This window comes from Martes martes (genome assembly GCF_963455335.1).
Source record: "Martes martes genome assembly, chromosome: 13".
Lineage (NCBI taxonomy): Eukaryota > Metazoa > Chordata > Mammalia > Carnivora > Mustelidae > Martes > Martes martes.
In genome coordinates, this window is record NC_137901.1 from 91,392,096 (window position 1) to 91,534,366 (window position 142,271).

Here is a 142,271-nt window from a genome sequence, read left to right on the forward strand (position 1 = left end):
CGCCCCGAGCCACTGGCCCAGAGTTCTGCGGGAGACTTGCGGCTGGGGCAGAGCAGGGCCCCACGCGGGGTTCGCTGTGATGGTGGGGAGCTCCCAGGCCAGAGGGGAGAAGGCGGCGGGGGGGCCGGGGCCGGGGTGAGCGCTGCCCGCGCCCCTGCCCGCCGCCCCCGGCACCCTTCTGGCCCACGGGGTCTGCAACGCCCTTCCTCCGCGCGGAGCCTGCGGGCAGCCCCCAGCCCCGGCGGCACAGCGAACGCTGCCCTGGGGGGCCCCGCAAGAGGCCCCTTCCTCAGCCCCGCCTGAGGCCTGGGAGCCTCCGCGGAAGTGGGGCGCTCGCACCGCACCTGGAGGGCGCGTCCGCAGTTCGAGGCTTCCCCCGGCAGGAGCCGGTACCGCTGTCCAGACCTGGACGGCTGCTCTGGCACCTTCCCGCTGGGAGGGGTGGGGGTCGGGACCGGACAGCGCTGAGCTGAGGCCCCTTCGTGGAGCTGTGATTTGGGCCCTCCTGGGCGTAGCCGTAGCAGCCCCTGCCACACTTCCTGACCCGTCCGTCCACTTCGACCGCGGTCTCGTTTTCAGGAGCTGGTCCGCACGTGGGCTCTCCACGTAGGCCCACGGCACACGGTGGTCCGTAGAAAGGGGCACCAGGAAGGCAGAAGTGGGGACCCAGCCCAGTTTGATGGGCTCGCGGAGACCCATTCAAGGACGGGGGAGCTGGGGTCAGACACCCCGGCAGGTGTGTTAGCGACACTGGCTCTGCCCCACGCCGCTCTGAAATCCGCCTCACTGCTCGCAAGGGCGAGGCGAGGCCGGTGTTAACAGCGCCGCTTCCTAATGTAAGCGCAGCAAGACAGCGACTGTCCCTCGGGCTCTGCTGAATCCGTTTGCCGGAACCTCCGAAGGCTTCACCGCCCGTACGGCCTTCACAGGCTCCGAGCCCAGCCAGATACTTGCTGTCACACTCCCGTGGGTTCCTTCCTTTTCGGAGGTCCCCGCGCCTGCCTTCCTGACTCACCTGGTCAGGCCCCCCCCTGGGAGTTCTAGAAGCCAGGTACCAGGCTGGTTTTTCCAAGGGGCAACATGGGGTCCATAAAGTCGCCGATCATTCTTGAAGCCGTCTGGTCACCTCTGAGCCTCCGCGTGGCTCTCAAACGTGACCTCCCAAAGCCTCGCCGTGTAACCCGGGTTCCCAGAACAGACTCTTACCTGGGACGCGTTTCCCACCGTGTCCTTGCCGCCACCCCTCGACCCCGGACACGAGCCTCCCTCCACAGAGCTCCCCGCCTCGTCTGGCGCGAGCACCCCCCCGTCGGGAAGTCTCTGCCGGGTCAGCCCCCCAAGCCCGTCGGCTCCCCTGCTCGACCCAGGCCTGAAACGGCCTCCAGCCCGCAGATGCCGGTGACGCCGGGGGCGTGTTAAGGGTCGGGAAGGTGCGAGCCCAGGCAGCAGGAGCCCAGGCTCCCATGTTCCGCGTTCACCGTGCCCCAGGCCTGCGGCTGCTGGAGCTGGAGGACGGCCCCCGAGTCCCACAGCCCGAGTCCGCCTGCCCGGAGAGCCAGATGCTGGCGGCCATCCCGCCCCCGGGGCAGGCGGCAAGGGGGCCACGCAGGGCGCCGTCTGTGGGGAGGCACCGCTTCGTCCTACATCTGCCCCCCCCTCCTTTGGACAGGTTTCCGTGGGCGAGCGTGCGCTCAGCCCCGCGTCTGTCCGAGCCCGGCTGTCTGTCCCTGCGAGACCACGCTTCCTTCTGCACGGGCCCTCCAGTCACCCCCAGGCCACAGCTGGAGGGCCATGCTGTCCCCAGGGGCAGGCGTCCGTGCCTGCAGCCCCCCGTCCCCGGAGGCCCCTCAGCGAGGCATCTGGTCCACGGGAACCCGCCTTCCAGGGCATAAACCGCTGCTGCTGCGGCCCCCGCTCCCGCAGGCTCAGGGGGACCCGACTGGGTGGGGGACATTTTCTCTCGGGGTCCCAGACTTCAGGCGTAGCCGCAGCTGAGACCAGAGACCCGACGGGCCCCTTTCCGCCATTTTATGGTGGGCGGGAGCCTCTGCTCCTCCCTGTCGTTCAACCCGCCTGCTTCCCTCGGGACACGGGCCTGCGGACTGTTAGGCCTGGCTCCTGGGGGTGCATGGCCGCCTGGCGCGGTGGACAGCCGGGGCTCGTCCCAGGCTCCCCAGCACTCAGGGACTCACAGAGCCATTTCTGACACCTCAGACCCATTTACCATAACCTGGTCGCCCCCGGTACCCCACCTCCCCCCACCCCAGCTGCCACGCCCCCAGCCCTTTGCATAGGGTGGCTCCTAGCTCCCCGGTTCACAGACCGCGGGCGCCCCAACACTACGCCCCTCAGTTCCGGGGACAACGGGCTTCCCCACGGACAACCCCCCATGGACGACTGCGTCCCACAGAGGGCTCCCCCCATGGACAACGACCCCCCATGGATGACAGGCACCCCATGGACAGAGGGCTCCCTTGGACGACAACCCCCCACGGAGGAGAGGCACCCCATGGACAGAGGGCTCCCCACCATGGACAGAAGCCTCCCCCCACAGGCAGAGGACATCCCCCACGGACGCAGGGCTCCCCCCACAGACAGAAGCCTCCCTCCAACAAAGGGCTCCTTCCACCAACAGAGGGTTCCCACAAAGGACAGAGGGACGCCACCAGTTCCGTGGACAGCAGGCCTCCCCTCCAGAGACCAAAGTCTCTGCCCACAGACAAAAGGCTTCCCCCATAGACCGTGCGCTCCTGCACGGACAGTGGGCTTCCCCCCGCGGACCGAGGGCTCCCCTCAAGGTCCGAGGGCTCGACCAATTCCATAGACAGAAAGCTCCCCACCACGGACAGAAACTTCTCCCCACAAAGGACTGCCCCCATGACAGAGGGACTCCCCCAATTCTGTGGACAGCCAGCTTACCCTCAGAAGGCTCCCCTCACAGACTGAGGGCTCCCCCAATTCCAAAGACAGCAAGTTTCCCCCCAACTCAGAGGTCTGTCCCCACAAACAAAGCGCTCCCCCCCAGGGACAGAGGGCTCCCCCCGCGAACCGAGGGCTCTACCAGTGCCAAGACAGCAGATTTCTCCAACGGATGGGTCCCCCCGCGCAGACAGCAGGTCCCTCCACAGATAAGCTCCTCCGGCTCCCCCGCGGCCCCCCCACATGCAGTTGGCCCCAGCAATTCCAGGACAATGGGCTCCCCCCACGGACTAGGCTCCCCCCACCATGGACAAGAGCCTCCCCTCCCACAGACGGGGCCCCCCGCAGGGACAGCGGGCTCTGCCCCAGACGCCGCCTTCCTCCCCGGGCTCCTTTGGTTTGGCGTCCCGCACCCCCCCACCCCGCCGACTCTGCCAGCTGGGACGAGGCGGAGGAGGGTCAGTCACGGACCCCCGGGCAAGAGGACATTCTAGTCGTGAAACCAAGCCGCCGGCCTCCCGCCCGGTTCCATTCGGGGCAACTTACCGGCGCGGGGCGAGCCAGGACCCTCCGCCTCTCCGCGCTGCGCGGCTGGGCCGGGAGGTCACCTGGAATCGCGAGCGGCGGCACCTGCGCCCGGCACGGGCCACGCCCAGGCCGCAGGTGGAGTCAGTTGTTGGGCTCAGAGCAGGACACCTGTGCCTCCCCGAGGGCCTCCCCGCCCGTTCCCTCCGGCCCCGAGCTCCCAGGGCCTCCCGATCAGTTCCGGCCGCCGGTGCCAGCTGCGCACCCAGCGCGTCCCATCTCTCGCCCGGACGCTCGGCCGCTGTCCGTTGCCCCCTCCACCCCACCTGCCTTCTCCGTGCCTCCGGGTTCCACGCTGGAGCGCCTGATTTTTGCTCGAATCCCCTTGGTGATTCCGTGCAGTCCCACGGCTCTTTTCTGTGGAAACGTTTCCTGGACTGACCTGCTTTCAACCCCTCTTTCTCCCGAGTGTGGCCCCGGGAGGGCGGTGACTGTGTCGTTCATGGCTGTCTTCCCGGCCTCTAGATCCGTGCCCGGGGCACAGCAGGTTCTCACAACCGTACTGAGCCGGTAAATCATTAATCAGCCCTTAGTCACCCGGCACCCGTGTTCCTTATGCACGTTCCAGTCCACAAACCCTCTGGACCCTGCAACCTGCTGTCTGCACGCTTGCTGGGGCTCTAAGAACTAGGGCCCGCGCCGCACCCATTCCCCCACAGTGAGCATCTCGGCTTGGGACCTGGACATGGGTGCACACCCGTCTTCCCAGGGCGGCGACCCTGGAATGAGGGACCCCGGGCCGAGAGCTGGACTTCTCCCATGCGGCCAACAGCCGATCAGGCCCCCGAGAAGTCAAGACAGGGGCTCTGCTGCCACTGGATTGTTTTCTTCCTGGGGACCCGGGAAGGCAGGCCCAGCCCCACGCATCCTTGCCCATGCTCCCCCATTGCCTGTGCAGTGCCAGGGTGTGATCAGGGGTGGCCGGGCCTGGGGCAGGAAGGAGCCCCTTGGACGGGGACTTGGTGGTCCCGGCTGTGCATGGCCACCGACGCCTTTGGCACAGGCAGCCTCTGGGCTCCTGGAGCCTGCACCCGGCCAGGGAGCAGCCAGGCCTCCAAGCTTCGTTCCGGAGCCTGGAACTCCTGCCTGAGCTCGGGGCTGGGGGAGAGAGAGTGTGTGTGTGCGCACGTGCGTGTGTGTCTTTCGGGAGAGCACTTTCCTTGCATTCTCTCTCACCCAACTTTGTTGTTCTGTGTTTTTACGATTTTATTTACTGGAGAGAGAGGACCTGTGAGCAGGGGGAGGAGCCGAGGGTCAGGGAGAAGCAGACTCGGCGCTGAGCCGGGAGCCCGATGCAGGCCTGGGATCACGACCTGAGCCGAAATCTGGAATCGGATGCCTCACCGACGGAGCCACCCGGGCGCCCCAACTTTTATTTTTCTACATCATTTTATTGAGCTGTAACTTACATCATCAGCAAGTCCAGCCGCAAGAGTTTTGGCCACGCGTCCGCTCCCGTCTCTGCCTCCTTCTGGCTTAGAAAAATACCGATCTGCTCCCTCCCACAAGTTGCAAAGTCCTCCTTCCCACCTCGTCCCCAAGCAACCACGGATGTGCCTTCCGCCCACCCTGCACCCCTGTGAGAGTGAAGATCGTCTAGCGTGTGCTCCTCTGTGTCTAGTGTCTTTGCTCCGGACGGACCGTGTTTCGAAGACCCACCCGCGTGTCCGTCCGGGCAGGCGGCGGATCGGCGAGGCTGGCCCCTCCGGGTGCCTTTCGTGTTCAGTCCTCAACAGAACGGATACTTTGGTGTTTCGCTTTGAGCCTATTGTCATGGACTATAAAAAATTCTGTTGGAGCCTGGATGGGGACACGTATTTTTGTTTCTCTTGGGTGCGAGCGTAGACGTTAGATCTGTACGCGGAGCGTCTCTGACCGCGTGAGAAGCTGACAGCGGTTTCGGCGGGGCGCGCCCTCCGGCTCTGCCCTGTAAGGCGTCTGAGTTCAGCACCTCCACGGCTACGCCTACGTGGGATGGTGTCGCTCTCTCTCACTTTAATAGAATTTTATTTTATATTTTAAAAGATTTATTTATTTGACAGATCACAAGTAGGCAGAGGAGGAGGCAGAGACAGAGGGAGAAGCAGGCTCCCCGCCGAGCAGAGAGCCCGATGCGGGGCTCGATCCCAGGACCCTGAGACCATGACCTGAGCCGAGGGCAGAGGCTTAACCCGAGCCACCCAGGCGCCCCAAGACGTTTTTAAATTTGATGAAATACAATTATCAGGGATTTTTTTGGTTGTTTTTTGGGTTTTTTTTTTTCTTTTTTTTGGCTTACAGTTTGTGCTTTTCATGTCCTATATAAGACATCTCTCTGGCCAAATTTTTCTGTTTTCTTCTAGAAGCTTTAGTGTTTCCACTTTTTCATTTAGAACTGTGATCTGTGTGTGGAATTTTTGTGTGCCGCGTGAGATAAGGGCCGGTTTCCCCCCATCAATAATTAGCTCTTTCTGCCACATTTCCAGAAAACACCGTATTTCTTTCCCCGACTGACCTACCTTGGCACCTTTGCTACAGATGAACGTGCCGCATGTCTCTGTGTGCACTTCTGAACCCTCTGGTTTGTTCCAGTGACTTCAATGTCCACATTTTACACAACAACACTGCCTTGATAGCCGTGGCCTTCAAGTCTCAAAATCAGGCCATGGGAGCCATGGGTGTCTCAGGTCATTTGCATTTCTGCACCATTTTTAAAATCAGCTCATCAATTTCTAGCAAAAGCCCGTTGGGATTTTGACTGGCATCTCACTGAATCGACAGATCGACTTGGGGGGAAAATCAGGAATTTAAGAATATTACATCTTCTAAACCACGAACGTGTTCTGTGTATCTCTGCGTAGGAGCCCTTGCATTTCTAGGCGGCGCGCTCTGGTTTCCAGCACACGGGTCTTGCTCATGTTTTGTTAAACTTACCCCCAAGTACACTGTGGTTTTGATGCTAATGTAACGAACTACCTGTATTTTTTGTTATTCTACCACTTCCATTTGTGTTTTAATTCCTGTTCTAATTGTTCCCTGCTAGCTCAGAAATAGCAGCGAGCTGCATATGTTGACCTCGTGGGCTGTCACCTTGCCAAATCCACTTCTGGGTCCCAGCAGCATTTCGTAGCCGTCTCGGCACTTTCCAAATACACGACCACATCCTCTGCGAAGACCGTTTCGCTTCTTCCTTTCCAAAGTGTAGCCTCTCTCTCTCCTTACCGCGCTGATGCTCTCAGGTGCGGCGCGTGCCACGTTGCGCGCAAGCGGCCAAGCGGACGGCCTCGTGCTGGTCCGGATGGGAAGCGGGATGCGGCCGGACGTCGCCCGTTAAGCACGGTCTTGGCTGCCAACTCCATCAAGTTGAGACGAATTCCTTTGCCTTGTTTCCTGAACAGAGATCGAACTTTGTCCGGTGTTTTCCCCTGCGTCAAAGGACAGACTGTGTCCTCTGTTCCACTGGTACAGTAAGGGGTGTTGGCTTTTTACTCAGAAAGTTAAGGCGCCTTCATTCCTGGGATGAGCCACAGCCGGGTCTAGTGCACCACTCAGCCTTTTTCTACGCTGCTGGATTTCGTCTGCTACTATTTAATTAAGGGTTTTTAAAAAATTTCTGGTGCTCCTGGTCTGTGGATTGCTTGTCACGTCTTCGTCTGGTTTCGCCTCAGACACGGCTGGCCTCAGGAGCGGTGGCAGTCGTCGTCTCTCTAGACGTTGTATACAGTTGGCATCCTGGAATGTGCAAGTGTTCAGTAGTAGTCACCGAAGCGAAGTGCCCTCCTTATTGCTTTGGGTCTGCCTACATTTGGGTCTGCCTCCATGTTTTGGAAAACTTCTAAATATTTTCAAAAGATTTAGAGAAACATGAGTCCGGGCCACCTTTGCTCTTTTTTTATTTGGGGGAAATTGTCTTTTTTTTTTTTTCTTTTTACTGTGGTAAAGTTTATGTAAGGAAATTTACTATTCCGACCATCTTTGAACGTATTAGCGGCATAAAGTGCATTCACGCTGTCGTGTGGACCTTCATTTCTTATGTCGGTATTTCTTAAACTGGAATTTTTTTTTAAGACCTTCCATTTGATCTAGCATTTTTTTTTTACCTTAGTTCTTCAAAGTTGATTCATCTTGCGTGATGGACACTCTGTGCCCTCTGACCTTCCCGCCCCGGCCGCGTGGGATTGGCCGTGGCAGATCTCATAGGGGGGTGAGACCGCGCAGTCTGCTCTGTTCGTGCCGCCTGAACGGTAAAGGTGTCAGAGGAAAACAGGACAAACACGGCTCGACCTCGCCCTTGAGGCCTCGTTGCAGCTCCGTTCGCCCAAGCAGCTGTCACCAGCCATGTGAGGGGGACGCGGTTTTTGAGTGACTCCCTGAGCGCTGGTCACAACCATTTTTAGGGAAAAAAGGAGGGCCAGAAAAGACACGGATATCGAGTTTGTCTTTAGTGCACAGGAGAAAGGAGAAGGGAACCCCGTAAGGCCGCACCGATAAAAACGGTTTCAAAGATACAGAATACACGGCATTGTACAAAATAACAAATTTTATTTCTAGAAAATATCTTACACTAAGTGCACACATGCACGCACGCACACGGTACTGGGCCACACACGGACTAATTTTCTTTTAATAAATGGACCACAGACTGAAAGCTTACAGTTTACAACAGAGTTTTGAAGACACAATGGGAAAAGCTTGGTCATTCATTTATAAACCTTCCATAAATTACAAAAGAAAGGCAGTCTGAAAAGTATGTATAAAGAGTAAAAACACTTTACAAGTGGACAAGAATTACAAAATAGTAACCAATCCCATACGCCTGCCGGGGACCTTGTCAGTCTCTCGGTCAAGTGCCCGCGGTGTAGCCTGCCTGGTGTAGAGCCGTGGGGGACGGACTGAACTTGAGGGGCTGTGGGCATGGCGTGTGCCTCGTGGGGGCCGCTCCCCGTGCTCTGCTCGCGGCGGGGTGTGTGCGTGTGGCATGTGGCATGGGACACGGGCCACGGGGTGTGACACTGGGAGCCAGGAGCGCTTCCCCGCTTGCCGGCAGGGCTGGAGGAGCGGGAACTTCTCCAAACGGAGCGACCCTCTCGCTCCCTTTCTAATCTTGAATGATCTGAGTTAAGGAAACGTGTTCTGGGTGTTGCCCGGCTCGCTCTGGGAGAGGCGGAACGCCGGGGTGTGCAAGTGCACGGCCTGCGCCCCTGACCTCAGAGCCCTGTGTCTGTGGGGGGAGGAGCACTGAAAGCACGACACGTACAAAGCAGACACGGTAGTTTTTATTAGACAGTACAGAACACAGTGCATTTCTAAGGCCAAACGTCAAGGCGGTTAAACTAGAAGTTCAAGACCAGAGTCAAAGTGAGTTAATGCGTCGCGAGGCAAGCGATTGGAAAGGGGGTCAAGATGGAAACCACTCCTCTGAGGGCAGATGACAAGGGCACAGAGGCCGGCAGCACGGGGCGGGGAGCGAGCCACAAAGAGCTACTGGCCCCCGTGCGCTCTGAGACGCCGCCGCCCGGCAGGCCGCCGGCAAGGGTGCGGGCGCTGGGCACGCGGGTGGGGAGGGGCCCCAGCAGCTCTTTGTCCTCGCGGGCGGCTTACAGTGGATGGTAGTGCAAAGAGCGTTTCTCTACTGGTGTCAGGGGAGAAGAGTGTGTTTTTGGGAAGTACTTGAGTCACTGAAAGCCCTAGTTTGGGATTAAAGAGAGCGACACGGGCCGGGCTCGTCCGGAGGCGCACGGTCACTTCGCCGCGCCCAGCTTTCTCAGTAGTTTCTTGCCCTTGGAAAGCAGCCCCTTTTTCTTTTTCGAGGACATTTCCCTGCCTCTCCCAGGACTACCAGTACCCATGGATGACGGAGGTGACCCCGAATGGAGATGGGCTGTGGGGGGTGGCGCTCTCCTTGCTGTACCTGAACCCTCGGGAGGCACCTAGTAGGCACAGTGGGACAGTTGAGTGCGCGAGCACCGACCACGCCGCTTACACCACACGGCCCCGTCCCCCGCCAGCGAAGGGAAGGGGGGCTCGTGGCTTCCTTCAGGGGTCAAGGATGCCACGAGCACGCGCACCCTCCCCGCAGCCTCCCTACGAGGGGCGGGGCGCTGCGGCTGCTTTGTCTTGGGGGGAGGGAGAAGGCCGCAGCTTTGGCAAAACAAAGCCAGGTAGTAATTTACTCCGTAAATTAAGACCCAAAGCAGAGGGGTAGGGGCCGGGTAGGGGGGTGGGGAGCAGAAGTTCCCTTAAATTAGGTTACAGTGAAACTGGCCGAGGACCCATCAGTAATCTTAACAGCCAAGGTTCCGAAAGGGGGATTGTGGGTCTGAGAGCGACCGGGGTACAGGGAGGGTGGTCTGGTCGGGGGCATTCCTGGGGACGTGAGTCACGCCATAGCAGACGGCACACATTGGTTGAAAGGAAAAAAAAAACGAAAATGAACCTCTATCACAATCGAAGGAAGCTTAAAGGCCCTTAGTGCGTGCTCACGAGACTCCCCGGTGGCCGGAGATGGACTTGTGTCCAGAGAGCGCACCGGGCGCCTCCCGACGGCGGGGCGGGCTCGCTGGCCCCGGGGCTCGGCCCGCACCCCCTCGCCCCTCCACGCCTCTCCACGCCAAGCCCTGCCTCGGGCACACGAGGGGAGCCAAGGGCTTCAAGCTTGCTTGGATTTAGAATCAAGGTCTAGTTCCGATGGAAAACACCTAGGAAAGCATCCCACGCACACCTGAAGATACCGTCCGCCCCGTCTAAGGCCCCGCGGCCGCTGCGGCTGTCGGCCGAGCGAGCACAGCATTGCATTGCTGCCCCCGAGGAGCCGCCCGGCACACGCACGGACTCGGACTCGCCGGAGCCCGGCCGCGGGGGGTCACGCCCGCGGCAGGGGGGAGGGGGGCGGGTGCGTCCGAGGCAACTCCGCACGCCCAGCGCTCCCCCTCCTCGGCTCGGGCTCCGTGTTTTCACAGGAGCGTGTCCCGGAGTAAACATGGTGTCTAGTTGTGCTTTTGTTTCCCCACGAGCGGCTAACAATGCAATGCACAGCGTTCGTCACGAGGAGACGCTGGAACATTCTCTACGTGAACAGACAATGAGCCTCGCAAGAAATATGTTCCCAAGGTTGGCCTTCGACACCGTCTGAAATGACGCGGGCAGTATGAAATGAGAAATAGAGAGGACTGGGCTACAAATTCGGTGGCTTTACAGCCGAGGCCGAGGAACAGCCTACTGCCCGAGGCCCAGGGGCTCTGGTCTGTTTTGTCGTGTTTTGAGACATATTTCTTTTGTGTGCGCGCCCACAGGGAAGCCTCCGCGCGAGTCCGCCGGGGCCGCGGGCGGGGCGCTACCTGTGGTATCTTCAGTTGCTCACTTACGTGAAGGCTACGGGGCCTGATTAAGGTGTGAAATGAACACTCTTCTTCTGTTTCCAAGCAGATGAGCAAAGAAATAAAAATATATATATATATAAAAATAGAATATAGAAAAACTGGCAGTGATGAGATTAAAAAAAAAAAATGCGAGACTACACGTGGGTGTCGTCCACTAGTTAACTACGCCGGAGAAACCTCTGGTCTCTGCTACGAGCACGGGAACCCTAGCGGGGCCGAGGGGCGGAGGGACCAGCCGTCCCCTCCACTCTCACCCCAGCCGGGATGTGCGTCTACGGGGTGGGACGGGGAGTCCCTTCGTGAGGAAAGGCAGATGGGTTAGAGTCGAGAGGGGCAGGTTTTGTGAAACAGATAAGCCAAAGTGAGATGTTGAGGCACAACCCCGGGGGGAGGGCGTGGGCTTCCGGGCCCAGCGGCCGACGTGTGCGCACGCGAGGGGGTGCGGGAGCGAGCGTGGCTGGGGGCAGGCGTCAGAGGCGCGGGGGGCATCCACTTACCCGTTTTGCCTTGGAGCGCACCGGCGTGTCCCGGGAGTAGTGGCACGGAGCATCAGACAGATAGACCTCCACGTCGTCAGGCACTTCTTCCAGAAAGTTTGAAGGTACAAGGCCTTTCTGCCCGTTAAGTTCCCCCTAAAAACACAGCAGAACGAATTACTCGATTTTCCCAACACCTCCTTCTTGCTTTCACCGTGGGAGCGGAGCGCCGGGGCCGGTCGCCTGCGGGGGTCTGACCTGGTTCAAACGTGGAAGAACTCAGAGGGGTGGCAGTGTCCCCAAACTACCCTGACCAGAACAGCGAGCTCGGGACACGCTCAGGGGAACAGGGTCCCCCCCGAGCTCTGCATCTGGCCTGGCTGGATGACAACATGGATTTTCACCCCGGGGCTCACGCGGCTCCCGGGAACCAGGCCTCAGGACCAGCCCGTGGGGTGGCCGTCGGCCATGGGCTGACCTAAGCATCCCCAGGGAGCTTTTAAGGACCTCACTCGAGCAGATGCATTGACCACGGACCGACTCCCTCCCGAGGCCAGCAGGTGGTCTGGCGTGTGCGCTGGGGGACGGCTACGGGTCCGTCTCGTGCACGCTCACAGTCTCATTATAAAGAGCCAAACAATATGGGGACACGAAAGTGTTCACACCTCCTCAGAGGTGATACTGCTTCAGGTTCGTCTCCTCCCCTTCCAGAACCTTCTCTCACGTCTCTACACAGGTACACAGTTAAGATCACCATCCACCAGACACCTGGACCCAGCAGGTCACAGCCGCCATGTCACTTCTTCCCCACCGCCCCCTGATGCCTGCCTGCACCACCCCCACCAGTGTCCAAAACCAAGTCCCAGACTGGCTGGCCCCGGACTTCCCGGGAGTCCGTCGCTCTGCTTACAAGTCTAGGGAATTCCAGCATGAGACACGCAGCCTTCTCCGTCATGACGAGGACAGAGCCACCAGGGTAGGGAGGGAACCCGTGGGATGGATGGGACAACGTTCGCCAGCTGCTGATCTACGAAGGGGCTCGTGTCCAGAACACATCAGGAGCTCAGCACAAGAACCCGAGGAAACGACGGGCAAACGACCCGCACTGCTATTTCCCCCGAAAAAGACTCAAACGGCTGAAAGCACGTGGAAAGATGCTCCACGTGAACTAACACGAGCATCCTAGGGAAACGGAGATCAGAAGCACAAGATACCTCCTCACACCCCTTAGGGCAGCTACTCCAAACTCAAACCAACAACAATTTAAAAACAAAACCACAGACAAGAGAGCTGCTGAGAACCGGGGGGAACCGGAGCCCTGCTGGGCGGTGAGAAGCGGGGCCGCTGCTGGGGGCGGATCCTCAGAAAGTCAAACAGAATTACCAGCTGCCCCCGCAACTCCACTCCTGGGCCGAGACCTGAAAGCCTCGGCAGAAGGACCGAGGGACGTGTCTGCTAACCACGTTCATCGCTGTTATTCACAGGGGCCAAGCGTGCGAGCATCCACTGACGGGTGCACAGGGGATGCCCCCCACCTCGCGCGCACCCAGGGGGGAGTCGTCTTGGGCCTTGCGAGGGAAGGAGAGGCGGACCCGCGCTCCGACGTTCTGCTCCGTGAGGTCGGGCAGGCGTGAGAAAAGTCCTCGTGTGTGAGGCCCCGAGAGCAGGTACGGAGCAGGTTCGCGGGGACGGGGAGGAGACGGGGGCCTGGGGGACGCGAGGGGTAGAGAGTGTCTGGTGTTCACTGTGGATGGCGCTTCCGGCTGGCAGGAGGGAAGGTGCCCTGGAGGCAGACGGTGGCGGCCACACGACACACTGTGACTGGGTCACCACCGCACGTGTCCCCGGGGACTTCTCCCACATCCAAGGTCAAGAATCACATCCACGAGCAGACACACCAACGTCCGTGGGTCGAGAGAGCAGGCAGACCCTCCTCCGGCACCTTCGGGGGGTGCCACATGGCGTCGTGTCTTTGGGGCTGGGGACCGTGTGGTGGGAAAACGCCCAGCCTCAGCCTCACAGCCCCAGTGGCGCCACGTTCAGCTCACGGGGCCCGTGGGCACGCGGCCCGGGACCGTCCCGCGCACGCATCCATGCAGACCAACCCCCGCTCCGGGCTCCCCCACGGCACCGGGGGCAGACCCGCCTGCATGTTTACTCTCCCCCTCTGGTTCTTCGGGGCTTCCCATGCCATCTTGCTAACGCCACGTCAGAAGTGCACTAACTGCCTCATGGCCGTCCCCTCCACCGCATGCTGCTGTGTCCAACGTGGCCATCAGAATCTTCCAGAATCAATGGCACGGATCCCTCCCCATCGTGGAGAAGCTCAGAGGTCCTCTTCCCAGCCTCAAGCTCAGTATTTTCCAAAGCGCATCCTTCTCTCACTCGTGCCCGTGTTTCCAAGGGCACCCATCACCTGGGGCAGAATCTGGGCATCTTCTTGGATGACGCCCTCATCCCAAATGACGACCCGCACTCTGGGAGCTACTGAGGCAGCTTCCATCCACCTCCCTCTGTCACCTGGACCAGCCCGAGCCTATGTCTCAGCCTCGGGGTCTCCTACCTCCCTCACCCGCCCCCTCGAGCCCTCGACAGGACAGAAAGCCTGACGTCTGATCACTCATAGACCCCGTACTCTCAACTGGAAAGAAACGGACAGGGATGCCTGGGTGGCTCAGTGGGTTAAAGCCTCTGCCTTCAGCTCAGGTCATGATCTCGGGGTCCTGGGATCGAGCCCCGCATCGGGCTCTCTGCTCTGCAGGGAACCTGCTTCCCCTTCTCTCTCTGCCTGCCTCTCTACCTACTTGTGATCTTTGTCTGTCAAATAAATAAATAAAATCTTTAAGAAAAAAAAAAAGAAAAAGAAATGGGGAACAGTGCAGCCCCTCTGAACACGCATCTGCCATAATCCCAAACTTGGATTCCCCGCCTGCCCGAGGCTGTGAACTCGTGACTCGAAGGAAAACCTGCCTTAGCAGGACTGGATGGGTTCCCAGCTGGTCTGACTAAAGAAGATGGGGGTAATGGGGAAGGTGGGGCCCCTGGTGCAAGGTGGGGGCCCTGTCGCCAAGCCCCCCTGCAGCGGGCACCCCCAGGCCGGCCAGCCAGCTCCTCGGCGGCCCCGTGCGCTTGGGCCTGGGGGGTGACATGAAGCACAAGGATGAGCCCGTCAGCATTCTTTCTCTCTTTTCCTCAGGATACGTCCGCAGCGTAAAGGAAGGAGGCTGCCCCCCGCCCCCCGGGCCTTGAGCCAGGAGCCCTTGCCCAGAGCCCGGTCCCGGCTGCCGACGGCCGTCAGCTGGGAGGAAGGTCAGGGCGGACTTGCACGCTCTGCTGGGGAGGTTTAAGTAACGACGTGGCCTGTTTGTATTCCTTCCTTCTCCTGCCCCCAAACGTACACCTTATAAATAACCAGAGAGTTCAGCTGGGACACGTTTGGACGGAAGACAGTTTTGGACAGAAGAACGTGAGTACGTGTCCTCCGTCTGCAGCCTGCGGACACGGCACGTGCCCCCCCTCGGAGAAGGAGTCCGGAGACGCTCACAGCCCCCCTTCCCGCACAGATGAGCCCTGGGGACAGGGACCTTCCCGAAAGCGGTCGGAAGCTCGTACCTCATTTCAGGGGCAAGGACACACACGCAGAAGTAGACACACAAAATGAGCAAGATGCAGCGTCCTGAGGTTTCAGACACTTACGTAATAAAATCCGTCTTCATCGATCTCCCCGAAAACGGTAATGATGTCTCCGGTGCAAAACGTGAGCTCTGCCTGCGGGGACAGAACGTCAGGCTAGCGACACCTTCGGTATGGAGCAGCTGGCTTTCTTTAAAAAGGTCCTCACGATTGCTCTAAGGATTTCTTTTTTCTCATCATTTTGGGGTTGACCTGCTCCTCCGCTCACCCAGGGAGGAAGGGTAGGAAGCCGGTACGTGCTTCTGCGCACGGTGCCCCGGGGACGCGGGGGAAGAACAGCTCAGGCTGCGGCCGCCTCCCGGCCACGCGCCACGCGCACCATTCCCCGCCAGAGCTCGCGACAGCGGCTACGTCTCTCCGCCACCATGTTCTTGTTAAAACTGGTCAAAGTGGGGACGCCCGGGGACTCAGGCGGTTGAGCGGCTGCCTTCAGCTCAGGTCATGATCCCGGGGTCATGAGATCGAGCCCCGCATCAGGCTCCCTGCTCTGTGGGGAGCCTGTTTCTCCCTTTGCCCCTTACCCGGCCTGTGCTCTCTCTTTCAAATAAAATCTTTAAAAAAATAAAACGACTCAAAAAGTTAACGTGAAAAAGCCAGACGTTCCGGGAAGGGGCTCCGCAGCGCAAGGACCGTCCCATAAATGTCCCTGCACTGAGCGCGGAAAGCCTTTACTCAATTATTCTCCGTCTACAAAGTGTCCACGACGTGCCAGGCGCCCGCCTAGACACGGGCACACGGACAAAATCACGTGCCGGCTTATCTCTGAATGTGAAGACGAGGGAAGGGAGATGACCGCTCAGGCCACCAGGCGTCCCTTATGAACCGGGTCCGCGGAGCAATGTTTGCACAGCCTGCTCTGAATCCGAACCATGAGCTGAGAGCACGTGGGGCACAAGAGAAACTGGGGGTGACAGATGCGGGCACTGCTTGTCGTCTGAGAAAGCAGGTGCATAGGCTGAGCACCTAGCCTGTCAGCTCTGGAGGGGGTCCCTTCCGCTTCCCAGGGCGCCGAGGGCCACGCCGGCCCAGGCCACATGTGTGGAGGACACGGAGCCTATCCCCTGGCTTCTGCCTGGAGGGCGGGGGCACTTACAGCTCTACTCTCACTCCGGGCCCCCACACCACAGATGTTAATTCTCTTCCAGAAGACGCTCCCGGCCGTCACCCGGGGCCGAGGACGGCAGACGGCTCCTCCCACGGCCTCCCGCACGGGACCCTGGGCCGCGGCAGCGATGAGGCTGGTCAGCCGCGGTGTCCCTTCCCTGTCTCCTCCGGCCCAGCTCCCTCACCCCATTTACTGCACGCACAGACCCTTCCAGAGACGCGGGGAGGCCGGGTCCCACGGCCCCCGGGCTGCTATGTGGGGAGAGGCCTGGGGACCGGCCGTGAGCCGCAGGGAAGTGACGCCGGGCACGTACCTCCACGTCGATGTTGGGCGAGCTCTCTCTCGGGTCGTAGTCGTACAGCGCCACCACCCTCCGCGTCGCCCCTGGGTGCCTGCTGCTGCTTCTGCTTCTCTCTGTTGACATCCCAAGGAGGAGAAAGCCGTCAGGGTTACTCCACAAGGAGTGCCGCGCCCGCTCCCTTGTCCCCAGGGCGGCAGGGCCCACGGGGCCAGCAGGACAGGACCGCCACCCTCTCCAGGCCCCGTGAAGCCCCGGCTGTGCGGCCGCTCGCCCTGAGCTGCATGTTCTCGTGGGTTTGCTCTGCCCGCCCCCGCCCCCCCCCCCCACATAGCATCGAGGACGCGTCCCTCCCCTGATGTGTCCATCCGACGGGGAGGCCAAGACGAAGCAGGGATCCTCTGAAATCACAGATCACAGCCCCTCGTGGGACGTGTGTCCGCGGTGCTGCCTTCACCGCTGAGGGGCATCCCCCCGTGTGGATGAGGCAGCGACTGGACCCGCTCGCCGGGGGCAAGACGCCTGAGTTTCCCCGTCCCAGCGGCGTGCGGTGAGGGCGCCGTGAGCGCGCGGAAGCTCCATTCTTCCGGGCGAGGACGCAGGAGGGGGCGGCCGGCCCGCACCGTGCGTCCAGCTGTCCATGGACCCGTCGGACAGAGCAGTCCCACCCCGCGGGGCCGCCTCCAGCAGGACGTGGCTCCGGTTCCGCACCCCGACCCACGCTTGCTGCGGCCATCCCGGCGGGGGCGTCGGGGCTCCTCATGGCGCTTTTCCACATACCACGGGTCCCGTTAGGCGTCTCTCCGTCTGCTCGTCCACCACCCACGAGTCCTCCGTGGTGAAGGAGCTCTTGGGTCTCTGGCCCGCGCTGGCGCTGGTCGTTGGCTTTCCTGTCGTGGAGTAGCTGAGCGCGGGGTGCCCCTGGTCCGGGTCCCCCTCGGCCGGGTCACCTGCGGACACTCGCGGTCAGCCCGGAGCCTCACCCTTCCTTCTCTTCATGCTGCTTCTCCGGTTTAGAAACTACTCGATGCTCAAGAGCCTGACGTCCGTCTCTTGCTTTACTGTGTCCTGGTTTCAGTGTCACGTCAAAGACATCACGGCTTCATCACCATGAAGCTCCTCTCCTAGAAGTTTCACGGTCTTAGTTTTTATACTTAAGACTGTTCAATTTTGAGTTCATTTTGTGAGTCTGGCAGGGGTGCGGCCCAAGCTTCATTTTTCTCTGCCCGATTCCAACACCCATGATAGAAAAGACCGTCTTTTCCCCGTTGAGCCCCCCTACCTGGGTTGAAACTCTGTGGACACTGCAGGCGTCGGTCTGTTTCCGGATTTGCCCTGTTGCATGGATGGGGGTGCCCTGGGCCGCCCACACCAGCGGGTCTCCATCAGCTCCCCTGTGTGTCCGGTCGTAAAACCTGCTTACACCATGGTGCCCTCCACTGTGCTTTCAGAAAATCACTCGGGCACCTGCAGTTCCTCTGCCGTTTGACTTAGTGCACGGATTCTACACGGGTCCCTGCACAGACATGGACCCAGGGGGCAGGTCCCGTCTGCACAGACATGGACTGGGGCAGGGGGGAGGGGGTGCGCGTCCTGTCCATACGGATGAGCCCGTGGGTGCGTCCGTCAGTTTGGGGATGTTGGACGTCTTCACTGCCTAAAGTCCAGAACATGACGTCTGTTTCCTCGGGGAATCCTCGGATTCCGCCCTCAGCCTTGGTGGCCTCCCCACACAGAGCCCGCCTGCATTCAACCCCTCCCTTCTCATGTCTTTGTTACATCAGCGTAAATAACATTATGTCGTAAACGTCAAGTCCAAAATTTTCACGCTAACATTTGGAAAAACAATTGCTTTTGTATCCGTTGACCTTGCTAAGCTCCCTCCTTGGTTCTAGGAACTTGTGTTCTAGATCCTCTGAGATTTTCCAAGTAGATTTTCATGTCACACGTGACTTGGAAAAAAGTTTGTCTTCTTTTCCGGTGCGTACCCCGTTTCTTCCTGCCTCACCACGTGTGGTGTCGGAAGACGGCTACGAGGCGGACACTGGGTCCTGCCCCAGCCACGGGGGGCACGGGCTCAGCCTGCAGTGACAGTGACACTTCCTAGTGCTAGAAGGGCCCGTGGTGTCTCAGTCCGGTTCCCTCAAAAGTCACAATTAGAAAAAGACAATAAAACAGACATTTAACCTACTTGGTAACTTGAATCAAGCTACTACTTTCTAGCGGAGCCCTGCGGGCTCAGTGGGTCTGCAGGGAGCAGAGCCGGACCCGGTGGCGTCAGAAGGGGAGTCGGGGGTATCGGACTCAGAGAGCTTCAGGCTTGTGGACTTGATCCGGGCGGAATATTCCCAGAAGCCTCTGCTCTCAGACGTGGGCTCTGACCTCAGACTGTGAGTTCATTCATACCAAAGAGTCAAAACATCCTGCTTGAGTTTGTGATAATCCTTAAAATTATGCATATTCTTTGAGCCACTGCATTTTGTCTCTGAAATCTGATTTGCAACTACGTTAACGTAATGTTTTGAAGTATTAAAACCTAAAACATGAATGACATAAAGCAGATCTTCCTGTCTCCAGGTTTGTAGAGAAAGCAAAGGCCTTTGGAATATGTAGATTTTCCCCACATGTGCGCAAAATTAGAGATCGTAACTGTAACGCTGCTAAAATTCACTGAAAACAGTTCCGCTGTGTACTCACTGCTGCTTGCAAACTGGGTCAAGGTAAACGGAGGAGGGTGTCCTCCATCCACACGACGGGGGACAGTATTTTCTGCCTTTTGGATGAGGAACGTCCACCCGAATGGAAAGCATGGGGTGACCTCCTCACCCTGTGACCCGCACTGGGGACAGGCGGACGCTCACGGCCTATCCCCCATGGAGAGGATGGGGTCCAGGTGTGAGCCCAGGGCGCGTCCCCCAGTGAGCCCCCTGACCCCAATGTCCTGGGCCGTGCCTGCCGCCCAAACACGGCGCACAGCCGCTCCTCACGGCCCCAGGGGCTGGAAGTCCGAGACTGGGACATCGCAGAGTCAGGTCTGGAGAGGATCCGAGTCCTGGTTCATGGGTGGTGTCTCCCCACCTGTCCTTGCAGGGTAGAGTGGGTGAGGGACGCCCGTGAGGCCTCTTTTGCGAGGGCCCTGATGCCCCTCTGAGAGCTCCGCGGTCACGACGTCAGCTTCTCCCAGAGGCTTCGCTTCCTGACACCAGCACCGTGGGGGTCATGTTATAAATGCATCCGTTTTAGGGGACACAACATGCAGAAACAGCCAGAAAGCAAGCAGTCTGTTTTCTGGTGGGACAGACCTTTAGTAAGCAGCGCTGCACTTCCTCTTTCATTAGAAAGTCATCGGAGTTTTCGTAAATATTTGGGCGTGTAAATGTCCCCAAAGCAGGCAAGACTATTATAACCCGGTTTGCAGTGCGGGCTTGTTTTCGGATTCCCTTGCAATGGCGCAGACTGGACCCTGTCCACACCGCCTCCTGTTCCCGGCTGGTGGCGTGGCTGGGGAGGCAGGGGAGGCAGGGGAGGCCGCGGGAGGCCGGAGCGGCCCCGCCAGCAGGCGCAGGAGTGACCCGGGGCTGGTCTCTTACCTATTTTCTCCACGGGCGTGTTCAGAGGCAGGAAGCCTTGTCTCAGAAGCTGGTCCATCATCTCCTCGTCGTCGGCTTGGATTTCTGAGACCATGTTACAGGGGATAAGGCCGAGCCGGGCACAGGTCTCCCCGCGGTAGAAACCGTCCGCGTCTTTGTCACCATAGACCTGGAGCCGGGGCGAGAGGCCGAGGCGGCGTGATTGCCGGGTCTCCCGCGCATTGTCAGAATGTGCGGGAAGAGCCCGTCGTCACCGACACGTGCCCTGCAGACCCGCGGCCACACCGGAGAACCGGCTTCCGCCCCAGGGTCTGGACGACCCGCTGGTCCCATCACCCGGCGGGGGGCACAGGTAGGGGTTCGGCCCCACTTCGCGTGCGTGAGGAAACCCCACCCCACGGAGAGGACTCTGAGTCTCCCCCTAGCGGTGCTCCTGTCCGTAGCCGCGGGCTTCCTCCGGGAGGCCGAGCACCAGGCTCTCCCCCGGGTCCCTGCTTCTGACTCACAAGCCTTCCCTCTGCTGGTCCGACGGCTGACTGACGCGACAGAACAAGCCCGCCCTGGGGGTGAGCTCAGGGGCTACAGCCCGGCGACCGCACCGTCCTTCCCCGCCCTGCACCCCGCAAGGCGCCCACCTTGATGATCTGTCCTTCCTTAAAGGGAAGCTCTTCTTCGGCAGCATCTGGATTCGGGGACATGGTGAGGGGGTCATAGTCAAAAAGCGCCACAAAGATCCGGGCCGGGAGCTCTTCGGCACCTGGGTCCGTCTCCGACTCTTCGTAGAAGTCTGGAGAGAGGCGGTCCCGCTCGCTGTACTCGTCTGGGAGCAGAGGGGGACAAAGGCAGAGGGCTAGGTGACTCCCGGACTTAGAGACCTGTGCTGTTGTAGGAAACGCGGTTTAGAAGATGGCCCGGTGGCAGCACTGGGGCTTCTGTCTGTACATCCCCGGGTGCGAGGCCGATCGACACGGATGAGTAGGAAAAGCAGCAGCGGTCAGGAAACCCAGCGCGGGACAGGCCATCCGCTGCGGAGCGGAGCCGGCGGGACAGCCCCCCACCCCGGTCACCGAAAGGCATTCGCACGTGAGTGGAAGTTTGGGGTGCTCACTTAGCCTCAATACTTCAGTGGCAACAAATGCATTCTTCACAAAACTCCTCCTACCAACCGGCTTCTAAAAAAAATTTTTTTTTTTTAAAGATTTTGTTTATTCGTCAGAAAGAGCACAAGCAGGGGGAGCGCCAGAGGGAGAAGCAGGCTCCCCGCTGAGCAGGGAGCGGGATGCGGGGCTCGATCCCAGGACTCCGGGATCATGACCTGAGCCGAAGGGACCTCTGGGGAGGTCACAACCCCCTGGTCAGAATGGGATCCTCCCGAGTGGAGCAAAGACCAGCCACGATCCAGCGAGAAACCGTACCCAGCTCCTTCCTCCTGCGAGTCACGGATCAGCGCTGGGAAGCCGTCCTCTTGCTAACTGTAGGGTCCCAAATTCACTGCATCTGGACCCACATACTTTTTCTCTTTTTAAGTCTTTTTAAATCACTGTTTCCTTAATTAGGACACCCAGAGAATATGAAAAGGTACAGTATTTTTATTCAATTGTGACGCACTGCTTCTTAAAAATATATTCGGGGGGCGCCTGAGTGGTTCCGTTGGTTAAGTATCTGACTCTCGATTTTAGCGCCAGTCGTGACCTCAGGGTCGTGAGCTCAAGACCCACGCTGGGCTCTGTGCCAGGCGTGGAGCCTGCTTGAGATTCTCTCTGCCTCTCCCTCTGCCCCTCCCACTCATGTGCTGCCTCTCTCTCTCTCTCTCAAATAATGATAAATAAAAATATATTTAGGAAGTGTACGGCCTACAGAATTAGGTTCCTCTGGGGGGAAAAAAAAAGGAATGCTTCTGGAATGAAGCAGGTTCTTAAAACAATCATTGATATTTGCACAAGAAAAATGGAACTAAATCGGAACGAGGGGCACAAAGTCTGCTGGCACACCCCTGACCATTCCCAGGGGTCACTGGGCTCCACTGGGCACGCTTCACTTCTGTCCTTTGAAACTCAGGTGCTTCTGTGTATGAATCAAAGCCTTTGATATTAATCGTGTTTGTATGTGCTTTCCTGCATCACTGCATGATAAGAAATTGGGTCCAATGAAATCAAATCCATCACGGATTTATTTGGTACTTTTTTTGAATTATATTAAGAGCCTTTTTTTGGGGGGGGGTTAAAATGTTAGCATTATTCTCTTTCTGCTAATTTAGCTACTGTTTTACTAAGATGAAAACATGCGTGCAAACTTTCAATTTCTTTACGGTAAGACATCCCCGGTCAAAGGGCCGTCAGAGGCTCCAGAGGCTGGGGTCAGCAGGGAGGACCAGAAGGCGCCCGTGTCTCCCCTTTGCCTCCACACCCACCCGGCCATTTGCGGTCCCTCCTGTAGCCACTCCCAGGAGCCCGGGGATGGAGCCTCTGCAGAGCCCCAGCCCCTTGTCCCCAGCGCTCCCCGGGGAGCACAGCCGCATTTCCCGCCACGCGCCAAGCTGTGGTCTCGCCGCATGACAGCGACAGTCCCGTGAAGCCCCAGAAACCCGCTTCTGCAGCAGAGATGACTGAGTCCTGGCCCGCACACCAGCCCCGCTCCACCTCACTTCTGAAGACGGCCAGTCCCTCGTGAGCCGTGCACCTGCTACACCAGGATCACCCCGTCAGATTCAGTCGCTGTCATGGGGGGTGACACACAGATCACGTGAATGTGGGGGCACCGTGGCGCCGGGTTCAGAGCCCCCGAGACTACCCAGGCTGTGTGACGTAAGCCCGCCTGCTAATGTCAAACAGGCGGGACCGGCGTTCAGCAGTGGGACTGTGCTGCGTTCTTTCTCATTTTTCAGTGAACTGAAAAAACTTTTTTTTTTAAGGGTCTTGAGTATTCTGTGACACTTTTACTAATCCGTAAAAACATTCTAAAACCATAGAGGTGGAAGAGAAAACGTTTCCCCTGTTGTCTGGACTCAAAAGGGAAGAAAAGTCTGGAAGAAGGAAAGTATTTTAGAGGATCTGTTTTGCGTCATCACATCCGTCTGTCCTGTTAGTTGACGTGAAAGGAGGCGACTGTCCCCTGAACGTCAGCTGTGTGCCGGTGTCCAAAGGCCCCTGAGCTCTCTCCCTGGGCCCTGGGTCAGGCTCCGCTGTGCCCACTCCCTTCACCGGCTCCCTTCACAGCTCTCCCTGCCTGCGTTCACATGCACATGCACTTCCATAAAACGCCAGTTTCTCTGGGCTGATTTCTCAAGTTCCATTATCTTGTGCAAATACTTTTTGGAACCGTTTTTGCCACGATTCATTCCAGTGGAACGATCAGTTGAAGCCGCCCCTTCTGACCTCCAACCACAGCCCCCTTCCCTGTGGGATCAGTTATGGGGACTAAAATGACAGCTTTCAGCATGAGTGGCTCAATCCCAAAAAGGTATGAAGGGAATGGGCTCAGGGGGCCGGAGGAGGGCTCCCGAGCGAGGAGGGGAGCACGTGGACGAGGGCGGCCTGCGCTCTGGAGGCCACATCAGGTCTCGTGGGGTTCCCCGTCACTTTGAGCCCTGGCCGCCGGGACGCTTTACGCACACAGAGAACTCTCCGTTACGTGGGTTTATTTGGAGCTGAGCTGTGGCTTCTGCTTCTTTGGCCGCGAACCTCTCACGAGAGCACAAGCTGGGACGTGAGAGGCCTCACACTGCAATCTCTCCAGGCCTCATGTGGTTTGGCCTCTCCAGGAAAGAAAACAAATTGGTAGGGAGAAGACTGACGTTAAAAGCCAATATGATATTTGAGAACACTTATAAATAGGTTTCATTTCTCTTATGCCTCTTTCTGCCTTCTTTTTGCCATAAGTAACAGAGAGTTTTCTGTACGTGGTTAGAAATGCTACTCCTACTGAGTTTGTAAACGTGTCCCGATCACGGACGGAGTGGCCCTGTGCTCTGGGGTCCGAAGAGAGAGCAAGGTGTCAGGCCCACTAACCGATGGACGGGACCATCATCGGCCGGGACCGCTGAGGACCAGCACTGCCACGGGAGAACCTTCGGCCCACGTGATCCACCCTGTCCGCCCGTCCTGCAGACATCGGGTTTCCTAAAATCTGAAGACACGACAACAGCACAGTCATAAGTCCCGCCAGCCTTGGGGAACAAAAGAATTAAGTCAGCCAAATCAAATCAACTCAGAAGCAGAAGCTCTAAAGGCAACTAAACTTAGCTTTTAACTGAAAGGTTAGCTGAATAACCTGGAGGAGAGAAAAGGCTGCTCTCCCCAGCCAGCCCGTCTTCCGCACCAGAGCCGCTTCTCGACACACGGAGGGGAGCGGGGGCGAGAAGGGACTCCTCGGGAGCCACTCTTCTCTGCGGCCCCCGCTGCCGAAGCCAAGGTCTTGGAACCAGAGTGAGTGGCTCCAGCCCAGCTCGTCCCAGCTCCGGTCCCTCGGACCGCATCCGGCCCTCAGCTAGTCTCGGCACAGTCTGCCCCTGCAGTGCTCACGGACGTCGGGGGTGGGGGGGGGTCAGCTGCGCTTCTGAACACCCCGCCTGGACACGGCTGTGTGTGAGGTTACCGGAAACTCGGACAGAAGTTTCTGTGCGTTCCCAGCTCTGAAACTCACGGCAACATCTTGGCCCTAATCCGAAGACGCCAATGACTTTTCAGGGCTGCCTTGGATGGTTCTCCTTTTTGGACGGGTTTGCTTCTAATTTGCACTAGAGGTCAGAATCATACGAGAGAAACATAGCGAAACCTCCGGCTCACTGGGAAGCAGTTGGGAGTCAGGAAGCTCTTGGGGGCACAGGGAACACACAGTGGCCAGGGAGGCCCAGTCGTTAGACGGCTTGTCACAGGTAGAGGACAGGATGTGGGCCACGGATGGTGGGCGACTCAGTGGGCTCCAGATCGGCGCCCTTGTGTGCACAGAACACGACTGGGCAGGCTCAGACCCCAGGCCTGGCGTGCCCGGCAGCGGCTCACCTGTGTTTTCATGGAAACGTTCAGCATGACAGGAGCAAATGTTTTGGAAAGGGCACACGATATAGAGATGAATGATGCCTGGATGGACCCCCTACTCTTAACCTGCCAACAAGCCTGGAACGCAAGGCGGGGGCGTGCGGCCAGAGCTGATGGTGGGAAACTCGTTCTGAAACTTCCCCCGGAAAGAAAGGGGAAGGAAAAACAAAACAAAACAAAAGCCACTTAGGAAACAACATATAAAAATGGACCTTTGATAATTGTTCCTCATTCTTTTTTTTTTTTTTTTTCCAATTATGGATGAAGATCCAAACCCATGGCCACAATCAGAAAACACCCTCGACAGTGCGGGTGGTGGTCGTGAAAGTCCCTGAGGGTTCATTTGGAAAAAAACACATGTTGCCAAACTTTTGGATCATCGTAGTTCAGCTAACCCTTAATTAAAATTTAGATTCAGTTGTCCTTTAATTAAAGCAGCCATAATCGTCGCTGATTCTGTGGGGTGGGGGTCAGTATTCTAAAGCAAAGGAAAGGGGTCGTCAGCATGGTCAAAGATTGGGAAGCAATGGCACTGAAATCAAAATGCATGGAAATGAAAGACAGCCAGCAGAGACGCTCCCCAGGGATGGACACCAACAGAAAAAAAATCGGGGAAAAGAATGAAAATGGATTGGTTTGGCAAGCAGATGTGAGAAGGAAGTTGACTTCACACACCACAGGGCCTGCTGTCACCCGGGGAGGTGACTCTGGGGCAGTGGCCCTACTGTCAGGCATGTTTATGCTTTTCTTCCAGACATCCCGCAGGCCCTGGTGCCCCAGGGGCTCCTCCCGGCCATGCTTCCTGGGGGCGGATCTCTCTGGGCTCGGGTGGGCATCATGGCTCCTGAGGACGGCGCTGGGGTCCACTTGCTCCCCAAAGTCCTCCTCGATGCTGCTCTGCCGGGCCAGCGTCCGCCGCCGGGCCAGCAGCGGCCTCAGGCTTCTCCTATGGGGGCAGTGCCCAGGGCCCGGGCTGCACTTGGCTGAGCTCCTGAAGCTAAGACGTAGCTCCTCCTCCTCACTCCCACAGTCCAGGCCACTGTCCGGGCTCCTGCTGGCCGCGCGGCTGGACCAGCAGCCTCTGTCTTCCAGAGCGAAGTCCTCCGCATGGGGGCCGCCCCCTGGGCCCCTGGGCTTGGCTGGGAGCCGGGAGGCCGGTGGGGCCCGGGCCCTGGCCGAGTACCCTAAGCCCTGCTTGTGCAAGACCTCCAGGTGCTCTCCCTCCTCGGCTACTTCGGGGATACTGAACAGCCTGGAGCTATGCTGGGTCGGGTGGGGGTGCTCGGGCCGCTCCAGGAAGGCCCCCTCAGAGCCGCTACTCTGAGAGCACTCCTGAAGGGGGTGGTGTGTTCAAACGGGGGGGTACCCAGGTGACATGGCGGGAGGAAAGAAAACAGACAGAATTAGTCTCAGAGGCCATGAGGGGCAGCAAGCATGCGTGTACTCGTGGGGGCGAAAGGCATGCTCTGGCCGGGTTCTGAAATGAGAACACAAGGTTAGCAGATGGTGCCTGGCGCTGGGCAGGGGGAGGCGCCCGCCGTGGTCTCGCCTGGAGTGGGTGGCGCGCCGAGTGGAGGGCAGACGGGCCGCGGGGTGCCGCTGGGGACAGCGGGCAGCCGCTGGGGACGGCGGGCAGCACGGGGCTCTCGGCCCTGGGAGGCCTGCACCCCAGGAGCTCAGAAGACGGCCGCTGGGGAGGGGCTGGGGCGGGGCGGTGGAGGCGGGCACCGCGGAGGCCCCGCCCGCGACGGTCTCCTCTGTCCTCCGGGACTCCAGCTGCGCTTTGCTCAGGGCTGCGACCGTCTGACAGCCAGGGCCTTGGCCCTTGGCCCTTGGGCGCGTTCTGGCTCCCGGCCGTGCGCTGTGCACAGCCGAGCTCTGCCCGCGTCTGCAGAGGACCTAGTCGGACTGCCTCTCCGGATCCTGACCCAGGGTGCGCGGGGAGCCGCGTCCCACCATCCTGGGCCCGCCCGGCACAGCGCCCTCCCCGGAGCTGCCCCAGGCTGGAGGCGCCTAGCCACCGTGCACCCCCTGGCTGTGGCCTCGCAGGTTCTCTCCGCTGGGGCATCCCTGAGCCTATCCTTCATGCCCACTGGGCAGGGAGCGCACCCCTATTGCCTCACCAGACAAGGCCCTTCCTCCCCGGGCTGTGTGGCTGTGTGGGGCTCCTGCCAGCTGGGGACCCTGGTGCGTTTAGGGAGCTGGGGGCGCAGGGGCAGGAGCTCAGTGCCAGCCTCTGACTCAACCCCTCCGCTTTGCTAACCTGACACCCCACCTGCTCGTGAGCTTGAAGATGGGGTCCAATCTGGGGGCTCCCAGGGAAGGGCTGGTGTGGGGGAAGCTGGCTCAGCCCTACGGAATTGTCATGGGCAAGAAGCCGAGCCCAGTGATCCCAGATTCCCAAACTGTCGGACTTTCTAAAGAACTCAGACATCCAGACCGGCCCATAAGTTTCTGATTTAAAAAAAAAAAAAAAAAAGAACAGCACTGTGGGCAAAGCCACGTGCATTACTCTGCCGGCTGTCAGCTCCCAGGCAGCCTCCCCCCGGCGGCCCCCCAGCCCTGGCTTTTCTACCAAGCTTGCTGCTCTCCGAGCCTCCAGCCTGGGAGAGAAGGCAGCCTCTGCTTCTTTGCTAACCTATTTGCAGGAAGTGCCTTCCCAGGAGCTTTCTGCATCAGAAGGAGAAGCATCATGGAAACCAGATCCAGGCTCGGCCCAGCCCATCTGTGAGCACCTGCAGGCAAAGCGGGGAGTCCGGGCAGGGGGCGGGCGTCGGACCGGACCAGGGGGAGGCCTTGGCTCTGCGTCCCTCAAGTAAGGTTACTGTGAGCCCAGCTGGCCAGTAGCGCCTTGGGAGCTGGCAGGAGGTGGGGAGGAGCCCCCAGGAGTGGCAGGAGCTGCCAAAGGGCAGAATTTGCACAGGACTCCAGCAGGTGCTTTGCTGACAGAGCATCTCCAAGACCCTGTCGGGGGCTCTTTGCCAGGACAGCATCTGAGTCCTGCCTGTGCCAGTCCTGACTGCCTGCCAGGGAGTCGGCACCCAGAGCTGGATGCTGCCTTCTCTCCACCATCCAAATGCATGCCTGTGTGTCCTAGAGAAATTCCATGGTGGGGTGCTGTAACCTCAGAGGAATTTTCCTCTACGTGGCCTTTTTCATGTGCAAAGCCCATGAGGGTCCTAGCAGCCGTCCAGCCCTTGGCCTGTCTCCCCCTGGGGTGGGAAAGGCTGGTGGATGGCGAGCTGGTGAGCACCTGCAGGCAAAGCGGGGAGTCCGGGCGGGGGGCGGGCGTCAGACCGGACCAGGGGGAGGCCTGGGCCCTGCGTCCCTCAAGTAAGGTTACTGTGAGTCCAGCTAGCCAGTAGTGCCACTACTAGCCACACGGCTCAGCCAGCCGGGGCAGGGCCCGGTGCAGAGGCGGGAGCTCCTGCTGCGGGAGCAAAGGCCTGGGCACGCGGACAGCACGTGGACGCACACGTGCAGGTAAGCCTTCTTCTGCTTGGGTCTTTGGAGGCCTCAAGCTCCGGTTCCATGAAGGTGACCCCCATCAAGACCATCAGAGGATGTGGGGTTCTGGGGGAGGTGTCTGCAAAGGGGCTGCATGTGGACCCCGTGTTGCCCGCGACACCCCACCCCCTCTAGCTTCCATGCCCCCTGGCGCACGGATCACCCCAGCTTCTTCCCCACATTGAATCTGCCCAAACCCCTGCCGGCCACGCCCATCCCGGGCCCCTAGTGCGGTTCCAGATCAGAGCTTGGGGCCCGTGGGGGAGGGTGGTCTTCTCTGTTCTGTTCTTCCCCACCCAGTTCCTGGCACCGAGCTGGGCACCCCAAGGGTCCCAAACAGACTCCCCCGAGCCCTTCCTCCTGGGCTTGTGTGGCAAGGGCAGGACGGGAGGTTGGAGGCGTTTCCCAACACAAACTCCACAATAAGGAGGAAGCAGACCCAAACCCACAGGCTCTGCCAAAGCCGGGCGAGGCCTCCCGGAGCCGCTCGCAGCCCCAGCAGAGGGACAGGGAAGGGCAGCACCAGGCCGCAGGGTGGGAGCCGGGGACCGGGGGCCACTGACCTTGAGGGCGTTGTGGGAGGTACCGCTGGGCCTCCTCCTGCCCCCATCCTCCAGCTGCATCTCGGAGTAGAGCTCCTCCTCGTCCTCTTCCATGATGTCCGAGAGGTCAGAGCCCCGGCTGCTCTCCGTGTGGTACTCGTCTCCGTGGCAGCAATGCGGCTGGGGGCCGAGAGGGGACGCTGTGGGGGCCGCAGCATGGGGGCCACCCAGGCCCTCCTCGCCCCCCTCCCCCTGCTCCACTGGCTTGCAAGCCCCCCGCTCACGATGTGCATGTGTGTGTGTGTGTGTGTGCATATGTGCATGCGTGTGCGTGTGCTGAGGAAGGCCCGAACATCCCCATCCTGTCAAGCTCTGGGAGCCAGGAGGGCGGGGACAGCCAGCCCAGGTCGGCCAGCTCTGAGCCGGTGGTGACAGGTGGAGACCCTGGCAGGCTCCAGGGCAGCAGGGCTCAGGCACCCTGCATGTGTGCAATGGAGAGCCATGGGGTGGGAAAGTGCGTGCACGTGCACCACGTACAGGTATTTACGCTTTTTGCAAATACCATGTCGCCCAACATGCTCACGCATCCTGCGTTGTCTACAGAAGAGACGGGCCGGGCAGGAGACGGGCCCCCTGCTGAGGCTGGGCTCACGCTGACCCCTGATGGAGACGGTGACATGCGTGGGCACACAGACACGGCCAGCCCTGGCCACGCACGGTGACACCAGGGGGCTGCTGCTCCCACATTCACCAGCTCAAGTGTTTGCAGCGAGATATGTGATGCAGCAAGAAGCCCTCTGCAAGCCGGACAGGTCAGACGGACCACCGCGTTCTGTCCTTGCTGGATGATGCTGCTTAAGAACGGTGTCTTTACTTTCCAGGTAGGCGACGAGGCAAATGCATTTAGTAGCAGTTCAGGGCACGTTTATTAAAAATACTCCAGGGGCACCTGGGGTGATCAGTCGTGAAGCGTCTGCCTTCGACTCAGGTCATGTTCCCCGGGTCCTGGGACTGAGCCTCTTATCAGGCTCCCTACTCAGGAGGAAGCCTGCTTCTCTCTTTCTGTCGTTCCTTCTGCTACTCCCCCTGCTTGTGCTCTCTCACTCTCAAATAAATAAAATCTTAAAAAACAACAACAACAACAAAAAACTCCACTTTTCAATTACTAGCCCAGATAAAGACATGCAAGCGTTTCTGGCCATGTGAAGTCGGTGGCCTGCTGGAGGCAGGAGGCTCGGCGTGCCTCGAGGGGAGAAGGGGCCGGGGATTCTCAGTCTCAGCTTCTGCGGCCTTGGGGAGGGCACAGTTCCAGCGGCAATTCTTTTACTCGGGGGCCAAGTAGAAGACATTCCAAGAAGGGCTTCAAATACACAAAGAGCAGTCTGGTTTCAGGTGGTCTTCCCCAGGTGTCCAGGGCGCATGGCCCCAGTCTGCCCAGTGAAAGGGAGGAGCCAGTCTGATGGAGCTTCTGGAAAGGACTTTTTCTCCCCAAAAAGTCCCAAGACTTTTTTTCATGTCCCTTTCTTCCTTCTTGGGGCGCTATCACGTAAGGATGTGATTACTGGAGCTATGGCAGCCACTTTGTAGCCACGAGAGGAAGGCCAAAAGTATGGATGATCCAGAAGCCAGAGCCCAGGCACACTGCACAGCTGAATCAGCCTAGCGACATCCGTCCTCCTGAGGCTTCCCGCTATCACGGGTGGGGAAATGCCGTCATCACCTTCGTCATTATTAGGGGGGCATTCTGTGTCTTATGTTCAAATGAGTGCAAGTAGAACGATTTTAATCTTGCAGACAAAGAGCCAGCTGGCTGGATGAGCTGGGCAGTCTGCATGCCGAGCTACAGCTGGGCGGCAGCGGGGCCAGAACATGACCCCACGTGTGGAGTCCGAGGCCCCCGAGGCCACAGTGCTGCCCTGCCTCGTGGGTGCCACTATCCGCTGTGTCTTCGTGCCCTGATGTGCCCACACTACCCGATTCTCCAGGCCTTCCCGTCTCTTGCCCAGACAATCAGGGTGCTTCCATTAGGGTGCATGTGATCTGAGCCTGGAGCCACAAGGTAGGTGGGACACAGCTGCTGCATAGGGCCCTGGGCAGGGAGGGGGGCACTGGCAGCTCATGGTGTAGGCATAGGATGTGGGTCCTCACGTTTCTGGCCCCCCGTGATGCCTGGCACAAACCAGATGCCCCACAACACTGGTCTGATTAAGGAAAGCGGGTGAACCAACTGTGGGTTTCTCCTCAATTGACCAGGTGGTCACCTGTAGGTTTACCTGACCCACCTGACTGTCCTCGTGACCAGACGCCAGCACAGGGTGGTTGGGGAGGGTGGGGGCCTCCCCTATGGGCTTCTGGAACTGCCCCTGGAGGAGGTCAGTCTCGGGAGCTCTGGCTGAGGCCAGGGCAGGCCCGCGGGGACAGCACTCTCACACTCACCTGCTTGCCGAGCTCCGAGCCTTTCAGAAAGTCATCCACCGACGCGCCTCTCCTCTTGATTTCCGGAGACTCGTAGCTGTCCTCCTCATCGGAGTTCGTGTACTGCCCACCACCCCTCTCCAGGAAGATGCTCCTTTTCTCTAACTTGGAAGGAGAAGGAAAGGAGCGGTCAGGAAGGGCTAGCGAGCGGCAGGGGGCGTCGTCCCTGTGTCTTCCAGGCTCAGCCTCTCCTTCACCCAGCCCCCGGGCCCTCTGGGAGCCACCACAGGCAGGGACCTGTGTCCAGTGGCCGAGCACTGGCCTCAGTGCACTGTCCCCTGTCCCTTACCAGAACCACTTCCCGTCTTTGCTGGAGGAAACCTGGGGATACCAGTGGAAAGTTCTCTCTCCATCCGGATATTGGTCTGATCAATCAATGCTTTCTTGAGAACGGCATTCAGAGGTTTGCTTTCCCTCCTTGCCTCCCAAAAGGTGAGCTGGCGTGGGGGCGAGCGTTCCCCGGCCTGGCTCCAGCTGGCTCTCGGGACCCCGCCTGGGGGTATTAGAGCTGCAGGAGGTGCGGCTGCATCCCAAGGAGCAGAGGGACACCTGCCCCCCACTGCCAGGCCCTTCCTGCCCACAGAGCTTCACCAAAAGCATTAAGCACCACCATCCGGGGCCGGGCTTCTGTCTCATGAGAGCACAGCAGGGGTGGGCCCACGATAAAGGTGTGTATTGGAAATACTTCTTCCCGTCCAGGGTCACAACGAGTGTTGAATTGTTTTTTTAAGTATTTGCGGCCCACACTGAACCACCTGGGGGAGCTCACACACAGCCTGGGTTTCCGGTGTTTCAGGAGGACTGACAGCTGTCACTACCTCTCACATCCCCCCTGCCCCCCATGTGGCCTGTGTATGTGGCCTGGGTCACCCAGCTCTGACCTTTAGGCTCTGTAGCCTTCCTGAGGCCCCTGACCTGGTCCCCAGCCCAGGGCCAGGCTGACCAAGACCATGGGACCCCCAGGCATCAGCATGGATGTCTACATCTCAGAGCAGACGCCCCAGGGCTCCCTGTCCTGGAGGGAACTGTGGCTGGATGGGCGGAGCCAAGCGGGATGCTGACCACCACTGTTGCCTCGGCCGCAGCCCTGACTGCAGGCCGCAGCAGACATGCCGGGCACCCTGGTAAGCCAACACACCCGAAGACCAGACAGGGCTTTGTCCTGGGGCGGGGGCAGGGGTACGCGATCCAGCCCAGTTCCAGACCCCACTCTCCTGTGCCTGGACAGGGCACCACTTCCCAGGTGTTTTCTACGACACCAGGTCTCACCCCAAGTCTTGTTGGGAAAACAGCCCCACCACAACCCAAATGCTCCGGCCCCATGGCCCAAACAGATCGGGTAACAGGCACGCGAGTGTATTTTTATAGGTGCACTTCTGCACGTAGGATATGTGCATATGCACACAGCCGTCTATATGTGCGCATGTGTGTGCAAGCATGTCCACCTGCACGTGTGTAGGAGAGCACAGATGGAGAGATGCATGCACACACGTGCGCACACGCACACATATGCGTACACATGTGCACAAAATGTACAGACGCGCGCGCACACAGCTGCGGCTCTGAAGCACACAGAACCAGGACGTGAGCCTCATTCAGGAAGAAGGTCCCCGAGCCGACTGCAGAAGGCCCCTTTCAGACCCTCAACACAGACCAGAGCCTGGGTCGTGGGCTCTCACGGCCTGGCGTCCGAGCCAAGCCAGGCTGGTAGAAAATCACTGGATTTCACGTACTGAAAACACATTTTGATTCTATCTGGATCTGGCTGAGAAAGTAGTCCATGGGGATGCGGAGGCCGTGTGACATCCCCCCGCCAGGCCAGCCAGCCCCCGAGAGCCAGCGCTGTTCCTCCACAGACCGGAGGGTGGGGACGGGTGAGGGGTGGTGGAACCAGCAAGGACAAGCCCGGCCTTACCCTGCTGCTCTCGGCCACTCTCTGCGCGGCTTCCCGGGCCATGGCCTTGGCGACAGACGTGGAAACCGGGGTGCCCTGTGGCTGCGGGAGGATCCGGCTGGGCGAGGGGGACCGCCTCCCCGGGCCTGAACCCTGCAGGCTGGGCGGCTCCAGCATGTGCCCGTGGGCCGGGGCCGGGGCCCCACCCTGCTCCCAGGCCCCGTCCATGGCGACGTGGGGACCCAGGTGTTCATCTTTGGTATCGGGGGCTCCGGCACTTGCTAAGGGCTTCGGTGTGGGAGCAGTTCTCGGGTGGGGGGTTGGAGGCACCAGGAGGTCGGGGGGAATGGCAGCAGGGGCAGAGTCCACGGACTCGCCCTGGGCAGAGAGGGTCCGCACGGTCACGCCCTTGGCTTCCAGGCTCCGCAACCGCATGGTCTCCACAGCTATGCTGTCCGCCACGGGGGAGATGACCTCAGCCACCTGTGCACAAAGAATGCCCATCACAGGCGGCCCGCCTGCCCGCAGGCTCTCTCCCTGCACCCTGCCAGACAGGGCCAGCCCCCAGACGGCCACCCGTGCCCAGGTGCTGGGGCCCGCTCCATGCCCAGCTCAACTGCATGCCAGAGAGGGTGCCAGCGGGGCGTGGGCTGGAGACTGCCACAGACCCCACCCCCTCACAGCTGGTGGAGGTTCTTGGGTCCCAACGGGGGCCAAGCCTTTCATTCCATGTCCAGGTCCAATCCAGATATAGGTGCGGGGGCCTCAGAGGCATCAGAAACCAGGTATAAACTGCCAGTTGGACGAGGGGAGGGGGGCCAGGCAGAGGCCAAAATGGGCTTCCTGCTGTCAGAGAGAAGGACACACTTCTGCAAGAGCATAGCCTGCCTGCGGGCTTCCCCATAGAGGGGGAGCACAGGGGAGTCCTGGGGGAAGAGAGGAGCACAGGGGAGTCCTGGGGGAGGAGAGGAGCACAGGGGAGTCCTGGGGGAGGAGGGGAGCACAGGGGAGTCCTGGGGAAGGAGGGCGAGCACAGGGGAGTCCTGGGGGAGGAGAGGAGCACAGGGGAATCCTGGGGAAGGAGGGGGCGCACAGGGGAGTCCTGGGGGAGGAGAGGAGCACAGGGGAGTCCTCGGGGAGGAGGGGAGCATAGAGGAGTCGGGGGAGCACAAGGGAGTCCTGCGGGAGGAGGAGGAGGGCACGAGGGAATCCTGGGGGGGAGAGGGGAGCAGAGGGGAATCCTGGGGAAGGAGGGGGAGCACAGGGGAGTCCTGGGGAGGTGGGGGCACAAGGGAATCCTGGGGGGAGAGGGGAGCACAGGGGAATCCTGGGAAAGAGGGAGGCACAGGGGAGTCCTGGGGAAGACGGGGAGCGAAGGGACAATGCCCCTGAGGTGCCAGTTCTGGAGGACCAGGCAGTAGGAGCTGAGAGAGGCACCTGCATCTGATGCATCAGCCCTGGGTCCTCTGGGGGAACAGGATGGGGGTGGGAGATGGACAGAAGCTTCCTCAAGCCCGTGTGTGTACCATGTGCCGGGACAAGGCTGGGGCCCATACGGGGTCCCTACGGCGGGCGTTAAGGACACAAGCATTCTGGGAGCCAGGCCAGCTGTGCGTGGATGTGCAGATGTCCCCCTGCCCCTCTGGCTGGTAGCATCAACTTTTCAACAACAGCTGGTGGAGCCTGTGAGCCCGTCATCACTGAGGGAGGCCTGATTTTGCGGGGCTGAGGGGCGAGTCATCAGCGCTGAGGGGAGAACAGGCACTGCCCGCCGAAGGTCAGGCAGTGGCCGTGGGAGTTGGGCAGAGAGAACTCTGGGAAGGAGGAGCCGCAGGAGAGAAGGGGCCATCCGTGGGGGCCCCGGGGGGCCGCCGCAGGTGCTGTTCAGGACGTACTTGTGGATCTTGCTGGGGGAGAGAGGGACGCGCGCCCCCCTTGTGCTCAAGGGGGCAGGAGCAGGTGCGGGTCAGTCCCTAGCAGTCCCCACGCGACCCCCCAACCAGAACTCACCCTCTGCCCTTTTGCATACACGCCGTAGCCAGACACGTTGGCCCCGTTGGACAGCCCAGAGGTCGTCAGGGCGGGTGGCTTCCAGGAGACCTGGATGGTAGCGGGGGTGGCCCCAGCATGGACGGTGACATCTTGGGGGGGCGCCGGAGGGCCTGGGGGCACAGAAGACAGCACCGTCAGGGCACAGCCCTCTGGCAGGTGAGTGGCCGAGAAGCTCACTGCTCTCACCTGGAAAGCGCCCTGGGTCAAGTCTCCGGGACGGGAGGCGAGAGGGTGCGCCACACCACCACACGGGAGGGGAGGGCAGGGCAGCAGGAGGGCAGCAGCTCCCAGCCTGCGCCCCAGCCCCGAGACTCGCCTGGGCGTCCGTCCGCCCTCTGGGACCACCTGTGCCCTGTCCCCAGTCTGCCAGCGTAGACGTAATCACCCAGGGCCATGGGACTGGCTCAGGACGCATCAGGGAGAGCCCAGCCTTGGGCAGAGGAGAGAGCTCCCTCCCTCCCTCCTTTCTCCCCTCCTTGCTGCTTCCCCCTCCCTCCCTCCCTCTGCTCATGGACTTGAGAGAAGATAGGTGTGGACCACATGTCCCACCCCATGGGAGGGCACAGAGCTGAGCGACTGTTGTGCCATGGCCAGTCTGAATGTGCTGTGTGTCGTGAGCAGCCAGTCCAAGCCATGCTGAGGCCATGGCCATGGCCCCGGTCACGCTGGAGGCTCCCAGGGACAGCAGGATGGCCCGTGCTGCCCACCACCCTTTCCTCCACGTCTGTACACACTTCTCCACATCCTCCTTTTGAACATAGCATTTCACAGGGAAAGGAACGTATTTCTAACTGCCAGGAGGACGTCCCCAAGGCCCACAGACTGCACGACCTCGCAGTAGCTCCCCCAAAGTTTGCAATTCCGGGGGGGGCCTGTCCCCTGAGGATTCTCTGCATGCCATGCACGTCTCCTCACTGTGTCCTTTCCATCATGGGATCTTCATGCGGGCCTGGGGTTCCAGCGTGCCCCCACTCTGCACGTGAGGAAGTTAAGGTTCAAGGTGCTGAAAGCAGGCTCACGCCCACACTTCCCTGCAGACCATGTGCAAAGTCAGAGACGAGTCCGCTCTTAGTAACACACTGTGATGAATGGCTTCAACGTCTGCACAGCCTGGCTCAGAAGTGAAATTCTACCAGGATGGTTCATTTAAAGGTGACATATTGCCGAAGAAAGGTGTGTTCAGAGTCTGACTCAAAGAGCCGGTGTCCCATCCTTCCCCATTCCCCCGCCACTCTCCCACTCAGCCCTGATTTGGCTACGGCAGGATACCAGGTCTTGGCCTTACAACCAAGACGGCCGGTTGTATCATGCTAACATGCAAACGAGGCAGAGGCAGAATAGGATGGAGATAAGAAAGTGGACACTAGAGCCTCCCTGCCCAGGCTCAAGTACCAGATCCGCCAGTACTGACATGGGACCTTGGACAATGGTCTTTTATTTAGTTAGTTTATCTTAAAACAGACAAAATACAGTGCCTGTTGGCAGCAATGGCTAGGAACTAAAACATCATCACGATTATTATTTTACTCCTGCTCAGACAGCTGTGCTTGGTTTCCAGACTTCTGTTTCAGTAAGACGTGGCCCTGTGGCCGACTCCTAGTGGAGCATGGGCAGAAGCGACGGGTGCCATGCCCAGGCGAGCCCACTGAAGGCTCCCCAGGTGAACCTGTATGGTCCTTCTCCCTCTGGTTGTCTGGGAAGGAGGTGATCCCTGGGGGCAACCTTAGGAGCCACAGAGTAGAAATGGTGAAACCAGGAGATGGACATACCTGGGTCCCCAAATCACCACCGGAAGAGAGCGGTCCATCAGGGAAATCTGCATCAGAGCCAGTCACAAGCCAGCTCCAGAGACACCACGGCTTCCAACATACAGTAAATCAATACGGCCAAATCCATCAAGCCACAAGATGAAATGAAACTGATGCGTGGGTACAGTGCTCGTACCAGTGCACGGGCTCAGAGTATGTGCCACCTACATGCTCGCTGCTATTGCTTCAACTTGACTCCAAAGGCACTGGGCTCCTCACCCTCCCATAAAAGGTCTTGAAATCTCCACCCTCTACGTCAGCGGATTATGCCCCTTGTGTGGAGGGCACAATCCTTTTGGTCAGGGTCACTTGTTCTGATAGCTGTTGGTAGTTGGGTGGGTCTGATCAGACTCAGGGGATTTTGTGATGATGAGTCTGGTCTCTGTCTCTGAGGGGGACTGTTCTTTCCTAAGCACTATCTGCATCAACTTGAGTGCTGTCCATCTCCCTTCCCTGTGATCGGTCACCATGGCGGACTCGCCCTGCAGAGCGTGGGAAAGATCATGGAGGCCCTCAGCCACTCAGCTATATCACTGCCAGGGCTCTCGGAGACACTGTAGGGCACCACTTCCCCATAACTCCCCAACACTGCCCTCCTGACCTGGTAGCATCATAACATGAAAGCAATCAGTGGTTCTTGTCAGAGCCAGGCTGCTCTCCTTTGCTGACGAAAAACACCCAGCAATGGGAAAAGGAGCCATGCCTCATGGTGGAAATCAGCACCTCGAACCACTTCATAAAGCCTCCCGTGAGTATGCCCTGCGTGATTCAACCTACGCTACAGGGTAGAGAGAAAGTGGACAGCATGTGATCTGTACCTTGAAAGGTGGGAAACACAATAGCAAACCCTACACTTAACCAAATTCCTCTTCATTCTCCCTTAGAAGTCTGCCCAGCTCACTTGTACGAGAGATGGAGTCCAAGCAGGAAGTGGTGGTCTTGCTGGATTGTGGAGTTAGAAGTCGGTGTTCAGTGATGGCGGACATGGTAGAAATTGAGGAGAGTGGTCTCAGTGAGTGACGATTCAAGGCAAGAGGATCCGTAACCTCTGCGAGCCCATCCCCCTCAAACTATTCAGTGACCCCTAAATCATGCCTGTGCAGGGCCGGCAGGAAGACAAACAACATAAAGGAAAGTAAACAGCCAGAAATCTGTAGCGTTCAGTACTGATTCTGGAAGCTGCCTAGTGCGACGAGGAAGAATTTGGAGTTCAAGTCCTTCTAGGTTAGAGAAGCTTGAGCTTGCTGTTGGAGACACAGAAGGTCCATATCACAGAAATTGGGATTATACCTCAGAGCTAAGGGCCACATTCTAAAGGCAAAAATGAAATATACTCACTGAAAGAAAGCTGAAAGAAGCATCTACAGGATTTAGATATGTCACAAGTAATATAAGTGTTAGAATAAACTTCAACACTCTGTAGAGGTGTTGTTACTGCTGTTACTGAGGAAGAGAACAGAATCCAGAGCCTCTCCTGGGCACAATCTACAATGTCCAGTACACAACGGAAGTCACCGGATGTGGAAAGAAATGAGAAAATATGATACATAATCAAGAGCAAAAACAGTCAGTAGAAGCAGGCCCACAGATGACCCAGGTGTTTGAATTAGCAAAGATTTTAAAATACTTATTAAAAGTAAGTAAAAGAATGTATAAGCAAAGATAAATGTGGTAAATGAAGAGATGGGAATCCCAAGAGTGATAAGTAAATCTTTTTTTTTTTAAAGATTTTATTATTTATTTGATAGACAGAGATCGCAAGCGGGCAGAGAGGCAGGCAGAGAGAGAGAGGGGGAAGCAGGCTCCCTGCTGAGCAGAGAGCCCGATGCGGGGCTCTATCCCAGGACCCTGAGATCATGACCTGAGCCGAAGGCAGAGGCTTTAACCCACTGAACCACCCAGGCGCCCTGAGTGATAAGTAAATCTTAAAAAGAACCAAGTGAACATCCTAGAATTGAAAACTACAATGACCAAAAAAAAAATTTCAATGTTCTTTTTTTTTCATTTAATGTTCTTTATAGCAGATTGAACACTGCAAAAGAAAGAAGAGATAAACTTGAAGACAGAATAATATAAATTATCCTGACTGAAACATAATGAGGAAAATGATTTTAAAAAATAAGTAGGAGTTCATAAATCTGTATGACAACAGCAAGCAATCTGACTTAGCTATAAACAGATCCTCAGAAGGGAAAGATAAAGTAGAAAAAAATCTGTGGAGATATAAAGTCTGAAATTTGAAGATAAACTACCACCCTTAGATCCAGGAATATCAATAAATTTCAGAAAAGATAAGTAGAAGTAAAAGTAAGCCTAGGCACATTAGAGTCAAATTACTAACCATCAAAGACAAAGAGAAAAATCTTGAAGGGACCAGAGAATGAAGGGGACAACAGGAAAGAGAGCTGACTCCTTACACAAATAGGAAAAGCCAAGAGAAAAGGAATGATATTTGCACAGTCCTGCAATTTAAAAAAGTCTAGAATTCTATATCCAGAGAAAAAAAATATTTTATTAAGTTTTATTTATTTAAGTAATCTCTACAGTCAACATGGGGCTCAAACTCATGACCCCAAGATCAAGAGTTGCACACTCTTCAACTGAGCCAGCCAGGTGACCCCAGAGAAAAGATATTTTTAAATAAAAGTGAAATGATGAGATTTTGTTTTTTAAGATGACCAAAAGAATACTGAAAGAGAAGCTAAAGGAGGTTCTTCAGAGCTGAAAGGAAATCATACCAGCTGGAAATATAGACCTACAAAAAGGGATACAAACTGGTGGAAATTGTAGATATACTGGGAAATACAAAAGGCGTTTTTGTCAAATTCTTCAAAGGCGATTAAAGCAAAATAATAACAACGTATTGAGGAGTTTACAACATACGTAGAAGTAAAATATATAAAAACAATAGTAAAAATGAAGAAACATAAATGGAATTATACCTGGTACTATTCTTTCCTTGTAAATATGTTATTAATGTAAGCTAGTTTTTAAAAAATTTTAGTTATTTGAGAGACAAAGATAGTGACAGAGATAGTGAGAGTGAGCACAAGTGGGAAGCAGAGGGAGAAGCAATGTCCCTGCTGAGCAGGGAGCCCTACACAGGGCTCAATCCCAAGAGCCTGGGTCATGACCTGAGCCAAAGGGCCACTGGGCCACCCAGACACGCCTGTAAGCTAAGTTTTAATAAGTTAAATATGCATGTGTTACTCCCTATAGCAATCTCTAAAACAAGAATACAAAGAGTTATAGCCAAAAAAAGTCAATAGAGGAGGAAATGGAATAGAAAAATACACTTAGTGCACCCCCCCCAAAAAAGGCAGGGAAAGATAAAGAGAAAAACAAGACAAATGAAAAACAAAGAGCATATGGCAGACTTAAACCAAGTCATACCAGTAGTTGTACTAAAAGTAAAGAAACTAAAGATTCCAATTAAAAGGCACAGATTGTCATATTGTTATAACACCACAACCCAACTGTAGACTATTCAGAGGAGGCATACTAAAAATAAAGATACAAAGAACTTGAAAGTTTAGAAAAAGATATAACATGTAAACACTCAGCATGAAAAAGCTGGTGGTCATATGAATATCAGACAAAGCAGACTTCAAGACGAGAAGTAATACCAGAGACAAAGAGGGGCATTTCGTGATGAGAAAGGGGTCAATTCATCAAGAACTAACAATTTAAATGTGTATGTACCTAATAACAGAGCTTCACAATATATAAAGCAAAATGAGAAAACTAAAGAGAAAAAATAGACCTATAGACAATTCTCAATAGCTGGAAAGACTGAGCAGACAAAACCCAGTACGGGTATGAAGATTTGAAGAATTCTATTAATAGGTCTCTCGTGCCCCGTCTGGGAAGTGGCTTGCCATTCCTGCAGCCACCGGGCACTCTACACACAGGCTTCTGGTCGTGATCTGCCTTGAATCTTGGAAGCCACAAATATCAAGCCAGCCCCAGCAGGCAGGGGGACAGTATAGCTCGGGAGAAATTCCAGCCCGTCTCTCCTCACTCAAGCACCTGGTACACCTGGCACTGGGAGGGTGGGGGATGTACAGGGCAATGCTTAGCCCAGGCTTAAGGGAAGAAGTCTGGCCACCTCCACTGGGCAGGGCTGGCCTCTGCAGGGACCACAGGATACTGAGGCTGCCAGTTGGAAATGACATGCCTTATTTGTCTAAGCCCTTTTGAGAGTCTTTTTCAGAAGATGGTGTTTGCAGTGTTGCAAACCCTAAAGATCATCTTCAATTCTGATATGAAAACTACCTCTGAATCCAGCTTTCAACAACCCCACACCTAGAACTGAGGTGCCACAGTGGCTCCCACTGAAAACACTACGTTCCCTGCCCCCTACAATTCACACGGCCAGTGTCACCCTAGAGCACACACACTACCCATCCCTCTGCTGACAGCTGTCCCTGGGACGAGCTCTGTGACCTTGTGACCCCACCTGTGATCTCCTGTTTCTAGTATCGGCTTGCTGAGGACCCAAAGATCTGTCTCCCTGGGGGGGGGGGTGGCTCCTCATAAAAGGGGGACTCTGGAATGCGTGGTGCCAGCCTTCTGGCCGAGTGCCTCACTCTATCCAGACTGTTTTCTGAGGGCTAGCTTTGTATCCTGGAGCTGATGTAAGAGTTCAGGAGCCCCATGAACTCTTTCAGGGTCCCCCTGATCACCTGGCTCTGGCACTGTGATCAGCCCCAACAAGGGACGCTGATTATGCTAGCAGGCCTCATTAGTCTTAAGGACAATGGTCCAGAGCCGAAACCACTCTGGGATTTTCCTCAGCACTCGCTTCTACATAAAGTGAAGTCACAGCTGAGGGACGGGGTTCTACGGGTGAAGGAAGACTTAGAACCGCTGTACCGCCAGCCCCAGCCCAGTCCCCGCGTGGGCCCAGAGATGCTGGCAGCAAGGGGATGGCTCTTCCGCCCGTCATGTGGGGCAGAAGTCATATCTGACATGAGTTCAGGAATGGGCTGGTCTAGGAGCACCCCTTTTGTCCCACACAGGGAGAAAAGAGGCAAGAGGCCTGCCTGGAAAAGACGAGGCGGCGATCTCCCCGAACCTCCATTCACTGCACTCACCGCGGTCAGAACATAGTCCACTGCGTCCCCCCACACCGGAATTCATGCTGAAACCCTAACCCCCTGGTGATGGTGTCAAGAAGCAAAGCCTCCGGGAGGAGCTGACGTCATGACCACGGAGCTCTCAGAGGGCCATCACGGCCCTTACAAAGGAAGCCCCACAGGTGTCCCTTGTCTCCTCTCCCCTGTGAAGACATGGGAGAAGATGCCGCCCATGAACCAAGACGCGGGTCCTCTCCAGACCTGACTCTGACTTCAGCCCCCGGGGCCGTGAACACCGGCTATGTGCCGTGTGTTTGGGGGTCAGGCAAGGGCCAGGATGTCAGGGACGGGGAGCTCACCTGTGGGACGCGCCCTGGGCTCACACCTGGACCCCATCCTCTCCATTTCACTGTGAGCTTCTCTAGAAGCCCCTCCTGGTGGCCCCGGTGCCTGTGTTCCTCACCTCCCCTGAGCCCCGCCCCCAGCCCGGTGCCTGGTGTTTCTTGTTTCTTGACCCCCGCACCCCCAGCACTGACCACGTGACTGCACAGTAAGCATCAAGGCAAAGAGGTGTTTTCATTTTCCCGGTATTCCCGGTGGACACCGTGGCCAGTCAGGAGATCAAAGCGTCACGGAAAACAAGTGCGCTGACCCTTTACAAATCCCTTCCTACTCAGACATCCCTCCCTCCTTAAGGTAGCCCCTTAGTCAAGCCCCACCTGCCCATGACTTTGATGCTTTGTAGGTCAGACTCTAGTTGATGGTGGGTTTTGCAAATGCTGGAGAACACAATGAAACAGAAGCGACCCCAACACGAACCAAGAAGCCCATCCCGTGTTCAATGGGAGACTTGAGGCAGCAGGTGCAAGTGCTCCCGGAGAAGAAATGAATTGTTTGTAAAACCCACTGACCAGTGAGGTTGGGCGGGGCCGGATTACTTAATCACAGGGCTAAGTCCAACAAAGAGGATGCTGAGACAGGCGTTTCCAGGGGATCTCGTGAGTAACCCAGGACGGAGAGAGGCTCTAGAGGAAACAAATTATGCCCCCAAATATTCTTACAAAAATTACCTTCTTTGCTCTGAGAAGGCTGCTCTTCCCCCAGGTGTCTGAGTCCCCACCTGGCACATCGAGCCTGCTCGGAAGGGGCGCCACAGCTAAGACCAGCGCCACGGAAATTTCTGGAGGGCGGACTGCCCCGTGGCAGCACCGGGAACCCGGAAACGAGCAGACCTGGCAGGCTTGTGCACCCGATCCGCTCTTCACGATTTCCTACGGTTTCCCGTAGCAGATACGCCCAGAACCCAGAGGAGCGTCGACAACAGCATTTCACACCTTCTCCACAAATTCAGCCACGTGTGTGATCCCAGATGAGAGACAAAGAACGGTTTTGCAGGAGGGGAGGCACTTGGCCTGCCGTCCCGCTCCACGAGCACACATGTGGGAGGGACCCCACGGGGCAGAAGTCCTCTCGCGCCCCCGAGGGTGGCCTCTCCGCCTCTGTCTTTTCCAGGCAGGCCTCTTGCCGACGCCAGTGTGAGAAGCAGCATCTTCAAAAACATGGTCCCTAAACGAAATTCCCATAACCTCCCCCCGTCTCTCTCTCTCTCCCTCGCACACACACATTGCTGCGTCTCCTTCCAGAACTGTGCTGGCTGGGTGCCGTCTTCCCTGCCTGCTCCCGCACCCCAGCCCTCCCCTCTCCCTTGGGGTCCCCATGGGAGGACGGGCCTCACCTGCAGGCAACGTGGAGAACTCCACAAAGGCCTCCTTCTTCTCCCGCTGCTCCAGGGGTAGCTGCCACGGCATCTGGTGGGGCTTGGCCAAGACCTTCACCTTGTACGCCATGTTGGGCCTGAGGTTGAGGAACTGGTACTTGTACCTGGCGGCCTTGACGACGTCGAGCTCCTCCTCGTTGAGGAAGATGACGTGGCTGTAGTTGCTGTTGGTGGGCAGCCAGGAGAGCTGGGCGGAGATCTGGGTGATGTTGTCCACCCTGAGGTGGGACGGGGCCACCACCACGTCCTTGCCCACCAGCAGCGTGCACTGGAGCTCGTCCGAGCTGCCCCTGCTGGTGATGCATTGCACAGAGATGCGGTAGGTACAGGCCGCCGTGTTGAGCTTCTCGATGAGGGCCTTGGTTCTGCTCCCCAGCATGAGGCTCACGCGGGTCTCCTGGTCCACCAGCACGTTGTAGCTGCTCACGGTCCCCCAGCCCGGCGGCACGGCCGGGGGCTCCCAGGCCACAATGACACTTCGGGCGAGTTGCTTGATGAGGGTGATTTTTCTAGGGTAAGGCACGATGTCTTCTCCGATCTCGTCGATGTTCACGCCCAGCGTCCCTGCACCGTTGTCCGTGACGCCAGTGTCTATGTGAGTGGGGGCGTGGAGGTCCAGAATGTTCTCCCCCTCCATGCCGATGCTGGCGTGGTTGATGAGATTCTGGTCCTGTTCAGTCCCCAGCGTGCTGGCCAGGCGCGACTCATTGTCCTGGACAAAATCCACAAAGTTGGAGGGCACCAGACCCCTCTGCCCGTCCAGGAGCTCACCTGTTGGCACAAGGGCAGTGAGATCACCTGACCGTCCCATCAGGGCCCCCGAGGTCCCGCCCCATCATCTGTGCGGCTCCTCAGTGGGGCCATCCGGTCGAGCAAGAGGACCACAGTGGATTCCATAGGTCTTTACAGAAGTCTGCCCCAATGTCCCCTCCTCAGGACCCTGCTCCTTGCCACCTGCTACCCCCGAGTCCATCAGGCAGGACAGCCTCCTCCTTCCTGTTTATCCTGAGCTGACACCACGGTGTTGACGTTGACGCAGTAAATGTCTCAGACAGACCAACAAACATGCATGGAATGAGGGCTTCGGAGGTAAAAAACCCAAAAACCAAAAACCAAAAACCATCATCCTATTATCTTTGCCAGGGTGATTCTATGAACAGGAACTAAAAGGTGACCTTCCCCCTTGCAAAGCACCGTGTACGTTCTAATGAGGTCCCCAGCGTGCCACCTGCGGTGACGGAGAGACTATCCGCGTGATGCCAGACCACATGTAGGTCGAGTGTCAGGAAATGTTATCAGATTAGCTCTTGTGGCGACGGGCAGCCGCAGGGAGAACCTGTTCTTGTTTTGTGAAATGTTCTCTTTATAGCTGGGCTCAAAGCCTACTAACAGCAGGGGCCTGAAAAACCGAGATGGGTTTGGAAGAACCTCCAAGACGACGCGGCCCGGACAATCTTCTGGCACCAGCAGGACAGGGATTCCCCCCAGTACCTGGCGGGAGGCTGGGGGTGCTGATGCTGGGGGCCCCCGCCTCGGGGGACGTGTGATGGACCCCAAGGAGGGCATGTGACCATTTAATGGGCCCTGGATTCTCCCGGAATGAACAGGGACGCCGACTCTGCTCCTGGCGCTCTGTCCTCTGGAGGGCATGGGTCTGGAGACAGCCCACCCCGGCTCGCCTCCAGCACGCTCGCACACGGGGAGGGGGTGAGGACGACACTGATGGGGATAAGCAAGCCCGCCGCGCAGCAGGCCCTCTTCCAGCCACCCTGCACCACAAGTTCCTCAGGCCGGCCCAGGGCTGGGCACGCACACTCTCTATTCTACTTGGAGGGAAGCTTCCCCCTGCCGCACAGGCAGCGGACCCCTGAGCTCTGCGGCCCTGTGTGATCAGGCCTCCAGAAAGCCAATGTGGGCACAAGGCCCGGTGTGAATATTCCAGAGATTCCGAGCCAGGGTTTTCTGGTGGCTGCCATGGGCACATGTTTCTACACCGGTCTGAAAACCAGTGAGCGTGCTGTGAGCTCAGGCTCTGTTGTTGCCTGTCGTGGAGTTTCTGGGGTGGCCCACAGTGTAGCTGCTGTCCACCAGATCGGGAGAAGCCACCAGGCCTCGGGTCCAGCAAACACTGGCGTGAGAGCATCTCTCAGCCCTGAGAAAGCTCCAAGGGGCCACAACAGAGAAACGTGCTGGCTTCGCAAGAACTTGTCCTGCTCAAGGGTGACCACGGGAAGAGAACAAGACCCTTCCATTCTCGTACAGACCAGCCGAGCCTGTACTCAGGCTAACAGGTGGGCGGGGGGGACAACAGCGAGGCATCCCAGAGGGAGGCGGTCACATTTCCCGACCGCAAGCTGGGGGAGGGATCCAGCAGGACGTGGGCCAGACAGCAGCAGGAGCCGGAGGTCGGTGGGGTTGCCCTGAGCCCGTCGAGGCCACAGCCCATCCCGCTGGGGAAGGGGTCAGCTGGGGGAGCCCAGGGCGCTGGGGCTGTGAGATGGGAGAGGCAGGAGATCCCCTTTGGGACATGGTGTGGGCAGCAGCCACGGGGCGAGGAGACCGTCCCGTAGAGGTTCCGTAGGAGCTGGGCCCAGCTGTCAGGGCCCCTGGCAGACTAGCAAGGTGGGTGGCCTGGCCCCAGCACGCCCACCGGCCCACACCCCGACTGACCTTCATAGAAGCCATCCTCGTCCATGTCCCCGTAAACGTAGAGGTACTTCCCCGCCGTGAGGGGCAGCTCGGCCTCGGGGTTCTCATTGGGCCCATCAAAGGGGTTGTAGCTGGGGAAAGGAAGGACAGTCTGGAGCAGGTGGTCTGCGTGGAGGCCGAGGCGGCACCCCCCGCCTCTCCCCCCCCGCACCGACCAAGAAGGAGAGGGTGTGCGTGGGGGTCTGCGTGCCCGAGGACACCTGCCGCATCTCCTGCAGCGACACGTGCTCAGATCCATAAGCGGAAACAACGGCTCACCCTGCAACCCTCCTGTACGTGTTATTTAGCAGAGAGAGAGCCATATTTCCTCAGCTTTTGAGTAATCTGCTTGTTTTTCACACTCTCCAGAAGGGCGTGACCCTCCCTCATGTCCTTGTTAATGGGTGAGGACTATTTCACTGAACAGACCAACCCATTCCATTAACCAGTGTCCCAACGCTGGGGATTGATGTCGCTTCTAACCTTTGGTTAACGGGATCACTGTTGCGGCGATATCTTTCTAAACACTGCTTGGCACACTGCCACACGTTCTTCCCAAAGGTAAGTCCCAAGGAAGCATATCGGTTTGCTCAAAGGCTCAAATATTTTTAACGTCCGGGTGACTACAGCCAGAAAGTCCTGCACAAACATGGAGGCACCATGTGCCCTCTCCTCCCCCTCAGGGTATGAAGACACCCTCGCTCTCAAGTCCCCAGAATACTGGGACGAATATATTTTATGGTCATGCCCAATTTGCCAAGAACATCCATGGTAGGTGAATTTCGGATTTTCCGACTTTGGATCTTTAAAATTTTAAATAACAGAAAAGGCCCCGATAAGAAAAGTAAAACGTCATTCCCAGTAGTCGAAGATGACAGCCACGTCCTGTAAACGTTTAACACGACACCGTGATGGTTCACGTGCCAGCACCCTGGGAGGCTCACCGACACTGTCAGGGACGCGTTTTAGGTGTTCAGCCAGGAAAGCAGAGTTAATCACAGGGCGAGGCCCGGCGCCCGCCCAAAGTCACCAGCTCCCTAAGTGGGGGGGGGGGGAGGGTGTGGAACCAGAATCCGGGCCCCCAGTCCCCGTCCTATGTGGATTTCATGGCACTGAGTCGGTCTGCGGTTCCCTATCTATGTCCCAGGACCCAGGAATGCTGTGCAACCACCTGAGAGGTTCCAGAAGTCGAGGAAGTGGGGAAACAGTTTGGCAAGGGGACCAAAGGCCCTAGGGCAGGGAGCTGAGAGCCAGCCTGGTGGGAGGTGAGTGCAGGAGTGTCGAGGGACGAGGATTGGCAGGGTCCCCATCGTTCGCTGTGGATTTGATCTCCAGAGCAGGGAGGTTTCAGCAGTGTGAAGGTAGGGTGTGACTTGAGCATGTCTGCATTTTGCAGAGACCCTCAGGGTGCCCTGTGCATTGGGGCTGGCGGAGGAGGGGGATGGTGGAGGAGGCTGGATCAGCGAGCGGCTCAGGACAGGAGGAAACTGGGCTTTGCCTGGACACACAGAGTGAGGGGCCGGGGTGCTGAAGGGTTTGCAGGTCAGGATGAGTGGAGAGGGACACGCACACTGAGCCGGGTCCACAGGCAGGGGCTGGCATGGGGACAAGGGAGGGCCAGGGTCAGTTTGGGGTGTCTTGTTGAAGTCATGAGGGTAAAGCACCCTGTGCACCCTAATCTGCAGACAGAAAGCGGGAAGGCCCAGTGCTGCCGTGGCACCCACGTGCAAGGGACCCTCTACAGCACGAGACCTTGGATGCAGAGAGCCCAGGGGCTTCCAAGGCAGGCAGCGGGGGGGGGGCCCAGCCACGGGGCGAGGCGCTGGCGACGGTGGCCGAGCATCCGGGACACGGTACACTTTACAGTGACTTGGGTCCCACGGGAGCGACTTCCATCTGAACAGAGGGCTGGGGGCTCTGGGCGGGGGCCGAGGAGCAGGCGGGAGCTGTGGGGACGCGCGGGCGGCAGCCGCCATGGGAAGTGGCATCGAGATCGGGGCTTCTCCTGTTTTCAGTTTGGGGAAACCTCTTCCCAGGGGCCTGCCTGAATAATGTTGGTGTTCGGGCCCCAGGAAACCCCCCAAACTTCTGCCTTTCCCTTCAGTAGAGGGAACGTGAGCCCAGGGCACACGGCTGGGGAGGCAGGGGTACGTGGTTTGGGAAACTGCAAGCCAATTCGGTTCAGCTCAGCATCCCGGCTGGGGGTGCCCCCCACCTTCTCTGTGATGCGGGGGGGGCCCTGCCTTCCTGAGGCCCTGTGGCTCCTCCCAGTGCTGGGGTTAGGGTCCCTGCAGACAGGGTGCGGGATGTGTGGGGTGCAGCCAGCATTCGGAGCGGGGTGCCAAATAATTCCATGGCTAGGTATGGACCAACAGGCTTCCTAACGGAGAAGCTGTGGCCCCGGGGAGCTACACCAAACGTTTCTGTTATCTGAGCAGCAGAAGTGTGTTTTCATTGGCAAAATGAACGGGTCACTAATCAGAAAATAATCTGCTCATCAGCATAATCAGAAATGGCTCACTGGAAAACAAAAGAGTGTGGAAGGTGCTCGGCATGGCTAAAACCCAGGTGGGTCCCGCCTGCCGGAAGCTGGAGACTCTGCTGGGGTGGTGTCTGCGGGCCGCAGGCAGACTCGGGGCGTCGAGGACGAGAGCCCGGGTCTTGGCCGAGCGTGAAGAACAGCAGAGACGAACATTTCGTGCTGCTTGTTAGCATCTAACTCATAAGTGTCGGCGCCAACGGCAGAATCCGGAGTCGGGCGCGCTTTCGGTCGAAGCAGGTCGAGAGCTGGTGGGGACCCGGCGGCTCTGCGCCCATCCTTGAGTCGTGCGGACCCCGTGGTGCGTGCATTCTCGCTGCCCGTGGACACTGCAGGCCCCCCATGAGAGACGAGCTAGGGAACCACGGCCCGCACGGAAGCGAGAGCCCCAGGAGGCCAGGGACCCGCAGCTCTGCACAAGAGCATCCCCCGAGTTTCAGCCTGCCACCTGCCGGGGCTAAACTGTGCCCCCAAAACCTGTGCTCACGTCCCAGCCGCCAGGTCCGGGATCTTGGCAGATGTGATCAAGTGAAGACGGGGTCACACTGGAGTCAGGTGGGCCCCAACCTGGGGACCAGCGTCCTTACTGAGACGGAGAGGAAGCAGGGACACACAGGGCGCCAGCCACGCAAAGACAGGCAGAGCCTGCATGACGCACACGTCACCAAGGGACACCCAGGGCCACCGGAAGCCACGAGAGCGCCCAGCAAGCACGGCCTCGCGAGCACCCTGATCTCACACCTCCCGTCTCCAGGCCCCAAAGAGAATGCACCCCCTCTGGGTAGCTGCCAGAGGTCCGGGAAACGGGCTGTCACACTCTTCGCATCAGAATGGACAACAGACCTTCCTCATCCGCCCACACCGGGCTGGTGGAGCAGGTGCCTGTGGGCGAGGGCCCTGGGGGAGCGCTCCCAGACCCACGGCCTCCTCGACCCCCCACCCCCGCACCCACGGATGCTCAGGGGCAGAGCGGAGTTTTGCACTCACCTATAGCGGGCGACGCACAAATGGACCTTCCCCGAGTATCTCTGCTTGGAGGTGCTGGAATTCCGTGCATTATCCATCTGTCAGAGATGCAGACGGTGTTCTGGTTAACGCTTCGTGCCGGGAGCACACGGGGACCCCCTCCGGCCCCGCCAGGCTTCCTGCCCCAGACGGCAGCCCTCCTGTGAGACGCCAGCCCCGAGACGAGGCGGGTCCCTCAGCGTGGGCCCCCCAGTCACATGGGGGGATGTTTATAAAAACCCATCTCCCTACCCCACGAGTGAACCTGAGGTGGGCCCTTCCCTGACCCACAGTGTGGAACTGGCCAGGCAGACCGGGCAAGTGTGCTGGGCCCTGGCGCATGTCTGTGAAGACACAGAGGTGGGCAGTGACCGTGTCGTCTGCTCACGGGGGCTCAGCCCCAGGACAGAGGCGGACACTGCCCATAGCGCTCAACTGTCAGAGGGTGCCTGGGGCTCCAAGGCCGAGACATGCAGGAAGACTGCCTGGAGGTGGTGACATGAGGGTCGGTAAAGACTGGATATGGGAAGTTGTGGGAGGGAAGAGGAGGAGGAGGAGGGAGAAGGAAGAAAGGCGGGAGGACCTTCATGTTCCCACCAGCTGCACGCACGCCGGCCAGAACTCACGTCTGATTCAAATCTGCATCTTGGGCTGGCGGATCTCGACAGAAAGGCAGGCTGGACAGACAGAGGCTCTGGCTTGTCACCAGGGAGCGGGAGGGGCCGGATGTAGTCCCCGATCACCGTGCGGCTTCCGATGGCGCTCTCCTGACCTGCCCACGACATGAGGCAGTGTGAACAAGCACACGGTCCTTGCGTTCCCCGGGATGCCTGTCCCCTTGTTGCCGTCAGCCTTGGGGTTTCGTGTTGGGATCTGCCCCCTCCCGCCCTCGGTGCCCATGACCAGCCTGACCCCTGCCGCACTGGGCCATCCCCGGAGGAGGCCACTCCTGCCCCTGAGGATGGTTTGGTGGCAATGGTGTTGCATGCGATGAGAAGATCCCATCACAGGGAACTAAAGGGAGGCATGGAGGAGGCGGCTCTCCCTTTCCCTGGCTACCATGTGGGAGGCTGTGATGCTCGGTGATGCTGCAGCCACAATGCCACCAGGAGAGTTGGTCCCATCGGAGCGCTCATGGAGGGGGAGCCACCAGACGGGGGGACCGCCTCCTGGGGACGCGGTTGGAGCCCCGGAGTCCAGCTGCTCTGGGAGCTGGGCCTACCAGCTCCTCATCCTGTCGATAAGTAGGTTCCTTTTGGCTTGCACTGGTTTAGGTCAGCTTTGTGGTTATTTACAACAAAAAGAGTCCTAACACACAAGCTGGCCAAAGGGCCAGGCATTTTTAGGGTTCCGTGAAACACAGGAGCACAATCCCCACCCTGACCTCTCTGTCCACCCTCTGTCTGTGGCAGTCACACCGCAGGATCGCCTCCCTGAAGATGTGACCTGCTGCATCCCGGCTGGGAAACACCCTGTGATTCAGTGTAAGGCGGGAAGTGTCCTATGTCCCACCTGCCAGGGGCCCCACGGCTTGGCCTAAGGGAACAGTGAGAGAGCGCTCCTGAAAAGGACTCAGTGCCACAACAGACACGGGGCTCTGCTGGGGCATCGGATCCCGGAGAGCAGGGGCGTTGCCTGGTGGCTGCTCACTGCGCTCTCCGTCCAGGGCAGGTGCTAGGCCCACAGCGGCACGAAGCACTGTGCTTCTCATCGCCCGGGGCCGTGGGGGACTGCGATCCCTGACCCACGGCCGGTCCGGCCGGCGCCCTGTGAGTGCAGCTGACAGGCCCACTTTTGGGCAGAAGCTTCTGGAGCAGGTGTGTGAACCACAGCTTCCTTTTCCCTTCGATGGAATATTCCAGACAGAGAGGCTGTGACTTTCAGCATTCCTGAGTGAGGACAGGGCAGCCAGTCCCCGAAGCTGGCATGTGACGCCCAGGCACCGCGGGGCTGTTCCGGTGCTTACGGTCTGCTCTCACCCGTCCTGACCGATGACCGCCAGGGGAGCGTGGCCCATATGAGATCAACACTGTGGAGTCTGCTCGTGTTCACACTTGGGTCACACAGCCCGGTCCTCGGGAGGCGGGTGTCCCCTGCCATCCAACTCAGAGCCAGCGTGAGACGAGAGGCAAACCGTCAGTGCCCTTGGCCACGCTCCTCCTCCGTGGTGGGTGCTGCCGTCTCTGAGACTCCACCTGGACGCAACGGCAAGGGCCTGTGCTCACGTCCAACGCGGCCCACAGTGCAGCCCATGGTCCCTTCGTGGCTCCCAATCAACCCACGATGGTCTCCTCAAACTCCAGGCCAGGCTGGCCTTAGGCAGGAGGATGCAGAGGGTGGTGGGCCGCACATCTGCCCACAAGCCTTCTTCACCTCATGCAGACCCGGGGTCCCCCGGGGCGCTCACCCATCAGAAAATGCCCAGGGGAGGATGGTCCCCGTGGGAGGGTCTCCTTCCGTCTGCAATGTCAGCCCGGCGAGGGGGAAGCCAAGTGCGTGTGGGCCCTGCCGATGGGGGCCCCCCGGGGCAAGGTCGCACATCGTTCCGTGAGCTCGGTCCATCCGGACGGCGGCTCTGCCCGATGGCTGCACAGAAGCCTGGGACAAACCTACTCACCTACCACGGTCCCAGCAACCAGCGTGGCGCCGTGGGCCCCCGCCGGCTGTGCCCCCGCCGGCTTTGCTTCCGCTGAGCACCCACGTCCACCGTCGTGAATCACACCCGGGTTCCCAGAGCCATCTCGGCACCAAGCCACGCCCACCACACTCACATTCACACACTTGCTGGGAGGAGCTCACGCAGCAGCACCAAGACGCCGCGGTGAGAAGGGCCTGCCTGCCACGTGCGGCCTGGCCGGGGACGGGCGTGCAGGGGCACAGGCCGGGCCTGTGACCAGGCCGAGCACCTGCCTTCCCTGGTGGCCTAGGGCTCTGGTGTGAGCCGAGCAGAGGCACCACGGGACCAGACCCTCTTTACCCTACACCCCCCGGCGGGAGCTCGGCATACACAGGGCCGTGGTCTTCACCACAGGTGGCGCTCTGCGGGGCCTGCGTGGATCCTGTTTCTGCCCTTAGGATCTGACTGTGTCCCCATCCCAAGTTGCCATCACGGCTCTGAGCGCAGCTCTGGGAGTCACCAAACGTGCTGGGGCCGTGAAAAGCACGTCCTGGCCAGACTTACACGGCCACCCACCCTGAGAACGTTCGTTTCATCCGGTAAGAGCTGAAACCCTCCTGCCTCTTCCTACCCTTCAGACGACACGGCCCCAGCATCGCTTCCTGGAGGTGAGCATCTGCGGCTGCCTGATCTAACACATCACCCTTCCTACCCTGGGTGACTTTCCACCTTGTCACCCGGTCCTCATACATCTGTGCAAGTCATTCCTCTGTCCCCTTGCTTCTTGCCTATCTCCACCCACTAAGTGGAGGCTCTCTGTGGGGCCCAGCCGGCCATTCAACCTCACAGATGCAGCCCCCCGACCCGGCCTGGGTGCCCGTGCTCTGGGGACACTGTGGAGGGACTTGCCACACGGCACACCAGCTAATAGCTGAGCAGGACAGGAGGGACAGCGCTGACGGGATTTACCAAGGAACAGGCAGCCTCGGGTTGTTGTAATGTTATGGAGCCCTAAGAAACCCCATGCTATGTTTTGATAACAACTGGGATAAGTCTGGAAATGCTCTCCTTTAAGGAATTCCAGCGGGGAGTTGCGACACTCATTTCCCCTTAATTAAAACGACAACTTTTAAACAAGTGGGTGTTCCTGCAACCAGGATGACCTGTGCGGGTGGCCCTGGGGTGAGGAGAGCTCTCCCTGACAGCCCAGGGCAGCCCTCTGCATCCAGGCAGGAGCCCAGCCATAAGGCCGCCATGCAGACTCAGTGGTCTTTCTGCCAGATACAAAGACAAAGTCCCTCCCCCAGCTCCCAAGGTCAGACCATGCCGCTCCCGCCCTGCTCCCTGAGCATGAGTGGGACATTCACCACTGTGACCCTCATGGCCTTCGTGGGAACAGGAATCTGTCCCCACGTGGAGGCCACTGGGCATGAAGGCTGGGAGGCAGCCACGGCCCAGGGGTGCACCTCACGGACCCCAGGGCCGGAGCTCCCCACTTACCCCCGGGAGCTGTGTGACCCATGTGAGGGCCTCCGTCTTTCCCTCTGCAGAGTGGGACCAGGACAGCCCCTGCCACAAGCAGCCGTGCCAGGAGCACATGTGCTGACACCCACAAGTGCTTACAGCAGGGGCTGCAGGGCGCCTGCCGTCACCCGGAGCCCCGGGATGCCAGTGTCCGGTGCGAGGGTCGGACACATGCTGTGCACGCCCCACTGCGGGGCCGCTGGCCGCACCCTCCCCTACCCCACGACACGGGGGAGGGGCAGGCACTTACCTTTGCTGATGGAGGGGGCGAGTCCGTTCATGAACTGTGGGAAAGGCTTGCCGGACCTGGGGACGTCCAAGGAGGCCCCAGCACTGCCCCCCAGCAGGTCGATCTTCCCGGCGTGCTGCCGGAGCCGCTCCAGGTCCTGCGACAGCAGGCTGAACTGCTCACTCTGCGTCCGGCATTTCTCCTCCAGCTCCCGCACCTTGCTCTGCACGGCAGAGGCACGGCAGGTGGTCAGGGGTGTGCAGGGGGGGGGGGTCGTGCATGCAGGGGCGTGCCCACAGGGGTGTGACGGGGAGCTGCCTCCTACCTCCACGGGAGAACAGCGTCTGATAAAATCAGGCGTCCCCTCCCCGGCCAGACGTGGGAAACCATGCACACCACGCAGCCCACGAGCACTCAGATCCCAGCCAGCCAGCCGCGAATGGTTCTGGGCTGTGTGTGCCGCCCGGGCACTTGTGGCTGGCACGCCTCGCCACAGCCGTTTGAGATTCGGAGTGTGAGGTGGTGACACAGCCCAGACTTGCGGGGCAGCTCAGCGGCCAACCCGCTGATGCGTTTTTCTCATGGGGACTTCCACCCCTAGCCTGCAGCGCCCCAAGGAACACTGCTCTGGCGATGAAAGGAAGTTCTTTCTGCTGGATTCGATCAGCAACACGGCTGCCACGTGCGGACAGGCAGAGAGGTCTCCGGAGCCCTGGGGAGGGGGGCTCCCTCGGACACATGTCAGGGAAGGGGCAGCTCCCTCCTGCCTCTGCTCCTGTCCCGTTCCTGCCCCGCTGGCTCTCAGGGTGGGTGACCTCACACGCACGCTCACGGACCACACTTCCAATCCTGGTGCAGACGCAGGGCTCTGTCTCACCAGGGCGCTGTCTGCAGCGGGGCACCCAGGCCACGGAGGGTCGCGTGGAGGGTCAGCTCTATCCCCACCCCCGCGGCACCCTCTGCTGCTGCTTCCCACCCCACGCGCCCTGGTCCACGGGCCCCTGGTTACTTCTCATCTGTCTCCAGACGGGATGCGAAGCTCCAAGCCTTCACTCTTTCTGCTTCCCGGAGACAACCTCAGTGCTTTTCACAGAATCGGGCACATAGTAGGTGCTCAGTAAGCATTTGCCCAATCAGTGAAAAGAGGGCACTGCTGATTGGCAGTGTGGTGCCCTATTTCGTCTGTGTGGAGTCCTGCCTCGTCTCTGTTCCTTACTCTGTGATAAATGGAGAATCCCATCTACTGCATCATTAATTCCGTGTGCTGCCTGGGTACCCCCTGCTCACAGGTCGGCTCCACGAGGGGAGGACTGTCTGCGTCTTCCCTCTACGTCCCCAGCACTTAGAACAGGGTTGGGTACCGAGTCAGCGCTCAACAGATCTTTGCTTTAACATGGGTGTATGTGCGGGAATGCAGGGACAGCTGGAACAGCCCTTGGCCTGCAGAGGGCCAGCAGCAGACGCGCTTCTCCTCCTCCCCTCCTCCTTCTCCTCCCCTCCTCCTCTTCATTCTCTTCCTTCTTCCCGCTCTCGACCCCTCCTCTCCCTCCTGTCTTTCCCCCTCCTCTCCCCCACTTCCTCCCCATCTTTATCCTCCTCTTCCTCACCTCCTCTCCCTCTCCTCCCGCTCCTTCTTCCTGCCCCTCTCCTTCCCCTCTTCCTCTTCTATTCATCCTCCTCCCCCTCCTCCTCTCCCCCTTCTCTGGCATTAAGCTTTCCAGCTCCTTAGTATAGAATGAAATGCTATTTATGTCTGTGATCAGGGGTTTCTAAAAATAAACCTAACAAATCCCAAGCCTATAATTAATTTCTTCGATTCATTAAAAAAAAATCAGCAGGATTCTTCTTTCAAAAAGCTGAATGAGCTTATCTGTGATCACTGCCTCCCAAGGCAGAGACGGGAGCTCAGCACTCCAGGCCCCGGGCCCCGGGTGGGGGACCACGCAGGACCCCGCTCCAGTGGGGCCGACCCCAGAAAAGGGGAACTTGTCAGATGCCCTGAGGTCTGGGGCCCTGACTCTCCCAAAGCATTTGCTCCGGGGCAGAGCCGTGAACCCCGAGGGACGGGCAGAGTCCTCAGATGGGGAGAGCTGGCCCTGCACGCCCCGGGACCATCCAGGTTCAGTGGCTGGTGGGAGAACACGAGCGCTGTTTACGTGGCCGTGAACTCATTTCCACGTTCGTTAGGAGAAAGGCTGGCAGATGAAATCCTCGGTACCTCGTGTTTGTGAAAATGACCCAATGAAAACAGCCCGTAGAATCTTCACTTCCGTGCCACGCTAGAAATGACACAGCCAGAGTGACAGAGAACAGATCGGCGGTGGTCCGAGCTGGGGCCCCAGGACGCTGTGACGTGCAAGGAGCAATGGGACGGGGGACGGGAATCTCCACGTGCACCGAGCCCCGCGGAGCTATATGCTGAAGGAACATAAAAACAGGAGAAATCCAAGTGCAAACAGATTTAACCCGCGACGGTGCCACGGGCAGCCGGCCCACGCAGTGGAAGTCTCGGTGGTGCACGCGGAGCGCGGCCGAGGTCCTCACGGGCCTCCTCTGGGACCTGGCGTTCGAGATGCACCCGTCACCGGCGGCCGGCTGCGGGGGCTGACTCGGCGCTCTGGGAGAGCAGGGGCCCGGAGGCGGAGGGGGCAACAGGCGATCCCGGACACCCTGCAGGGCTCAGACACGCCCTAGGAACGGCATCACACACAGGCACGTGACGGCAGCTGTCACGGGCCACTATGAACGGGTGTCCTTGGCATTCACTGCTGGCAGGTGCAGCCCCTGAGCTCTCTGGGAACTGCCCTCGGTGACCCCCTCCTTCCACGAGTGCTGTCTTGTTCAGGGGTCCCCTTCACTGACAGCGAGCGACTGGGACACGCCATCTCCCCCGGCGGCTTGCCCAGGACATGACGCTCCAAGGATTGGTTGGTGACGTGCGGATGAGGGAGTCCCGGGAAGCAGGAGGCACATGGCGGACTTCAGAGCCTTGGTGTACCCAGATGTCCAGGGAGGCTGCTGGGGCACGCGGGGCGGGGGGAGCTCGGGTGAGCCGGAGGACGCTGGGGGAACAGGGCACACGGGAGCATGCGTGTTCTGTCTGGAGGAGACTTCTGCTCACACTCCTGGTCCAGAACCATGGAGGCAAAACTTCTCGTCTCCCAAAAGGAGCAGGGGGTCTTTATTTTAATGCAAAAATCTCTCGACGTTTAAACGTTGGCGAGTGAGTCAGAGGCCCATCCACGTTCGGACTGACATGGCCGGTCCGGAGACGGCACAGCTGCTCGGTGACCCCAGGCGTGAAAACCCACAGCAGTTTCCTCAGACACCTGAGGGGAGCCAGGCAGGCGTGGCACAGGGGGTGCGGTTCGGTGTGGCAGGCAAAGCTCCCCGTGTCGCTCCGGTAGTCGCCGGCGGTGGGAGAGGCCTGGCCGCCCCTGCTGCTTTGCTCCAGGTTGTGATGAAAGCCAGGCTCGAGCGCGTACGGACGCGGAGCAAGCAGGCACCTCGGCGTTTGTCCGCAGCTCCGCGACGTCCTGCCTGCGGCGCCCTGGGGACCTCCCGCCACCCGTGCCCACGGAAAGTGCCCCCGAGGGAAGCAGGTCCAGCTTGACGAGCCTGGTCTGGGAGGCCTCCAGGAACCAGAAACCTTCCGAATCCACGTCTGGACATGGGACCATTCAGAGGCTTGGGGCTTCCGTTCCAGTCTTCTGTCTGCTGTCCCGTTCTGTCCCGTCTGCTCAGGAGCGGGATGACACCTGATGCTTGAGCCCGTTCACATATCTTGAATACCTTTAACGTCACCAACACACAGCTGTTTCTCGCAGTCATCGTGCTCAGGAAAAACCTGACACTTCACCATGGTGTCTTCCGCCTGATACTGGCCCCACAAGTGAGCACGGCTGGGACAGCGGTAGAGACACAGGTGGCAGCTGCGCTCTAAGGTCTGCACTGCCCACTCCTGGGATGGCTTCTCCACGGCGACAGCAACCTCCCGGGACACGAGCTCTCCATCCAGCAAGACTGTCAACTGTCCATCCAGGACCCCGGAGCCCCAGACCCCGTGGGGGACCCTCCTGTGTCTCCAGGGCTCACATGGGCACGTTAGAGGCCATCCCCAGAGACACGAGGCCATCCAGCCTCTGACCTGGTGCCGGCTGGGAACGCCCCCCGCCCCTCGTTTTCACGCCCGGGATCACTGAGCAGTCATGCCATCTCCAGATGGGCCGCGTCAGCCCGGACGTGGATGGGCCTCGGACGCACTTCGCACCAGTAGGAGGAACGGCTTCCCGGAGAGCAGGAAGGCAGCAGCGACCCCACCCATCTGCCCGGCGGGCTTGTCCCCACATCAGTGTTTATTTCAGGAGCCAGAGCCTGGTCGCCTCCTGGATGGGCGGCCCCCCGGGTAGCTGGCCACCCGCAGGTGGCAGGAGGACGGGCCACGCAGACCGCGGCGGGAACACATGGCACAGTCATCAGGCAAGCACACCATCCCTGGAAGAAACGCGGAGACTGGCCAGCGTGGCCGTGGGTATTTATGAAGATGGAGGAAAACACATCCCGAGCATGATGGCTAGCCGTCAGGGCCCGCCACTCCGCATTCCACATCTGCCTTCCGGGCCCCGTAGAGGACGGCCACGTGGAGGGCCGGGCCCTGTGTCCCGCCAGGGCAGGCGGAGGGTACGCGGCTGCCCGCTGTGAATCATCAGAGCAGCAGGGAGAACCCAGGGGCGTCCCGGGCAGGCTGGGACCCCACGCATGGGAGCGTCTGGGAGGAACATTCCGTGTCACGTCCTGACCTTGGGGCTGCTCGTGTGGGGCTGTTTGCCTGCTCTGTGCTGGGCGATGTCGGGGACTCATAACGCGTTATCGCTGATGGCCGGGGAGACCACGGGGTCAGGTGGTATGAGCCCACAGCACGGGGAGGAAAACAAGGCCAACATGCATGAAAGCCGGGGGTCACACGCCAAGCAGGGGCCAGACTAACCCAGGCCTCTCTGACTCCGAGTTCCAAGCTGGCTATACACCCTGGGTCCCCCACTCACTCATGTGGACCTGGACACATGTCCCACAGCCTCCGTGGGCCCCACTGCCTCCGCCTAGAGCGTGGGGTGAACCATGTCTTCCAGAACGCAATAAGGAATTGCAAAATCAGACTGTGGGGTGCATGGGAGGGCTCCATTAGCAGGAGCAACTGTCTTCTGGCCTCTGAGGGCAACACCACAGGCCTGACGCCGCAGGGAGGGGTGCGACTACCCTAGTAAGACCCACCCAAGCTCCCTCACACGCCTCCCACCCTTGCCTGGACGTCTATTTTCAGCAAAGTATGAGAGCTCCTTTGGGCCCATGGGAGTCTACCAGAATTCCCTACGTTTTGTGACCAATGGAGACCCTTGGCGGGACAATGTGGGCTTGAACCCGAAGCGGAACAACATTGTTGCAAAGAGGGGACTCTGGTCAGTGCGGACGTCTCCTCCGCGAATGTTCTGCACTCCACGCGGCACACGGAGCCCACACCACGAAAGCCCAGCGTCTTCAACGTTTGCTTTGGTTCAAAGCTCGTCCAGTTCTCCAACGTAAGCGGCAGTGAGTTCTAAGCTGGTGGGTTGGATCGTTGGGGCCTCCCTGCTTCTGGACAGACGTGCGCGCGTCACTCGGTATTAGGTGTGCACTAAGCACCCGTCATCGGTGGGGCCTCAGAATATCCGTATCGCCTTTGGGGTGCCAACAGCGGTGAGGGGGCAGACGGCAGCGTCCGGGACACAGAGCTGGAGTGGGGGTCGGTCCTGGGACAGCCAAGCTCCCAAACACCGGGGCGCGCACAGCCTCCCTGTCCCTAACCACCTCAGCTCGCAGCGAAGCCTTACGGGGCTGCGAAGGCTATTCCCTGAGCGGGAGGAGGAGAGGGAGGGGAGAGGCTTCCTAAGACGAGTCGCATGTGAAACATTAATTCTAAGTCATAAGTTATGGGTCCGCTTCCCGGATTCTCTAATTGACTACTGTTCTGCCACACTTTGTATCCAAGTTGCGCGGTCCTGTGAGGATTCTAGGGGGCGGGGACAATGCCACGGGCCAACCACCTTTTGGCTTCACTCCCCTGGCCCCGGGAGACGCACTTTCTGCTTTTCCTGCCAGGAGGTGGCCCTGGCTCGTGTCAGCGGAGTGACCCAGCGGAGCAGGCAGGAGCTGACCCTGCTGCGGTCATCAGGAAGCCACACGCGCCAGTCGGCACGGTCACAAGGTGCAGGGGGCCTGCATCCCACAACGTCCCTGTGCCGTCCCCGGGTCACCTCCCCACATTGCCCCGTCCTCCCCATGTTGTCCCCACATCCTCCCCGAGTCATCACTCGGAGGGGAGTTCTCTGGGGCCGCCCCTGAGCAGCAGCAGATGTCGCCGACCAGAAGCGACCTTCATATGCCCGGTGTGAGGCTGTGACCTGACCCTCAGCTTACGAATGCACCTGACAACGGGTTCGTCTCTGCTGGGAGCAGGTAAGTGCGCCTTCACGCACACGCACACTCACCTGCCGCGTGGTCGTGCAGTGTCCTAACACCAGCCCCGCAGGGCGACCCCCCACCCTTAGTCCCAGCAACACAGGGACCATTTTCGGGACCATGCCAACGTTTTCATTTCAGTTTTCTCTAAAATTGGAAACAAACATATAATATGGACTCAGCGTGGGCTACGTTCCTCTTTACTCCCAGGCAGGTGGAGGTAAAATATAATTTTTAATGCTTTTATGGAGGAAGGGATGGGACTCGTGAAGCAAATGGGCCCAGGGCCCAGGAAGGCCACGACGCTGCCCAGACGCTGGGCCCCCTCCAGAGGACCCCGTGTCTTCCTGGGTCAGGGGGCACGCTGTCTGCTCTTCCCAGTTTCCCCAAAGGAGACCCAGGATGGAAGGAGCCTCCACAGGTCCCTTCCCGGCTGTGATGAGCATCTGGCATCGCGGGCAGTTTGAAGCCTCATCTGGAGCTGACGGCCAGTAAGCTGGGGGCCACAGGGGGAGGTGCTGGGAAGGCGCCCCAAAGAAGGCACAAAGCAGCCAGAACGTACACGCAAAGCACACAGCACGGACAGTGGCAGGAATGATCTGATCCCAGGTTTTCCCCTGTGACGGGCCCTGGAGCCCGTGCCCCCGAGCCCCACACACAGGCCCTGCTCCCCTGCACACCTTCGTTTCTGCGCCTCGGACAGTGCTGCCCACGGGCCCTCCTGCCCTCGGGACCTGGCTCTGCTCTGGCAAGCTGTGCGTCCCGGGGCGGGTGACTCAGGATCTGTGCCTGATTTCCAGTCTGGGAAGAGGGTGATGACGGTAGCGACCTCGCTGGAGGCGGGGGGGGGGGTCTACGGATTAACCCTGACACACGTGTCCACTGCCCAGTGGATAGTGATCACATGGTCCGCATCCCTGCTGGGGAGGGCAGTGCTTCTGAGTCTCGCCACCGTGTGAAGTCACGCACAGCTCAACACCTGCTGCGGGTCTGCGGGTGGGAGAGCTGACCCCACGTCCCGGGGAGGCCGGGGTCCAGGGAAGTCGGCTGCGGTGCAGCGCTGAGCTCCTGGCGTCAGAGCCAGACCTTGCTTCTCACCAGCTTGCCTCGGGCAAGTCACTGAACTGTGCCTCGGTTTCCCCTGGGTATCGTGAAGATTAAGTGACATGCTATGCTTGCTGTGCCCTAGATGTCCCTACATGTGCCCTAACGCCTGGTACATAGGGAGGGTTCAGGGAGCCCTAGGTCACTGTCATTGGAGTGTCATTACTATTATTAATTTTAAGATGTTCTCTTGCTTCTTTGTCTTCAAATTACCCCTCCATAAAGCGCCGGGGACACTCGTTCCCTAACGGTTCCTCCTTTGCAGTTTACAGAGGGCTCGGTCATGATTCTGGAAAAGCTGTTTTCAGCTAACGCCTGACGCCCACCTTGGTGAGGCCCCACAGCGAGCCCAGATGATTCTGCGGGCGCTGGGACTCTCGGCACGCGTCCTGATGGGGGATGGAGACCGCCCCCTCCTCCCATCCCCAGACATCCTGGCCACGCACTCATCCGAAAATGGGGCTCGGGAGCACCCACAGCACTGGCTGGGCAAGGTCAATGTTGGGAGGGGTTCTGCCGCCCCGTGCTTGCGGAGACGACCCCCACTAGTCCTGTGTGTGTGCGTCTCGCCAGGCAAGGTGGCGGCTGTTCCGAGCAGAGCCCCTGACTGAGGGGAGCCCCCACCCTGCCATGGGGGACGCACACCCCCTCCAGGAACAGGAACACGTTCCAGCAAAGCCTGTGGCGTGCTGCAGGTGTTTCTCATCAACACGTCCGGTGAAGGTGAGGTGCGGGAGGGGTGGAGGTTCAGGTCACTAAGACGCTGAGCCACGGCTCGGCCAAGACTCAGGGCACTGGCTCGGCCCTCACGCCCTCGTCTCCACATTAGCCTCATGGACACGAAGCAATGCTTCCCTGACAATGGCTTTCTCAGAACTGCCCAGGGAGGGGCGGCTGGGTCCCCCCAGGTTTCTGGGTCCCCCCCGACTTTGTGACTCCACGGGGTGGGCAGGACCCAAGAACCGGCATCTCCAGCAAGCTCCCAGCGATGCCGATGCTGCTGGTCTGGGAACATCAGTTTTAGAACCATCCCTTCAGTGACTACACGATCAAACTCAGTTTTAGAAAACACTCACAACCCCATTCAGAGGGACAGCACCGTTCCTCCTGTTCCATGGGCGTAGTGAGAAGGGCAGTGTCCTGTCCGGGGGAAGGAAGGCTGCCGCCCTCACCTGCGGGAGGGGCCCCAGCCATGCACACGGCAGACACAAACACAGCGGGGGAACATTCCGGGGCCAGGGTTGAATCCCGATGACTGAGAGACAAATGGGCTGCATGCTGGGCATGTGGCTGGCCCTAGGGCAGAATGAGTTCCCCCACCTGCCATCCCACCGCACCCCTCGCAGTCATCGGGGTTCTGGGCTGTCCTCCCAGCCTGACCCTTATGGCCGCGGCGGAAACAGGAGACCAGGATCGCTGGGCCTGCTCAAGCCTTGCCGGGACAGAGCTTGTGTTCCGGTGCCCAATGGCAGTGCCCCCCACCCCCAGGAGTCCCCACCCGCCCCACAGCCGGAGGAAGCTCGGGCTGCCGGCTTCCCGGGGGGCTGAGCAGGCCCAGGGAGCCGTGGCGGCCCCAAGCACAAGGGAGAGCACCGCCAAGCACAGCGGCACAGGGGAGGCCCGAGCCCTCCGGTACCTGCATGCCATCCAGCGTGTTCTGCGGGAAGCGCAAAGCAAGGCACAACCACGGAAGACATTGTAAAGAAGAAAAGACACGCACCCTCGGCGCCTCTGCGCTGCACCTGCCCCCCAGAGCACATTCCGATGCCACCCATGCCGGAACATGCACGGCCCCAGCCCCGGGCCAGGAGACCCCCGTGGGCGGCCCAGAGGGCGGCTGAACGCAGGACACACCCTGTCCGGGGGCCCCGGGCAGTGGAGACAAGGACGCATGCAGCCAGGAGGCGGTCTGAGCAGACAAGGGGGCGGCTCAGGCAGGGGGCGGGGGATGGATTCTCCAGGGACAAGCATGGCCTCCGGGGGTCTGCTGCCATTCCCTCGGGTGCTAGAGCTCCCCCTGCCATTCGTCACACTCACCCCTCCAGATACTCATTAGCTAACGGACGCGCTCAAAAAATCAACTTTAATATATGGGATGGCAATGGCGGGACCTTTCCCTGCGGGAGGAATAGATGTTATGAGGCAACATAAGGGAACTAGGAGAGGCACACTCTGCTCTCCGTGGCCGCCATGCCCCTGGGGACAAAGGACAGGGCCACCTTCCCCCTGTATCCAGGGACAGCGGCCCACACAGAGGCCACCCAGGGCCACCCCCACCCGTGTGTCTCTAATGAAGAGGTAGGAGCTGCCTGGCCTCTGTCCGGGGGGTTCACAGCAGGAAAGGCCATGGCCCTGCTCACTGGTGTCCCCCGCTCAGACTCCAGGTGTCGTCCCCTTTCTCATTTTGCAAATGCCTCCCCAGGTACCACCAGCCAAGCTCTTCCCCACCGTCAGTGCCGTCCCTGAAAATGTCCCTGAAAGTGTGCCATCCACGCTTCATCCGCTGGCAGGGTGCCCACGGGAGCGGTCCACCCATACCCACACTTTATCCTCCTCCCCGTCTTCCTCCTTGCGTGGTCCCAGAGCAGCCCGCAGGGGACAGCGGCTCACGAGCGAGGCACCCAGCTCCGTGGCAGGCTGTGTGACTGTGGGGACATGACTTCGCCTCTCTGTGCGGTCGCTGTGCTGCCCGTGTAGGGGGTGGGCGAGCAGTGCTAGTGGCTGGTGCCCGCGGGCACTCAGGAGTGGCCCCCACATTCACAGCTCCGCCCTCGCCCGCCCCCCAACGCCGGCGGGTCAGGGTCCTGACACTTACCTCTAGCAGCCGTACGGCGCCTTCATGTTCCTTCTTAGCTTCAACCTGAGCCTTGTTTATAATAGAAAGAGAAAATAGTCAATGTTTAAAGCAGAGGAAAGAGAAGAGAATCAGACAAAGGTCTGAATTATCAGGGCGTGGGTTCCTGCCATTTATCTCCCCAAGAAGCACCCTGTTCCGAGGGTCTAGACCAGTTCTCATTGCCCCCTGCCCTTTGGGCAAACACAGAACAAATGCCGGCCGGCTGGGATGCTCTTTGTCAAAATGGGAAAGGACACCCTGATCTGGCAGTGAGGGGACAGGTCCGTGGGAGGTCCCACTCCTCTAGAGAGAGGCGGTCACACACAAAAGGGGGCTGGGCCCAGAAGGTCAGGACAATCCTTCTGGAAGCCTCAGGGTGGGGTGGGAGGGCATCATATCCCCAGGTGCCCGTAGCTGCTTGGGAAACAAGACGCCGCCATGCAGACATGACTTCCAAGCAGCTGCCGGTCAGCGGCGGTCTCCGCGGGCCCCAAGGCGAGCCCGAGATGGGGGTCCCTGAGCATCCGGTGGGCTCTCAGCCAATCAGCCTGCAGTGGGGGGCGGCCCTCCTCCAATTCCTTGAAGCAAAGCCATCTGCTCCACAGAGTAAGAAATGTCACCCATTTCACCCAACCGGTCTCTCAGAAGGGCTGCTGCCTGAGCCACGTGGTGGGTTCACACAAAACCACAAAGCAACAGTGTCATCCCTCATCGCAACGCCAGTGAGTGCCACAGCCCGCCCGCCCGGCTGGCATTTGTGGCCGCCTCTTCCGGAAGAGCCCCAGTTGTGCTGGGGACCCAGCCCCCGTCCTGAGGGCATGAGAACAGCTCCAGACGCTCAGTGGTTGGCTTCCGGGCAGGTGTGCAGGCTGGCTACAGCTCTGCCCATGGATGCTGGGGGAGGTGGGACAGATTCTCTTTGCCTACTTGACCCGAGCCCGAGTGGAGGACAGTACGGAGCACTGCAGCCTTTCTGCCACCATGAGGGATGAGGCTGGAGGAGCCAGAGGCCTCCCCTGGAAACCAAAAACGAAGCCGAGGCAGAGGAGTGCCAAGGCAGGAGAGCACTGGATCCAGCCGCATCTGAAGCCCCCTCAGTTGGGCGCACAACTCAAACTCCCTTTCACTGTTCTCTGTCCCTTGAAACCGAGCGTCCTAATGAACGCAATCGTCAGCTGCTGGAGAACATGCCACTTCCCGTGTTCAAGTTGGAGGCGCTAAAGTTTCCGTGAGAGCCTGAGCCTGAATCCTAAGCCGGGAAGGAAAGCTGGCCCCCCCGCGTGGCCACTCGGACGTCCCCTCGCACTGGTTTCAGTGGCCTCACAGACATTCCCAGAGACACCGAGTAGCGGGTTTAGGGGGAGGTTTATCTCCAACACTGCAGGCCACCTGCGTCTGACAATTTCGAGCACTCGGGAAGGATCCCCATATTCGACTGAGATTTACATGTAGAATTCTCGGTTCTAGAAGAACACGGTCTCTGGGCGCCGGACGGTGAGCAGGGAGGGGCAAAGAAGCCAGCGATCGTTATTCTTGCAGCCTCCCCGGAGGAGGAGGGGCCCGGCGTCCCCAGCACGGCCAACGCTGGGGGGCGGCCTGAGATCCCGGCTCGCCTCACCCCTACACGTCCCGCGGGGACGGCTCTCCATAAAAGGCTTCGAGACCCAGGAAAGCGACAGAACACCAGATTCATCACGCTGTTCCTGAATTCAGCGCAACCTTCAAGTGCTTAAAATCGTTCCTTTCAAAGCTGAAACGAGAGCGATGATAAATAACAAAATGGGGAGGGGGGACGGACAGCCATCCGCAGGACGCACAGGGATTATATAAATAACCTCAGCACTGAGCCACTTGAGTCAAAGATAGTTTCCAACTGGCAGGATAAAAAACAACAAAAAAAAAACCCCAAAGTGAGCTGTGAAAACCCCGCCAAGTTCGCAGTAATGACTTGGCTTCCGGCTTCCAGAGAGGATCGGAAGCTGGTTTTCACAGGCTACTTGCATCCGGGCCATTTGGGCAGTTAGAATAGATTGTTAAAACTAACGGTTGGAATCGGCAGCTCCAAATTCTCGCAACATCAAAGCAACAGCTTACACGAGGCTCATCTGAGGTCCACAGCCAACCTGTGGGGAAGCTCTGACCTTCACACAGGACACCGGGACACGTGAAGGGCCCGTAGCTGTCAGGGGCACAGGGGCCAGCTGTCAGGGGAAGGGGGCTGTCGTCTGGGGAACTGAGGGTCCAAGACGGTGTGCTGACACAGGTGGTGGTTTCTGGGGAGGCACAGAGGTCCAGACATGCTGGGCTCAGCCTCAAAGTCTGGACACTTGGCTGGGATGGCCTGCGCGCCTAATGCGCGGTCTCCTTGGTCTCCTCCCATCAGCACTAAGAGGAAGTGCTGCCTGGACACGAGTCCCGCAGGTGTGCCCGACAGGAGCACGGGGGTCAGTCCGTGACCCCCTGCCACCCACCCACGACAGCGAGATCCCAAACAGCCATCCTTGAAGTGCAGGCAAAGCACCGATCGCGACTCACGGGGCGGGCTTGGCTCCTCTTACTGCCCACGTCCGTGACAGCCCCAACCCCGAAAGCCACCCCCTCGCACGTGGGAGGAGTTCTGAGCCACAGCAAAATCGGTCAGGTCTGCAGATGAATTTTAAATTTGGAAAAACGCTTAGATGATCACCACGGCGACTGTAACTAGGAGAGGACGGAGCTTGCTCGGGAAACAAAGTCTGAAGCTGGGGAGCTGCCGGGCTCTGGCCGCCGGTCACCCAGAGAGGAGGGGCCCAGGGGTCTGGGCGCCCACAGGCCATGGGGAGGACGGAGCCATGGCTCAGTGACTCGTTCAACGGGCATTTACAATAGCACCTAGAATTCATCACCGGGGACTGCGACCAGCCGTGCATCCATCGGTGGCCGCTCCCCGCAGCTCTCCTTCCTTGTCTGGGGATCTTGGACCCTCATCGTCAGCATTTACTGAGCACCTGCTACGTGCTGGACCGTAATCTTGGAGCGCAGACCCTACTCTCTGGAGAAAGACCGCAAGCAAACAGATGAGCCAACGGCACCCCCTGCGGGCTGGTGTTCCAGAGGCCACATGAGCAGGGAGAGGATCCCATTCAAGGCCGGGAGGCAGGGCAGGGAGCTCAGCGCCGAACGCCAGCTCTGCCCTTTTCGGGGAACCAGGCATCCAGGCAAAGATCCAAGAGGGGACAGATCTGGTGAGAGGCCGCGTGGCAGGGGAGGGGGAGGCAGCGGGATGAAGCCCCGAGTCGGCGAGTCAGCCTCCCGGACGCCGGCCCCAGGGCTCTCCATGCTCGGAATAAATGTTCACGGTGTCCGGAGCCTCCCCCATCTGCCTCACTCATGCTGCCCAAAGAGCCCCTGGAAATCACCGACACAGAGGCTCCGTCAGTGCTGACCAGAGGGCTGAATGAAGGAAAGCACGGACTCTGGACTGAGCCCTCGGCTGCCTGGTTTGCGTGGAACAGGTGTCCCATGAGACCGCCGGGGGCTGGTGGCCCGTCCATGGGACAGAGCCCGGCTTGGTTGCTTTTTGTATTTTTAGACTCTGCCTCTACCGGCTACTGGAACTACTGGTTGGCTGGATGGCCTCATTTTCCCTTGATCTCCATTAGAACACCACTTGCTTCTCCAAGCACCATCCTGGCCAGAGGGACGAGCCCCAGAGAAGGTCTGGGTCCCGGGTCCTGACGGCGGACGCACGAGGCCCGCGCCCCCTCAGGGCGCCAGAGGTGAGGCTGAAGCCCGCAAGACCCATCAGGCACTGCCTGTATTTTGAGGGAAAGTAAACCCCTGCCTTACTTCACACCTGCGATGCGTCAAGAGAAAGGGACACGGCGGGCCCCGGAAGGCAGAGATCCAACAAAGCACAAACAGGCGTAAAGGGACTCCCCAAGACGCAAGTGAAGGGGGCCCCAGGCCCAGCTCTGTACCGTCAGGGGCAACCAGCATGGGCGGAGAGGGCCGGGGGTCTGGGCGGAGTCTCAGGGAAAGCGGAGGTCAAGCCTCCCCACGTGGGGCCATCCAGAGAGGGTTTTGCTGCTCTCCCAGAGTCTGGGAATAGGAAGTGATGAGGACACAGAAAAAAAGGAGACAAGCAGAAAGAGGCAGTAACTCCAGGGAACAGGTGTGGAGCAGGTGTGGCCGAGGACGGGGTTCAACTTGCACCTCATGCCGAGGCGTCGTGTGGAAGGCTGGATGAAAGAAGAGGGTTCACAATCCAGTCTGGAGAGCCCAGGGTGGCGAGGCCATACCCAGACGGTGTTTAGACCCACAGGACCTGACAAGGTCACCACGGGAGCCAGCGGAGACACGGAGATGGTGCTTGTGGACCGAGTCTTAGGGAACACCCATGAGGTTTATGGGGGACGATCTGCGTGGAAGGAAATTAGTGGAGAGCGAGGTGTCTTGGAGGCCTCAGGCAGAGAGAGGCAGACCACCGGAAATTGGGCTCTGGGTCAGAGAGGACGAGGACAGAGGACCAGCCCTTGGCACGATGTCCATGCACAGGTGACAGCAAGAACCACCTCACTGGCAAGATGAGGGCAGGGGTCCCTACTGGAGGGGGGCCGAGAAAGCCTGGGAGCTGAAGCCAGAGAGAACGGGCCACTCTCACACACAACCACGCTGCCGTCTCATGGGGCCCAGCTCTGGACCTTGGAGAGCTCTGGTACTTTTACTGTGGTAGGGGGACAAGGGCAAGACACTGGTCAACCCGGAGCCTTAGAGGGCAGCATCCTGGCCCAAGGGCTTCATGCAAACCCAGGTCATTCTGCTCACCAGCTGACTGGCATCTGGCAAGTTATTTAATAGCTCGGGAGTCATCTTCCTCGATTTGGATACAGGAGGACAGTAGGACCCACTTCGTAGGGTTGTAATGGGCTTGAAGTGAGAGTTCACGTCAAAAATAGTTCCCGGCGCCCAGCAAGCTCCTGGCTTCTTTTTAAGTTTAGTAAATATGGCATTTGTTCCTCCTTCGCCCTTCCTGACTCCTGCGGCCTGTAACCTCGCCACCTCTGGGCCCTAATGCCCTCTCCCCCACACTGCCCCAGCCTGTCCATGGGTCTGCGCAGCCCTGATATGTTTATGTGCGAAGAAAATGCCCCCATCCACTGTCTTTTTGCAGAAAATGGAAACACAGGACGATGGGTCTCCTGAGAGCATCGCCGTTTCCACTAGTGTCCCTCCATCTAGGACCAGAGACTTTCCTCCCATCCCGTGCACCTGCCGCTGGGCGTCCACACATCCAGGACCACACCAGCTCGGCGATGTTTCCATTCAGCCCAGATCCACAGCCACGATGTGGGTCAGCCTGGATGTGCCCCTTCCCACATGCCTCCACCCCTGTGCCTCTCACCACAGCCCCTGAGCACACAGCTCCCTCTCCTAATCCATCCTGGGTTGTGTCCACGTCTCCCCTCTGCAGCCGCCGCCCCAGGCTGAGACCCCAGGCTTTCTGGCAGCGGGTAAGGGGCCTTCCTGCCCCTCCGCAGATCAGTCCCCAGCGCGAGGGTCAAAGGATGTTCACCAGACCCCGTTACACCCGCTTCAGCCCCCAGTGGCTTCCCGTTCCCTTGGAACAAGATGAAGCTCTTTCCCACAGCCTGCGGAGTGCCCGGGGCTCAGCGCCACCCTCCTTGGGATGCACCCCCTGCCCATTGGGCATGACCTGTGTCCCTCCAAAGGCCTCCTTCCCCAAGTACTGGGGACCTGAGCCCTTACATGACCTGCCACTCACCTAAGTTTGCCCTGTCTGGGGTCCTGCAGTCATGAAACCATCACTTCATCCTGCCCCTTCTTCCCTGCACACGGCATCTGCATGACCTCTGGAGGGGCCTCGCTCTCCCTCGGTGCCAGCATAAGCCATCTCCCCCGCCACTGGGCTCCCCTTCCAGAACAACCCAAAGACACTGACACACAGTGGACACCCAACATTTGTTGAATGACTGAATGATCTCATCAGCAAGGGCAGCATGCTGGCCCTCCATGGTGGAAATCAAACGGAAAACAAGAATCCTGAAGAAATCGCCAATCTCGTTCTGCTCAAGGGTCCGCCTTGCTCTTGGAAGGCTTTGTTCAAAAATCAGAGCTCTAAGAAATTACCACCTTGGCACCCTGGTTTTGTACTGGTTTCTCCTCTTCAGCTCCCGCCCCTGGTGAAGCATCAGGGTGTCCAAGATACAGACCACAATGAACACCGGGAAGGGACAAAGGAAACCGGATGAGGCACAGAGAAGGCTGAATGACAGCATCGGCTCCGGTGCACCTTCCTGCCATCGGATGCTTCGTAAATGAAACTCCAGGCTCCCAGAGAACACGCTGCTGGCAGTCACCGATCTGTCGCCCCCTTGGCATGGAATCTGTGTTTTCCACGGGCTTCCTATCCGGGTGGTGCCCAGCCAGGGCTTCCGGGGCCACGGGGAGCGGGGGCAGGTGCCGGGCGGCCATGTCTGGGCATGGCACAGCAGGCAGAGAAGAGCTGTATCTCTGCCTGGGCCCCAGCAAGCAATATCCTTTCTGGATAACATCTAATGAAAGGCTGCTTCTCGCTGTTCCGGCAGGTCGTCAGGCTGGATGATCCCCATCAGCTCGGGCTTAGTGACAGCTCCCCTCGACACGTGGTCTCAATAAACAATCAGGGAAGCAGCCTGGGAGATTCTCCACCTGCTGCAAAACTGGCTCCCAAACTCCGAGGACAGGGACATCCCAGGAGACTCCCAACACCAGTCAGGTGGGCACACGGCCCTGGGTCCTTTATTCCGAGATCAGAGGCCTGGAGAGGCTGGGGAGGAGCTGCCCGCTGCCCATCCACTGGCCGGTCTCAGGAGCACCCACCGTGGCCAGCCATGCACCTGTAGCCCAGTCTAGAAAGTCTCTGGCTGGTGGGGCCCGCTGCCCTCCGGGGAGGAGTGGCTCCAGGTAGGATCAGGGCTTTCGGAAGGAAAGGAGAACCACACCCGGGACCCCAAGTCCCCCCATGGAGAGACACAGGAGAGGACCACAACTGATGACCAAGATGGGTCCGGGGGCCATGTTCTTAGCCCCCCAGCACCACCACGGGTGCCAGAAGGATGGGCCCCCTAAGCTTCTCAATCCTTCCCTCTGTTTTCCCTCCTTCTTCTTTGTCTCTTAGTCTCCGCGTCTCTTTCTTGTGTTCTTTCCCTCTCCCTCATGCTGAAAATATTGCCCTGAGACTTGATCTGTTCGCTTAACAGCACATCATGGAAATCTCCCCAGTTCAGCAGGTACAAACCAAAGTTATTCCTTTGAATGACCACAGTTTATACCCCTAGCCTCGGGTGGGCGTCCAATTCAACCCCGTTCCTCTCCCCCATTCCACCAGTACTGAAGACAAACAAACAAACAAAAAACCCCAAAGAACAAAGAAAACAAAACCCAAGTCGTGTCGAACCAGTTCCTGTGGTTCTTCTGGGCATCTTTTCTGGAATGGAAGGTTGCAGGATAAGACACACACGTATACTTAATTGTAAACGATGCTGGTAGGGCTGAAGCCACTCACGGCGGGCAGCGGCCCCGGGAGCGTGCTTTCCACGCGAGCCCGCCGGCACCGCGCGGGGGAGCGTTTAGTGTTTGCAGTGGATCTTGGGACACGGTGGCTCAGGGGAGCCGGGTGGCACTGGGTGGCACAGACTCGGGGAAGGTGGGGAGACGCAGGTGCACAGCTCCCGCCCCCCTCCCTCCACACCCCTGCTCCAGGCCACGCCCACGGCTCACCTTCTGCAGAAGGTCAATCTCCCGCTGTTTGGCGTGGAGGACAGCCAGCGCCTGCTCATGCTCCAGCTCCAGCTGCTGCCGCCGTTCTGCAGTCTCTCGCATGTGCTGCGGGGGACAGGGCAGGGTCAGTGTGGGAGCCAGAAGACCTGTGCGGGGTGGGGGGGGGAGCCCATGGGCTACTCTGGCTTTCCCTGGGGTCAGGACCCACCCCTTGGGGAACAGGTGCCAACACACCTTCCACCTCGAACTGCCTCATCGTTTCCATACCCTTAGCATCCAGAGGTCAGCATGCAAAGGCCAGCTCTCACTCCTGCCCATTCCCTCAGCCTCATGCAGCTAAGGCCACAGGTTACGGATCCTGGGCTACCTAGTGGGGAGTGCTCCAAGCCCTTTAGGACAATTTACGGCCTGTCACCCTCCCATTCATCTAGGAGGCAGGCACACTAATGGGGGAAACTGAGGCACAGGGAGGTTCTTCTGGCTCATCACACAGCTGGCGAAGGGCTGCCCCAGATTCGAGTCAGGCTAGAGGGAGCCTCTGAACTTCAGGCTTTGGTGCCGTCTGCTGGCGCCCCGGCGCGGACCATTGCAACCATTCCCTGCAGGTGCTGGCGGGGACCGCACAGATACCGCACGGATGGATAGTGGAGGCGCGCCTTTGGCGTTTCGGGACAATACAGGGCCGAGCGCGACATTTAAGAGCCACACCGCACAGGTTCAAATCCCAGCGCTGAACCTGGGCCCGTGACTTAACCTCTCTCTGGGCTTCACCTTCTCCCCCAGATCAATTATGCATTAGCATCACTAGCCATTTATAAATGGTTAATTAACAACACACTAAGTAACCGTTGGTGATTGCTAATTATGAATCGGCGCCTGCTCCGTGCAGGTGTGATGCGGGGTGGTATCTCGCATCTCGGAAGACTGGTGTCCCCTTTCACTCTGAGCCTAGGGAGCCCCATGCCTGTCAAGTCACGGTGCCCTCAGGCCGCTTCAGCGCACGCGCGGAGGAGGAGGAGCCTGCGGGAGAAGAGCCTCCTTGGGGGAGGAGCCTGCAGGTGGAGGAGCCAATGGTGGGAGGAGCCTGCACAGGGGAGGAGCCTGCACGGGAGGAGGAGCCTGCACCGGGGAGGAGGCGCCTGTGCAGGGGAGGAGTCTGTGGGGGAGGAGGAGCTTGCACAGGGGAGGAGCGTTGGGGGGTAGGAGGAGCCTGTGGAGGAGTAGTCTGTGCAGAAGGAGGAGCTTGCACTGGGGAGGAGGAGCCTGTGCAGGGGTGGAGCCTTGTGGGAGGAGGATCCTGCGGGGGAGGAGGCGTTTGCACGGGGGAGGAGCCTGTGGGGGAGGAGGAATCTGTGCAGGGGAGGAGTCTGTGCGGAACGAGGAGCTTGCACTGGGGAGGAGGAGCCTGCGTAGGGGAGGAGCCTTGTGGGAGGAGGAGGAGCTTGCACGGGGGAGGAGGAGCCTGCGTCGGGGAGGAGCCTTGCGGGAGGAGGAGGAGCTTGCACGGGGGAGGAGGAGCCTGCGTCGGGGAGGAGCCTTGCGGGAGGAGGAGGAGCTTGCACGGGGGAGGAGGAGCCTTGCGGGAGGAGGAGGAGCTTGCACGGGGAGGAGCTTGCGTGGGGGAGGAGGAGCCCGCGCAGGAGGAGGAGCCCGCACAGCAGGAGCCGCTTCCTTCAGGACCACCAGCGGCCGACGCCGCGGCACTGGTAAGACCGCCGCGGAGAAGAGGCCGCACTCCCTGCAGGGCCCCCACCAGTGCGCGCCACCTCGTCTGATGCAGGCGACTGGCTGCTGCGGTCACCGCTGGCCGTGGGCAAGGGACCAGGAGCTGCCGAACCACGTGCTCGAGGCCACACAGCACAGAAACGTCTCCCCGGGCGGCCCTGGGCCAAGCCAGGGTCCGCCCGCCCGCGGACCCTTCCTGGCCTGGGCCCTCTACCGAGCGCCTTCTCCACCGCGAAACTCCGCGGCGGGCGGATCCGCGGTGTCGGCCTCCGGGCGCCAGCCTGGTTCGCACGAACAATTGTGCAGCTGCCTAATGACACTATTGTTCCGGCTAATTTCTGGGCTTCTGTTTATTTTGGAAGCGGGCACTGCCGAATGCAGCCCGGGTACTCTTTATTTAGCTTCGGGAAGGAAGTTATTAGTGGAAGGAGGAAACCATTTTCCTTACGAGGATTCATTAGCAACACGGACCGAACTCGGAGACGGTCCAAGCGCGCCGCCGCAGGCTTGGCGGCCGCGGGGACATCGCGGGCCGGCAGGCTCTCCGTGGATTCCTGACGGGTCAGACGGACGGGAAGCACCGGCTTCGAAATTTCAGGGTCACTGTGGAGTGGTTGCCAGAATGCCCACGTGTGTACAAATGCATGCCCCTCGTGTGGAGAGATGGTCGCGGCTGTGGTGCCCCAGCAGGGAGGACAGAGGCACAGGCGCTCTGACCACTGGGGTCCCATCAACACCCCCTCCGTCCCAGCGGCTTCCCCGGCATCTGCTGCCCTGCTCAGTGGCCCCGCTCCAGAGGCGTCTCCACTGGCCACATCCACACCCTCGCTTCCCACTCTGCAGTCCCGCTTCCCCCATCAGTCAGCTGACACCCCCTGCCTGACACCCCCAGGAGGACGGGGAAGCAAGGGGCCATCCAGCCCATGGCCACCCCTTGCTCCGGGGACCCATCCCTTGACAGGTACACTGCTCCTGCCCAGGAGCCTGACACCAGGCCGGCTCCCCTCCTTCCCCCCACTGCTCCCTGCTCCTGCGGGGCCTCTAGACTGGGGATGGCTGCTGCTCTGCTTGTACTCTTTCCCGGGCGGATATCCCACATCGCGACTGTAGCTGCCATTTATAAACTCGCGCTCGGGAATGAAATCCTCGTCTCCTCACTTGTAGCCAACTGCCCACTCACCCTCTCCACATGAAGGGACAGGAGGAATCTTAAATTTAGCCTGTCCAAAATGGAGTTCTGGACTTTCTCTCCCAAACCACTTCCTCCCCAGTCTGCCCATCTCAGCAATGACACCATCATTCACGTAGTTCCACCTCAGTACCGCTGTCCCTTCCTGCTCAACGTCCAGAGTTTGCGAAGTGCTTCCATGTACCCACCATCTTCCATATCGGCCACCGCCAGGCCAGCTACCGTCCCCTCTGCCCTGGGCCATAACCACACACATAGGTGGTCTTCCTGGCCCCACCAGATTCGCCCCAGCAGAGCCGCGAGGCACTCTCCAGGGCAGAAGTCACCCCCGTGGCTTTACGTGTCTGCCCAACTGGGTAGGGATGTCCAGGGAGCTGGGGAAGCGTTATTTCTGGGTACATCTGGGAGGCATTTCCAAAAGACAATGGCACCAGAGTGGGTGGAAGAGGAAAGGAGACACCCTCCCCTACGTGGGTAGGTTTCATCCACTCCACTGAGGACCCAAAGGACAAAACGGTGGCTAAAGGGGCTATTCACTCTGTCTGCCTAGACTGAGACACATCCATCCTCTCCTGCCCTCAGAAGCCTGTGTTCCTGGTTCTCAGGCTTTCAGACTCAGGTCAGGATTTACAATCAGCTCCCAAATCTCAGTCCTCCCGACTCGGACAGAATTGTGGATGGCAGATCAAGACCTTAGCTGAGATTAAGAGTCAGACATTTAACCGACCAAGCCACCCAGGTGGTCTGAAGAGAGACTGCTCCTGATGGCATCATCTGAGCACCTTGATTCAGCCATACCTGAAGTCCAACCTATCTCTCATACACCCCAATTTATCAACCATGACTTCCTTCTTTTTTTTCTTCAAACTATCTGATATAGGTTTCTATGAACTTTATCCCAAATTGTCCAAACTAAAATATTTTTCAACAGCATTTATGGCTGCCACAAAATGTAATTCCATAATGTCTCATATTATGCACTAAAATTTCATGGCTTTTTATTCTTGCTTCTCAAAATAAAGAGACAGCTGGTGGATCGTGACAGCTTTGGGGCTGTTTCAATTCCTTGTTTGGGGTAAGAAACAGCCAGAAAGCCAAAGGAGCTGTCCAAAAGTAACTGACACCTTCTCAGCAGCAGAAAGAGTATAAACTGGAGGTCAGGGAGGCAGGGTGGGGTGGGGACAGGGTACTCGGTTTACCACGAGAGTCATCACATCAGTGGGCCTCAGCAGGCCCGGTAGATAACCAGCTGCCATGTCTCTCCACCAGTCAGATGAAGAAGTCCTAAGCTCAAAGTCATCGGCAGGATATTACCTTAGCCACTGGGTACCCATTGTGTATGGAGCTGGAGACCCAGGGGTCCAGCAACAGAACCAGCAAGGGGGTGTCCCTGGAACTCCAGGCAGATGGCCAGTTCAGGGGACACGGACCTTCCACCCCAGGAAGGAGCCAGGAGACAAGCTCCGGGATCAGGTGGGAAGGAAGGGGAGTGATGTGGGAAACCACATTCCCGCACAGGAGTTCCCAATCCCACATGTGGGGCCGCAGCAACTCAGCCCCCCTCGGTGCTTACTGTAGATCATCCCCCATGTACTTCTTGTCTCTCCGTAAGCAGGTTGCTGGCATGGTCTTCCCAGCCCCACACATCAGAAGCCTCACAGTCACCTAAGCACAAGTTCTGGAAGGAGTGTTGTGCTAAGTACTTCATATACACAACCCACTGAATCTTTGCAACAATCTTGGGGGCAGGCAATATTTTTACTCCTGTTTATAGAGAAGGAAACTGAGGCCCAGAGAAGTTAAGTAACCTGCCCAAGGTTGCCCAGCCAGGAAATGATGAAGCAAGGACTTGAACTCAGGGAACCCAGCTCCCTGACCTGGGCGCATATCTCTTCACTCGTCATCTCACTGCTCGGTGGGATGTTTCCTCAGGGACCCTTCCCATGTGCATGACACGTGCTGATATGCCACAGGCCTCCCAGGACAGGATCAATGTGAGACCTTTTCATGCAGTGTCTTCGAAGCCCTCAGGCTGTGAGACACGCTCCGTCCTCCGCCACAAGGCGAGGTGCGGGCCGTGTGGCCAGGGCAAGAGAGAGCAGCCTGCATTTCTCCTGGGAGGTAGTTCACATCATGGTTCCTAGGATTTCCTGTGGTCGTCCTGATTCCAGCTGTCCCATGGAGCGCTAGGACCCACGTGTTCTCACAGAGAGCCCGAAAACCCCCGGCTTTCACAAAACCCAAAACCCCACAAAATTCCTAATATTTGGCTTTGCTTCCCTTTATATATAGCTTCCCAGTTCCAAGGGCACGTGCCCCGTTCCACAGGAACGTTTCATGTCCAAGAAGTACTGAGGTTTATGCACCGCGGCAAGAGATGCTTGTCTGAAATGCTCAGCATGCGGCAGGAGTTATTTTTAAAGCGGAAACATTTATAGCCGGCTGTTGACATCAGCACCGGCATTCTGGTGGCCTCAAGATGCCGCTTCCGCAGGATGCTCGGACACTAGACAGAGGGCACACACAGGGAGCAAACTGCACTGTCTCCTCGACGTTAGATCAAAGGGGTCTGTGTCTTCCGCTTTGGATCCTGCCCTGTGTGAGCAAAGAAATGAAGGAGAAAATAATCTCCCTTAATAGGCGTTTCCCGTGACACGTTTGATGCCTTATGCGTGGGCTCTGGTACGCACCGTGGTAACGACAAGGCCTCTCTGTGCACGATTTCCCTCCACGAAACATCTGGTGGAAGGAACCCCAGCACTGACTGAGCTCACGTCTGCAGACACAAGCTGTTTGTTTGTCTTCTGTGTCCTGTGGCTTCCTGTTCCATCTTTGCAAGCCAGATTCACTCATAACGGGAATTAGCATGCAAACGGAGCCGTGTGCGTTCTGGAAGGGGAAACATGGCTTTGCCAGAGTGTCTTAGCGGGGAGCCCCTTTGACAAAACTGGGAGCTTCCCTGACTCCCCATCTGCCCTTAGTGGATGGGCCCTTGACCCCGATTGCCCCCAGTGGAGGCGGAGACGCAGGGACAGCGACACTCAGCTTGTGCGGTCAGTCAGAACCCTTCTGGAGCGGGTGGCCGCGTCGGCAGCGGGGCGGACAGTACAGCCAGCCAGACCATGCTCACAGGACAGTCCCGCCCTTTCTGGGCCCCAGCATGCTAATCTGTCAAACAGAGGAAGAAGCCTGCCTTCCCAAGGTTGTTGCAAGGACCGGATGAAATATTAGATTCAAGGTGACCCGCCCAGAGTCATGTTTAATGAAATTCTTGGTGAGCTCCAACTGTGCCATCTTATTATCTGTTTTCCATGTTTTCTTCCTTTTCATTGTTCTAGCTCTCCTTCCCTGCCTATTTTGGATTGCCTGAGTGCTTCTTAGCATTTCCTTTTCATGTATCTACTGAGTGTTGGGCTATAAATTTTTATCTAATTTTTAGTGGTTGCCCCCAGGGATCTCAGGATACACATTTAAATAATCTACTCAGAATTGTAATTTTCCTCTCCAAGTGGAATGTAGAAACACGAGCACAGCTCGGTATCTTTACTTTCCCTCTTTGTGTAGTGGTTGTTGTGGGTACAATTACATCTATATACACTGAAAACCATGAAGATCCTCTCAGTGATGAGAGTCTTGACTTACAACACAGATGAGTCCTGGGGAGGTGACCTATGAGAGGTTTAGGGGATGAGTAGGAGTTGCTTTGAAGCGGGATGGACAGGGGATTCTATGCAGAGGGGATCGTGTGTGCAAAGGTCCTGTGGTAGTAAGATCGAGGCAGGTGCCAGGGTGAAGGAAGACTGGTGTGACTGGGGACATGAACATGATGGCCACGATGAGGGGAAAAAGGATGGCATGTCTCTGGATACAACAGCTGGGTGGGTAGGGAAATGGGAAAGCAACAGCCTCGGTTTCTTATTTCAGGGACTGTGGGCTTGGGCCAAAGCACAGTCTGCTCCCTGGACATGTGCTTTCATGTATCCAAACATCATTACGGAATACTTATTCTGTGCCAGATGCTTGGATGCTTGCAATAGAATAATGAACAAGAGAAAGGATTATTTTTGCTCTCGTGAAACTTACATTCTTCGGGGTGGGGGGGGTAGGCAGGAATGCAGGAAGTAAGCCAGCTATCTAGCAAGTGAATGAGAGTTTCAGGGATCGATAAAGGATGATGGCGAGGCAGGGGGGCGTACAATGGGAGAAGGATGTAGTAGAGACTCTACTCAAGCTGGTAAGGGAGATGACATTTGGCTGAGACCCCTGTGATGACAAGGGGTTGGTGGAGGACAGTTTCGGGGAGAGCTCAGTGAGGCAGGAGGCAACTTGGGGTGGGTAACTGTGGTGCAGGGTGCATAGGAGGGGGTGGTAAGAGGTGCAGGAAAGGGGCAGATCTGGTGGATGCAATCCCCTGCACTCCCGTGCACCCCCAGGAAGACAGGCTGAAGCCCTCCCTCAGGTACACATTTTGGCCCCTAGGTGTGGCCCCGACTCTTCTGTCAACGATCGCGGGGTGATCCGCAGTCTACCTGCGGCCATGTCTGCCGTCAAGGAGAACACCGTGTGCGATGCACAGGGCACATCCTGGGGCTTCACGGGTCTGCGTGGACTCCCAGAAGGGAGGCCCCGCAGGAGCGTGCGCAGGCGCCGCACGGGAACATGCAGGGCTGGGACCCAGACAGGCCGTTTGGGCGCAACGTGCATGGGCACCTGCTCCCCTCTCCACGCCCACCCTCCTGGGTGTTTCTTAACCTGATGGAGGGGCCCCACATCCCACCGCTGTTTCGATTTTCATGTTCCTGACGACCGTGATGCTGAATACCTAACCTGCCAGGCAGCTCAGGTTTCGGATGGGCGGGCTCCGCACCGGGCACAGAACAGGGACTCGTCAGCCCTGCCCCAGGGAGACAGTTGTCAACCGCATGGCGCAGGGGCTGAGGGGCTGAGTCTCAGAAGGGGACCCGGTTCCACCTCCTGCCCGATGCAGAACAGGACACGTGTGTGTCCCACTGCGCCCACTAGCGACTGCGGGTGCTCCGCCTCTTGCAAAGCCTCTCCCTGCAGAGCTGAAGGCAGCCGGGGAAGCCTTCAGAGCAGCCGCTTTCCCGTTTCTGGCTGGTATCTGAACACGGAGATCAGGCTCTCGCCGCTTGGATCAGCCCCATCAAAGGTTTTGCTGGAGACGGAGCCCTCCCCGTTATTCTCATGTCGCAGAAACCCCTGGAGGGTGTGATCGGAGCCTGAGTACCAGAACATAGAAAACGAGCCGCAAACATTAATTACAGCGGATGATGGCTGCAGGCGGGTCTGGGCTCGTGGGCATAGGGCTGAATCTCCCTGAGCAGGTACCGGGAAAAGGAGGGCGTGGGGAAGGAGCTGCCAATAAAGGAAGATTAATTGTTACTGGGAGAGTCACTTATTAAGCCCAGATAAGCAGTAATTCATTAACAGAAAATAAGCCTTAGATTATCTACATTTAAAAGGACTAATCTGTTGACGATAAGAACAGAACCTAGTCCTGAACATTTTTCCTCCTTTTCCTTTAAATCAGAAAATATAACGCACTAAGTTTAATTAATTGAGAACGCTTCTGTGTACCTGGGTCCGACCTCCAGACCTGGCACAGGGTGCTGTGGTTCTGGTCCTGTTGCTGGAAGGGAGACTGACACAGCCTCCCTTGTACCTGCCGCCGGCCTCGCTCATGTCGGACCAAGAGCACTCAGGAATCTCAAGTAACAGCACATTCTGATGAGGCCGTATCACACCCAGCCCCACTCCGCAGTCTCGCTGGAGAGGCCTGCGACCAGGTGCGGGCCTCACTCCATCCCATCTGCCGGGCCCTCCCTCCAGGCACCGCCACACTCACAGGCTCTGAGTGGACACGAATGTGGGGAGACACTGCCCACCCCACCACGGCCATCCAGCGGCTTCCCTCCTAGGCTGCGGCCCCATTCCGGGAAGCTGCCCCCAGGCCACCAGGGGATGTAGCCACACCTGCTGGGCCCTGTCTGCTTCGTGGCCTCTGTCAGCCATGACCAGGCTGAGCTCTTTGGGGCAGGCCACTCTCCCCTGCCGGGCCTCTTGTCCTGTTCTCAACTACAGATGGATGTTGTTCCGTCTAACAAACAACACTGCCTGCCGGGCCCTGAGCAAGAAGGCAGAGGAGAGGAGCCGGCTGTGCCCGGCAGGACACGTCCGGGCAGCAGGAGGTCCACGTGGAAAGCACTCAGGCCTTCTTGCACAGTCCTCGAGTCTGAGATGCTGGAGGACAAGACTGCCCAGCTCGCTCCAGGTCGGATACCTGCGCCAGGACCTCTGGGCACGGAGCTATGCAGGTTGGCACGGGGCACCCCAGCCGGGCCATGCACATGGTAGGAACCGTGAGTTCACCAGCACTTCGTCCTCGTGGAGATACCCCGTCCGTCTGTGCCAGAGGGAGACGGCCCCCCGCGTGTTTGCAGCGCACCCGCACACCCCAGACAGGCGATCCTCCCCGACAAGTATCCTTGGCTGCAGGCCCCCACCTGCACCGTGGCTCCCCATGACACAGAGCGCATCGGCAACGGCAGACCTCTCGCTGGCTTGCCCTGCATTCACTTGGTTACTAACCTACTCCATCGGCAGATATGTACCGAGTGCCCACTGTATGCCAGATTTTGTCCTAGACGCCAGAACATTCTGTCTTCGGGAGGTTAGCTTTGGTAGGGAAAACAACACATGAGTGAACAAAACAAACAGGATGGGTGTTTTTGAAGAGAATGGAATTGGGCATGGTGGTGGGGACAGGCAGGACAGTGGCTCCTCTAGACGAGAGGGTCGGGAGACGTAGTACACTAGACGAAGTGACACGAGACCAAGACAGCGACAAACAGCATTCCAAATCATAAATGCAAAGGCCCTGGGGTGGAAACAGGTGTATGTTCTAGAAAGAAAAGGCCAGCATGGCTGGGCACAGGGTGAAGGGGGTCAGGGTAGGAGTGGGGGTCACGGTGGGGGACGGAGTGTGGGGTCCTGTGGTAAGAGTTCAGATTTTAATCTCTGTGCAATAAGCAGCGATTGCTAGGGGTAAGCAGCAATTTCTTGTTCTTTTACCAGTGTGGCTGTGGCCACAGGGCAGCGAACAGGGTCTCAGGGATGACTCGGGTAGGGCATGTCGGAAGGCCTCTGTAAAGCTGAGCAACTGTAGTGAACAGGTCGCTAGGAAGTGACTAGTTCCACGGGCAGACTTAAGAGTATCCTGTGCCCATCATTCAGCCGCGCTTACTACATGGTTTCTCTATGCCTGTGTGGGCACTGGGCATATATTGACATGCAGAGAAGATATGGGACCTGCCCCATGGCACGCACTGTCTCCTGGAGGGTGACTGGGACAAAAGCAATCAGACAAGAGGCACAGCAAGTGCAAAGGCCCTGGGCTGGAGGGGGGCACACCCATGGGAAGCGCTGGCAGGAGGCCAGCAGGGCTCAGCCTGCAAGACCTGACCTTTCCTGGTTCCTGTCCTCCTGACTTCAGCTGCTTCCTAGTTCTGAAACTCTGGCCCCTCGTGTTCCTCAGACATGCCAGGTACCCACCCCCGTCTCAGCCTTTGTGCCCGCTCTGCATGCTCCCTCCTTCCCTGCACCCGGGTCCCCGCCCAGATGTCCCGCCATCTGGGAGGCCTTCCCCGAGCGCTGCAGACAGAGAAGAGCCTGCATCTTTCCCTCATACCCGTCACACCCCCTGACACATGCGGTAATTTGCTAACTTGGTGTGAATAAGGCTGTGGACTTAGGTCGCTTTTGTCCAGTGCCTGGAGAGTGTGGCACATGTTAGGTGCTCATTAAATATGCTGGATGAACGGGGGTGCCCTTAGATGTGGGCTCCGCTGGTCTCTCTCCAGGCCAAGGCAGCAGCTCCGGGAGGATCCAAGGTGCCGGAAACCCGCGTCCTCCAATCAGCCTTCAGGCCCCGCTCTTCCGGCTGTTCAGGCGCCAAGTCCCCTGAGAGGCAGGAAGGCCTGCGCGGGAGCCGTGTGCCGGTGGACTCATGATTTACATAACGCGTTACAGACCATTGGAGGCAAGCCGCACGGCGTCCTGAGCTAGACTGAGTTCTCAGTGATATTTGGAAACAAAAGCCAACGTATGAATGTGAGCGGTAGACTCATTATCGGTGGGGACTGACCTGAAATGCATGCTGGCACAGCGTGGGGCTGCGGTCACCCCTCATTCGCATAAAACGGGCATGTTGCATCTGCAGAGCGTTGGGTCCCCTCGGGCCCCCTTCACTCAGGGGCTCGGACGACGGCGTCAGCTACACAGCGATATAATTTAGTCAGCTGTGACTGCCAGACCGCCAAGTGACCAGACGTTGTGACTGCATCTGACCATCACCCTTGACCCTGAATGAATCCCTTCCACCTCACGCCTCATCTGTAATGGAACAGAGCCACCTTCTTGATGATTATTAGTGGGATGGTCTCCAGAACGAGCACAGAGGCTCCTTCTGCACAGAGGATCCCATGGTCACAGTGCACCCCACCTCCAGCAAGGTGATCCTGACCCCACAGAGCCGGTTTTCTGCATCGCAGCGGAACTCACAGTCTGGCCCTCAGTGTCACCCTCATCACCACACTGGTCACTGGTTCCACGCCCCACATCCAGGCCTCAGCACACTGTGTTGATTCCCCCCTGGAAGCCCCCCAAAACGCCCACCTCTCGCTCTCCGCTGCAGCCCCCGTGGACGCCACCCTCACCTGTGTCTGGAGCGTGGCCCCTCGTGGGTCCCCTGCTCCTCACGCCAGTCTTGGTGTGCCCCGGAGTGACTGTCACAAACAGGAAGCACGCCCACACTCCCGCAGCACCGGCCGCAAGCTGACCACACCATGTGCGCCGACTCGGAGTCCCTGCCTGAGTTGATCCGGAGCTCGGCGAGGACCCCACTGCTCCTGCAGCCCACCGGAGGACAGAGCAACAAGGAACAAAGCCAGTCCCCTGACAAAGCCATCCGATGCCAGCCCATGGCCAGCAGGCTCCGGGACCCCCTGCCGGGCCCAGAGGAAGTGCTCAGCCGCATCCAGCCAAGATGACAAGCTACGCTAAGCTGGCCCACAGACTCCTGAGCAGCGCGGGGGCTAGCGCTTCAAGCCACTGGGCGTGGGGATGGTTGTTACGCAGCAGTACTGTGATGATTCCTGACAGATACAATGTGTAAGGACCCGCAGAACACATTCTGCTTTGTCCTGTGAGACTCTGCCCCAGCGAACCCCAGTCCAGGGCATTTCCACCTGATACCCCACCCCCACTGCCGGGTGGCCGCCCTGCTGGTCCTTGCACATGGCCTGCCTCAGGCGCCAGGCCATCTGTGCTCCCCGCTGCCTAGAGCGCTGCTCCCCTGAGTACTGACAAGGCCCCCCCGTGCAGTGGGCATGTCTAGGAGAGTCCCTCCCCACAGAGACACTGCAGCCCTTCCTGTTCCTTCCCCCGATCCGTGTCCTTTCAGGGTCCCCAACATTCTGTCTCAGGCACGTAAGTTTTCATCTTTGCTGACTTTCTCTGTGGGTGCCATGCTGCCAACTGCGCTGTCCCCCGGGCCTGGACCGGTAGCAGGAGGTCAGTGCTCAACCAACACCTGTGGCTGGACGGAGGGCCAAACTGTCCTACAACCAGCCACCTGGGGACTCGGGAACAGCAGTGTGTCTCGTCAGCGTAGATGCTGCTGAGACACACTCGAGTACGCCCGTGTCCCCGATGCAGACACCAGGGCTGTGGCCAGCATGCACGAGGCTGCCCGTGCCATGTCACTGTGTACAGATCCCAGTGTTGTGTGCGTTCTGCCGTCTCTTGGTAATTTTAGATTCCACAGACCAGGAATGGGTCTGAGCATTACTTTTCCAGGTCTCTAATTCCCAACACGCAGAAGTTTTCTTGGGTTCTTGCAGCGCAATCCAGCTTCGGCAGTTTTCCTGTTTTGCTTGCTAACAGGGCAAGAAGGGGCTGAGAAAGCCGTTGGCCCTTCTTCCCGGAGAAAAGCCCCCGAAGGTTGGAGGCACAGAGTAGCCCAGAGAGAGGGCATCCTCAGAAGTCGCTATGACATGGATCTTCTGTGTCTCCAACGGAAAGTTCTAGTCTTTCTAAGTTAGAGGGGCTTCCCACACCAAGACAAGTGTGTGCAGCTGCCGTGTTCTCCTGAAAAACCAGCTCCCCTCTCTCTGGGAGCCAGAGTTAAGTAACCGCTTGGATCTCCTTTTACACCGGGGCTGCCAGGAAACTCAGGCCCCATGGGCACCTTGGATGCAGTGCCTGCGTCAACTCTCCCAGCCGCCCGCTGCCTGCCCCACGCGGATCCAGCTGCCCTTCCTCGTCCCACGTGGGCCACGGCATCCGGAGACTGACCACAGACTCCCAAAGAAGAGTGACAAAAACACGAAGGCACATAATGAAGTCATCAGTTACTAGCTTTAAAAGTCTGCAGATCAGGAGGGATTTCAATGGGGTTAAACAGTATTGGTTTGGATTATGGGGGGGCCAGGGGGCAGGGGTTCTAGCCAGTTTCAGTATTTTTCTAGCTGGATTGTCTTAGAAAATAGCCCCAAATTCAGTCCTAGGTGTTTCACTAAAAGCTTTTAGATCTTGAAAGGAAACAAATATATCCTGTTTGCAATTCCGTAAAAGCCAGCAATGGGTGTGGTTCTGTGAGCGGATGGCTGGGCTCGACCCCAAACAGGCTCACAGGTCAGCATCTTTGCTTCCCCTGCACCTGGGCCCCTCCCCTCCCACACGGCCATCACCACTGATGAGCTCTGCCACCCAGATAACAAAAAAGGCTAATTCTGAATAGCCTATTATTACGACAAAAATGATAGAAGCAGCATGAAAATCACGGTGCTTTTCAGTCGGTACCAGTGGAGGCGACGTGTATGCATCACACAGTCACCGTGTTGGAGGGAGATTCTGTCCGAGACACAGGGAGCCCCCTCAGCCCCTACCCCGGCCCGTCCTCCCCGCCCATGTGCAAAATGTGCAGCTCATGTCAGGCTCCACAAATCTGCTGGACATTCACTTTCTTGGCCGTGGACCCACCCCCAGGAAAAGGACAAGCCCGTTTGAATTCCCATTTCTTCTTGCTCTCACTTTCCTCCCCGGTCAAAACCCCTGAGGAAGAGCCACGCTTGCTTCCGACGTGGCCGCCTCCCTTGACCGGGCTGGTCCCGCCACCCATGTACCCACAACACCCACCACGTCGTCCCGAGCTCGGACAGCAGGGTGGGATGGCCACAGACAGTCGTCTGTGTGCTGCAGAAATGCATGATTGCGTGGTCGGGCCTCATCCCTGTCCCTGCTATTATAAATCCAGAGCAAATGGTGGACAGCAGGGCAGTCAGGTCCAGCCTGGGCCCTGCTTCGAGGAGGTCACAGCAGGCACAGGCAGAGCCCGGGTTTCAGTAAATTTACAAGGGTATGTAATCATCACACAAATTCTAGAACATTCCATCACCCCAAAGCAAAGCAGTCGCTCTACATTCCCATCTCACTCCAGTGCCCACCAGCCACGAGTCTGCGCCCCTCCGAGAGCCCACAGTTTCCCCCGAGAGGAGGACGGTCCCTGATGAGGGAGGGCCGAGGCTGCTGCACTCACTGTCGGTACCACACTACGGGACCAGAGGTGATGATTAATTTGGTCTCCCACGTGTAAAACAATGTTTCCTCCGTGAGAATTCATTCAGCGGACTCCATGCCGTCAGCAGCCGCTCAACTCCCCCATTAAATATCGACGGGGAGCCCAGCTCCTCGGAAATGCCGGAAGAGCCTCCCTGCGCCCTGATGCAGCAACCTTCTGACTGAGCGCTTCTCTTTCTAACAAAGGTGAGGAACAGTTTAAAATTCACGAGGTGTGACAAGCCCACATAGACGCCCCTGGTCCTCAGTGGGAGGACACCCCGTTCCCACTCCGAGCCCCACCCGCCGGCTCTCACTCAGCTGCATTTAGCGTCCTAAGAAATGGGAATGCACGAGCGGCTCCACGGGATGGCTTCCAGAAACAACTGGATTTGGGTCTTTATCGTTTTGATACCATCCTCATGGCGCAGACAGCCCTGACAACCCTAAATCCGGGCGATGGCATCAGAGCCTCAAGCCCTCTCCGCTCTGTGATCCCGCAGCCCCTCGTCCCGCACCAGCCCTGAAGAAGCCGGGTGCCCGCTTCCTACCTTGAGGACCTGTTCTAGGTTCTCCAGCTTGGCTTGGAGCTGATGCTTCTCCTTCACGGCCAAGTCGCGTTCTCTGGTCACTACAGCGAGCGCGTGGCAGAGGCAGGCATATTCCACTCTCACCTACGGGAAGCAAGGGCAGAGAGAGGGGGCTGTTGATGGCACGCACAGAGCTGCACGCATGTCTGGCCCCCAGCTGGCATCGACCCCTTCCTCCTCAGGGTTTTGGGGACTCCTTCCCTCCCTTGTCCTAGATTGTGGACTCTGCGGTGGGTCCAGTCCTGCCCAGATGAATGTGCGTGGACAGTCCGAACCCAGCATTCCTTCCTCCTCCTGCCTCCCCACTCACAGCAACAAAGACTGGCTTGGGAAGGGGACCGTGACCGGGGCCGGGCCAATCAGCACAATCCCATGCCCTGAATATAGTGGTTGGTGGGGAGGGACCCAAGCCCCAGTTGCATCCACGGAGAACGAGACACTGGACTGGTAGAGAAGCCTGGGAAGACTCTCTCCCTCTTTCGTCCACTGGACTTGGAAAGTTGAGGACGTAAGGCTGGAGCTGGAGCCATCATGAGGGGCTCATCTGACTGAGAACAGAGCCAACACGATGGACATAGAATCAAGAGACACAGAGGGAGAAGCAGGATCCTGGGGACATAATTTGAGCACCTAGATCAAGCTGTGCCTGAAGGTAATTGGCCAGTCACGCAGGCCAATAAATTCCCTTTGTTTGCTCACACCACTCTGAACCGTTTCCTGTGTCTTTGAACGGAGAACCCTAACACATATGAGTGATGCCCAAATTGTCCAGGATACTAATTCTTTTGCCTAAAAATTTCACTTTTGTCTTAAACATGGAATAAATGGCAACAAGGCTCCATGTGCTTCAGGATGATGGATGTTCTAATAACCTCAGACCACGGCTCCCAGGACCAGGTTTTGAACTCAGGTGGGAGGCACCGCTAACTCTCCGTCTCTCTCCTGCAGCTTCTTTGAAAGCAGTGAAGGCATGTGAGTGATGAGGGACGATACCTCGGTTCCTTCCCCATTCGTTTTCTCTGTACGGCATATTTGAGCCCCACCACAAGCTTTTAATTTCTTTCCCTCCTCCCCGGATATTACAGCATGAATTATGGCTTCAATAACAGACTGCCACGGGTCGTATTTGTCGGCTCCAAAAGAGGCCCTTTCTGTTCCCAGCACTCTGTGTACAGAGCACGAGTTCAACCTGACAGTTCCTGTGGCACCGGAGGAAAGGACGGCCCCCACTTGGTGCTCCTGAATGGCACGGGGTTGCGGGGAGGTTGTCATTAAGAGCTCAGAGAGAGGTCTGATTCACAGGAGTATTTAAACGCCATTCTGCTCCAGCATGCAACATTAGGCAGCGAGCGTGGAAAAAAAATGCAAATGCTATAGGTGAAAAAGTCATGATCTATTGGAACTCACACTTGAACCCCAACACTAGGGGCATGGGCTCGCTGGAAGCCATCATTTCTCGTGTTCTAACTCATCAAGAGGAACATCCAGGGCTCCGCAGCCAGCCTCCCACAGCCGTCAGCATGCGCCCCAATGTAAATCAGGGCTTGTCTCCCCCGATGGAAACCTCTTGTGGCTTCCACGGAAATTAGAACTGGGTCCAGACTCCTGCACACCTCTGTAGCCTCAGGCCCTCCAGTTGTCCCATCTGACTTACTGTCCCTGTACCCCTCTTACTCAGGCCGCCCTGAGTTTATCCCATAAACAAGCCAAACTCATCCCTACCACAGGGCCTTTGCACATGCTGTCTGCACCACACCAAATACCTACCCACCACCAACCCCACCAATCCTGGCAGGTCTGGCTCCTTCTCATCATTTACGCCACTTCCTCAAACAGGCAGTCCCTCCACACTCCAGGTGACAAACCCTTTCCACGTGTTGGGTCCCAGTGCCCTCGCTGTTTGGCCGTGCTTTATTTCCCACAGGCCTTTCTCACTGTCTGGAATATCTCACTATCTGTATAGCTGTTTACATTTCCCTGCGGTTGCTCCTCATTAGAGTCGAAGTCCCAGTTGGACAGGACTTGTCCTTGTGACCCAGTTCTCTGTCACCGGAGCCTGGAAGAGAGCCCGGTGCAGTCACTGCTCCAGGAATGGAAAGACACCGGGGGAGGACGGGCACATGCAAGGCGGCTGTGTTCCCGGCCAGATGGATTTTGCTGGTCCCTCTTGGTCTATCGTCCACCCCCGCCTGTGGGGTTCCAGGTCTCAGGAGGCCAGTCTCCTAGACCACGTGCTTCTTGATGAGATTTGGCCGGCAGGAGGCACCAGCAGGAAAGCAGGGGAGGGAGGAGAGGCAGGTTGGTGTTGGCGCCCTCGCCAGCAGCCTGCAGGAGTGGTCTGTGCACAGAAGCACTCTCTCGGCAGGCCCGAAGCTGCCGTCCTTGGAACGGCCTACTGGCAGAGCTGGCCGGTGGCGGGTGGCTGGTACTTTGGATCACAGTCCAATTCCTATTCCCGGTTCCCCAACTGATGGGAGAGCCTACCTGTGTCCAGACTCTTTGTGCAAAGCATGCGGTTTCTGCCGAGCGCCTGCTCTCCTTCGGGGAGGCTTTGGGATTTGGGGTGTGCCCGGGAGAGTACGACTGCCATCACACCCTGGGCACTGGGGCTTTGCTGGGCTTCCTGGGACAACCCTTCACGCATGCAGTGATGCCTGGTGCTGCCGGAACTGAGCTCGTCTCTCCGACGGGAAGCTCCAGAGGCTGGAGGCCAGCCCCCCCGGATCTTCCCTCCCCTTGGCTGCCTTTACTTCGTGTCCTTCCCTGATGGACTGTAGCCATGAGCAGGGTTGGGCACTGGGCCCCACGAGTCTTCCCAGCTAATCATGGTGCCTGGCTGGCCTTGGGGACCCCGACATACTGTCCTCCCCTCCCCACCAGCCACAGGTGCACTTGGACAGCCTCTCCCTCTCACCCTCTCCCCGCAGCCCCGCCGGCCACGGCCACCCCTGCCACCACCCTGCTAGAAGGGGCCCACTATTTCCTCCTGGGACTCTGATGGGTTCAATCTAGAAAGACAACCATCCTCCAGCAGCAGAGAAGCAAAGTCCACAGAAATAAGGTTTTTCCAAGAAGCAGAGTCAGACTCTTGCTTTGTCCAGTAGCTGACATGGGATTCGGGCTCCCCGGGCAGGATAACATGAGCATTCCTGTGTTAACCTTCTCCAAGAGCACAGGGCAGCCAGAGATCACAGGCCCAGGGGCACTGTGCGGGGTTCAGGTCCGGCAGGGACCACCCCGACCTGCCCGTGTGTGTCTGGCACCCCTTGGCAGGCGCTGGGCCCACTCTCCCTCAGGAATGTCACACAGAATGGTTAGCATGGACGTGTGTGCCCGAAACCCCAGCACACCCCACATGGAGCCAAAAACGCTGTGCTTTGGTACCTAGAAACACTGCAGGTCACTGCAGTAACGTAACAGAAAGGGATAATATTGGGGGGAAAACCCGTGTTGTATTGGTCTTGAAGTCAGTGCTTTGAAGGGGAGTGGAGGACGGTGAGGGAGAAAAGGTAGGGACATCTGGACAACTAGGAATGGTCTAGTTCTTGGCATTTAACAGACCTCATCTCACCCCAGGATTTCGGGATTTCTCTGACCAAAAATTCACCGTAGCGTCCCCTGTATGTTTATCAGAATGAGTCAGGTCATTCGTCTGGTCTCTCCAAGGATGGACAGAAGGTGTGTTGGCAGAGAGGGGAGGTGAGTGAAGGGGGTGACTGGGGATTGAGGTGGGCTGAATTGTGACCCCACGGAGACGTCCACGCCCATGTCCCGGAACCAGCAAAGGGACTCTGCCAAGATGACTGAGTCAAGGGCCTTGTCCTGGATGGTCCCACTGGAGCCAGTGGGATCATGAGGGTCCTCACAGGAGAGAGACAGGAGCCTCAGGGTCAGAAAAGGCCGATTTTTGAAGATGTGGTTCTGTTGGCTTTGGGTGGAGGAAGGCCCACGAGCCCAGGTCTGTGGGCGTTTCCAGAAGCTGGAGAAGGTGAGCAGATGGCTTCTTTTCCTCAAGGGACGCAGCCTGCCCACACTTAGGCCTCAGGACCCTTGAAGCCAGGCAGCCTGGTGACCCAGGTGGAGACTCCGTGTGACACGGAGCCGAAATCTCTGAGGGCAGCCGCCCTTCCGAAACACAACCCTTCCTGAGAAAGCCTTGTCTCTTCCTCTTCTTGTGGTAACAGTGAGGATGCAGGGACGGACCAGCCACGCTGTCCTGGAGATCACAACAGTCATGGCACAGGGCACCTGGGTGACTCATTCGGTGGCACATCTGTTCCGGTCAGGATCCCGGGGTCCTGGGATGGAGCCCTGTGTTGGGCTCCCTGCTCCGTGGGGAGTCTGCTTCTCCTTCTGCCTCCCCTCCCGCTGCTTATATACTCTCTCTCTCTCTCTCTAATAAAATAAAATCCTAAAAAAACCCCACACTAGTCATGGCCCAAGAAGGATGGCCCTGGGAGGGGGGGTGGGGCAGGAGCCACGGCCTCATCCTGGGCTCAGGACATCCTGCTGCAGGAGAACAGTAACACCCCCGAGTGTTCAGGCCACCGCTCGGGTCCCCGCTATGTGCAGCTGGAAAGAATCCCAAACAGCCAACCCGGAGAAGGTGTTCGTTCTGGTTTGGTAGCAGCCCATCCCTCCTAGAAGCAGATGGCTCCAAGCAAGAAGCCCGGAGGGGCCCCTCACCCGGCACTCAGCCTTCCCTCACTGCCCAGGGGCTGTCCCGGCCCTGAGGGCGCCAGGAGACTCCCTGGAGAGGGGCCTCTCCCAGCGGTTCCCCAGGCCCTGCCGCCACTGCCAAGGCTCAAAGCTGGTCCCTTCCACCAGCAGAGAGCGCTCCTGGGGGGTGGGGGTGGGCAGGAGGAGGGGACCAGTCCTACCCCTGCCAGCCAGCACTGGGACTAGAACATCCTCTGGGAACCGAGCCAGGGATGGAGAAAGAAGTCTCAGGAGAGCAAAAAGGACATAAAGAGGTTTCCACTAAGACATATAAACTATGACTCACAAAGAACACAGATAGGAAACAGGAGAAGTTCCTAGATGGTCAAAGTCAGGGGCCCAGACGATGCCTCCTTTGCTCCGAACTGATGGAAAGCTGCATTCGCTCAGAGAAGATTTTGTATTGAGGAAGGATAAATGATACGGAGGCGTGAGCCCTGGGCCTGGGTCTACTCCTTCCAGCCAGGGGCCCTCGCCCGACAGACCCCAGAGGCCTGCGCAGGTGTTGTCCCTATGAATGCCTGTCGTCTCCTCCCCGCAGGGGAAGAGGGAGATCAGCTGATGAGCGGGATGATCACCTTCCACACCAGGGACTCAGGACCGGACCCAGAGTTCCAGCCACGTGCACATTTCTGGCCAGAAGGCAGGCAGGGGTCACAGGTGATGGGGTCACAGGTCATGGACTCTGCCACCTGGCTGCAGGACACAAGGCACCACCGGGTTTTGCTGCTGTCCTGGGACCCTCTGGCCACACGCAGACCCAGTAGCACGTGAAGCCTGGGCCCCCCCATCCGGCCGCTCCTCTCATTTCCACCGGTGGCGGCCACAGCGGCAGCAGGTGGAAAGGCAGCCCGAGCCAGACGGCAGCGGTCGCCCCCCGAGAAGCTGCCCCGACCTCCCGGCTACCACAGAAACAGTCGCCCTGTTCAGGGACAGCCTCGCAGGCCCCGTTGGACCCAGGCAAACGGGACACCTGAATGACTTTTTTGAGATCAGTCAACAGTGGGGTTTGCGAGTTGGAAGGGCGTCAAACAGCTTCTCTGCGTGGTGTCCTGGTCCCCAGCTCATTCGTTTCCTTGCACCGGGGGGCCTGCCCCAGGGAGCTCGACCCAGTATTCCACGGAAGCCCACATCGGACTTTACCCTTAAGCGGCAACTGTTTCCAGGCAAGCTTCAGGGAAGACACAGACTACACATCTGTCTGCTTCCATAATTACGAGCCTGGGTCGTTGGTACTGCTTTCTTCATCGGGGCCCTAAGAAGCAGATTGCAACCAAAGCCAGACGCAGATGAGGGCACTGGGGATTTCCAGACCTCACCCTGAGAACCGGGAGGGTTCCCTGTGTTTCTGTAGGGACGGCTCCCCCACCCCCACGAATCTGGTGCTGCACAATTCAATACTTAATTCAGCAACACGAACCATCCCGGCCCCTTCGCCTCCCCTAATGACCCCTGGGACACACCCACCCACCCCAGGGACAGTCTGGAGAGAACGGCTGTTTCTTATGCCTTCCCTCTCCCCGCCCCGTCCCCATCCCTACTCCTATCTCCACCCCCTGACCCCATCCCATCGCATCCCCGCCCCCATCTCTCTCTCTCACACAGCCAGCCCAGGCACCCGGCAGAAACCCTGAGCCTGCAGGGTGCAAGGAGGGGCGGGGCAGAGCCCAGGGCTGAGTCTCCCTGCCTTCTCCCTGAAAGCCCTGCTGTTCCCGTCCATACGGGTGAGTCACCGGGAGCCCTCACACACCTCTGCGGAGCGGAAAGGAATACAAGCTCACGGCTGGACCTCACGGCCTTGTTTAAAAGGCCAAGGCGGAGAGGCAGCATAGGAAGACGTCTCGGACCTTCGGTGAAAGCACGTTGGGTTTTGTGAGGGTCCTCCGGGAGCAGGGTTCCCGTGGGCACAGCCACGCAGCATGTGCAGGAGAGGAGAGCTCGCCTGGGCGGTGATGCCCAAGGGCTCCGACTCTAACCCTTTGCCGACCAGCAGCGGCCACGCTGGACGCCCCCGGGCAGGACCATCTCCCCTGCTTCTCCTCCATCTCGGTGCCTTCGCCAAGCTGCGACCACCACTCCAGGCCCTGAAGGCCTGCTTGGGCGCGGACAGAAGTGCACATGGGGCGAGCAGAAGAGAGAAAACCATCCCAGGTTCAGCGGGCCTGCAGCCACCTCCCACCAGCCCTATTCTCAGCCTGCACCTGCTGCCTGAAATACCACCGCGACTTCACATTTCTGTTCCTGCTTAAATAAAAATAGTCCCGGGCAGAGGGAGTCGCTAAGCCTCCTGAGGCATTCATGCTTCAGTGGGACTGAGTTTATCAGAGCCTCTCCCAAGAGCAGATCTGGGAAGAAAGAACACAGAGAGAGCGGGGGCTGGTGGGAGAGGGGGGAAAGGGACTACACCAAGGGCTGAGACACGCTGAGCACACAGCAATTTAGAAAATCGTGTAAATACACATCACCTAAAATCGAACCCTCCAGGCCAGTTTAAAACAAACAGCTCGGTGGCACAAGACAGTCACACTGCTGTGCAACCATCGCCTCCATCCATCTCCAGAGTTCCCTTCGTCCTTCCCAAACTGAGCCTCTGTCCCCACGAAATGCTAGCCCTCCCTTCCCAGCCCGTGGCTCCCACTGCTCTACTCTCTGTCTCTGAGGATCTAGGTCCCTGGATCTCTAGGGACCCGACTGGAATCACACAGCATCTGTCTTTTGGGACAGGCTTGTGTCCCCGAGCATAACGTCCCCAAGGTTCAACCACGTGACTGCAGGTATCAGAATGTCCATCTTTTGAAGGCTGGGTAGTATTTCATCGTAAATAAAGACCACGGTCTGTTTCTCCGTTTAGCCACTCTAGGATACTTGGGCGGCTTCTGCCTTCTGGCCAGTGTGAGTGACACTGCTCGGGACGCTGGTATACCGATTTCTCTCCCAGGCCTTGCTTCCCATTCCTTCCGGTATCTACCCAGAAGCAGAAGGACTGGATCATACGGTCGCTCTACTTTTAATTTTTCAAGGAGCCGCCGTCCTGTTTTCTACGGCAGCTGCCCCATATTTCCCTTTCCATCAACAGCACATAAGGGTTCCAATTTCTCCCCATCCTTGCTAACCCTTGTTATTTTCTGAAAAGCACATATTTTTTTAAAAAACTGGCCAACCAGAAGGCAGAAAAGTAAGTGTCAAATCAAGAAAGTTCCCGTTTTGGGGGGAACTGTTAGAACTCTTTGAGGTATGCGTTAACACGGCTCGCTGTGAAATTAACAACCACAGTCTACCAGTCAGTTATCCACCGATCCTCTCGGAGCACCTACGACGTGGGCCGTTACGGCTGCCGGGGATACACGGATGAATATGACAGCAAAGACTTCTACTCCCTGGGAGCTGGCATTCTTGCAGCAGGGAGACGGACACATAATTGCAGATGCATGATAGACTACGTGATCAGAGATACAAGAAGACGAAACCAGTGAGGTTGCGGAGACCAAAGGAGGAGCGAAGGATGGACATAGAGCATGCAGCCATGGACAGCCTTGCTGAGAAGGTAACCCTTCGGAATTCGTGCCAAGAAGGCAGCAGGTCTTTGATGGTGAGAAGGTAGGATTCTAAGCAGAGGAACTTACTGAGCGCTGAGACAAGCTTGGTGGACTGAGTGACAAAAACATCAGAGTGGCCAGAACCTCACGAGTCAATGGCGAACGAGCAGGTCAGGTTGAACAAGGTGGCACCATCGGGAGGCGCGTCACTCTCGTTTATGGGAGGCGTTGGAAGGCTGCTCCAAGGAGCTTTGTCAGCTGGTCCTATCACTAAGGACACCACGGAGGTGGGCCAGTTAGGCTATGTTTTCGGCCTCAGGGCAGGAGAAAGTGGTGGCCTGGAGGCTATGACAGAGATGGAGACGATGGGGAGGGAAGGTCTGACGTGGCTTGTTGGTGGACGAGCCCGATGCAGGTGTGAGGTCAGAGAAGAATCCAGATGGCTCCCGGCACCTTGCCCCAGGCAGGTGGGTGGATGGCAGTGCCATGGACCGGGGCTGATAAAAGCTAGGGGAGGACTGGAATGAGAAGGTCTGGGGGACACCAAGGGGTCTGCTTTGGCCTTGTTGTTAAGGACACGATCCGAACAGACTTCCGGGTGGAGACCACCAGTGGACACTGACCGTGACACTACTGAGTGCTTTGTGCAGGCATCACGTGAAGGAACAGAAGAGATGTGACCGAGGAACTGGCCACCCATGCATTGGGTGGCCTTGTGTGATGTCCTCTGGCCCCGCCCCCTCCCTCCCACCCCGCCCCCACTCCCTCTCCCCTTACCTTGTCAGGCTGCCAGGCCCTTGCGGGAAGGCCGGCATCGTGCGGTCTCAGGCGGTGCTGCCGCTGGGCGGCACCCTTCAGTTCATTTTCCTAGGGTGGAAGGAAAGAGCTTTGTGAGACGACCCCCCGGATTCAGGGATGTGGCAGGGCCTGGTGGCTAAGAGCTCCGATTAGGGAGGTAGGCCCCGGGTTGGGGGTGATGCTGCAGTGTGTAAGCGTGTGATGTGGGGCCAGCTGCTTTGTTCCGTCTGAGCCATGAGTGTCCTATCTATAAGATGGGAGTAACAGTGCTCCACAATGATGTGACAAGGATACAGTGAAATAATATGGATTAAGCACATCGTGAGGTTCCCAGCAAACAAATCAACCCCAACATGTGGTGAGCTTACCTGCTTTAAATGTCTGTATCCCAACGAGGCAATCTTGTTAAGTCAAGCTCTGACCTGACCCTTTCCTCACAAACACTCCTCCAAACACATTCCCTAACAAATGCAGGAGAAAATTTTGAAGGGTTTGTCCTGCTCAAAAATGAGGTTAAAATCTCTGAGGATGAGGAATGGCTAGAGCCCCGGTGGCGAGCAGGACTCTGGGACCTTCCAGATTCTCCGCCCAGACATAGGCACAGAATTGGGAGTCCAGATTTGGTTGAGTTGGTTTTCCAGTATATGTGGGACTAGAGTTCCCGCATGAGGCGAGAGATCTGTGCAGAGCTCAGCGCCTGACCCGAGGCTGGCCCAGCCCCCAGGCGGCGAAGAAAGCTGAAAGTAATCGACGTCTGCCCAGAGTTCTAGCTTACGTGAGGTACTGCACCTGGGGAAGCAGAGGGATCGGCCTCCTGGCTCGGTGTCTGCCCTGGGTTATGCCCTAATATCACCTAGTGTGGGAACTGTGAGCTACCAGTAATAAAACCTAATTCAAGACTGGGGACATTCAGGGTGTGGTGTAGTCACTGCAAGGAGGTCAGTCAGATAGGGTGGGTGGGACTGAGCATAGAAAGAGAAGCTGGGGGTAAAACTCCCCATTAAAGTAAAGTCTGAAAATAGAAATTCCAAAACAATTTTTAAAAAAAGAAAAAAAAACACCTCACAGTACTAAACAGACCCAATAAAATCAATAATCAGGATGCATTTACTCCAGAGGAAATAAAAATAATAAAGCAATCTGAAAATGACTTCAGTAAGTACACTAAGGGTTCTCCCAAAGGGGAAAGAAGGGAGGCCGTCCATCCAAAAGGAACAAGAAGAAGGCAACAGAGACAACGAATGGCCACAGCAGGAGGCGTCTGGCGACTCATCAGCCTCCAGCAGTCAGGCCTGCCATTTCCCTGTTACCCCATCCTTCAGGTCACTCCCTCGGGTCTTGAACTCAACTGGCGACTCTTGCGACTCTCCTTTATCACACCTTGAGCGCTCTGGTTTTTTGTTCCATTCACCCTCCCAACAGGAGAGGGGCAGAGTCCTGTGGATTCAGACACTTTCCCCCAGGAAGGAGGCTCCTTCTGGCTATTCCCAGATCCCATATTTTGGTTAACATCCCTTCCACTCCACCACCATCATCAGGAGCTCCTCCACTCTTTGGTGCATGCCTCATTTCCATGGTGATAAAACACAAGGAAGCAACGGCCACATGCCTTGGCCACACACTGTACTAGTGGTATTTCGCTCTGGGAACCATGATTCCTCGACCTATGGGAACGAGCTTGATCATGTGGCCATCACACTGCCTCCTTGGGAGATATTCTCCATAACACTGGCGATCGGTGTACTCATCGAAACACCAGAGTCTTGACCTTGGAGACTTCTGATTCCCGGCAGTCAACAAACACAGCCATATCTCAGAGGATCAGAGGAGACACTCAGGGGTCCTAGGGGTTGGAGTGTGGATTCTGAGGTCAAACAGCTGAACTATAGCCGCTAGTCTTCCCCTTGCAACCTGGGTGGTCTCGAGTAGGCTGTCTGACACTTCCACACTTTCTGAGATCTAAGGATGTAAAAGTGCCTACTACCCGACCGGGAGGCGTGGAGACGCCATGCAGTAATTCTCACACAACCCTGAGCACAGGATCTTGGCTCAAATGGGGATCCCTTCCCTACCGCAGACACCACACTTGCCTACATCTCCCTATCTCCCACGTTCCACCACCAAACGACATCTCCTCTCTCTGCATCGCACCTAGGAGAGTGGGCTGCAGGAAAGGGACATCGGGAAGGGGAATGGTGCTGGCCCTCTCACCCAGTTATCTGGGGGCTATAGAAATGGTTCCTCCACTTGTTTTGTTTATATTCCTTCTCAGTGACTCGAGGGCAGCAGCTTAACCTGATGAAATCAGTCTTCCCAAGGAAACAAGCTCAGGACTTAAATCCTGTCCAGGAAGCACCGATCCATGGTGTCCCCACGCCAAGGGAAAGAACCACCTGCCTGTCTGGAGGACAGCATTTCTCCACATCAGTCCAAGCATGAACGGGCACTTCGGGTACCACTTAGTTTACTGCCCCTCCCCCACTCCCCTGGAAGAAACCAACCGCACAGAGGCAGCTGCTGAAAACAAAACCATCCCGAAACAATCCTCCAACCTACACTGAAATCATCACAAAATACCCAAGCTAGGTGCCAAAGCGCTTCGGGCAATGATGCCGAAAGAAGCCCGTTCACTGACAGAAACACCCAGCAAAGGCCCGAGGAAGAGAGAGAAGATACCAGTGTGAGCCTGCAAAGACTGGGACTCACTGCCCACTTTATGGGTACCTCACTTTATCCGTACCTACCGTTTACCCCCTGAGAAAGCCTAGAGGCGGATGGGGGCGGGGGCCGATGGGGCCAGTTGCTGGGTGGGGGGGTGGTCCTGTGGTCTTGTCCTGCGCACTATAGTCACTACAGACGGTACCCCTTATCATAATGGGCCCGAGGCCGCCCTGACATGCATGTATTTGCAGAACTTAGGGGAAAATTCAGAAAATGCCTGCTGTTCATGCTTCTGATCCTATTAAGATGCTGAGAAGTGAGAAGACTTACCCTGGAAGCTCTCATCCTTGACACGGTGCAGGACCAGAGCTGCCCACCCGGGGACGCTGTCCCCGCTCCAGTTAAAGGGCTCCTTTCGGAATTAATCAGCACCACCAAAGAAATGCCACCAAGCAGAATACAGATCACCTTGTGTATTGGTTGCATGCTTGAGACCGGCAGGCCCCCAAAAGATGTGGGCTTGTGGTCGCAACACGACAAAATGAGTCTCCCAGCAGGCGCGGGTGGCACTGGCTATGACAATTCTCAGGAGAGGGAGGAGGAGGAGGACAGGGTGGATTTAATATAATCTGACACTCTTGTCTGAGTAGCAAGGCTTTCCACACCCCAGGGTGAGCGGCCAGCCACACCGGCCCCTCGGACGCCAGGTGCACATGCACCATTCCATGCCACGGCGTAAGTCATGCCCCCATTGCCATCCCCGGCTGTGCGGGTGCAGCACTGGTGACTCGGGACCGCATCTGAGAGCCGGGATCTGAGTTTGACGACACACACCCACGGCCTGAAGACGAGGATCTGGTGACTCACGCATCACCAGGACCGAGATAATGAAGAACTTTCCAAACACCACTGCATGAAATCACCCCCTAGCTCTGTGCTCCTGACCTGAAATAGCGGCGTGAAGAGAGCACAGCCAGCACCAGTGTATTTGCTCGCTTCTGCAGGGATTTCGCGGATTTGCTTTCCGCGGGAGGGTTTGAGCATCGCCATGGGAACAGGTGGAGCCTTAAGCCCTTTAAGTGCGTGAAGTCAAACAGAGTTGGAGGGTTTCGGGTTTACAAAACGGGAGGTGCGTGGTGAGACAGGGCCTGGCCTGTAAGAACCAAGACGCACAGATGCTTTGTTGAATCTGACTGTCTTCAAGCACACAAGGGAAGAGGAGCAAAGGTCTCCACTCCACTTCTTAGAGGAATACACAGAAGTTAGGACCAGCTCCAGCCGGCCCAACCAGAGTTCTGGGATCTGATTTGAGGACCACTGGGACCCTGTACCCCTAGAACCTCCCTCAAATGGCAACTGCAAAAGAGCCAGTTACACCAAATGTTTTGATCTGTTGATATCCACTAATGCATTAACCTGGAATAGGCTTATTTCATTTTTTTATCTCCTCTTAAGCAAAAATATGGGGGGAAAGAATAAATTCTGGTAACAATAAGAGAGAAAGGACCCAAGCATACAAATTCGAACAACCCAGGGAGTGACCAGGCAACATAACGGGGTAGGCTGGCCCAAAAAGGATATTCTAGAGTGATAAGAAATGCAGTGATTGGAAATGCTCATGCCCATCTAAAGAGGTCAATGGCAACCCGGCTCCAGCCAGTGGGAAGGGAACCCAGCTGGTCCTGGTTTTGGGGAGCTGGAAGTCTGGGTTTCTATCTGAAACATCCCTGTTTTTAAATGTTGGCTCTTAATTCAGATAAAACATACACTGTGCACTCCTTCCCATAACAGATATGTCTACAGGTTGAGTTAGCTTATAAATTGGGCATTTTGTTAAAAAAAAGTCAGACCTGATGAGAATCAAAGATCTGTGGGGTGAGGAGGGGGGGTGCTAAGGGTAGGCAGGATCGGGTCGGGGTGCATTCCCTGTGCGTGAGGAGAGAAGGATACAGGGTCACCAAAGATAAGTTTGCCCACTTGTGCTTATCTCCTCTGTTGCCTTGGCCACCCACTAAGGACTGAACTCTGTGCCCCCAGATTCAGATACTGAAGCCCTAATCTCCCCTTATGACTATAGTCGGAGACGGAGCCGTTAGGGAAGTAATTAAATGAAGTCACGAGGTGGGGCTTTAATCCAGTAGAACCCATGTCCTTATGAGAAGAGGCAGGAGAGCGCTCTCTGCACGTGCGTTGAGGAAAGGCCACGTGAGGACATACCTCGAAGGGGGCCACCCACAAACCAGGAGCCAAGCCCTCACCAGACAGCAGCACCCTGAATTCCAGCGCCTGGACCGGGAGAAAATGAAGCTTCTGGTGCCCTGTCTGTGGAGGCTTTTTACAGCTTCACAAGCTAAGATGTGGCGCCTGCCTCCAACGGGGAGGTGCAGCTGGAGCGTCCCCCCCGGTTCTGGAGAGCGGCTCCAGGGCTAGGCGAGGGGCACCCGCATCTTCAGAAGCCCACCTCCCTGCACCATGAGCTGTAATTAAAGCCACATTCCAATGGTAAGATGACCACTTTCCCCAGAGGGAAACCGAGACGCGGAAGCACTCTGTCATGACTTGTCAGTCCCCTTCACTTCAGTGACATCCTTCAGTGTGCATGTGTCAGGCACGGGGCCCTGGGCGCCCTGGAAACAGCACGTGAGAGACAGCCCCTCCTCACAGGTGTGGCCAACAGGGACCCAGGCCCCATGGTGCAGGGTCATGTGTGCTATGACAGCAGAAAGGCAGGTTGTCATGGTGGGAAATAAAATTGCCGACCTGAGATAATGAAAAGATAACAAAGGAGACAAATGACTTCGTATGTGCTTAAGAATCAAAGACCTGAGGGGCACCAGGATGGCTCAGTCCGTTAAGCGTCTGCCATAGGCTCAGGTCATGATCTCAGGGTTGTGGGATTGAGCCCTGCGTCGGGCTCCACATTCATCGGGGAGTCTGCTTCTTCCCCCTGCTCTCTGTCTGTCTCTCTCTCTCTCTAACAAATAAATCTTTGGGAAAAAAAGAATCAAAGACTTTTCAGGACATTGAAGGATCAGTGGCAGGAACAGTGAATCAATCAGCCAACTGCCAAATGGCACTATCTTCACTATAAAGGAAAATTTAAGAAAAATAATACCTGACATATTAAATTACAGAAAGTTTGAATTTGGAATTTATTGGCCTCACGCATTTGTTTCTCTCAAATATGTTCATTCATTTTGGTTTTAATGGTTTAGGGAAGCTGTAACTATGTTATGGATTATAAATATACCACTGTAATAAGTTTGAGTATAATATAGAAACTATGTAGTTATAATATGCAAGTCTAGTAAAATCAGGTTGTAATGACTATCAGTTATAATAACAGATACTAAAAATAATTTAAGTCAACACTGGGATGTGTTTTTCTTTCTGAAAAGTCTTCACGAGTGGTTCTCGCCTAGAGGCACAGCCAGGAGGACGGAGGTTTGAAAGGAGAAGGGATTGCGTGTGTGTTGCATGTGTTTGTGTGCATGCGTGTGTGTGTGCACATGAGTGTACGCACGTGTAAGGGGGTTTTGGGGTGACAGCGTTTGAAACAAGGGAAGGAGAAGAATGGAAGGAGTCCTTTGCCCTGTCTGGGGTGCTGTCCATGGTGCTGTCCATGGGGCGCTGTCAGTGGTCCTGACCCAACTGTTGCCCCTTAAGCTCAAGGCCAGGACTATTGGCTAATCATCACGTGATATGGAGAAATCACTGGGACCTGGAGGACATGGGTTTGAGGCCTAAGTCTAACACCTACTGAGTGTCGATTTAAAAGAGAATGCATAGACACACACTTTGAAAACTGGGAAGGGCCATTTGAATGTGAGAGATTGTTATGCCAATAAACAGACTGTTACTGAAACAACTATATCTGGTTTCCTATAATGCTCAGGTCTAGGGAGGAGAGAGACAAGCCTCTGAGCTCTTTTCTATATTCAGGAAGATCTATAAACGTGCACTTGCCTTAACTACGACAGACATACGCACTTCCAGACCTGTGTGACATTCAGGCATACTACATATGCCAATAATGCAATTACAGAGAAGCACTGTGCTATTTAAAAGCTATTTTTCTAACATGGGTTAGAGACAAGCTCAAGTGGAAAAATATAACATGCTAAGCAGGTTCTAACGTAAGCTTATGAACCAGAGAAACATCTGAATTTTAAATAAAGCTTCTCTCCATAAATGTATTTCATTGACTTGCATGTACTTGGAACCTATGCTCCGTCCTACTAATGGAAAATAAACACAGTCACTTATTTATGAAAATAAGTCACAGTCAAAAATTTGCTTTTTTCCCATTGATCACTCTCATCAGAACACAGGCTCCCCCAAAGACAGCTCTTCTCCACCAAAAACAATGGGGTTGAACCTATGAGAATTCTTCCACGTAGGATTCTCGAGGTTGTGGAGCAAGGGGAGAGGAAAGGTAAACCGTTAACATGCCACCTGTCCCAGGAGGCAGAAAAGCTGGGACTCTCCTACACTGTTGGCACAGATGTAAAATGCCGCACCTCTTATGGAAAACAGTTTGATGATTCCTCAGAAAAGTGGAACTAAATTACCAGAGTAATCCCACTCCTGGTATACATCCCAAAGAGTTGAAAATGGGTGTTCAAACAAATACTCGTATATGAATGTTCAGAGCAACACTATTCTCAATAGCCAAAAGGTGGAAACAACCGAGATATCCACCCTCTGATGGACAGATAAGCAAAATGCAGTTTAGCCACTCAACAGAATACTATTCAGCCATAAAAAGGAATGAATTGAGACACCTGCTATAGCATGAATGAACCTCAAAGACATGCTAGATGAAAGAAGCCAGTCATAAAATACCCCATATTGTATACATTTAATATGAAATGTCAAAAACAGGTAAATGAGACCAAAAAAGCCCCCTGACGGTGGCCAGGGGCTGGGTGAGGAGAGGGTACACAGTGGTGGTTAATGAGCAAGGGATCTGCTTTGGGGTGACGAGAGGATTTTGGAACGAGGTAGAAGTAGTAATTGTACCACATCATAAAGGTACTAAACACCACTGAATCGTTCACCATAACACAGTGAGTTTTACGTTGCAAAGGGTGTCCCCCATGCCTCCTGGGACAGAGCCTGAAGTGAGGCAAATATGTCCCCAGCCATGTGTCCACAAGCATCTTCCCTGAGGGTTCTTGGGACAACCAGTTCCCAGAAGTAAACTACCACCACGTCTGGTCCTCAACCAACAGAGAGCAGTCTTCTCCAATTCCAGTGGGAAAGGCCAGCCCTTGCTAGGTCTATCTCCAATACAGCTCCTGCCAAGGGGACTCTCAGGGTCATTTTTCCTATATGTGATTTTGACATAACATGCTGACTTTAGAATTGAATCCCTGCATAGAAAGTGTCTCTACCCTATGCTTTTTCAGCATATACAATGCAAATTATTTTATAAACTGCATTCTACCTACTCTCAAAAAAAAAAAAAAAGGATTCAAAAATGCCTGTAATAAAGATATTTATGCTGGGGCACCTGAGTGGCTCAGTTGGTTAAGCAGCTGCCTTCAGCTCAGGTCATGATCCCAGAGTTCTGGGATCAAGCCCCTGGTTGGGCTCCTTACTCAGTGGAGAGCCTGCTTTTCCAACTGCCTGCTGCTCCCCCTGCTTATGCTCTCTCTCTCTCTCTTGCTCTATCTCAAATCAATAAATAATATTTATAAACAAAAATATTTATGCAATAAGGCAGTGAAGAATAGTGATTTTTTAAAAAGAAAAAGAACAATATGTAGAAAAATGTATGCCCGGGAAGTCACATAAGGAAGATTTTTACCCATGGACTGAATATCACATTTAAGTACTGAGCTTGCCAGCTGCCAATGTGAGAAAGAAAACCTATCAATTATAACTTAGTTAATGCAAAGGATGGGCCTCCTAGGATCCTTCTACAAGTAACACAGCAACGTAAAATATTTAAGTGCCTTTTTTAAAAAAAAAGCATTCTGCTTTTGCAAGAGATGACTTACCAGTATTGTCACAATATGGCGCTACTTCCTGGAGAGATTCTGAGCTCCATACTCTCTCTCCAACCATACTTTCTCTCCAGCCATACTCTCTCTCCAGCCACTAAATCTCAAATTCTTTACCACAGAACCCTTGAGCTATACAAGCAAATGAAAATGGTCCTTCTACAATCTGTTCCAGTGAGGCAGGGTTAGGCTGCAAATTCAGACAAGGAGCTCTCCATATTGCCCAGACATTGACTTGGTAAGGCAGACTTTCCTCTCCCCAAAGACAGATCACTTCCATTAATAGGGACTTATAATATGCCTTATGACTCGGGGTCCCCCAGGTGTTAGAAAATATGTCCTTAGTTATAGAGCCACACCTGTCTTCCATGTGGTACATCTGACGCCACAGAAAATGGACCAAATTCCTTTTGCACCATTTTTGGACATTTTAAAATTAACTTTTTTGATGAAAACAGAGCATCATACACAAAAGGGCACAAATCCTAGACGTACAATTCTGCTGGTTTTTACAAAGTGCTCACGTCAGCATAATCACAGCCCAGATCAAGAAATAGGCCATTTCTAGCTGCCCCGAATTTCTCTCCTGTCTCCTCCCAGTTAAGACACTCCCAAAAGGTAACCACCACTGAGATGTCTAGCTTCACAAAGTCGTTATGTCCCTTCGTTAGCTCGATGGGGATGGAATGGAAACATCTTTCTGGGGTCTGAATATTTTTGTCAGTATTTTGTCCACGACTCATCCACAGGTGTGAAACAGCAGCTTTGCCTGACTTTACCCCTTCATCTCGCGCATAAATATTCCAAAATCCATTCATTCTCAGTTGTTGGACACTGAGGCAGACTCCAATCTGGAGCCTTTAAAAATAATGCTGCAAAGAACACTCCTGAACACACCTCTTGGTGCCCAGGATTTGTCTAGGGATGCAGCCACTGGACCAGGACCTATGCGTGCATCTAGGTTTTGTAGAAACTGCCAGAGAGTTTGGGGCAGCAAAGAGTGTTGGGAGTCCGGTATCCACATGTCCTCAGAGATCTGTGGCACCCACGGTTCCCCACCCGCCATGCTGGCCATGCCAGTGGGGCACAGTGGCGCCCTTCTGATGTACCAAGATAGCAAACCTCACCAATGTCATAGCTCCCTTCTTCTAGAAGTCAAGGGATGGTGGTTTCAGAAGTTCTGGCAGAGATGACCCTACAGAGAAGACTTCAAACTCTTCAAAAAAAAAAGAGCTGCCCCCAAAAGCCTTGGGGTCACACGGGTGCGTGCGGCAGCCCAGGGCTGATGGTCAGAGGTGGCTGGGACTGGGGCAAAGAGAAGGGCGTCTGTCCTCTGAGGAAAGGTCCCATTACCCAGGCCCAGCGAACGTGGGCAAGCATCGCCACCTCTTCTATTTTTTAAGAGAAACCAGTTTGAGCTGAAACTTCCCCAATTTAGAAAGCTGGGAACTAAAGACAGCCTGTCTGAGACCCGTTTGGGGTCGTGGGCCACCCCTCACCGGCTCCGCTCCACAGCTGGGCCAAGTCACGCTCACCCCTCTGTTGAGCAGACCTCAGGCAGGCTCCCCTCCACGGGGGACTCTGAGCTTCCCAGTCCCCTCCGTCATGATGGCCAGTGCCCAGCTCTCAAAGGGGACTGTCCCACCTCCGGGCAGATGGTCTCTGGATCAAAGAATAGATGCTACTCGTTTTGCTTCTCTGAACTTCGCATCCCCGAGTTCCTTTAACTCAAGGGTTATTTTTAGAAGAGCAAAGTGACACCCTGCTTCTTCCTCTTGAGTGAACCACATCCCGTTCCAGCAAGGATCTGCTGCCAGCAACACACCCCCTGTGGATATAGACGGACAGCTGTCACTCCGCACGCTCTAGGGGCTCGGGAGCGCGGAGGCAGAGCATGGAGTCCAGACGGCACTCTGAGGGTCTCTGCTCGGCAAGTGTCTGAGCCTGGCCATGTCTCCTGCGGTCTCCGACTCAGGAAAAGGCTGCAAGCGAGTTGGCCAAACCACCCGCAGAGTCACTTAGCTAAGCTTTTCCCAAACCGAGTGTGTTTCTCTGATAATTTTACGTGGTGCCCGGACCTGGCATTTGAAATAACTGTATCATATCCTGACAAACTTATCCCCGTCCTCAACCCTGGAAGTCCCCCTGCAGAGCGTCTCAGCAGGTGCTGAGACAACCTCCTGGGTCAGCTCATCTGCAAACAGAAAGTGGGCCACAGGCTCTGAGCCGTGGGCAGGCCCCCACACCCAGAACTTCAGAGACTGCCTTCTATTTGATATCCCTCCAGTTGGATTAATATAATAGGCAATATGGGTTTTCATGTCATAATAGTGATATAAAGATCCTTTTTAAAATGACATTTAGCGTATAAGTGAAATGGTTTGAACGTATTTATCAATAGCGTATCTTGGGGAGGCCAGCAGTGACGGTGACTCTGGGATGACAGGAATCGTGACTAACATCCCACCAGGCACTGAGCCAGCCACCGTCACATAGACAAATTCATTGATTCCTTGCAGCAAGCCCATCAATGGGTCACTTATGTTTGTATCCATTTTGCAGATAGGGAAACTGAGGCATGGGACAGTTATGTGACAGAACCAGGGGTGTGTGGGAGAATGGCACAGACAGATAAAGACAGACTGGCTGTGGCGGGGAGGGGACATTGTCACCTACTTTCATATTATTTCGGGTCAAAACAGTATCATCCTATGGTTACCGCCTTCTGAAATGCAGAGCAGTCCAGAACAAGCGGACACTTTCCCTGCCTGTATGTGACAATGACTGGCTCAATTGATCCCAAAATAGAAGCTCCAGAAGGAGGACCAAGCTCTTGCTTGGTTTTATGAATCCTCTGGGAACAGTTTCCAGAAGGGCTTGGGAGTCTTAGTTAACCATTAAAAAAAAAAAAAAAAAGTCGCCATCAAACCACAATGACATGACAGTGTCTGGACTTTATTTGGGGCACTTAGGTTGACTGGCTTGCACAGTGGTGGCCCACAGGTCAGCCCCAGGACAGGGGCCCTAACTCACAAGATGCTTCAGGTCTGTGCCGAAGAGCCGGGCAGGCACCATATTGGCTGTTGCGTTTTCAATTTAAGTTACTTTAAATCAAATAAAATTGCAGGACACAGACCTTAATTTCCCTCCTCTTGCATGTGGGCTGGACTCTGAGCTGCTTTCAAAGACTAGGACGTGGGAGGAGGATAGCTATCTGTCGTGGAGAAACCTGGCAGACACGGGGTCGACCACGTGAGCAAGGCCGACCTCCCCAAGGAGACACGGCACTCTTCTCTGGGATCCCCCCCTCAGAACCTATAACCCCAGTCTAATCATGAGAAAAGTCAGACAACCCCAAACTGGGGGAGACGTCATCAGAGCTTTGGCCAATACTTTCGGAAGTGTCCAGGTTACAATAAACAAGGGGACGCTGAGAAAGTCTGGCAAATTCGGGTGGACTGAGTTGGCAGGGCGACTGAGTGCAGGGTCGTGTCCTGACGGGATCCTCAGATGGGACACCAGTGCCATCAGGCATCCTGGTCCCGGCTATAGCTACATGCAGTGTGAACAGGGCTATGGGTCTGCAAATGTTGGGATCAGGCCATGATTTGCCCCAGAAGGTTTCCTTCTTGCCTCTATCACTGACATTCTGAGCAGAACTTACATTGCCCGAGTCCCATTCTGCCCCTGGCAGTGCCCAACACAGGGCATGGGGCTGGGAAGAAGGCACTTGGATCAGGCCCGAAGTACCAGGTCAGCAAAGCTCTAGAAAATGCAGGTGGACACTCAGTTTGGAGGCCCTCGGCTCTCCCTCCTGCTGCCTAGCTCTGTGCTGTCAGCAGCTTACTTTATCTCACCAGGAGAAATGAGCACCGAGACCCATACCCTTGCAGGGTTGTTGGGAAGACTGAAATAACCAGTCCACGCGAACGATCCTGGCACATATTAGGGAGAAAATAAATGTAAGTTTCTGATCTCCCCGCGCAGAATTCTCCACCCAGGCTGGACACAGGCTGCATCTCAAAGTGCAAAAGAAAAAAAATCCCTCTCGTCAATTCATCAGCCACAGGGACCGCAGCAAGCATGCCGATCTCTTCTGACGGGAGAAAAGGAGACTGCCTCTCGGTCCAGCATGCAGGAGTCACTAGGGGCCGCACGGGTGCTTAGAACCAAGCCCAGGTCGTTTTTTAAAAATTGCTCCTTTTGCTCAGGCTGGACTCAAGGCAAAAGCTTTGCTGGCTAAAAGCGAGCTCGTTTTTGCTCCGTCCCTCTCCGGATGGAACTGTCGACACACTTGCTGCTTTCACTCATGCAGGAGGTCTCCAGCCCAAAAGCTGACAAAAGCAACATGAATGTCTGTAGCATCCCTCAAAGTGAAACAAAGTTTAGACTTTTGCATTTCTCACAGTCTTGTATGAGGGAGATAACTCAGAATGGGGGCCTGGGAGTGGATTGGAACCACAATGTTTTATGTGGCCCCAAAATATCTAAGGGTGCCTGGGTGGCTCAGTGGGTTAAGCCTCTGCCTTCGGCTCAGGTCATGATCCCAGGGTCCTGGGATCGAGCCCCACATCCAGCTCTCTGCTCAGCAGGGAGCCTGCTTCCTCCTCTCTCTCTGCCTGCCTTTCTGCCTACTTGTGATTTTTTTTTTTAATTTCTTACATAGGCTCCACACCCAGCATGGCACCAATACTGGGCTTGAACTCACAGCCCTGAGATCAAGACCTGGGCTGAGACCAACAGTCAGACACTTAACCAAGTGAGCCTCCAGGTGCCCCTAAGAATAGGAAATTTTATATAAAAACAACAATTGATACTTTCTGGTGAAAAAAAATTGGAAAATTTGGCAGTGTGGATCTGCATTTCCATCTGGTCACAATAAGCCATAAACACACGGCTTCATCTTTGACCCCCAACTGTCCGTCCCCATTTCTGGGTAAGGAAACTCACACAGCTGAGCCTTTTCGGAGCCCCAACCTTCACCCAAGCGCTCAGTGCTCTCCCTCCTACAGCCTGGCCCCCACCCCCCAGCCCTGGGCGGAAGGCTGCACGCCACGCCCCTCCGTGCTGCCCTGCACGCCCAAGCGTCCAGCCTGTAGCTCCCCGATGTCTGAGCTATAATAAGCATGTTTTCTGAAGTAGCAAAAGAGATGTTGCAGGATTCGCACTGATACAGTGAGTCACGAGCTTTGCAGATCCGCTGCAGGGCTGGGCCCCGAGCACCCAGCAAGGTGTGTGTCCCACTAGCTCCCTGTGCCATCCTGGCTAGGCTCTCTGATGCCGCTTCTCCCTCCCATTCTTCTTGGATCTGTTGACGGGGGAAGGGGCGGTGGCCACAGCTTTGTGGATGTAGCACCATGGGAAGTGGGAGGAAATCAGGGCAGGGTGCTGGGCGGGCTGAGACCTGAGGGTGATAAATCCAGGACGTGCCTGAGGCTGTGCAGCCCCTATGGAGAAGGACACCAATGATCTTCTTTGGCTCTCTACAGCAGGTGCCGGCACACTATGGCCCACATGCCCAATCCAGCCTGCCTCTTGTTTTTGTAAATAAAGTTTTATTGGAACACAGCTATGTTAATTCATGTATAAAGATCCCGATCATTATAGAGCTTTTGGGAGAATGTATGTATTCTACTATATTTCTACTATATTCTGGATATATATTATTTGTATATTATTTGTTTCTTCATTTTTTCTACATAGCATGGTATATGTAGAGCAGCAGAGCCAGAAATGGTGATTTCTAGAAAATGAGGTCATCTAAGCAGAGACTGAACGAGAAGTAGCAAGCCGTGTGCAGGTCCCACAGAAGGCGCGCCGGGTGGAGGGACAGCACGGCAAAAGCTGAAAACGGAGCAAACCAGGACAGAAAAAGCGAAGAGCGCACGCTAGGCGAGGGGCCCAGGTGTGGGCTCTGGCGGAGCTGGGGTGTTATTCAAAGGTCAAAGATTCCACAGATGGACAGCAGTGAAGGGTTAAGAGCACGGAATGGTGGGACCTGACAAAGGACCCTGAGACGAAGAGAAGGGGGGAATGGATGTGGAAGAGCAGGGAGGGTGTAAGCAGCCCCACCGGGTGACAGGATTAGGGGATGGAGAGGGAGGAGGGGACTAGGACCCAGGGCAGAGGCCCCCAGCATGGGCACGTGCCCCCCGGAGCGGGTCTCCAGCCTGAGGACCCCCCTAAATTCCTAGCTGACTCCCTCAATTCTCGGATGCTCTTTGAGCCCGACGTGAAATTTTTATCACGTGAATTTTTATCACAGAGTATCTGCTTAATCCCTTGCTTTTGAAAACACAGAGAATCCTGATGCAGAAAAAGAAACTGGCAAATTGCATTTGAGGAAAGAGGGTGGTGGATGAGGAGGGGTCCCTGAACTACACGGTTTCAAAGAATTACGAAAGGAATGATCCCGTTCTTATCAAAAAGGATTTCCTCTGCAGGACAAGAACATCCTAATACCCACAGGCAGAGGTGAGAGCCACGAAGCCGCAGCCTGCGTGAGGCGCGTGCGTCCTCCGGCTTCCCTGGGGCTCCAGAGCGTGGCCGGACTCAGATGCTCTTTCGTGTCAGAGACGATGAATTTCATCTGATGAGACCCCAGGCCTCCAAGGGGACTTTTTAAATTGCAAAAGGGGAAAACAGCCTTTTAAGTAGGAGCAAAACTGGTTTATAAGGATGCTTCACACACACACACACACACACACACACACACACACACACACACACACACACACACACACAGAAAATCATGGTCTGCACTGTCATCGTTCTCCATTAATTCACCAAAACAACATCCCTGTGAAGCCAGCAATCTAGTCTTCAGACCTTGGTCCGTGACCAGTCTGTGGGGAGGGCTCAGCGGACAGGTGCACAGTTTTTTCAGACACAGAATGGAGCTGATGTGTTCACCTTTCCATCCCTCAGGGCTTGGATGACGACATGAGACTACAACGTGGCTTGTCTGCCTCCAGTCTCTGCACCCCATGCTTATCCTTCAAGGCTCTGCCAGGCGACAGGCTGCAAGGCTCAGGATGGACGACTAAGAGCTACATTTCCCAGACTCCCCCTGCTGTGGGGGTGGTGGGCCCTGGCAGGAAGCGGCAGGTGGAGCCCCCACTCTCCAGGTTCCTTCTTGCCCTCCAGCTCAGGCAGCCCGGAGCCTCACCGGAGCAACATTCCCAGAAAGCCTGTGCAGAGGCTCCACACGCCCAGCCTGGAGGTCCCTGTAGAACCCCCTTTTCTTAGGGGGGCCAGGTGCTGAGAGAGCCCACTCTCCATGCTCCTCGGTTCCAGTGATGCCCGGCTTTCCTTTGCCCTCTGGTCCCAGGGTGGTGGCTGCGACCTGCGATCGCTAATGTATGGTGTCCCTCCAATCTCCTTTTTGGTTCTTCTAGTTTTGCAACACTGTATCATCAATATCCTGGTTAAGTCTCCAGTGCTAGACCCCTAGAGGCACCGGGTGGTCTGGCAGCACCAGCAGAGGGAATGCAGCCCAGTCCGCAGCCCAGCCCAGGAGGCGCCGCATCTCCGAACACTACTAGCACAACAGCTGGAACAGCTGGACAGCCTCAAACAGAAGCATATCCGATCAGCTGCAGAGGCCGCAAGTCCAGGTCAAGGTGTGTCAGGGTCCTGCTCCCTCCGAAGGTTCTACGCAACAATCCCTCCTTATCTCTTCCTGGTGGCTCTCAGCAACCCTTGGCTTGCAGCTGATTCGCTCAGACCTCTGGCTGTGCCCTCGCCTGACATCGTCCCCTGCGTGTCCCCGCATCTCTTCTCATAAGGACACCAGGGATTCAAGCGTCAGGTGGATTCAGGCCACTTCGCACCCCAACATGACCATCTTAACTAATTGGATCTGCAAAGACCCTATTTCCAAATAAGTTCCCATTCACCGGTTCTGGTGGACATGAATTTTGGGAGGACACCATTCAGCCCAGCACCCCTGGCCAAGAACCCCATTCAACAGCAGGCAGCCCCGCCAGGGAAGGCCCTTCCACCCAGCAGGTGCACCAACAGCATGGCCCAAGGGCTATCAGATAAACCACGCCGCCCACAGAAGCACGGCAAAGTTTCTGACGCACCAAACTGTCCTTGGAACCAGCCCCTAGAAGTAGGCCAGGACCTGCCTGCCAACCCCACAGAGTGCCTGCCGGCCAAGTCCATTTCCTGTGTTTGAAATCCCTCTTGGTCTTGGGTCCTCAATGACACAATGTATATGAAGCCATTCTGAAAATTAGAAAATGTGACATACACACTAAGGAGTGTCACCGTTCGATTTAGAGAAAGTTCCACGTGCTTGTAAATGAAGAAATTACTTCTTTTTTCTTTGAAGACCTGTAGATAGTAAGCCAGAGCAAGGGCACTAAAGTATATATAACAATTTTCCTTTTGAAAATGATAAATTTCAGCAGTGCCTGGGTGGCTCAGTGGGTTAAAGCCTCTGCCTTCGGCTCAGGTCATGATCTCAGGGTCCTGGGATCGAGCCCCGCGTCGGGCTCTCTGCTCGGTGGGGAGCCTGCTTCCCCCTCTCTCTCTGCCTGCCTCTCTGCCTACTTGCGATCTCTGTCAAATAAATAAATAAATAAATCCCTAAAGAAAAGAAAATGATAAACTTCATTAAAAACAAAAATGAAGTCTAGAAAAATAATAGAAAAGAAACATCAGCTGTATTTCCCCCACTTGGTGACGTCATTCCTAACATTAAGCTGTACTTACCGCCACTTCTTTTTTCTCTCCAGGTGCCTACATATTAATGCTCATTTTTTGTACAAAATTAAGATCATATTGTAAGTCATTGTTCTAAAACTGAAAACACTAGAAGCATCTCCTTTGGTCATAAACTATTGTCCTAAAACAAATCTGTCTGATCTGTGGTCTGTGCCAGGCTCGCCCTGCCTCCAAGTCCTCGGTTTACCTCATGGCAGCAGAGACGGAGTGACAGTCTGGCCCCCAAAAGGCCCCAGACCTCAGAGCCGTGACGTGGGGCAGTGACCACACGGCCGCCCAGAGCGTGTTTTCAGGCTTCTGGGGGTGCATTTACCCCAGGAGCAACCGGGAGAGGCGGGTTTGGCAGGAAGGGATTCTCGGGACTGAGCTGTATCTACTTTGCTTTGTTTCTAACTCTTTCATTTGTAATTAAAAAATCTCTACTGTCCAGCGTGGCAGCTGCTAGGGCCCTGCCCCTACTGAGCACTAGCACTGTCCCTACCTGAGCCCAAGAACTGTGGCTACTGAGTACTAGTACTGTCCCTACTGAGCATTAGCAGTCCCTACTACTGAGCACGAGCACTGTCCCTAACACTGAGCACGAGCACTGTGGCTAGTCCTGACTGAGATGTGCTGTAAGTGTAAAGGACACACCAGATTTTCAAGATTTACTGCAAAAAAAAAAGTGAAATAAAGTATTAACTATTTTATGTTGATTTCATTAATGAATTAGTGATAATACGCAAGTTAGGTTCAGTTAAATAAAAATATATTATTCAAATTAATTTCACCTGTTTGTCCTTACATTCTGTCACGCAGCTACTAGTAAGTTCAAAATTTTATCTGTGGCTGTTTTGCTATCAGACAGCGCTCCTCCGGACCCAGGCTGGGAAGGTGTGGGAGCCGAGCCAGCCTGATTCAAAACAGCCGTACAGTATTACATCAATGGGAGGAAAGGAAAGTGCCCCTTTGCAGCCCCTGTGAGCAAGCCTGCTTCTACAAGACGTGCCTCCCCATCTCATACCAGCAGTCGATGTCACCCTATCACCAGCATAGACAGGTGAGGATGTGATGTCTTAACTTTTTCCCCACAGGTGTTAAAAACACACCATGCCATCATCCTTCTTCCCTAGTTTATGATATTGTGAAAAAAACAAAAAGCTGCAGGATTTAGGGTTCATCAAAAAGGACTTAATTTCATTCTTTAGCACAGCGTCACGGTAGGAAAAAAAAATGAACAAAGCTTATGTAGAGAAAGAAATAAGAAGCATGTAAGCAACAGGCTTTGGCACGACACAGTCTCCTCCTGGAAACATCTTGCTCCCTTTCCGGGACAGTGCTGAGCACTCAAACAATAACTCCTTGTTTCCTCCTGTCAACTGTCTTTCTTCAACCAAAGATTAAGAAAACATGAACATTTTTTTTTATTATTTCCTCAGGCAACCTCCTTTTTGGGCAAAACTAAGTTGCCAAGACTGGCAACCCACCAGCTGAACGTGGCCTGTGGATATCTTAGTCCACATCGTGCTTTTTGTAATTGGTTGTTTGTTTTTTTAATTGGAAAATTAAATAAATCAAATGAAAAAACTGCCAAAATTTCAAAATCAAAACAATTCACATTAAAAAAAAAATCTGAGTTACTGACTTCTGCTAAAAATCTGAAAGTGCTGGCTACAGCGGTCCGATCCCCCCACAATCATACCTGCTGGACCAGGCCTGCAGCATGGGACCCCCCCGACCCTGGGGTCCACCGCAGGTGCGCACTGTCCCCCCAACACTGAGGATACCACTGCTACCACATTGTGCTGCCATGTTTCTCGGATTATGAACATATTTCCCTATAACCATCCTCAGGGCTCATGAATGGGAAGAGCAGACCAAGAAAAAAGTTTTAAGCCTCTGTATATTCATATGTAAAGGATTCTCCAAGCCTTGAACTTCCTTAATGTTACCCAGTATAGTTGGTTTTCTGGCCAAATTATGGGGAAAAAGTCTCTTGACCCCAATCGCATGGAAACACGCACACCTGAGCTACTGGCACAAACTCCAGTTGTAACGCAGAGGCCAAAGGCAGGCTGCTTCCTCACCATCCCAGTTCATAACTCTGTTAGTGGACTTAGTATCATGTTAATTGAAGATCTACATTTCACGCTAACGCTGGCTTCAGAAATTGCTTTCCAGCAGTTTCCATTTGGAGGCCTTGGGACATAATAAAACCCAACAGAAGCAATCTTGAGCTGGCAACAAGTTGTGGGAGATTACATCGCTCCCCACTGCAACAGGGAAATGAAATGCCTGATTTACTCTCTCATGTCAACCCCGAAGTGGGGAGGACTCCAGACGGGTCCGCATCACGCGCTATGCCCAAATGGCTCTCGGTAACTCTATCCTGATGCCAGCCAGGGGGATCTCTGAGAAAAGCACGATGGCAGAAAACAGCCCAAATGTCTTCCCAGTCCCCACTGTTTGTTTTGTTCTTCTTCTCAATGAAGAGAGACGAGGGAAACTCATTATTTTTAAAGCAATAACCATTTAGGTTGCTAACCAGGAGATGTCTACAGAGAAAGACCGAATCCTTCCCTTATATCTTCTTTGTCCTACTGAATGACTTTATTCCGCTGTTGATGCTGCACGGGTCTTTCTGTAATGAGGCTGAAGACAACCATGTCTCGGGTTGTAGCCATTGCTGACAGAATAACTTGCCCCGGCCACCCTTCAGTGAGTGGCCACCATCGAGAACCTTCAGCCTGAAAACCACTCTCATCGGAAGCAGGGACACATGTCAAAGAAGACGAGAAACCTGACTTGTTTCACTGCATCGTGACATTAAGAATTTGGACACGGGTCCTAGATATAGCTCTGGAACGTAAGGTAAACGGAGGGAGGGTGCTGCATTACCTTCCTGATCTCGGTAATTTCTCCCACCTGTGCCAGCACTTCATGGCATGAAGTGGCTTGGTGGCTGGTTTAGAAGTTGTGTATTTAGGGACACCTGGGTGGCTCAGTTGGTTGGGCCGCTGCCTTCGGCTCGGGTCATGATCCCAGCGTCCTGGGATCGAGTCCCACATCGGGCTCCTTGCCCCGCAGGGAGCCTGCTTCTCCCTCTGCCACTCTGTCTGCCTGTGCTCGCTTGCTCTCTCTCTCTCTGACAAATAAATAAATAAAATCTTTAAAAAAAAAAATGCTCATTAGAAGTTGTGTATTTATTTCAATGTCTCTTATTGCAATTCCACAGCACAAGCTAAGAGTTTGATCTCAGGTCGATGAGGCTACAGAATGTTTTCAAACAAGCTGTCTCTCACTTCCATAAACTGCCCTTGGGATTCCAGCTCTGACCTTTCTTGGGGTGGATGCTGCTGTCTCCCATCTTACCTCTTGGACTTTGTTCTAATCGGGTTAAGACCCCTCTTGCGATACTGGCTCTCGTGTGGCAGCTTGGGGTGGGCTCTTTCTCAAAGGATGTTAGCAAAGTTGAGGTGCTAATGCTTCTCAAAAGTACCTCTAAGAAAACTTGCACATCTGTGCCAATAACTCCATTTCCCCTTCATTAAACAGTCTAGGAAGCTTGTAAGAACTGCTAGTAGAGTGCAGTGTATTTGGTATCATCTCCACTTGGGGGCGGACGGGCCAGTTCAAACATGTAACCCTAGACTGGCGCAGATTTTGTCATTGTCTGTAAAGCCAAACCAACAATGAGCACCTTCAGATCCAAATAAATATTCCCTCTAATATGCAGATTAAGCAGGCACCTGTGCCCATGGCGGGGGGGTGGGGCTTTTGTGAGTTTCTAAATTAATGTGAGAACTTGACCTTATTCCTGATCTATGGCTACAATGATGAGGTAACACAGCACACAAAGACAGCAAAGCCATTCAAGTACTTCTTAAACCAAGTGTGCCTGTAATTTATGTTTGGATGAAAGTAAGAGAAAAAAGAAAAGATGCAAGTTTATCCCAAATCTGTGTCAATGTCCTTGTATGATCTGCTTCTCTGATTCTAACCCCTAGAGACCTCCAACTCACTCCTCTGGGAAGTTTAATGTGAAAGGCATGCAGAGAGCCATGTAAAGGTGGTCTGAGGCTTTCCTTCTCAAAACAAAAACAAAAACTTGGGAACATTTGTATTTGGATAATGGTAGGAATGATACCACAGAAAAGATGAAGACAAGCTGAAAATTTTAAACTCAGATTAAAATAATTCTGGATAGCATCTGTGCTCTAGTTAACTGTATTGTACCAATACCAACTTCCTGGTTTTGGTTACGAATGGTGCAGTCTTTGGGGTAAACTCAGTAAAGGGTACACAGGAACTCTCTACTATTTTTGTAATGCTGATGTAAGTCTAAGCTTATTCCAAAATAAGTCTTTAAAAATTAAACCATAAAACGTTTGTCAGAACATGGGCTATTCTCTGCCAATTAGTCCATGATTTCACAAATGAGCATGGTCCTCTTAGTGCTCCTAAGATAAGATATTAAGTTCTGTGGGAGATTCTAAATGATGTGAGAGGTAGCCTGTGTCCTCAAGGAGCTTGTGGTCTGCTTGGAAGAACAGAGTTCACAAATATGAGTAACATTTAAAATGATGTATATGGGATGTAAGGGACACCAGAGGTTGAACGTGAGTGATTACTTAAGTGAAAAGCGGATGTGGCATGTTCAGTGGAAACAAAGCAGGTGTGCACACACTGAAAAGGATGGCTTGCAAAGTGACCTTCCAGAGGCAGTGTTCGAATTCATTTCTGATCCTCACCTGGCCTGATGCACAAAAATCACTGAGTCTATTTTTATTGAGTGAGTGACTGGACACAAATGAAGACACAACTTGATCTAAAGTCTTCAAGGTTTACATGGAATTGAGTGGAGCAGAATTACAAAAAGGGATGGCCTGAGTGGTGGCTCCAGGTGTGAGAGCTCAAGCCGCACTCAGAAAATAGAGTCTCAGCCAGTGTGCAGAGGTGAGTGGGAGTAAGCTGGGATCAGAGAGGGGCTTGAATACCAGGAAGAAAATTTATATAATTGTGACTTCTCCCCAGGGCCCCACAAGATGTTTCCCATGGTTTGATTCATATGAAACATTTCTCACTTCTCTCCTATGTTCATGTGTACATGTCCATAGGCACGCAGAGGTTGCAAGGATAGGAAATGTGAACTTAAAAAATAAACAATTTCTTGCTTAGCTTCTTATTTTAAAAAATAATAGAATGCAAGTAGTGATAATTCTCTTACCAATTTTTATATTTCTTAATTGGTTTTCTTATTTTATTGCTTTGGCAAGGGTTGCTAGTGCAGTAGTGGGTTGTAAGGGTGATAGGCTAGTGATGAGTCATCACTGTCCAATTCACAGAAGTATGTATTCTTGATAGAAGGGAATTCATAGATAGAGTAAGGGGAGATGGGAACCAGAGAAAACAGAGCAGGGACTCAATATGTAAGCATTCCAGTGGGTCTCCCGAGGGCTGCAAAGACGCAGAGCACGCTTCAAGTGAGATTTCCAAGTAAAGTCAATTCTTTTCCACAAAGGGATTTCCAGTTAGCCTACAGCATTTTATTCAAACATTAACCACACACCCCCGACATACCGAACAGTCTGGCAGTTTCACTTAATGTTAGAATTCAGCATGAATGACAAGCTTAAAAGAAAAGTTCCCAACTGACAGAAGTGCATCCAGTAATTTCAGATCCCACATTAACTACATGAATCATTAAACTGCTGTTAAAGTAGGTTCCAAGGCCTGGGTTAAACTGGGTAAAGAGTTGCTTGTGCTATTAATTGTTTGAACACCTATGAGATGTATTCACTGGCATGATGCTAAGGCATGGCAGTAAAGTAAAAATCAATAAGAGAGCTTCTGATCAGTGCAAGGATAACAACGGGCTCGTGTGCTTAGAGGAGAACTGATGACGGTCCCATTCTCTGGAATAATTTTTGTTAGTTGGGGATGGGGGGGTGGGCAGCCTACACAGGCTCGGTTTAAAAAAAAAGAAAAGAATTTTTTCTTTGATGCAGCAATGACATAAGGAGCAAACTACGTTTGACACAAATTATCTCTTCCTTCCAAAAGTAACTTGGTAAGTAAATAAATTCATGAATTAAAATTAGCATATTAATATATTTTCTAAGACAACTACACAACTGCAGTTGAGTTAGGACAAGATTTGTGTCTAAAATGTAATGGGGAATAATGTCAGTGAAGATAATGACTAGAGCAATAATGAGAGTGCTCTTTTCCAAAACAGTACTCTGCTAAAATATGACATCTTGAAGGCTGTTGGGGAGCTGATAAAGAAGTGGGCATCATTAATCTTGACTCTGGGAATTAACAGAGAAAAGTCCTATTTTCATAACAGATCAACTTGTTGACTCTCCCAGTTTAATAGAAAAGTCAGTAGGCAAGTCAGTGATTACAAAGTATCATGTTAGTTTTGTCTGAATGTGAGATTGTGCACCCCAAGCTCCCCGGAGCCTTGCACGCTGTCCGAGGTGCTGACCAGATGATCGGCAAGGCCACCGCATTCCGCCACAAGTTATCTCAGAGTACGTGGTACAGATCATCTCGGATTCATACAAAACACGGAGATAAATATGGGACAACATATATTTAGCTATCTCCACTGCAAAGAGGCTTTTGATAAAATCCAACTAACATTAATATTTTAATAATTAACACTTACTGAATGCCTCTTTGTACCAGCTGCCACGTTGAACCCTTCACCTACATTTTTCCTTTAACATTTACAACAATCTTATAATATGCGTAATATCATTAACCCAATTTTCACATACAGAACTCGAGCACTAGGGGTTAAGTAACTTAGCCCAGGTCATGGAGCTGCCAAGTGGTGGTTCTGGGACCTCAGCTAAAATCTCTCTCTCCCCGAACACCAGGATGGAGAAACTGGGAGAAAACTACACTTAAATTAACTCGGTTGGTGGTTGATCTAAGAATATTAACCATACATGGGATTTAAGGGCTCCAGATTTATGAGGTCACAGTACAAGTTTCAAGAAGAAAGGGGGCATCAATAACCATTCATACACTCAGTTCCTATTGTGGGCCAGCTGTATTCCAAATATAAACAGGTGACAGTTGGTTAATCCATCGATTTAGGGAAGTAGAGAGCTGACCTCAAAACAGAGAAATATGTGTAATAATACAGAACAGGGAGTCTGGCAGCAGATACAGCAATCCTAATTTCACACCCCCTTGTACCTCTTACTAGCTGGACAATCCTGGATCGGTCACATTCCCTGTGAGCCTGATTTCCCTCAGTTCTTATCCACTCATAGGCCTTTTCTGGAGCCCCAGTGGCCTAATTCAGATCAAACACTTGTTACACGGCCTCACACACACCAAGTCCTCGGGAAAATGCTACAAGTTATTACCGTTCTATCCCATCATTCAGGTATTGTCTGTGACTCTCCTGAGGTCCAGAAGAAAAGAAAAAAAGTAGAGAAAGGATATAAACTAGATGTGAAATCTTGCATTTGTCAATGACATTTGTGGAAAATGGATGTACTATACAGCTCTCCTAACATGACCATATGGACCTCACTCTCGTGGTTTAATGCCAGTTACTTAAGCTCAAGAATAAGGCATTTGATAGACACTGGTTTATTCAAGGATTATATGAAGTAGGTGCCATCACTGCCTCCACTTTATGGAGAGAAAAATGAGACAAGACAGGGTAAGCAGCTTGCTAGAGTCTCCCTGAGCCAGGACTTGAGCACGGGCAGCCTGGCTGCACAGAGTGGGCACGTCACCACTGCCCTGTGTCTGCTGCCCTCTGCTCAGCCTGTCTCTGTGGAGATAAACCAGGAAGCAGCCTCTGTCGAACACAGATTCAGCGTAAAGGGTCAGCAGGAAAAGATAATACATTTCCAAAAGCTCATGCCGGCTTCTGGTTCTAGAGCTGTGGGCTGAGCTAAGGGACAGCACGGGTTTCGCACTATGCACCCCTTGTCATCTTGGACAAGAATGACCTTCAATACATCTCCTCAAGCCTCTGAAGTTGACTCTGCTTAATGAACCCCGGGGTCACAGATGCAGCTCTGAGCACACTGAATTTCATTTGAGGGCAGGGGTGCTTATATCACTGAAAAATACATGAAGTGGCAATTAATGAAAGTGTAAATATATCTATTTCCGGGGGGGAGTTGTTTAAACATCTTAAAATTTAACAAGGGAATGATCTAAGGGGGCAGAGCGAGCTACTCAACCAGGAGGCTCACCCGGGATTCACGAGAGGTGTTACGATGTTTTTTATGACTTTGACCTTGGAAGGATTTCTCTAGAAAACAGCAAGGACACAAAGCTGCTTGTGCAAAAGCCAGTCACACACACCCGAGTGGGGAGGTTGCTTGGGATCTTGAAAATAATGCTCCGTGTCTGGCAGAACTTAATGATCATCTGGTTCCGTTTCGAGCAGTAGTCACAAAAGGCAACGGTGCAGGGCCGCTCGCGGAACGCATCGCCGGGAGCCAGGCTCACCACGGCACACAAAGAGGGAGCAGCACCAACAGGAACAGGTGGGCGTTGCCATGGCAACCGCAGGGCACGGCAGGTGAGCGTGTCTGCCCCCTCGCACTTTGGAAAAGAGGGGAAAAAGGAACAGAATCAACAGCATCGTGTTTGATTCTGACAAGGTTTCAAGGCCTGCTGTGCTCTGGCTCCTGGCTCCCAGAGATTCTGTTTCTCAAATGCAGGGGGTTTTGGTGTGTGTGTTTTCATCACGCCAGAGCAGGACTGGCCTGGGGGCATAGATTCGAGCTCTGCCCCTGGATCATCATGAACCGGCTAAGGGTTAGGAAGCAGCAGGACAAAGACCTCTACTTTGCTCGCACAGGATGAATTCGCTGCCGATGACTCAGGGCGGCTTCTAGAAGCCAGCAGAGACCTGAATCCATCCCAGCTCTCCAAGTCCTTTTCCCTTCCCCTTTGTCTCAGACAAATGACTGAAGCCTCGGGGGCAGCATCAATCAGGGTGCTGTCTGAAAGCAGATGGCTCCCCCAGACTGGAGTCAGAACGGTGAAAGAGGGAAGTGTATGGAAGAGGGTGGGCTGGGCGCAGCTCGGGCACAGTGGTGAGATGAGGGGACCAGGTGGAGCCATGGGGACAAGGGCAGGGGCGCGGACTTGCCAGGACACACACCCTCAGGGAGGAAGCGGAGCAGAAGAACCCAGCTTCTCCCAGCAACAGAGCCTAGTGGGAAGGTGCCCAGTGGGGTGGTGGGCGCGTGGGGTCAGCCCCCTGGGAACACAGGCAGGAGGGAGAAGGGTGCAGAGCGGACGGGAAGGGCGGGAGCCAGGGCTCCAGGGTCCGCATGCAGAGTGCGAGCCAGCTCTCACTCAACGGACAGGCTTAGAAGTTGTTTCTGCCCTTTGAAGCTCAGTGCCCTGATCCAGATGAAAAGGTGAAAGCGTACTGTGGGTTGAATCATGTCCTCAGAATCCATACACTGAAGTCCTGATCCCCAGAAACTCAGAAGGTGATGCTCTTTTTAAATGGGGCCCGTGCAGATATGATGAGTCAAGATGAGGTCATACGGGAGGAGAGTAGAATTTGGGAGAGAGCGAACGTCTGTTGTTTAAGCACCGCCCCCCACCCTGGACTTTGTTTCGGCAGTCCCGGCGCACTAACGTGTGTCCCATCCCCCGGTCGGTACAAGCCTGTCTCTGTGGATCGGGGTACGAGGCGCCGGAGGAAAGCGCCAGGGAACACAGGCTGCATTCGTGCGCCCTGCAGGCAAAGCCACATTGACTACGTCTGGATCAGAGAGCATGACGTGGAATGTACTTAGATCTCCTCAAGACACTAACATGCCTACTTCCGTGACATTAAACCCTCCCCCTCCCCCAAATGACACAGAGAATGTTTTCAGCAGTCCCTCCCTAACAGTCCCCTTATACCCCGTCCTCTCTGCCCTCTGTCTCCCCAGAGAAATGGGATAACAGCTGGCAGGCACGAACCCGTAAGCAGGAACCGCTCTCAGCTTTCCTTCAAACCTGTCCTAATCTACAAGACATGACAAGGAGGGCACTGTCGTTATCCAAATCTCATCACCAGAGAAACCCAGCCACGGAGGAAACCCTTACCCAACACCACACGCTGGCAGCCGCGTGGCGTGACATAAGCCCCAGAGCCTGAGCTTCTTAGGGACCACCCAGCAGCTGCCTCCCCTCAACGCCTCCAGGCGTCTGGAAGCACCCACAACCAGGTGAGCGAGCGGGGAGGCGACCTCCTGACCTGTGCCTAAAGCCAGGTGCGCCAACTGGGAAGCAGACGGCCCCCTGTGGGTGCTACAGCCCCAGGGACACCTTGATGACCAGCCCACAGCAGACCCTGAGCCAGAGGACCCAGCCACACGATGCCTGGAGGCCTGAGCCTCAGAAGCAAGCAATGCGTGTGTTTTACGCCATCGACGTAGGCAACAGGTGACTCAGAGCTACCGCGAGAGACTGATAAAGAATACACTTTGGTCGTGTTTTGACCCTGGAACTATGCACAGGTCAACACCCACCTTCATCTGGGAACAAAAAGTCACAGACACCGGGTCAAACCGCGTCCCCCATTCCTGCCTCTGCCCACTAGGCGGCTGGCTTCCAGCAAGCTTGGCGCCTGTGAATCAGTCTCCTCGTTGAAAAGTGAGGGTGACAACAGCCTCTGTCTCATCGGGCTGCCGTGGCAAATATGTAAGCACACAGGCATCCCTGAGTGCTGGGGACAGGGCTCAGAACAGGGCCTGGCCTGGCGTCGGGGCCTGCCAGGAGGAGGTCGGGCGGCCACCCCACGCTCGCTCACCTGCCATGATCAGCCGTCAGCACCACCATGGGATGAGTAGTGGAGTCTGCCGACCACCCAACCAACCGGCAATGAAACAAGCCCCGCCTCGCAAGGACCATCCCAGTGTCCCAGGCCCCCCTTGGGGAGCTCAGCGACCCCACCCATCCGGACACTCTCTCGCTGTCTCCGAGAACAGCTCCCTAATTACACGGGAGCCACGAGCGCCACAGATAAATCTGAAAACAAACGTCTCTGCAGTTATGATCAGTTTGGACATATGGGATCATAATATTTTGTGATCACCAGCAAACACACCTCTCCTGGCAAACACAGCTGCTGGGTAGGGGCTCCGCTTCCCACTTCCTGAAAGTAGAGGCCTGCGCTCTCCTCCCCGCGTCAGCGGCAGTGACAGCAGCCACTGGCCCCTTCTACCAGGCTGGGCCTGGCTCATGCGCGTGTGTGTGGCGACCCGGCTCAGAGCCAGCCCGGGACAAGCACAGGTGCCCCGCCAGCAGGGAGAGCCCGAGGTGGGCAGCGGAGAGGGCCATGGAGGTCCAGAGTGGTTCCCCGTGCATGGGGTTCCCCGTCAAAGGCAGGAGGCCTCTTTAGGCCTCTTTAGAGCTGGACCAGAGCCCTTTTAGAACTCAATGGGCCCCCAAGTGGCTTTGTGAAAAGAAAGATTCTCCGGGTCCTGCAAGGAGCCTGTGATTCCGCAACTCCAGCAGAGGCTTCCGGGGGAATATCCGTCCTTGCCGAAATGATATGCAATTCCACACGGTGTTTTTCCAATAATGCATCTGCCTGGTCATGAAATTGAAATCGTCCAGGAAGCAGAGGTTCCCTTAAGCACAGCTCCCATTGGTCGAGGGCAGACCATGTGCGGGGCCGGCGGTGAGTGTCCCCAGAACTTCCCAGCCCTCACAGCTGCCAGGCCGCGGGTCACAGCAACCCAGGAGTCTGGCTTAGAAGCCAGCGAGGGTTTAAATGCCGACTCTGCCACGCTCTATCCCTGCAGCTTCCTTGAGATACAGTTAACACAAAACACTATGTCAGCTTAAGGTGTGCGGTCTGATCACTGGATACATGTGGATATTGCAACACGATGACCACAGTGAGGTCAGCAAACCCCTCATCCTGCCACATAGTTAGTATGCTTTTGACGATGAGAACATTGAAGATCTACTCTTAGCGACCCGCAAGAACACACTCCAGTTCTGTCAACTACGGTCACCAGGCTGAGACTTAGATCCCCCGAATTTCTTCATTTTACAGCTGATGTTTGTGCTCTTGGACCAACAGCTGTCATTACTCTCCAGCTCCCCCAGGCCCTGGCCACCCTCATTTTTCTGTCTGTTTCTGTGAGTTCTGCTTTTTTAGCTCCCACACATGTGTCATGGGATCCTGGGTATTTATCTGTCTCTGACTTATCTCACCGAGCGTAGTGTCCTCGAAGCCCATCCGTGTTGTTACAAATGGCCGGATGCCATTTCTTCTCCCGGCTGGATCATACGCCGTCACTCACGCACACATCGCACACGTACGCACCTTCTTTACCCATTCGTCTGTGGGTGCATGCTCACCAGCTCCACGGCTTTCTAACTACATGACCTTGAGCGGGTTACCAAACCGCTCTGTGCCTCAGATTTTCCAACTGTAAAGTCAGGGATAATCATACTTACCTGAAGGGGTTGTTTGCTCGTCTACACAGAGCAATGGCCAGGAACGCATGAAATGCTGGTTCATACACCACACCCACTCTACGACAGGGACTCTGACAAGGAGAAGGGAACAATTTGCCTAAGAACAGGTAACTGCACAGCAGAGGTGGAGTTCAAATCGGACACAATGCCAAAGCCCAGGGTCTTGTGTCATCTGAAAGGTGGGAATTAATGTCTCTCGTAGACGGAGATAGAAAGTCGCGAAGGGCTGTTATGGGTGGAATTTCTACTTTCTCCACTATGCTCAGTTCACATGTAAAAAGTCGTACGGTCCAGATTCTAGGCTGCATCATCCCTAGCAAACCACCCCTCCCATACGCTTAGACTGCATTTCCCTCTCTAATTTCACTGCAGATTTAGTATTTTGGAGGGGAGCGTCTAATCCTGGGTTTCCCGACCTCAGCCTTATCAGCGTTTGGGCTGGATGAGCCTTTGCTGGGAGCGGTCTGGGGTGCAGGGCAGGGCCTTCCCTACCGTCCCTGGCCTTCATCCACTTGGTGTCCAGTACCCCACCCCACTGCACCCCAGCAGCGATGACCAAAATCGTCTATAGACACCGCCACATGTCCCTGGGGTCAGAATCAGCCCCTGCCCCTGCCTTGAGAACCTCAGAGCTTACCTACAGCCACGGTCACTCCTTCCATCATCGGACTTCTCTTTCCTGTGATCTTTTTTAACGAGTTGGTCTAAACGTAGCGCTAACTTCTGTCCACCAGAAGTGGGTCCTTGAGACAGCCCAGAAATACCTCATCGCTTTCCCACCCTGTGCTTAAGAGCACACGCTGAAATTTCCTTGGAACCCAGCGTTCTGAGCGGAATGGTGTCCCCACCAGAATACACAGTTGAAATCCTTTCTAACCAGCAGAGCCTCAGAAGGGACCTAACTTGGATAGAGTGTGATGACAGGTGTAATTTTTACAGCGAGGTCGCTGGAGCTGGGGAGCCCTAATCCAGCGCCGCTGGTGTCTTACAAAAGAGGAAATGTGGACGCGGACACGCGCGGGGAGGGCGCTGGGCGGAAACGAGGCTGATTTCAAATGCTGCTTCCACAAGACACAGAACATTAAGGCCGGGCAGCAGAACAGAAATCGAGGGATGGCCTGTCCTCTGCGGCCTCAGAGGGAGCCCAACCAGACCGTCCGGCCTCCGGAACGGCAAAAGAAGATCTGTGGGTCCAGAGCCCAGAAGGTTATAGAGCACGGCAAACCGGCGCACTGAAACACTTCTCACTTCTCCCCCCGAGCCTGACATACCGCAGCCCTTGATGTCTCTCCTGCCTCAAACCAGGGCTCGCCTAAGCACATTTAGGGAGACCAGCCAGCTCTGTGTCCGAACGGCAAGGAGCAGACCGAAGCAAACAGCTCTTTGCAAACCTGTGCAAGAGGAATGTCCCCCCCCACACACAAACCCAACCATCTCCATCTTCTCAAATACACGCATTTTAAGCCTTTGCTCTTGGAGCCCAGAGCTGGTCTTCCCAGCTGGGATTCTTCTAGCAAACTGAATGCAGTAAACAGCTTTTTACAAGTCCCGCCTGACCATTAAATATACGTGGAAAGTGGGTAGCTCCGAAACACATCCCAAACCTCATTTTTCAGGTAAGGGGTGAGCATTCACCAAATATAATAAAAAGCACTTTCACAAAGCAGCAGAAACAATAGTAGTACGGTTTTGATCCCATTTTATTTTTGTACCTAAAATGTACCCAACACAATCCCTTCATCTATTTGTTAAACAAACTTTCAAACACAATCTTCCATTCCCCCAGTTTGGAAAGCATCTTAAATGTGTCTGAATTTATCCTTCATTACTATACATAACATATATTCAATATCAAAAAGTTTTCAAACAGAGAAAAGTGCAAAAGACGACTGAAAACTGCCCGGGTCTGCCCACAGGGTAGTCCCTGTGATCCGCGAAATAGAACGTGGAAGAAAACACGACAGACACACACACAGACATACACACACATCATCAGCACTAAACCTCATTCAAGGTCACATGCCTGCCCTTGGAGCCCACACCCTCCCTCATGCTTCACAAACGGAGCATTCGTGTCTAACCCAACAAGAGAGTTTATCAAATTACTTCTAAGCCACCACCCAGCAAACATGGAGTGCTGTACGCACAAGGAACAATAACTCTCCAAAATCCTGAGAGAGTGGGGTCATGTCCACAAGAAACAGAAAACCCATTTAAACCAGCATCATCAAACAGGAAACTCATGAGCTCACCTAACAGGCAGTCCAAGATGGAGTAGCCTTAGGGCAGGCTTGGTCCAGGGCCACGCCCTATGAAGGCTTTGCTTTGCCTCTGCTCTCCCACATCTCGCATCAGCCTTGAGCTGGAATCAGGAGGGGCTTGGTCCGGTCAGCTTCGCCTGACAGCACCCAAGGGAAGCCGGAGAGGCGGGACCTCTTGAAGCCACTCGGGAGAAAGGAAAACGTTCTCTAGATGCCCCCGCAGGTGTCTCCTCACCTCTCACCAGTCCGACGGACTGACAGCCCATCCGCTGTCCAGGCCCAACTGCTCCCAGGGCTGAGGGCACCTCGAAGACCAGTGGAGTGGAGGAGCTGGACCTGGAGGCATGTGGGCCCCTGGGGAGAACTGTGGGCACCTGAGAAAACACTGGGCTTGTCTCCGGCAGGAGTAAGGGAAAATGGATGTTAACAGGCGACCAAGTGTCCTCTCGATTCTGTAGGACTTGTCTGTGTCTGACAGCTTGTCAGAATTCTACTGGGCGCCTTCGAGAGTGAAGGGGCTAGGAAAGGCAGAGGGAAATCACTGAGCAGGAGTAGCTCACTGTGCATTTAATAAAATCTAAACAGAAATCTCTGACAGCGTCACTTGGGGTGACTGATGGCTGCTGGAGACGGCTTTGCCAGAGATGGCTTTGGACTTGACAGATCTCATCTTTCTCTCCAGCTGAGGACCAGACCAGATGCAGAAAGCCCACGCACTCTGTGGAAAACACGTGTATCTGCTAAAAATCCTCATTGTGCATTCGGTTTGAAATCGAAGAGGGCTTTTCAAAAACCATTTAAGAGTCTTCAGTGCAAGTGACACTAACGGGCCCACCAATCAATTTCCTCTTTTTCTCATCCTTTAAACCAGCCTACACTTTTCTTACGTGAATAAATGAACTGCCAGATGCTTGAAGCACTTTCTTATGGCCTGCTGAGCCATTTTTCCTCCATAAGACGCTCGGGTGGCGTCTTGGGCTCCAAGTGCAGTAATTAGCTTGAACACGAGGAAGTTAAATTGGTCCAAACACAAAATGGAAGGCAAGATCAAATGTGTGTCTGAATGTCAGTGTGGGGGAATTTCCAGATCAAAAGTTAATGGAGGAAAGGTTTGGGCTTGGTCTCTAATTACTGATGAAGTTGTTCAAAGGAACGAGCCATCAGACAACAGGGACTAGGACAAGGAGTGGTGACTCCTAACCGAGAACACACTGGAGTTTGCCTGTTTAATGTCAGCATCCTTGGGAAGGATAAACAAATACACCTTACTGCAACAAGGGCTTTATTGATGTCCCATTATTTTTCTTCGTGACGTTTTCTTAAACCCGCTCAGCCGTGTCAAACCCATGGTTAAGTCGTGCCATGCGGGAGCTGACCGGCTGCCCAACCTACGCCCCACCAGCTCTCCCTCCACAGCTCGGTCACCAGAGGCATCCTGTAAGATGGAAGTCAGCTTACGTCCTCCTTCTATTTATAACCTGCAATGGTTTTTTCATTGCAATTATACAAAAAAACAGTCAAAGTCCTTCCTCGGCCTCCGTGGCCCTTTGTGGTCTGACTCCTCACTCCCTACTCCTTCTCCCCTTGCTCACTGGCACGCAGGCCTCCCACTGCTCTCCAATTGAGCTGGTGGTCCCTACCTCAGGGCCTTTGCACTGGCTGTCCTCTCCACCTGGGAATCTCTTCTCCCAAACACCTACTTCATGCACTCACCTGCCCTTCAAGACTTTGAGTGTATTTCCTCCCCTCACTGAAGGCAACCTGACCACCTTCTACAAAATTTTAACCTTCTCCCAGCCACACCCTCCCCACCTCATATCCCTAGTCTCCTCAACACTGTACTTTTTTTTTTTCAAAACATTTCCCATTAAAATATGCAACATCTTTGCTTTTTAAACATTTCAAAAATTGAGATGGGGGGACGCGCCTGGCTGGTTCAGTTGGTAGAACATATGACACTTGATCTCGGGGTCATGAGTTTGAACCCCACGTGGGGCATGGAGCCTACTTTTAAAAGAATAAATTTTTTAAAAAATACAATAAAATAAACAATAAAAATTGAGATGAAATTCACATAAAATAAAAGTAATCACTCCCAAGTGACCGATTCAGGGGCATTCAGGAAACAAATGGCCAAAAGGATGAGAAGATGCTCGACGTCCTTAGTCATCCGTGAAACACAACTTGAAACCACAATGGGACAGGATGTCACATGCACGGGGATGACGTCAGAACAACGAAAAAGGCCAAGTGTGGTGGGGACGTGGAGAAACTGGAACCCTCACCGCGCTGGTGGGCGTGGGGCACGGGGCCACCGCCTGGAAACAGCGTGGGCTTCAGAAACAGAATCATCCTAAGACCCAGCAATCAACACGCTTGGTTCTTCATCACATGTTACTGTCTGTCCGCCCACCGGAGCGTGAGTTCTGTGAGGGGCGCGCACAGGTTGTCCAGCTGTCTGTAGGGTCTCGGCATCCCCAGCAGCACCCAGGAGGGAGCCCTGGGCACATGTGTGAATTATGAAAAGAAACATGTAAAGAGTGTGTCGCTTTTATCTCAGAAAAGTGCCACACTGTCCCCCATGGCCCTGAACGCCGTGTGATCATCGGGAGCTCCGGTACCACAGTGATTTCTGCTGATGTCCCAGCTCCCAGGCACACTCACTTTCTTCTCTCTCTGAATTTTTTTGGCTCCGAAACATGTACAGAGTCTCCCTTTGTAGATCTTTCGATGTATCGGAACCACACTTGTTCACACAGCAACACAGAAGCTAGTGTGCAAATCACAGGCAATAAACCAAACCCCTTTATTTCCAGGTTGTAGACACACAACGTTCCGATTTTGCTGAAAAAGTGGGGCTATCCAGTGATCTTTTAGAGGATAATGTGTTTACTCTGAACAAGGAGGGATACAAAAATCTGAGGACCCACGCGGGAGATGATGCCACCTCTGTCCAGCGGGAGCCCGGTGATGGAATCTGTCACCAATAAAAGGGTTAAATCTGTGACCGCGGTGACCTGTGGCCACACGTACAAGGGGTAGTGGGAGCAAGGTAAGAGTATAGGACGGAAAGAGCAGAAGAGAGGGAGGGGCGTGTAGAGACCCCGGAAGAGGTGAGAAAGCTGGTGTACGGTCGGAGGCCGATCAAAGTTGCTCATGCGCACCGTGGTTCTCTCTGGGGAAGTCCGAAACAGAGTCCAGGAAAACTAAAATTCCCTGTAACAAAGGGAACTTTTGAAATATCTAAGCTGCTGAAAATTCCGTAAGAACACATTTGAATAGGGGTGCCTGGGTGGTTCCTGATTTCGGCAGGTCATGATCTCGGGGTCGAGAGACGGAGCCCGGCGCTGGGCTCTGTGCTGGGCAGGGCGTCTGCTTGGGATCCTCTCCCTTTCCCTCTGCCTCCCACTCCGCTCCTCCCCGAACTCACTCTCTCTGAAATAAATAAATGATCTTAAAATATGTATTTGTATAATTGTTCCCTGTAGATTCATTAAAAACAAAAGCAGTGATTTAAAATACACAAAAACAGGCTTAAGATGTGAGGTTTTCAGATGTGGGCTCTGAATCACGAGTGTGCCGTGATGAGAAGGGTTGCTGTCCCCACAACTCCATTACTGATTACGGGGGCTAACATTTATCAATCTGTTTCCTATCAATTGGGTTCTAGAATGTCAGTATATGATGACAGCTCCTCATCTGTCTGATGTCCCCTGTGGGGGGAATGTCGCCTCTCGCTCAGGCCCCTGGTCTGTCCTCAGCCCCCAGTCCGCCTCTGCCAGTGGGGTGCTGGGGGCCCAGGGAGGACGGAGGAAGGGGCCAATCCCGAGGTTTCCTGTTACCCAGGTCCCTGCAGGGCAGACTGTCTGGTAACGGCAGCTCCTACCTGCCTTCCCCCACATTATGCCAATGGCAGCCGGCCACACCGCACTCTGGGGTCCGTCCACCCTGTCTCTGGGCATCACTCACCCAGCCCTTGGGGTGCTGTGTGATTAGCATTCTAGCTCTTACGTGTGAAATTCTTGGCCGAAAGGACCGGTGTGGTCTCCGTCTCCTGACCCGACCCTGGGGGTGCACCTGTGTCTCTCAAACAAGCCTCTACCTTCTTCCTGTGCCTCAGAGCCGTCTTGTCAACATCGTCTGCCACATATCAAGGAGGAAACATGGAGACTGCTGTCACTGAGTTGGCACATGTCATGTTCCCTCCAGAATTCCCAGTGATCTGAAATCGAACCCCAGGCTCGCTCTCCCTCCCTCGCGCGCGGTAGGCAACGTTCTCAGGGTTGTAAGCAACAGATGTCTGTTGTATCCAACAGACAGCCCTGGGCTATCTCATGCAAGTTTACCAGAAGGCTGCTGGGGGCTCCCCTAACACCCGAAACGGAGCTCCCCGGCCACAACCCGGAGGGAGGGAAAGCCAGGATGTCTCAGGGCACTCGGCAAAGGTGTCAGAGATGTTACCAGAAGACTGCCATTCTTGTGTTTCTCTGCTCCTGAACACCTTCAGTGAATTCCTGGGGGCCCAAATCGGATGGCCAGGCTCAGATCTGTGGCCTCCCTGCTCAGACGCCCCGGCCAGCGGGCAGGGTTGCACGACACCCACACAGACGCTGGAGCCCGCGCCAGAGCACGGAAACTGCTTCAAGCCGGACACTCAGCCGCGTGGTCCTGACTTGTCATACCAGGCGAAGACGACACACCCCTCCGCGGAGAGACAGCAGCCCCCGGACCCCCTGTCCCGCTAACAGACCCTCTCACGAACCTGGTATGCACGCTTCTCCCCAGGTGCTTCTGGCGGACGCTTCGCCTCGAAACGTCTGTGGGAAATGCTTCCTGTTGGCCAACCCAAGTCAAATTTCATAGAAATGACTGGATCCAAACCATTCTGCAAGGCGGGCAGAATTTCCAGCATACGGAACAGGCATTCACAGAGAGGTGAACGTCCACACTTCTGAACAGGAGGGTGTTCTCCGACGAGGAAAGACACAGAACTCCTAGAGGAGGTTTGGTTTCTAAGGTGCGTGTATGCTCCTTGCCCCGCCAGCCCGGACTTCTGGGCCATTTATTCATGATGGGAGCATCCGTCTGCCATCTACTGGGGGGCAGCCACCCTCCCCGAGCAGCTCGTGCAGGGGTGCCTGGGACTCTCACGGTGGTGCTCAGCTCCAGGGCAGAATCCCACTCACACGGGCGCAGAGAAGCTCCGGCAACGCACGCCCGGCCTGTGCAGCCTCGTCGGGCTCCTCCCCTGCCTTCAGGGAGGCCCGGCGACTGCGATCACCACCTGCCGGCAGAAGCCTAACATCCATCAGACATCTGTTAGCTTCCAGAGAAGACGCTCCCTCCAGCCATGGAACCCAACACCCGTGCTCCGCAGTTCTGGTTCTGCCCAAAGCTCACCGCACTCCATTCACACTCTTGCACGCCAATCCAATCGCTGTAAGGCGGGCGTGGCACGGCTGGTTCTCAGCATTCTGGCAGTATCTGAAGCAACTACACAGTAATGACCCCACAGATCACCAGTTGCGCCACATAAATGCGCGTTACGCGCGACTGTACAGGAAACAAATAGCATGTCTGCCTCCAAAGGACGTCTGTCGATGGCTTCTGCAATGCAGAGGCAGCAGGAGGGAATGCCTGGGCATGCCCCACGGAAGGACACCCTCTTGTCCGTCCCCTATGTGTGACTCACCAACACCTGATGTTTTGAACCTCCCATGGGGATGAACCCTGAAGGGAGGGGAGGGTTGGTGTGTCCATCCCTGAAGGAGGCCTACGCCAGGAAGCAGCCTCAGGTCAGGACTGAGAGGCGGGACCCCGGAATTCGAGAAGCACCAGCTCTGAGGCTGGTTCGGGGAGCGGCCTCAGAACACTGTCCTCCTCTCTGACCGACGGTGCCCGCCCCTGGTACCATGAGACCCCGCGACCTGAGGGACGGTGCTTGGAGGGGTCACTAGCCCCTGGGAATGCCCAGTGGGCTCTCGTGGGGACGGTGACGACCGTGGCCGATCCGTGGCAGCTACATGAGAATGGCCACAACAGTTATGGTTGCAGTCATGGTTCATCATAGCCAGGAGCTGAAGGCAGTAGAACCAGGGATCATGAATTCCGCAAACATTATTTTTTTTAAAAGATTTTATTTGTCAGAGAGAGAGAGCGAGCACAGAAGCAGAGGGAGAAGCAGGCTCTACGCTGAGCAGCGAGCCCGATGCAGGACTCGATTCCAGGACCCTGAGATCATGACCTGAGCCGAAGTCAGACACTTAAGTGACTGAGCCACCCAGGTGCCCCTCCAGAAACACTTATTGAGCGCCTGCTGTATGTTGGGCACTGTCCTACACACTGGGAACCCAGGTATGGGGGGGTAACAGGCAAAGCCCCTGTCGTCATGGAGCTCAGGGTTGAACATGTAGCAGAGACTGAGAAAAAAATGCCATTCGAAGTAAAAACCAGCGGTGCTCCTTTCCATGGGCCGGGGAAGCGGCATTCATCTGTCACGCCAGGCAGCCACTGGGAGGGAGGCACGAGCGGGCAGGCATGGAGGACAGTGCTGGAAGCTGGATGATCCCAGAGCTGCCACACAGCACAGCCGGGCCGCACCCCCCAGACAGCCCACATGGGTGCAGCAGTCAGCACCTGACAAGGGGGGGCCCAGCCAGGCAGCCCTGGGGAGGTGGGGGGATGCTCAGGGACACGGCTTTGTCGGAAAAAGAAAAATTAAAAAAACTAATTAGATACATATAAATATATACTATCTCCTTTAAGATTCCTGATATATGTTTATATATACAATATATAATATATAAATATGCAGAATGAAAGAGACTCACAGCCATCGGAGGAGACGACAAAGCAGGGCTGGTTGTGGACTGGGGTAGAGGCACAGGGAACTATCACCCCTCATTTAAAAATGTTGGGAGGATCTGGATGGCTTGGTCGATTAAGCATCCAACTCTTGATTTCGGCTCAGGTCGTGATCTTGGGGTCCTGGGATTGAGCCCCATGTCAGGCTCCCTGCTTCTCCCTCTCCCTCTGTTGCTCCCCCTGCTCGCTCACTCTCCCTCTCTCTCCCTCTCTCTCTTTCTCTCTCAAATAAATAAATAAAATCTTTAAAAAAAAAATTTTTTTTTAAGCAGTCTCTGTGCCCGGTGTGGAGCCCAATGCAGGGCTTGAACTCATGGCCCCGAGAGCCAGACCTGAGCTGAGGTCATCAGTACAACCGCTCCAGAGGTCAGCACGTGCATGTGTCATGTCTACAGGACACCCCGGTGGGCACAGAGCATGAGCCACCTACCAGGGGATGACCTGCAGGACCCAGGCCTCAGCACAGATGCCCTCCCGGCCCCCAGGGGGCCTTGGCAGTGGCAGGGGCAGAGGGCAGGATGGGCCCGCGTGACAGGGAGAACGGACCGTGCGGTCCAGGCGGCCCTGGGAGCCTGCCAAACGCTGAGACGTGGGTAGTTGTGAAAGCTCCCGGGGCCATTTCAGGACCCGGAGCCAACTGTTTGCTCCATGCGCAGACCCCCCCCCCTTCTTCTCAAGTCGCCCCCTCACACGCCTCCCTCTCGGCTCTCTTTCCAGCCATGCCCACACGCCTCTGCAGGCACGGGACAGGATTCGGGATTCACAGAGGAAAGACTTGCCGTTTCTGAAGGGAATGAAAATGGCAAGCAGAGATCTAAGCAGACCGGGCTGCTGCCTCTTTGGGAATTTTCTTCTCTGTGGATCGTCCCCGCCCTGAGGTAACGCCCGCGTAACATGGTCAGTGTTTCATCTTCCTCCCTTCAAAGTATTTCTAGTTAAACATAAATAGCAAACAAGGAAATCACCCAAATGAGGTAAAACAAAACAAAACAAAAAATCCATCGGGGACTTAAGATAAAATCCCGTTACATGCGCCACACTGTGCGAGGTGCGGCACTGGGAGGAGGAGGAACACGCTCCCCGTGGAGCGGCAGTCACACGCTCCTCTGACCCCCGTCACCCGGGGGAACATGCCCAGTGGGCGAGCCACCAACCCGCAGAAGCACAGACTGGAAGGGACCATGTCCTTGTGCTCGGTCAAGGTCAGAAATTCCTCACACAGGAGAGTCCAAGGCTCCTCCTGTTCTGTTCCCAGAGACGAGAGAATTCTGGGGCAAATTATCTCCTTTTAAAGAATTTCTGCTCCTGGTCTCACCGTACTTGCATGTTGAAAGGAGCCTGAGCGTGTGTGCGTGAGGTGCGTCTGTGCTGCTCCCCTAGGATGTACCAGGCAGGAGCGCCCCTCGGAGGCCAGACCGAGGTTCCCCGAAATGCAGCCCCCCCGGGCGGCCCTGCATTCCCAGCGTTCTGGTGAGAAAGAAGTGCGTGAGGGACACCGTCTACAGCGCGAGGAAGGTGTGGACGAGTGGTCTGTGGCTTCCCGACTGGATGCTAGGGCAGACACCTGGAAGACGGGGCAGCCCCGCCCGACACGCCCGGCCTCCTGCGCTGTTCTGATGCCATGTCCTGTGCACAACGCACGCTCTCCTTGCTCAGCCACGCCACCCACAGAGCTGGCTCCCTGCTCCTTCTGCTCCCAGGCAAGACCGAAATCCCTGGGATCCACCCTCCAGGTGGGATCAAGGGACCAGCTCTGACCAACGAGGCACGAGCAGGGGAAGCAGGGGCCACCGTCCTGGCCTGGGGACTTGCTGGCCGATGCCAAAGGCTCCAAACTCCAAGCTCATCCACCCCCGGCAGGGCCACCAGCAATGTTTCCGATGGTGGCTGCCGCTCCTGTCTGGGTCCGTGAGGTTCCACAGTGAGCCAAGAGCCCTGTGAACCCAGCACAGGCACGCAGCTCAAGCAGGAAAGAGGCGCCTGAGATGGGGGAATGTTTGTTACTGCAGCATGATTTAAACTTCGCAGACTGATACAGAAGTAGATTTCAACTCCCTAAAACTCAGAACAACCCACGTGTGGAATTTCAATCCAGGTACAGCCAAATCCTCTATCAAGAAAAATGCAAGATGTTTCCAGGTTTCTTTGTTTTGTTTTTTTACTGTTACAAACAATGCTACATTGTACGCATTTACATTTAATAGTTATTTACCTTTCCTCGTCTGCCTTCCATTGGATGCCTGCAACGGTCAGGAGGGAAACAAAGAAAAGAAAAGGAAAGGCAAGGGAATAGGAGAAAACACCTAGTTTGCGTCCGGGGACACAGGCGGTTTCCCTGGCTCCGTACCATCTCAGAGACAGGATCTGCGGCTCCTGCCCCCCACGTGTCCAGCGCTCGGCAGGCTGCCCCAAGAACTGCCCAGCAGGCGGTGTCTCTGCCCCGAGCTGCGCGCCAGGGAGGTGCATCCCCCTGAGAGAGGCAGATGGGTCCCTGTGTGTGCATGCGAGTGCGCGTGCTTGCTCATACCCAGGACCAAAGCAATCACCCAAAAAAGAGAATCAGACCAAACTGTTCTTGCTGCCTTGCCAAGTGGTGGGCAAACCCTCGCTGGGCCTGGAAACCAGCTCGCGCCGGGGATTAACACGGAGCCGGCGGACGGGCACGACGCGCCGCAGCTCCTCAGCACAAGCTGCCGGAGCAGCTCGGAGGAGCCCTGCCTGGAGCCAAGAGGCATATGCGCGCTCCACATGCCATCACTGGGAGCCCCGAGTCCTAAATGAGTCACACCAGGAAAGAGATTGCAAAATGGCGCGTTTCCATCGCAATCAGGGAAGGGGCCGTGCCTGGAAGCCAGGAGCCTCGTGTCAAAAAAAAAAAAAAAAAAAAAAGCCTGCAAACGTGGCTACGGCTGGATGGGTGAAATAGGAGATTCTGGATAAAGACAAACACAGAAAGAAGTGAAGGCTGGCCCAGACCCTGGATGCATGATCTCATGGAAAGTGGACCAGCACCGGGCGTCTGGCTCTGGCCCTGTGTTTGGCCTCTCTGGGTCCTCCCGGTCAGGATGCACCAAGTCCCCTTTCTCTCCTCCGACCTAGAAGAACACGGGTCCTACAGCGGCCACCTTGAGCTCGGGCCCCAGGCTTGGGTTCAAAGAGATCCAGCAACACCAAGCTGACCGAGGCCTACGGGGAAGGGGCCCGCGGCTGCCGTGATCTCCACCACCTGCCTCAGGTCCCTGCCACCTGGCCTGACGCCCTCTTTACGACCGGGCCCCCCGCAGGCCTGAGAGTTTGCAATCTCTGAGACAAGGGGGTCGGAAAAGTGTGAATAAGAAAACACCAAGAGGAAACGGACCAAAGTAAAAAGTGTTGGCATGGCTAATTGTTTTTCTATTATTGATCTTCTCAATCTTTCTGAAATGTGTTTCAGGAGCTTAAAAGTATTTTGAAAGTAGTTATTAAAATGACCACAAGCACTCTCAGTGATCAACCAGGGAATATGCAATTAGACTGTCTCTTACAAAATCATTGTATTTCATAGCTCTGTCTGACCCTGGCAGGAATTTGTAAATTAAGATGGGGAAGAGTCGGGGTGGGGTGGGGGGGATGGCCTGCACTGTGTCTCACCCGCGGGTAGGGGGCAGCTGCCCAGGGCACACATTCAGCTCCTGGAAACACACATGATCTCGCACGCCCCACAAGGGCACCCCGTCCAGCAGGGCGGGCTCCTTAGCCCCACTCCCCGGCCTTTGCTCCTGCTCCACCTGCATTCCCTGTCTATTCCTGCCCACCATTCCAACTCCCCACGGACCTTGGAGCCCCAGCGCAAGCCCCACCTCCTCCAGGAAGCCCTCCTTTCCTCGCTCCCAACTCTAGCCCCTTCTTAGGCTCTGAGTCCCCTAGCAAGCAGGCTCTTCCTCACCCCATGCAGACCCCATGCAGGCTCTTCCTCAAACCCATGCAGCATACGGTCATCCTGGGCCCCTTAAAATGATTCTTATGCAAATCAGTTCACCTTCTTTTAAAGCTCTGACAAAGAAACCCACCTTCAAGGAGACTTGCTTTCGCTACACTGAAGTAGACAACCAGCATCATTCACTCGAAACCGTAACCGTAAGAATAAACGCAAGAAAAACCCGCCACCGGTAAAGCTTAGCTAAACCCACCCTGTCCCCAGTCACCGCGCCCAAGACCTGCCCTTCTCGCAAGAGGCGAAGGGAGGGAAGAGGGACCCTGGTGTCCGGCAGGCCCAGAGAGGCAGCCCGCACCTGAGATGCTCCCATTTCCACAATCAGAAAGGTTGCGGGACACGAGACGGACAACCGTCCAGACTCTGGGTGATCACATGGGGACACATCTCCCCATAGCTCACTTTCTCACCTGATACACAGTTTCATTCCATCACCGGCTTAACACACGAATCTCTTGCTTCATTCCCGAATGACACGGTAAGCGGCAGAAGACTGGCCTCCCCGCAGGGTCCACCAAGGCCGCTGCCAGATGCACGCTCACACGTTCTCACTACAGCGCACGCTTTCGTGACACTGGTGTCCCAAACAGGATTACAGTTCTTCCCGGTACCTGCAAGGCCCCGGGGGATGGGGGGATACGCAACGACAGAATCAGGGATTCCTTCTGAAATGAATCTCATCCGATGTTTGTGCAGCCCCTCCTGGATTAGACACTTTGGAGACTGGTCTTGAATGCTGAGCCCTCCCTGAGAACGTCGCCCCCGAGCGTAGCTCAGACTTGCTAACCGGCGACAGAACAGGCCCTGCTCTCCCTGCAGTGTCTGTACCTTCACGTCCAGCTGTGGTCAATGACAGAAGCCGTGAAACACACGGTCTTTCTCAGGAAGACCCGGGCGGGGGCTGCCAGCCCCATCAGGACTGGCACCGACCCGCATCCTCCTGAACGGAAGGACTCACACGCACGTCCACAAGCATCCATACACCTCTCTGTTCTGTTCCGTTCTGCGTTGCTTTCTCTTGAAATGAGTAGAAACAGACTCATTGTTTAAAAAGCTCTCCGTGAGAAACACTCATCATGCACCCAAGAAAACAGTTCTCTTTCTGCAAACAAAGCTCCTCACTCCCCCAACCAGGTCCTCGGAAATCTTAGCTGGCGGAAAGGGTCAGCCCCAAGAGCGGGGGGGAGCATGTGCCTTTCTGCTCCTTGAACACAGACCAGCAATTCCCAATGGCCCAGGACCCGAATGAGTGTGCATCACCCCCCAGCGCCCCCATGACCACCATGCACTCCAGCCACTCCTGCCCAGGAACTAGGGTGACTACCTGTCCTGCTTTGCCTGGGACTGAGGCGGGTGCTCCCCGATGGGAAACTTTCAGTGCTAAAATGAGCAAAGTCCTGGGGTGCCTGGGTGGCTCAGTGGGTTAAAGCCTCTGCCTTCGGCTCAGGTCATGATCTCGGGGTCCCGGGATCGAGCCCCGCATCAGGCTCTCTGTTCCGTGGAGAGCCTACTTCCTCCTCTCTCTCTGCCTGCCTCTCTGCCTACTTGTGATCTCTGTCAAATAAATAAATAAAATCTTTTTAAAAACAAATAAATAAATAAATAACATGAGCAAAGTCCCGGGCAAACTGGGGTGAGTCTGGCACCCACAGGAACACCCCCAGAGCTCCTGCCTCAAGAGCTGCTTCCCACCAAAATACCCGCCGTGCTCCTCTGCATTTACGGGAACCTCACCATCCCCCCTTGGGGCCCCCAGGCCACGAACTGGCCCTCCTACACACTCCTCAGGGGGCACCCCTGCTCTGCCCTGGACTGCAGCCCATCCTTTGATGGCTCTACAACCCACCTCCTGGGGGCTTCACGAAGTCAGACCTGTGGTTTCCCAGTTCTGCCAGCACATGGCAGAGGGTCCCTGAATGGCGCGGAGCCCCCCACCCCCCCACCCCGGCGTCTTTCCTCCTGTTACAGAACATGCCAGCAGCACCCACTCTCCTCTCTGAAAAAAGTCCCTGCACATTCTTCCAGCATTTTTATCGGTTTAGGGGTTTATTTTGTACCATCAGACCTTTAGTCCATCTGGAGCTCGTGTTGGTGTGAGGTCTGGAGAAGGAATGCGACAGCATG

At 55.9% G+C, this 142,271-nt stretch overlaps 1 protein-coding gene across 7 annotated transcripts; it reads right to left on the reverse strand.

The window, feature by feature from the left end:
* Positions 1-9,224: 9,224 nt before the first annotated feature.
* Positions 9,225-88,168, reverse strand: RIMBP2 (RIMS binding protein 2; the record flags this gene model as incomplete). Of its 7 annotated transcripts, XM_080822166.1 has the most annotated exons (20): positions 9,225-9,413; positions 11,360-11,494; positions 15,035-15,106; positions 16,450-16,550; positions 20,025-20,193; positions 20,660-20,844; positions 24,032-24,149; positions 25,736-26,392; positions 29,131-29,289; positions 31,546-31,689; positions 33,500-33,961; positions 35,489-35,640; positions 44,152-44,964; positions 46,864-46,973; positions 50,408-50,484; positions 51,052-51,197; positions 54,817-55,018; positions 65,210-65,260; positions 72,992-73,096; positions 88,094-88,168. In XM_080822166.1, the coding sequence occupies 19 exons, from the start codon at positions 73,091-73,093 to the stop codon at positions 9,225-9,227; spliced, it is 4,044 nt and encodes a 1,347-aa protein (XP_080678292.1). The 7 variants fall into 7 exon arrangements, with proteins under 7 accessions (XP_080678292.1, XP_080678287.1, XP_080678286.1 ...); XM_080822160.1 differs by lacking the exons at positions 9,225-9,413; positions 88,094-88,168 and adding an exon at positions 10,868-10,894 and having other exon boundaries at positions 72,992-73,093; XM_080822162.1 differs by lacking the exons at positions 9,225-9,413; positions 25,736-26,392; positions 88,094-88,168 and adding exons at positions 10,868-10,894; positions 64,031-64,051 and having other exon boundaries at positions 72,992-73,093.
* Between the last annotated feature and the right edge of the window lie 54,103 nt (positions 88,169-142,271).